Source organism: Clytia hemisphaerica, unplaced genomic scaffold (genome assembly GCF_902728285.1).
Source record: "Clytia hemisphaerica strain Z4C2 unplaced genomic scaffold, Clytia hemisphaerica genome assembly, whole genome shotgun sequence".
Lineage (NCBI taxonomy): Eukaryota > Metazoa > Cnidaria > Hydrozoa > Leptothecata > Clytiidae > Clytia > Clytia hemisphaerica.
Window position 1 is genome coordinate 1,092,558 of NW_027103734.1, and position 116,427 is coordinate 1,208,984.

General features: G+C 35.7%; 13 protein-coding genes across 24 annotated transcripts; 9 read left to right on the plus strand and 4 right to left on the minus strand.

Moving 5' to 3' along the window:
* Positions 1-429: 429 nt before the first annotated feature.
* On the plus strand, positions 430-4,080 carry LOC136805069 (salivary glue protein Sgs-3-like). Its single transcript, XM_067061623.1, has 5 exons — positions 430-1,201; positions 1,533-1,560; positions 1,824-1,917; positions 3,366-3,474; positions 3,928-4,080. Exons 1-5 carry the CDS (start codon positions 451-453, stop codon positions 3,939-3,941), a joined length of 996 nt encoding a protein of 331 aa, XP_066917724.1. The 5' UTR covers positions 430-450; the 3' UTR covers positions 3,942-4,080.
* A 3,359-nt stretch (positions 4,081-7,439) lies between these two features.
* Positions 7,440-9,828, minus strand: LOC136805072 (carbohydrate sulfotransferase 11-like). Its single transcript, XM_067061630.1, has 2 exons — positions 9,445-9,828; positions 7,440-8,477 (listed from the first exon to the last, which is right to left on the minus strand). The coding sequence occupies exons 1-2, from the start codon at positions 9,583-9,585 to the stop codon at positions 7,569-7,571; spliced, it is 1,050 nt and encodes a 349-aa protein (XP_066917731.1). The 5' UTR covers positions 9,586-9,828; the 3' UTR covers positions 7,440-7,568.
* Positions 9,829-11,274: 1,446 nt separating this feature from the next.
* On the plus strand, positions 11,275-31,998 carry LOC136805071 (EGF-containing fibulin-like extracellular matrix protein 1). 2 transcript variants are annotated; one of them, XM_067061629.1, is made up of 11 exons: positions 11,275-11,327; positions 25,248-25,452; positions 26,052-26,227; positions 26,626-26,907; positions 27,233-27,385; positions 27,579-27,713; positions 29,772-29,897; positions 30,227-30,346; positions 30,667-30,796; positions 31,052-31,254; positions 31,541-31,998. In XM_067061629.1, exons 1-11 carry the CDS (start codon positions 11,303-11,305, stop codon positions 31,744-31,746), a joined length of 1,761 nt encoding a protein of 586 aa, XP_066917730.1. In that variant the 5' UTR covers positions 11,275-11,302; the 3' UTR covers positions 31,747-31,998. The 2 variants fall into 2 exon arrangements, with proteins under 2 accessions (XP_066917730.1, XP_066917729.1); XM_067061628.1 differs by lacking the exon at positions 11,275-11,327 and adding an exon at positions 24,155-24,382.
* Positions 13,227-21,721, plus strand: LOC136805070 (glutamic acid-rich protein-like). 4 transcript variants are annotated; one of them, XM_067061626.1, is made up of 7 exons: positions 13,227-14,274; positions 14,501-14,565; positions 15,555-15,920; positions 17,937-18,062; positions 18,327-19,112; positions 19,292-20,483; positions 20,685-21,720. In XM_067061626.1, exons 3-7 carry the CDS (start codon positions 15,573-15,575, stop codon positions 21,041-21,043), a joined length of 2,811 nt encoding a protein of 936 aa, XP_066917727.1. In that variant the 5' UTR covers positions 13,227-14,274; positions 14,501-14,565; positions 15,555-15,572; the 3' UTR covers positions 21,044-21,720. The 4 variants fall into 4 exon arrangements, with proteins under 4 accessions (XP_066917727.1, XP_066917725.1, XP_066917726.1 ...); XM_067061624.1 differs by having other exon boundaries at positions 13,228-14,274; positions 14,501-14,574; positions 20,685-21,721; XM_067061625.1 differs by lacking the exon at positions 13,227-14,274 and having other exon boundaries at positions 14,448-14,574; positions 20,685-21,721.
* A 434-nt stretch (positions 31,999-32,432) lies between the features above and the next one.
* On the plus strand, positions 32,433-36,948 carry LOC136805075 (fibulin-5-like). 2 transcript variants are annotated; one of them, XM_067061635.1, is made up of 8 exons: positions 32,434-32,590; positions 32,769-32,999; positions 33,774-33,899; positions 34,019-34,141; positions 34,361-34,477; positions 35,212-35,335; positions 35,534-35,712; positions 36,493-36,948. In XM_067061635.1, the coding sequence occupies exons 1-8, from the start codon at positions 32,560-32,562 to the stop codon at positions 36,687-36,689; spliced, it is 1,128 nt and encodes a 375-aa protein (XP_066917736.1). In that variant the 5' UTR covers positions 32,434-32,559; the 3' UTR covers positions 36,690-36,948. The 2 variants fall into 2 exon arrangements, with proteins under 2 accessions (XP_066917738.1, XP_066917736.1); XM_067061637.1 differs by lacking the exon at positions 34,361-34,477 and having other exon boundaries at positions 32,433-32,590.
* Positions 36,949-37,730: 782 nt separating this feature from the next.
* On the plus strand, positions 37,731-45,442 carry LOC136805073 (EGF-containing fibulin-like extracellular matrix protein 2). 4 transcript variants are annotated; one of them, XM_067061633.1, is made up of 12 exons: positions 37,731-37,864; positions 38,079-38,331; positions 38,597-38,790; positions 39,242-39,388; positions 39,555-39,731; positions 40,047-40,199; positions 40,471-40,608; positions 40,890-41,018; positions 41,473-41,592; positions 41,998-42,124; positions 44,684-44,862; positions 45,197-45,442. In XM_067061633.1, the coding sequence occupies exons 1-12, from the start codon at positions 37,813-37,815 to the stop codon at positions 45,382-45,384; spliced, it is 1,857 nt and encodes a 618-aa protein (XP_066917734.1). In that variant the 5' UTR covers positions 37,731-37,812; the 3' UTR covers positions 45,385-45,442. The 4 variants fall into 4 exon arrangements, with proteins under 4 accessions (XP_066917734.1, XP_066917733.1, XP_066917732.1 ...); XM_067061632.1 differs by lacking the exons at positions 44,684-44,862; positions 45,197-45,442 and adding exons at positions 43,732-43,907; positions 44,163-44,460; XM_067061631.1 differs by lacking the exons at positions 44,684-44,862; positions 45,197-45,442 and adding exons at positions 42,582-42,823; positions 43,191-43,618.
* A 95-nt stretch (positions 45,443-45,537) lies between these two features.
* LOC136805104 (girdin homolog) lies at positions 45,538-48,966 on the minus strand. 2 transcript variants are annotated; one of them, XM_067061665.1, is made up of 8 exons: positions 48,164-48,966; positions 47,940-48,005; positions 47,690-47,761; positions 47,168-47,344; positions 46,849-46,914; positions 46,671-46,739; positions 46,317-46,460; positions 45,538-45,799 (listed from the first exon to the last, which is right to left on the minus strand). In XM_067061665.1, the coding sequence occupies exons 1-8, from the start codon at positions 48,847-48,849 to the stop codon at positions 45,610-45,612; spliced, it is 1,470 nt and encodes a 489-aa protein (XP_066917766.1). In that variant the 5' UTR covers positions 48,850-48,966; the 3' UTR covers positions 45,538-45,609. The 2 variants fall into 2 exon arrangements, with proteins under 2 accessions (XP_066917766.1, XP_066917767.1); XM_067061666.1 differs by lacking the exon at positions 47,940-48,005.
* Positions 48,967-49,492: 526 nt separating this feature from the next.
* On the plus strand, positions 49,493-53,060 carry LOC136805076 (uncharacterized). Its single transcript, XM_067061638.1, has 2 exons — positions 49,493-49,647; positions 50,200-53,060. Exon 2 carries the CDS (start codon positions 50,209-50,211, stop codon positions 52,987-52,989), a length of 2,781 nt encoding a protein of 926 aa, XP_066917739.1. The 5' UTR covers positions 49,493-49,647; positions 50,200-50,208; the 3' UTR covers positions 52,990-53,060.
* Positions 53,054-60,946, minus strand: LOC136805077 (uncharacterized). Of its 3 annotated transcripts, XM_067061640.1 has the most exons (9): positions 57,713-57,879; positions 56,952-56,966; positions 56,363-56,616; positions 55,840-55,903; positions 55,304-55,434; positions 55,047-55,165; positions 54,801-54,933; positions 54,092-54,188; positions 53,054-53,767 (listed from the first exon to the last, which is right to left on the minus strand). In XM_067061640.1, exons 1-9 carry the CDS (start codon positions 57,825-57,827, stop codon positions 53,715-53,717), a joined length of 981 nt encoding a protein of 326 aa, XP_066917741.1. In that variant the 5' UTR covers positions 57,828-57,879; the 3' UTR covers positions 53,054-53,714. The 3 variants fall into 3 exon arrangements, with proteins under 3 accessions (XP_066917741.1, XP_066917740.1, XP_066917742.1); XM_067061639.1 differs by lacking the exons at positions 56,952-56,966; positions 57,713-57,879 and adding an exon at positions 60,726-60,946; XM_067061641.1 differs by lacking the exon at positions 56,952-56,966.
* Positions 60,947-72,959: 12,013 nt separating this feature from the next.
* LOC136805079 (autophagy protein 5-like) lies at positions 72,960-74,069 on the plus strand. The gene has a single exon (XM_067061643.1). The coding sequence runs from the start codon at positions 73,017-73,019 to the stop codon at positions 73,836-73,838; it is 822 nt and encodes a 273-aa protein (XP_066917744.1). The 5' UTR covers positions 72,960-73,016; the 3' UTR covers positions 73,839-74,069.
* Positions 74,070-74,225: 156 nt separating this feature from the next.
* Positions 74,226-84,308, plus strand: LOC136805080 (dynein regulatory complex subunit 3-like). The gene is made up of 10 exons (XM_067061644.1): positions 74,226-74,406; positions 74,874-74,990; positions 75,142-75,308; positions 75,658-75,924; positions 76,728-77,015; positions 80,843-80,974; positions 81,857-81,927; positions 82,090-82,213; positions 82,881-82,958; positions 83,832-84,308. Exons 1-10 carry the CDS (start codon positions 74,247-74,249, stop codon positions 83,994-83,996), a joined length of 1,569 nt encoding a protein of 522 aa, XP_066917745.1. The 5' UTR covers positions 74,226-74,246; the 3' UTR covers positions 83,997-84,308.
* Positions 84,309-85,963: 1,655 nt separating this feature from the next.
* On the plus strand, positions 85,964-88,272 carry LOC136805078 (vesicular inhibitory amino acid transporter-like). The gene is made up of 3 exons (XM_067061642.1): positions 85,964-86,288; positions 86,507-86,678; positions 86,957-88,272. The coding sequence occupies exons 1-3, from the start codon at positions 86,117-86,119 to the stop codon at positions 87,966-87,968; spliced, it is 1,356 nt and encodes a 451-aa protein (XP_066917743.1). The 5' UTR covers positions 85,964-86,116; the 3' UTR covers positions 87,969-88,272.
* A 719-nt stretch (positions 88,273-88,991) lies between these two features.
* Positions 88,992-104,834, minus strand: LOC136805082 (protocadherin Fat 4-like). Its single transcript, XM_067061645.1, has 9 exons — positions 100,412-104,834; positions 100,072-100,273; positions 99,517-99,885; positions 92,562-99,336; positions 92,275-92,333; positions 91,796-92,109; positions 91,494-91,623; positions 91,180-91,312; positions 88,992-90,730 (listed from the first exon to the last, which is right to left on the minus strand). Exons 1-9 carry the CDS (start codon positions 104,796-104,798, stop codon positions 89,126-89,128), a joined length of 13,974 nt encoding a protein of 4,657 aa, XP_066917746.1. The 5' UTR covers positions 104,799-104,834; the 3' UTR covers positions 88,992-89,125.
* Between the last annotated feature and the right edge of the window lie 11,593 nt (positions 104,835-116,427).

The window sequence follows — 116,427 nt, forward strand, 5'->3', positions numbered from 1 at the left end:
CACTGCGCGCTGTAGGGTCAAAAACTGCGGTCGACAGCGGAGTCAAAGGGTTAAGGGAAGAAATTTTCGCGGGAACTTAATTTTGCGGTTGGTCAAATTATTTTTTTTCGCGGGAATTTAATTTGGCAGTTCATCGACTTTCGAAAAATTCGCGGGAATTTCATTTCGCGGTTGCAGGATATTTTTGGTCATAAGCGTTATTAAATAAGCAAAAAACCTGTTTTAAGGCTTGAAATAGTACGAATTTGGGGGAATGCGTGAAATGAATTAAATTTTGCGGGAATTTAATTTCGCGGATTGACGATTTTGTAAAATTTCGCGGGAACTTAATTTCGCGGTTTTAGACAAAATCCGCGAAAACCGCGAAATTTAGTTCCGGCAAAAATTTCTTCCCTTAAGGTATATGGGCTATCATATAAGTATAGCTTGTTTTTCTTTTAGGTATAAAAAATGAATTTTCCATATAAAATATTACTAGTATGCTTTATCATTGGACTTTTCACAATAAACACATGTTATTCGCAAGACGATGGAGCAAAAGTTGTTCCTGTTATTGTTAAAAATAACACAACAATAGCCCCAGTTGAAAAAGCAGAAAAAAAGACCACAACAAAGACAGCTGCTCCTTTAGCTGCTACAATAACTACAACTCAAAAGACTCCTGGTCCAACAACCACAACAACAGTTGAAGCTAATCAGGTCATAGCTGACCCAACTACAACAACTACAACTCAGAAGACTCCTGGTCCAACAACCACAACAACAGTTAAAACTAATCAGGCCTTAGCTGACCCAACTACAACAACTACAACTACAACGCAAATGGCTCCTGGTTCAACAACCACAACAACAGTTGAAGCTAATCAGGTCATAGCTGACCCAACTACAACTACAACTACAACAACTCAAAAGACTCCTAGTCCAACAACCACAACAACAGTTGAAGCTAATCAGGTCATAGCTGACCCAACTACAACAACTACAACTCAGAAGACTCCTGGTCCAACAACCACAACAACAGTTAAAACTAATCAGGCCTTAGCTGACCCAACTACAACAACTACAACTACAACGCAAATGGCTCCTGGTTCAACAACCACAACAACAACCAGTCCACCCACCACCACCCTCACTCCAACCACAACCACAACCACTACCTCTACCCCAGCCCCATTCGAAGAAACAAACCAATATTCTGAGAGTAAGCTAAAGTTATTCAATTATTTTTGCTTGAAGGGAAAGTGACTATGGAAAATTGACATTTTGTATACATTTTATGCTTTTCTGTTAAAATAAAGAATAGAGGAGGTCACTTAAAAACGTTACTTAAAGAGTTGCTTATGTTTTGGCTTTAAAACCAATGATCTTTTTGTATAGCCAACCTAGCATTTAGTATTTTCAACACAGAATGGCTTCTTTTTTTTTCAAAAACACAGACCTGTTAGTGTAAATAAACATGGTGCAACTTTCGAATTTACATAAAACCATTGCTCCCATAACATCATTACATTTTACATTTGTTTCTTTTGTAGATATTTACAAGAATATGAATACAAAAGGGTAAGCTTTAAAAATTATTGATTGAATTTAATATCCTGATTCTCCATTAGCAGCTTTTAAAATTCTTTAAACGAGCCATTTATCAGTAAAGTCAACAATATCCTCAATAACCTAGTTATCATTTCCTTTAAAGATGCCATGACATCTGATGACATGAGCTTTTGTAGGTTTATCAGCCCTGATCCGTTTATTCTTAATCAGTCTTATAAATAGGACTGTTTTTTTTGTCAATATAAACCATCCATTGAAATTGCTTTTTTCAGAGAACCAGATACTGGAGGAGGTTTTCCGATATTTTTGATGGTGTCAGTTGTATTTGTTGTAGTGGCTTACTTTGTTTATCATAATAGAGGAAAGGTATGTGATTTTGAATTCCAATTGCTTTCATTTTTAGCTTTGATAAAATCCATTATCAATAACACAGCATACTTGTTTATCTGCGCTTGATCAAGGCCACTATCAAATCAAATGTACAAGTGAACCGGCCCCAAAAAAATGGATCAAAAATAATTAATTTTCATTATAACTTTTTTTCCGGATGTTGGGCCAAGCTGAAAAATTAAAACGGCATGGGAAATATTATGAGAAATAACATTATGCTCGGAAAAAACACAACAGCAGTAAATTGACCATGTTATGTCCAATTTGTTGTCCTTGCAAAAAAGTGGAAGTGGACCATAAGCAATATAAGCAATTAAACTCGACAAAAGGTTTAGAACCACTCTTGAAAGGTCAGTCTAGTTGGTATATGGTTGGCTTTATCGTCCAGGAATGGGCATGGATTTATCGGACAATATTCTCGATACTATAGACCATTTATTAAAACTAAATAGCATTTTACCCTGGCCTCTTTTCATTCAGAATTTGAAATCAGAAACTTTTACTCTCTTTTACTTGGTCAAATAATAGACATGTTGTCTTTACTTTTTGTGTTACCGGACAATTTATTGTCATTTTAAGAACTCTTTTAAACTTGTTTCTTACCTTGCTTGACATTTTTATTAAATTTCAGCTTGCGTAAGCAAAGCAGTCAAGAGTTAATGACCATAAGACAATTTCTAATTCTATGCTTTCGGGCAATTCTTTGTCCCAATTTGGACCACACTTTAAATTAAATTAAATTAAATATTCTATCCCAATACCATCAGACCATGATAAGCTAGATCAACAGGACCTTTTATCTTACCGACAAACAATATTGGAAGTCAATAGACATATATTTTTAAAAAGATTAAGCTCAAAATATAACCATATGACTAAAAAGGTACAAAAATGGCCATTTCTTGTACATTCGATTTGACAAGATCAAGCAATATTTTTCATTTAGGACGCCTTGTGTTCTGCTGATTAGATTTTCTTTGCAAATAATCCTTTTTAAGATGTCAACAGGACCTTGAGCAACCTGTAAAACTAACCCTCCAACCTTGAAAACCTTGATATTTATATAATTTTTGAAAAAAACAATGAATTACAAATTACTGAATTAGGTACTGTCTTATCTAATCGATTTTTTTTTGCTCACTTTGCTTGCAATCATTTTGAAAAACTTTTTGTGATGAGAAAGCTGCATTTAGTCTTGAACAGGCCATGCTGAAGGATATGTTTACTATTCAAATCAATTTGAAAATTAAAAATCTTGAAAAAGACAAGTTATAGTCAATTAAGAACCTTGAATATCCGCTAAAATTCGGTAAATATGGAGAAGAAGCTCCCTAGATATCCTAGATACCCTAAAATTTCTTTCTCTCTTTCATTTCCCATTGAGAAGCATTATGAAGTTATTTGAATCAAGGATTAATTTTCAGGTGATGGGTTATCTGGTTGAAGGTAAGAATGGTGGTAGTACTGGGAATAGAAGAGCACCTGGTTATCGGAGGCTGAAGAACTTGGAAGAAGCAATGCCAGGAGTAAGAAGTAAGAATATTGTGCTGGTCTTTTAATTGACTACTATAAAATGAACAGGTGAACCTTTGTTGTATGAATGTGTGAAGTTTTTGTTACATTAAGGGGTCATTCCAAGAAATTTTCAACACAATTGGAGATCTATGTCTATAGAAGTTTTTGTTACATTAAGGGGTCATTCCAAGAAATTTTCAACACGATTGCAGATCTATGTCTATGGAAGTTTTTGTTACATTAAGGGGTCATTCCAAGAAATTTTCAACATGATTGCAGATCTATGTCTATGCCCGATTGAATCATTGGGGTGTTATCAAATGGTGTATGGGTTGCGACCCTCCTAGGTCCCTACTTGCGGAATTAGGTCAAAAAAGATTGTGACAAAACGTACCCCTCCTCAGGACTGACCGTAAGATTTGTTTATATTTCACGATTTCACTACTAAACGAAAATTTATTTTACTTTTAGATCACAATGCTTGACAAAAACAAAGGTGTATGATAGGTACATTTTAGCAGTATTGTCTTTTAAGTAATTATGATATAAGTTGAAAGAGTACATATTGTGTTTGCATTGAATTTTATACCTTTTATTTTATATGAGAAGAATACATGTACACAATTATTTTGTGGTGATTTTTATTATTATGCCAACACTTATATGTAAAAGCTTACTATTTATAATTGATATTCTATTATTCCAGTTTGACGTTTTGTTTTTTGTGTGTTTTGTGTAACCTGACAGAATGTTAATGTTTTCAGGCTCGCGATTCGGAGGTATAATTAATGTAATTCAATGGTAATTGGTAATTCATTAATGTTCTCCCAAAAAGGACAGCCTTGACTATTCCTATTTTTTTTCGCCCCCGTTGAAGTAATTTAAAATCACAATCGGAAGGAACTTGCCTAACGAGCACCTCACCAAAAACCGGGATTTTCATCCCGTTTATTAGTGAGTTCCACTTTAATGATTTTCGAAAAATAGAAGCCTTTCAACCGCTTTGACGCAAATTCGACATTTTTGCTACTGCAACAGCTCCGAAAGTTTAAAGTGACGTAAGAAAAATCGAGAAAACGCCGTGACGTCTAGTATAGGATGGAACATGCCAAACATTTTCAATGGGTATGTACGGTTCTTGCCGAAAAATGGGATACGATTAAAATCATTTTTCCGAAATATATTTTTATTACCAATGTAATTGGGACATCTTTTGAAGTAACAAAGAAATTCTCTTTATCTTATCTACTCTCTAAAACTCTAGTATGAGTTTGGAGGATTTTACTCATATTTAAATTTTTTCTGCTGTTTTTCCGGACACGGTGTATGCTGACATGTCTTAAAAGTTTTTAATGATAAACTACGGGGCCAGATTTTCACAGGCTGAAACATCCGACAAAAATTTCCATTTTTGGCTTTATATGTATACTTTAAACGTCAGTAAATATTTCGCGATAGTTGCTGATGATCCTAAATTTTTCAAATAAAATTTCTTCCACACATGCGAGATTTATTAAAACTGACTAACGAAGTTGTCTGGTCGCGAATATGTCTGACATTAAGGTATTGTAGTTGAAATATTTTTGTTATTTTTTTGATTTGATATAAAAGGTTTTTGTAATTTATAGCATTCTTAAAGATTTTGTAAATACTGGTTAGATTTTAGTCGATCTCCTTTTTTGTGGTTGCTATAAAGAAATAAAAAGTTCTTGTTTTTTATCTTAAAGTTTTTAGCTTTTGTTTTATGCGATCGATAATAGTATGTCAAAGAATTAGTTTTTCTAATCGAGTCTCATGTTCTAATAACAAAGCGTGCACTCTTCGCTAACCAGGCTTACGATATTTCATCTTCACTTTTTATTCAATATTTACATCAGAACTAATTTCAAAATTTTGGTAAATTTATCCAAAATCACCATGAACGCTTCAAATTCTGCTTAATCTTATTGCTGTGTTATTTTTAGATGACAAATTACAAAAATTATAAGAATAACAAAAGTGATAAACTTAGATGTATAAATCTCTAAAGGTTGGTACCAGTATGCCGTAGATGGCCAAAAGCAGGAAGAAAATTAGAAATAGTTTGGTTTTTCAGAGGAAGAATGTCTTGTTTGAAGGAAACCAAGTGACCAGTAAGTGCTTACATTGTTAAAAATTCTTACTTTTTTAATGACCAATAGAAACTGATTATAAGAGATATTTATCCAAATACATAGGGTCCTCCAAAAAAAAAAATTTAGGTACCCCCAATCATTTTGGTACCCCCAAAATTTTTAGAATTCTAAAGTAACCCCCCAACTTTGAGTTACCCCCTTTTTAATTTTTTTATTGTTAAAAATACAAAAAAAGGGTTTTTTTTTGTTATTCCTGGGAAAATACTTCCATGGCGGCCAGCACTTCTTTTTCAACAAATTCAAGGGTGTCATTTTTGACTATAATTTTCCAGGGTTTCAAGAGATTTTTATATACCACAAACTTTCAAGGGTTTCTAGGGTTTTTAGTTGATCTTTGCTAGTTTTCAAAGATTTCAAGGAAATCTGTCGACAAAAGGAGAAAGGTTGAATTTTCAATTTTTGGGTAAAGGAGGGTCCTTAAATTGGCTGATAATTGATAATTTTACAAACACCCATTCTATCACCCAGACCTGCCAATCTCATATAATTCCAGTGGCACTTAACGGGTTAAAAGGTAAACCCCCTAAGAATGAGTGTGGAATATCCCCTTGAGTCTCAGGGGTTCCAAAAGTATGTTTTCTCATTTTTAAGTCACTGCAATGTTTGTATCACACGCAATGGGAAAGATTTTGTATTTCTGAAAGTTAAAATGGCTGAAAATGGCCACAAAATTTGTCATTTCAAGGGTTTTTTCAAGGGTATAAATCTTGCTTTTCAAGGGTATAAATCTTGCTTTTCAAGGGTCCCCAAAATAATATTGACTTTTCAAGGGTGTTTCAAGGGTTTCAAGGAATTCAAGGGTGATGACTTCATACAAAAACAACAGCCCCCGCCCCCACTAATGAAAATGCAGGTACCCCCAAACATATCAGGTACTCCCTAAATTTAAGAATACTTCCAGGTACCTGGCTTTTTTAACACTTTTTTTTTTAGGTACCCCTAAATCTCTGGGGGGGGGGTGGATCCTATGAAATATTTTATATTCTGTCCGACATAGCTATAACCAAGTTTTTAGATCAATGTATTTGCTTCACACGACTTTTGTCAGAAATTTAGGCTAAGAAAGTGACCTAATTTCAAAAAATAGACTACGTTGACCACATCCAATCGTCAACAAAGTTCTGTTTCCTAGTTAATCGATTTGAAAGTTTTACCTCTGGCACATTTTTCTTCAATTCTCGGTTTTGATAAATTTCTTTTGGACAAAATCCGATATTTGCAACACCCCTATAAAATTCTTTCTTGCAAGTCTATCAAAGACGAATTTCCTAATTTCATATTTTGGTGACCCTGTGAGAAACATCCACAATAGTTCTCTTCTTTTCTGTTTAAAAGCCGATCTCAATCAAAAATAAACCCCTGTTTTGTGACATTTTTTCTATCAGCCACTAAATTGACCATAACTTGGGAAAATTAAGACTTCATCAGCTATGACAAAAAGTTGTTTTTTGGGCATTTTTCAAAATGTCACACTATTTTTGATTGGGATCAGCCGCTGTTTTAGCGGTGGAACGGATGCAGAAAGGAGTATTTTATCGTTTCTTGCCTTTTGCGTCGTTAAACTTTTGACCACCTTCAGGAACACTTTGCACTCTATTGGTTGAATTTCTGATTTTGAAAAAATTCTTGAGCAATTCTCGGGTCAGGCTTCCAGCATCCCTCGTTTTGTTATAAAACAACTTGTTTACTTCTCAAGATAAGATGTAGTCTGAGAAAAATTCATATTTCGTTAGTGTGAGTGATATCGGCTATAAAATGCTCAAAAGTATTAATATTGCTAATCATTAGTTTAAACTGAGAATCCCCTAATGCTTGTTAAGCTTCTGTGCTTTTTTCGAAATAATAATTCAAGGTTACAAAAGTTCACTAATTAAAATATATCATACATTATCATAAATTCAGTTTCGAAAGCTGTTAATTTTCAACTGCTGCTGTACATCACGTTAATTTACCGTTCAAGATCTTTTTTAAAGTACGCAAGAGAAGGTTATTCTTGTTGTTATACGAGTGTTGAATTCTCGGTAGGCCATAATCAAAAGCATCGAAATCTTCTTTGTAATATTTGTAAATCCCTAAAATATCCTTTTCATCTAAAGTAGAGAAGAGATCGAACATCAAATCATTCGAACTGACTTTATAGCCATCGGTCCAAGTTTTGGGGAACTTATGAACGGAATCTACACGTCGCACCACTTCCTTTGCGTCTCTCAAAAGTGATTCCATCTTCCCGATAAAGTTGTATCGGATTTGACATGGGTGACATAGTTTGGTTGCAGGGTACCAATGCGGGTCATATGGTTCGACCTGCACAATCCAGCGAACGAATTCTTGAAAAGTTGCACCGCGTCCGCGATTATATTCCTCTTTACTCAAATCTTTTCGAAACATTTTCAATATTCTTGACCCGTACGTTTTTTCAAAATAAGTATTGTTATCGGCGAACTTATTGCGGTATGCCGATGCTAATCTTTCAAAAGGGTGTCTTACGAACATAAACTTGAAAGAGTCTTTTATAACTTTTGGCATCGCGTGTCCCTTGACATGATACAAGGGTCGAAGACCTCGTTGCGTATGAACCTTCGATTTGACACCCATTTCACTAATGTTTGACTTTATACCATCGAACAAAAGTAGCATTCTCTTCCAGTTCGTACTAGCGACTTTGGGTACGGCGCAATAGAGCACCGGTAGAACGCGACTAACGAATATATGTCCCTTTTGCTCTCTCTCAAGAAACCTCTGCTGTATGAATGTTCTGAGACTCGTACCGCCATCTTTTTTCCGTTTAGCTTGACAAAAATGTCGGAGGTAATTCAATCGTTGCTGCTGCACTGGATTCGGTATGAACTGGAAGAAGATAAAGAAGAAGGTAATTTTATAATTTTCTCGATACAAGTTTTTTTATAAGAACATCCAGAGTCGTTGAAGCCTTCTTAACTTTTTGAGTTATAAGCCTTGAAATGTTCTTAACATGTTCTTATTTTCACCACTTGTGAGTAGTTTTGTCTATTTTCCTAAGAAATCGGGTGTTTTAGAGTCTGCGAAATCAAATCCTTTTAAAGTTAAAGTTTCTGATCTAAAGAATAATTCTTGATATTTTTTTTCGAATTAAGTAAAAAGAACAACATTTGTTAAAAATTGAAGCAGAAGCTTTTCGGTCTTATGCCATCATCAGTGCTATAGATAGTAAAAAAATTTTCGAAATTTCCACCCTTTTTACAATTCATGACGTCCGATTTCGAAACGCCCAATACAGGTCTTTTTCAGTTCTTTTGGTGTCTCTCGGTCTAGCATACTAGGAGCACTCGTGGTCTTTCTGGCCAGGCTAGAATTTCTTGAAGGGGATATATGTTATCAGTAAAAATAAGATGACTAAAATAATAGATTAGATAATTTTTCTTTACATTTGGATAGTGCTTTATGTAAAATATTTAAATAATTGAGGCCAATGTTTTTATCACAATTCTATTCGTTTGTTATTGTCACTTTAAAAATTTGACACTTTCAAAAAATAATTGATCAATCAAAACTTGTTGTCAACAATGTCATTCATAGTTTACATGTGGTTCGCCTCGTGCACGCGCGTGAACGAGTCATTTATTAATTTATGATAATTATTTGCGTGTACAAGAGGGACACGTGTTATGCTTAGAGACGTTCCTTGATTGATTCATTTTTAAAAAAAGTTCAAAAATTTGATTAGAGAAAATTTACACCTTAATTAATTAGTTTTGATAGATATTAAAAAACAAAATAACAAAAGATAGAAAGAGGGGATAAATTTTGACAGAAAAATTTTATATTCTTTACATACATCACGGCTACTGTCGTCTTGAACAAGAGCTCTATTACGACTCACAAATCGTGTGCCAGCGGGATATAATTGAAACGCACAATACAGAATAGTAATACCAGTCAACAAGGAGAAAAGAAAGAGAGCTGCCCAGCTAGACATAACTCACTTCTTCTCTACACTATTGTTTTACCTCAATGAAATAATGCATCAAAAGTATCTGACACTCGATGTAAGAAAAGAGGAAATGAAAGCGAACGAAAATGAAGAATAGCGTTACAATAGTTTCTTCACACTATCCTCTTTGTTTCACACCTTTCAATCGATCAGCATGCCTGTGAAACTTTGAAAAAATATCAAACTCATTCAAGTGCATCATGAATTATCAATAACGCATTAATTTTTCAAAAATCATCTTCGAAAACATCAATTCATCAAAAATAAAGACTTCTCTTTCATATGAGCTCATTATTAATACATAGTTGTCCTTTTTCACTAATATTTAAAACAATGACAATATATAATAGTCATCTTTCTGGGGGAAAGGCTTTTCTATTATTGATTTTACTTTTGATCCCCGCGTGACAGTGTTATATTTTCAAACTTTCTATAATGTCAAAAATATTCGAATGACTAAAAAGTCTTTTCCAATGTCACTTTCATTTTTCTAAAAATAAAGACCAGATTTTTCTTGAAAATGAAGAATTCGATCTCTTTAGGCTCCATATAAACATGATTGATAATTTTCAGCTTCTTCGAGAAAAAGCTTTTTTTCAATCTCCAAAACGATATACTAGAACCCATGCTACCGGGAAGCTATAGGCCCATGGCCGCCTCATTTTTTCAAATAAAAAAGTATTTTTAGAATATCAGGATTCATACTTTCAATAGCTTCATCTCAGGGCAAAATCAGTCCCAAATAGGACCATTTTAAGGTATATTAGTGGGGTCAATTTCAGTCGGCTCAAACCATGGTTGCGCCTACTCAGTCAGTATGTTTTTGGTCATTCTACCTCCAGATCATGGCGCGGGCCCTACATATACTCATGTAGTTTGTATATGTAATCACATGATAACGATTGCAATTCGAATATAATTGCACGAGTGATTTTTTTGTTATTAATCTTCCGAGTCCGAAAGGACGAGGAAAATTCAAAACAAAAAAATCACGAGTGCAATTTTCGAATTGTACGAGTTATTATGTGATTACGAGCTAATCGCACAATGGCTTTCACTGCTTTTCCCAGTTAGGAAAGTAAATTACAGAAAATGTTTTTTCTTACTTTTTTTATCGAACGATTTAATTGCATTCGAAATTCATTTTGTGAGAAAGAAAATCTATAAACAACAATAAAAGAAAAAAATAGAGAGAGGAGAAAAATATAAAACTTTCAGTGTAAATTAGTTTCCTAACGGGGAAAAAGTAACGAAACCGATCGTGCGATTAGCTCGTAAATAAATGATAACTCGTACAATTCGAAAATTGCGCTCGTGATTTTTTGTTTCAAACTTTTAATTAATTTTTTAATTAATAACAAAAAAATCACTTGTGAAATTATTCTCGAATTGCACTCATGATCATGTGATTACATATACATACCATGCTGTTCTTAATTTTAGCACTTTGGGATCTTCGAAGTGCGAGTTCTTATCCTATTCTTATTTTAGGTCAAAACCTTAGGCTAATAAAATGCTTGAAACTCCCATTTCTTGGTTTTCTTAATTTGATCTCATTTTTGGTGTTTCTAGTCGCATTCATTGTTGTTTTAAAATTGTTTTTATAAAAAAGGAGTAATATCATATCACCACAGATTTTATCATTGTAAGCAGTATAATTTTCTTTACAGGGTTAAATTCGCAAAACATAGCACCATAAAAGATGGAAGACAAAATAAATGCACATGGTTTGGACCAATTCATACTATTTCTCCTGTTCCTATTCTTACGACTTTTGGACGATTTGAATAATTTGACTAATCTTCTACTGATTTACGAATTGAGTACAGGTCTAGAGTTTCGAATTATATGGTAATACAGCCAGGTGTGGAAATGGCAAAACTTTCTAGCGCACACATAACAAACACACCCCTGTATTATTAGTCTATTTGTGTGATTTTGTGCGTGATGGAAGTGTCTGTCTTTTGTTTTGTCAGATGTAAGTGCTCTTCAATCAAAACTAAAGAATAAGAAATGATTTGAGATAAAGCAATGTATTAGTTGAAGTATATTTCCCTTATTAGACGTTAAAACGATGTGTTTTAACATTAATTTCTTTATTTTTGTCCAAATTTTAGGGGCGGATTTTGATTTGGTTATGGACGCGTAGGCTAATCTTTGTACTTATGGTATGTGATAGTTTTCCCATCCAAAATTCTCATGATGTGGCCATATTTTCTCATATTATCTTCAAACTTGACCCGCCTTCTTTTTGTTTCTTGAACCATTTGCTTTGTGCGATCAAACGATCGTTTCTTTTGTGTGTGATTAGTAGAATAGGATTTGATCTTTGCCTGAATCTTGATGGCGTTCTTTTCTTTCAAATATTTGGGGAAAGTTTCAAAATGAGAAGGGACAAGTGGGAAGGGCGTAAAATTTATCATAGGAAATGTAAACATGACGGGTGATTTTTTTTCACTGATTAATCAATCCTATTTGATTGTAAAAGTAAAAAAAGAAATCAGTTTTGATGATAAAATATTTCAAGGGAAAAAGAAGATGATATTTACAATATTGTCTCATTACCTCACCTATCATCAATTTGTGCGCGTCCTTTTCTCCCCTCGTTTTTATTTTGTAAAATCTTCAAAATCTTTTTATATTTCATCAAGGTCTTTTGTTTGGGAAGGCGTTGTTTTTCTAATCAATATCAGTAAGCCCAACAAAAGACCGAATCAGATTTTTTTGATATATTGATGAAATAAGTTTTTGTGTTGTCATGTTATGTCGTGCTTACATTGATTTATTTTTTTTCTCCTCTATTTTCTTTTTTTATCAATTTTCTTCTTTATTTTACATATAGATATTTTTTCATCATCTTTTTCATCCTTTTTCTTTTTCGATATTAATTTACATAACAGTCCGAAAAAATTAAGGATTGATTCTTTCAAAAGGGACATGACGGCGACTGATTCTTCCCTTTTTTCTTTTCACTTCTTGCGCTTACTATCTATGTGTTCTTTCCTTCCATTTCACTACAAGACTTTCACAGTTGTGTCAAAGTATATGATTTTTATCTTCAAAGGGGGGAAATTAATGAAAAATGAAAAATGGGAAAAGTGATGACATGATATTAACTCAGGGGTTGAAATGACAATACTTTTTATTGACTCCTACTCAGAAGAAAATAATGAATTACTTCAACATCAATATATAAGAAAGGTGTAAAATTGAAGAACAGAAAGAAAAGCGATAAAATGATGGGACATGTAAAAAAAATTAAAAAGTCACTTTTGCATTTTGTTTCTGTGAACAAAATAAGAGAAATATAGGTTTCCGTCCAGTTAGCACCTGCACTCAAGCATCGAATGTTAAAAAAGCGGTTCTTCTTTTTCGACTATTCATTGCAAAACAATAGACATGTGACAAGCTTAACGCCGTTTGACAATTCACTATATAGTGATGAATAAAGACAAGAGAAAACTTTTTTTCAATAAACGTATATTCGCATACAAATAAAAGCATTACTTGAAAGAGCAGCAGATGTTTTTGCTTGATATGTTAAGCGTTGCTAGGTTGTATGAATGACACATGTCATTTCTAATATCTTTCTTCTTTACTTCTCCTTTTTCTTTTTCTTTTCTTTTCAACTTTTTCACTTTTTTTTTAAGTAAGCGAGGACGCGCTTTTGTTAACAAAAATCATTTTTAATAAGTCGTCACACACATGCTTATTTTGTGTGTGTATTTTTTTACACGACTAAAATCATTTTGAATCGTCCTTTTTTTCAGCAAACATCCTTCTAATTAAGAAAGTATCCATTCTTTTTTGTCGAAAATTTACTCATTAAAATCATGCAGAAGAACAGCAACAATCAGTCGGGTTTGTTTTTGTGAAAACTAAACGATACTGAAGTGACAAAACTATGAATTTTTAATACTTTGTTGAAAGATTTTAGCATCTGTCCTTCAGTCCTTCTGAAAAAAGTTTGTGTCAAGACACATTAGTGAAGTCAAATAAAAAAGAAAGAGCAAAGAGGTTTCGATATTGACTTTTTGTTGGCCCGATAATTTTTATACTTATAATAAAATCCTCCCTGTTTGCTCTAATTTTTGTAATAATCCTATTCTCTCTCTCTCTTTCTTTTGTTGGATTCTTTTCATGGCTGAACGGCCACAACACAAAACAGTATAGGTACAAAAGAAAACCGACAAATTTTGATATTATGGCTCGTATCAATAATCAAACAAAAAACGCGTTCCTAGCCATAAAATAGACAGGTGTTTTCTCCCTTTTATCTGTAAAATCATTGCACACATAATACATGCATTTTTCTATCCTTGACAATCAATTTACGCATGGCTTAAAAAAAAAACTAAAACAAAAACAAAAAAAAGAAAAAAGGGAGAAAGACAATTTACTTATTGTTTAAAAGAAAAAGATTGAGCTTTCTGATTGGTTCAATCATTACTGACCAATGTGTAAAAGCCGTTACCAGTCTATTTTGATGGTAGGGAATTATAAAGACCATATTAATAATATCAAAAGGATAATGAATTTACAGACCAAGCTTTGTCGTCTTTATCTTGGGAAATTATTTTTAAGAAAACAGAAGAGGACTTACTTCTTTACATCAATCAGTATATGCTTATCCTTTTGAGAAAAAAAGTTTAACAGAAGAAACGAGGGAGTCAGGTGAGCTCTACTTTCTTTTTCGAAACATTTTTTATTAAAAGATATAATTCCTCTTATTTTAAAATGTCATAGAAATCAAAACATTAAACAGACTCGGTGCTTTTTTTTATTCCGGTCTGGGTTTTACAATTCGCGTTTTTTTCTTTTTCATTTTGTTTCTTTATTATTTCTATTCTTGAATTGACGTAAAGGTTGACACATTGACGATGTCATTATTAAACTTTAGATATTGTCTTGGTGCTCGTAGTAAGGAGAAGAAGAGAAAAAGAAAAAGAGGGAAGAAAACTCGAGGTAAAATCCGTAAGTAAAAAACTTTTTCTATGTGTGTGTACAAAAACCTCAAGCCGTGTTTGTAAAAAATATTGAAGTTGTTGTAAGGAAAAGGGAAAGTTTTAAACTAAATGTTCATTTGACTTGTCCCAAGAAACCTCGTGGGATTTTTCTTGTCCCAAAGTTTGCTTACTTTTTTGGGATGGCATAATGGATCGAAAATGGTTCTTTAATGAAGAATGAACGACTTGAATCAAAAAGACAGATTTGTTTTGTTTTGATAGCTGCATTGTAGCTGCGTCTTGACATCTAACTTTTCATTTTGTTATGACTTTTTTTCTTGATGAAAACGTTTGATTGTCCTACAGCTGTTTGTATTTGTATGTGATGTGAGATGTTCGTCCGTTCCAAATGTTTCCTGGTGTGAAAAAAGATTTGATATAATTCTGTCAATCATCAGCCGCATTGTCTTTTCTGCATGATGCTCGAAACCGTTTGTTTACTGAACTTCCAACCAATTGATACACTGAAGATCAGTCATGTGGAACATTTTGATTCTTGACGCTCTCATAAACTTTTTCTCTCTTTATTTTTGTATTCTCTCTGATCTTTTTTATCTTTTTTATCTATTGTGTCTTTTTTGTGTGTTGGTATAAATTGTTTTGTTTTGAAGAGTGTGTAAGTGTGTGTGTGTGAGGGACGAGATTAAGTTCAGATCTATTTGAAATCGGGCAGCTTTTCATATGGAGCTGATTCGAAGATTTTTCATAATCACTCTCTTTATTGTGGAGCATTAGATGTTCTTTTATTTCTCGAAATCTTCTTCGTTTTTATTGAATGGATTTCTTAGATACGATTTGTATTTATTTGTTTTATCAATTTACCTGGGACATCATTTTTTATTTGGATGCCATTTTATTTCAATTTCTGTCAGAGAAGTTATTAGTGACCTCGATTACATTGTAATTACGATTGGGTTTTAACCAAATTGTTTTTGTTTTGTTTTTCAGTATAAAAAGGAAAGACCAATGGCCACTGATGCTGTGGTGCATCCTTTCCAACCAAACAAGAACAGATTTTCTAACGACATTAAAAGATTCAGTATGGTGGACGAATATGAGCTGGACAAAGATTTCAATCGAAGCAATAAGAAGACCAGATCTGATCAAGAAGACAAAAGTAAAGAAAACGAAAGTGAACATCTTTTAAACAATTTGAATCAATCAACAAATGGTGGATTGGATGGGAAAATGAAGAAACACAGAGCAGCCAGGAAACGAAATCGTTCTGACATGTCGCCTGAAGAGCTAAGAAAACTGAGAGAAAGAGAACGCAAGGCGCAACAAAGTCGTCGTGATCGAATCCGAGCTCAAAAGGTGAGAAGATTTTTTGTTTTATGACAATTTACAGGACTGTGTGTGAGATAGAGGGACAAAAATCATTTCATTTCACCCTTGTTTCTTTTGACATGCACTGATATTTTCTTTTTTAAAGTTCTTTCAATTCTTTTTCTTCTTTCTTTATCCTTGTCTTACTTTTTTGATAGTTTTGTCAATCTTTCTTTTCCCTTCGTTTTTCTATGCGAGACCATCTCTATTTGCCGGCACATACAAAAGATTTATTCAGCAAAATAAATGAAAATATTAATAAGGAAAGAAAAGGAAAAAGATTCTTTAAAAAAGCATAACAACCTCTGTTGCATTTTCTCCCATAGGGTTTTATCTATTTTATTCATTTATCAACAATTCTTTTATGATTGTAGGAAAAGTGCTTACAATGGTGTGTCTTTAGGTCCTTTTCTTTATTTTGATAATATATTATATCTATTTTGTTACCCCTGAGCAAGTGAAGGGAAGAGAGGGGAAAAAAGGAAAACGCATATGCCATTAATTGATGATGGTGGTCCACAATGCAAAGTGATTGTATTGTTGTAAGACTCAACAAACTAAACACTTTGTCTTTTTTTGTTGCTCTAAAACCTTTTCGTAGAGGCAGGTGACAAGGTCTTGTAATGTTTCTCATTATCCCCCCTCCTACATTAATATTTTTTTGAAATGAAGATTGACAAAAAAAGTAAGAAAAAATTGAAAATCCATTTTATACAAAATGCTGGTATATGTGATGTGATGGACATCTGTTTTTTATAGTCCTCTATCTATTGTCTTGTTTTGTCTTTTCTCATCTTTTCTTGGGCTACTCAATATTGATCATTTTCTCTCTTTTTTCTTGATGATAAAATGACACTTTATTTACATCTCAAAAAGAAAATGTATCTAAGTTGCTGAAAAGAAAGTTTTTCATTTTTCCACACAAAAAGAAGGATGAGACTTTTTCTCTTGTCATACCTTACTACCACCCGTCACGATCATTGAAATATATAAGAAATTAAAACCAAAACATTTTTTCGAACGATTTTTTTCTCCTGTGAACTTAATTTCCTTTCTTACTTATAATATGAATATCAGTTTTATTTTCTTTTGCTTTATTATTATTACTTATCTTTCTTTTTTCATTCCATTATTCATTTTTCATGACTTTTAATATCATTATCTATTCGCAAAAAAATCATCGACACACTATGTAATATTTTTCAGATTTTCAATTCTTTTATGTTGTCTCTTTCATTCGTTTTCATTTATTTTCACTTTTTCACAAGATTGGTCAAATTTATGTAAGGGGGTGCTTGATATTGACATTCGAAAAATACTTGTGTCAAAAAGAATCAGATTTTCTTCATTTGTGATGTGTCAAAACCATACATCATTAAAAAGGTTTTATTCGGACGTCTTAAAAAACATCAGTTTTGATTGTGTAAACATCACTGCTCAATCAAACCATTTTCAATCATCTCGACAAACTTTTTTTCTCGAAAATCATCATGATGATCATATATATTGAAAACGGAAAATCTTGTGTCATCTTGTTTTTCATTTTCCCTTGTATAAACCTCTTCAAAATCTTTTCTTTTGTTAGTCAAACATGTTTACTTTAAATCAGCACTTATCAATACATCTCCATCTTTCAGAAACATAACACACAAAACAATCAACCTCAAACTGATATTTCAAAACCTATACCTTTTCTTTTCTTCAATTTATGATTTGAAAAAAAAAGATCTTTACTAAAAAAGTTGGAACTCATCTGGTCATTTTTTCTGACCTCATTTTTTGATAATACCTTACTAATTTACAAAAGAGACCAAACTTTTTATCTTTTCAAAACGGTAGCTGTTGTCAAATCTATAGATTCGTTAAGCAAAAGACTTCTGACTTACACGCCAACCTCTTTTTTTAAGTCGTTTCGAAAATCATATGGAACATTAAAAAAGAATGGAAGAAATTCTTTATATTGTAAAGCAAGTTTTGCAATAATTTCTTGTTCTTCTTTTTCAGCGTGAAAACCAACAATGGCAAGATGAGGACGCAGCCTGGGAAGCTTTTCTTGATCAAACCGATTGCAAAAAACCTTCTACCAAACACAACCGATCATCAATGCCTTCAATGGTTTGCTCAATTGACGTGAGTACTTAACACAGCTGGATAGAAATGAAGTGCTTGAAATGAATGCATTATAAAGCATTATGTCTTCATTACGTACTTTGAAAAATGTGTTGATTCCCAGTACTTCTCTATATTAATGAGTCAAATAGGGTTACATTTTCATGCACGATATCTAGTTTTATTTCCTTCTTCACTGACACATATGGATGACATCTTTAAAATGAGCTTGCCATCATAAAATGAGATCAATTATTTATCAGTTATTTATTTTCTTATTTACAGGAAAATCAAGACACCAAAAAGTCTAAGGGGAAATTGGAAAAGCAGAACTCTTTGGAATCGACCACAGGTAGTAGCCACTCGACATCTTACCTTTCAGACGACAGTAGTACCCATTCCTCCTACAAAGAAGCTCCTAAAAAGAACAACAAAGAGACAGAGGAAGAAATGACTAAGATACCTGAAGAAGAACCGCTGAGAAGACATCACGAAGAGAAATTACCACCTCCTTCCAAAGAGAAACTCTCACATCATGCTGAAGATGAGAAACCTCTACGTCGTAATGGAGAAGAGAAGAAAGAACACCGCCACCATTACCACCATCACCTCCCTTCACCGCCATCACACCCTTACCATCATATGTACCACCAGAAACTCTCCCCTCACTCCTTCCATCCAAGTGATCTATACCCTAAGATGTTTCATCACGACTCGCCCATACACCACCACCCACACCCGCCACCGCCTTACTCACCCACAGAACACAAACACTTCTTAGCTATACGACAACACCACCATGACAAGAAACACGACCCACATCACCACGACCCACATCACCACCACTATCAACCGTCACACTTCATGTCGACCGTCAGAAGTCCACAGAACTCACCCTCTTCCAACCACCGCGAAAATAAGAAACTTAATACTTCACCACAACACGAGAAAAAGAAAGTGATCAGTCGAAATGTTGATCGCAAGAAACTCTCTGAAGAAGAATTGGAAGAATTGAGGAGAAGAGAACGGGATTATCAGAGGGAAAGAAGAGCTAGAATCCGAATGGAAAAGGTAATTATCTCTAAGATACACAAGTATTACTGTGCTATTCTTTTTAAAAGGGCCAACACAATCCGAATATTCCTTTCATTTGTCCGATTGCTCTTGAAAATGTCATTTTGAAAAGCTTGTGCTTGCCCAAGAGAAATTTAAGACAACGTAATATAATTTTTCTTGCAATTTCTTTTTAGGCCAAAACACAAGCACAGCAAGAGAGGTTCAACGCTTGCGGTAGATACCCACCACCGCCACCTCCACCACACGCTGAAATGTACAGACACCATATCCATCATCATCCACAAGCCACTGATACCATCGCCAGATATGACCACGAACGTTACCGAGTATCTCCAGGACCTAAACCAACACCTAAAGCATTGGAAGTGGAAATCCCAGAATGTGAGAAAGTTAATAAAACAACACCCAAGGTGGAGACTGATTTGTTGCAAGTTGTACCAAAGACACGTGATTGTGAGGATAAACATACCCCTCCTACTGGCACCTCATCTCCGGTCGAAGAATATCCAACGACTAAAGCTCCAAAGAAATCTCTACTGGAAAGCATTTGTTCCACTCTCAAGAGAGAGTCTTCAGAATGGGATAAAGAAGAGCTTGGGGACCTCATCATCGACCTTAAACGAGACGACGACAAACGACAAACAACGCCGAAAATGGAGCCAGTTGAAGAAAGGGTTGATGACGTTCATTATTTAACCAAGATTAAAGATGAATACCATTCTAAAGAATACGATGATAGCACACTATCTCAAGCTGAAGAGCAGAAGTTACGTGATAAGCTTACCGAAGAGCAATTAGAGCGAAGACGCAAATCGAACCGTGAGGCGCAACGACGCCGACGAGCACGACTCAAGATGCAAGGTCACTTAGAAGAACGCCACGAATTCGAACCTCATGATGAACTCGTAGATAAAGACGATCGGATTGAATACAAACATTGTAAAAACAGGCCAGATTCTCTTTACATGTCTCCATATGAAGGATTTACAGGCCACAGAGGCTCTCCATACCACAAAGAGCGCAACAACCACGAAGGCGTGCACTACATCCATGAAAATTACTCTTCTCCACAACGCGTGATCATGGATACTCACTATCACCATGGGAACAAACATCACGCTTTGTACCATTCACCGCATCATCGAATCTCAGAGATGGACGATTCTCAAAGACACCGTCCTCACTTTTACTACGATTCACCAGAATTTCGACACCATCTTCCGCATCGATACCGCGATACGCACCACAGGAGACACGAAACAGTTGGTGAGCGTGAACGTGAATACACACGGTCCAGATCACCTCACACACATTCGCACAGTCGAAGTACTAGTAAATCTGCAACACCACCAGACTCGAGGAAAGGTATTAAAAAACATTTCTTAGTCTGAAATTTCCATTCTATTAGTATAGAGACTTCATTTCAAAAGATTAACATTCCAAATCAATCTCGTTTTATTGTCTTTTACCGTTTGCTACAATTCTGACAGCTGCCATAATATTTTTATGTCGAAAAAAAGTTTTAGACCCTGCATTCATTTCATTCTTTTCATTCTGTTCTTCCAGCTCCTTCGCCCACACCATCAGATCCTCAACATCATTCGCATCAAAATAATTCATCATCATCACGTCGTGAAAGTGAAAGTAAAGACGACTCAATCTCAACTTCCAACGAAATCAACGATTCAACCGCATCCAAATCGAGTGGACGAAAACGAAAACAATTCGCGCCACGGAAATTAGCTGCGACGTCAGTTAATACGACACCAGACGAGGAAGTACCAGTTGACGAGTCACAACCTACGGCAGCCGAGAATCTATTACCGGCAACCGAAAATGGTGACCATCCGTTTGAGGAGGAGGAAAACAAAGTTGTTATTTTACCGAACGGAAATGAAGAAGAGGACTTAGAAGAAAATTCGTAAAAATACCTCCTTTTATTACTTTTACGATTTTAGTTTTAATTTTTCATAAATTTTACTTTATTGTCTTCTGTTATTACACGAAAAATTTTTATAAAATTTTATTAGAATATGCACGCAACATTTTTTGGGGATTCTTTCTGTTACAATAGTATTTTTTCTTCGACTTTTATTTTCCAATATCCGCTCAATTTTTCCTAATTCTACTTCAGAATATACCTTGTAATTATTACGTTAAATATGTGTTTTTAGCATTCCTTTATGTCTTGTCATTGGACGATAGTTTTTAGATTATTTTTATTTTTTAAATGAAAAGTATACCTAGATTCGATACAGATCGCCCATTTTGTCAACTCCTTCTTAGATTAGGACTCTTCGAGACTTCATTTTAATCAATTATAGGGCAGAGATGTCACTCGGGAACTTTTAAAGGTGTTTCTCATAAGGTTTACAAGGGTAGAAATAATTTTGGAATGTTTAATTTTTGACGTTCTAAGTCACGTGATTACCCCTTCAACTTGGTCTCAAAAATGATATTAAAAACAGGGTTGGTCTTTTTTTATAATGAGATTATATATTATGAATTTTGAGAGATTTAAAAGAAAAGGTTGTACAGAAAAAAATCTTATATAGAATTATAATGAAAATTTATAGATAGAGAAAAGACTTTTTATTGCTGTAATTATAAATATTTGTTGACCCTACTTTACCTTGCTAGCGTTTGATTCCCAAAAGTTTCTTTTAGTTTATCTCCCTTCGTTTGTCTCTTTTAGTCTGTCTCTTTTACCCTCCAAGGTAGATTCCTCTCTTCATTCTTTTCCTAGACATTTTTTGACTTCTTCATTTTCTCGTCTTATTTATGAAACATCCTCGAAATAACTCGAAAAAACAAAATGAGGCTGTTCATTCCTCTTCCGTCAGAATATTCTTACTTTCAATGTTGTCAAAATATTTTTTCTGACACAGCACGCTGTGGAGCGCTTAACTTTACTTCGCTTTAAAAGCTACATGTTTTTTGTTTTTTTTATAAGCATAACACTTATAAGCATATGAAGGCTCAGATTTGCAGAATTCCTAAGCATAGTAATTAAGTAAAGTAAGTATATTCATCTAAGCATAGTATAAGCATATATGTCAGCCTGAAATACTTTTCAAGTTGTCATTTTTTATCTGTTTAAAAAGGTTTAGTAGAGGTCAAGTACAAAAAAGACATTCCACGGCTAGCTACATTCCACTGCTCCCAAAATCTGAACAAAGTTTTTCCAAGATTTCTGAAAATTCACTAAAAACTTGGCTCGGGGTGAATCATAAGCATGATTTACAAGCATATAATAAGCATAATCTATGCCTGAATGCTTTGAGAACTTAAGCATACACGAGCCTGACCAAGGGGCATACACTTGCTTATAAAAAAAACATGTATTGACAGGTATTGATTCAAAACTTATTTCCAAGTGGATTCTGATTACTCCGTGCTATGGTAGTATGCACTCTAAATGCCAGCTCGCCATCGCTTTGATCTGTTTAAGATCTGTGATGAGTATTAAATGAGCTTTCATGCTCGGTGATTGGCTAAAGCAAAAAATTTCAATAATATCAATCGCTAATCATAAACTAAACATTAGAACCCAGTCGCTTTCGTTTTCAAGCAAAAGGCAGCGCAGTTTTGAATGTTTTGATTGAAAAACCAGATCTGATTGTCACATATCCCACATAGAGCGTTGTAGCCATTTGTATGCACAGAAAGGATGATATGTTAGGAGATTACCGATATTTTAACAGACTCTTGATGTGTAAACCTTGACCCAAAAGTTACACACCCTGACACAACGTACGTGCGGCCTTTAGGGTCCTTTTTCCTAGCTTCCTAAAGTACACTGTAAGGGTCGCAATAAGCAAAGATGAGAAAAAGTGCACTCTAAGAGTGTAAAATCTGACCATAATTTGCCTTAAAATGGTTACCGATTTTCAGAAAATGCAATCGTTAGGGTCGATTTTTCGCCCAAATTTACTCAAATTTGGCTAGATTTTTTAATCGAATGTCCCCCTCCCTCCCGTCCGGGCTAGGTGGCCCATTCGATGATGCTAAAGATTTAGGCATAGATAATGTTAGATTGCAGAAAAAGATCGAGTTAAAGTTATACGCAGAAGGAAAGATTATTCCCTTTGTTCATTTGGCTGTGTCAGCAGAAGTCTTGCACTAGGAATACATCCTAATAAAACATTATGTTTAAAAATAGACTTTAAAAATATATGCATGTGTTTTGAGGATACACTTTGTAAATCAAAGTATTACAACATCAGAAATGCAAGGCTCCACTCATTTTGGGCGCATCTAGCTCTAATGAATAACAGGAGTAACATTTTATACTCCCACTTCCGTTTAAATCAGCCTAATGCATGTGAATAAAGTGAAAATCGGTTGCCTTCTTTCCTGGGCTAAGTTGAATTTAAGTTTTTATTTTGTTGATCGTTTGGCGTTCATTGGCGAAAAAGATTGTATAATCTCGAAATGTTCATCTCGTGTTTTTACCCATATACTTTACAAGCTCGCAAACAAAATAGTTTTTCTTGACAAACCGTTGCCTATAACAAACAAACTCTTCTTCGCTGGCTGAAAAGAAAGTTCAACACACGGCAAGAACTTTCAAAATATAAAAAACGTTCATGGGTATTGCTAGACAAACTGATGATGGCTCAAAAAAGTGTTCGTTTTGAGATTAATGAACTCGAATAAAAGTTCCCTTACGATTGTCAGAACTGAACATGAATAAAGACATTGATAAGGAAACAGTTTGACACGTTAGTCATTAATTTACTCCATGTAAATAATTTCCCTTTACGCCTAACAATCCTTTACTAGACCATTACATAAGGAATATTCATATTTCATGGAAGTCTAGAAAATGTCATTATCATTCTCTGAATTCTCTCTAAGCTATTAAAGAAAAAAACTGACTTTCATGCTTCTTCCTAAAGCTTGGATACTCCTGAGAACTTTCAATCTTCCGCTTTTATAAGATACAGTACGGCTTTACGTGTCTTGGCTGGAATTGTTTTCTTAAACTGATCATTTGCAGATTAAAGCAAAAAGGTTGATCAAATGTTTATCTAAGTCTCTTTGAAGGCTAACTGACTCTGTGTGATGTGAAGGTCATTATTCTTTTGATGACTGACTTCTTGTTTGGACAGTGCTTTAATGAGGACCACTTGACTTGATATCGAAAAATTTGATTTCAGTTTGATTTAGCGTTTATAAGGAATTTTGAAGTTTTTTTATATGGTTGCAAAGTATGAAGGGTTTATTTTGTCTAGTGTTATTTTCATTTGCAATAACGAAATGTAAGTGTGTTAGAGACCTATACCATTATATTATCCCATCTGGTTTTATGATATTGTTATATGCAATGTTGAGAGAGCATGATTATGGTTTTTATCTTTGGCATCTAGATATTTTAGTTGTGGAAGCCACAGAGAGTTGTGGTACTGTGGGGGAATAAGGGCGGCCTTTACCTAGCACCCAATTTTCGAGGGTTCCAAAGGGCTGCAGAACCTTGCATATATTTGGGGAAATTGAGATATAAAGTCTGTCGCAATATAATCTTCAGCAAGAAAGAAGGCTATAACTTCTGAAAGAATTCGAATTATATAGCGGCTCTGTGCTCGTTGAAAAGATATTATGGAGTGGAATATTATCAAAAAATATTCAAATAATCAAAAAATGAAGATAAAAAGTGAAGAAGAAAAATTCAACTTTTTGTAATATTCGTGCTATGATCTTCATTTTTATATCGAACACTCTTCGACCTTAGAAAGTCATAAATGCGAAGAAAAGAAAATTCAAAAAATATTTATTCAGTCAAAAATTACAGCTTAAAAATCTTCCCTGGCTGATTTGAAAAGAGAGCCCTTCTTTTTGTTGTCTTTTGATGGTTTTCAAAGTCAATCAGTGATAAACTTTGAACTATTGCATTCGTGTGAAAATGATAATTCTAGCACAGTTTTTGAAGAAGTTCATTTCTTTCTTTTTCATTTTCAATCTTCTTTTCCCGATATTTTTGCAGAGTATATTGAGACAGACTTTTTTTGGGATTTGCGAAAAAGGAATTAAAACAAACTACGCTCTATGTAACTGTAACGTCAGATAATGCATGGAATCTTTGGCCTTAGTTGAATATTGCTCTATTTTCTTTTCCTTTTCCATCAGGTTTGGCAACGACAGCTGAAGACACCAAATGTTGCGAAGATGGTGTAAACTATGGTCGCAAACTGTTTGCCGGTGATAAACAAGGTGGCCAGTGTGAAGATAACCCGAATAATGCACGCGGATTCTTTTGTCAAATCCTCTTCAAACAATGTTGTACACATGCGATAAAGGACGGATATTGCAGAGTTGGTAGATCTCTGGCTTTGTGAGTATTACGTGCTCTTCAAAGTTCTGATCGAATGATATAATTCCTTTCCTTCTTTTTGGACCTACCTGGTGGGTGGAGGTCCTTTGATTTAACCGATTTTCGTTCGTTCGTCCGCCCGTTTGTTTGTTTTCTCGGGATTGGCTTATTAGTTTTTTTTCCGATTTTTTGCACAGTGATGCAAAATGGTGATTCCCAAAAAGTGACGGAGCCCGATTTTCGAAACAATAATTCTTTGGGCGATTTTGGACCATGAAAAATCACCTGCTATCGTCAATAGGGAAATCGCGCTAAAGAATTTATTCACCCCAGTATCTACGACTATAAGTCATACGACTTTAACTATACTTCACAGACTGTTGATATTAATTTGAGCTGTGATACTCGCGGTAATCTATTCAAGCTGCTCACTACACTTTTTTACTCTCTTGCTATTTGTCCTATTTTTATCTGATTCTCATCATCAGGTAGGTCCATTCAGCATGTTGCTTGTTTTGACTGAAAATATTTAACGTGGACCTAAGAATCTTCGTTATCTTTTTGTTTTAAATCTTCTCAAAAGAAAAATTCCATGTTGTGGTTTTCATTTTTCTCCGCAGAGCAAAGGTGACGTGTATGGAGCCAGATACACAAGTAGAAGAATATAGAACGATCCAGAAACAATGCTGTAATTGTTGTAAGGACGGTCATAGAGCTGGTATCTTTGGCAAGTCTTGTATTCTACCCTTTGCTGATGAATATTGCAAAGTTGGTTTCAAAAACTGCTGTGAAAGAGGTATACTGCTTACTTTTCACAAATCGCGAAATTGATCTTCTTCTCAATATGGTGCTTTAAAACTTCAAATGAACCTTGTCAATTAAATTAAAAATATAAACTTTTTTAAATGCAGCATAACGCTAAAGTAGGGAAAAATGGAAAGCAAAATACATGAAAAAGTCAGTCTTGTGTTAATTAAGTACTAAGTTCATTTATGAGTATAATTTATTTTGAGAAAATTTCAGTCTTCTTCAATTAAAAAAAATATATATTTATCTGTTTAAGGCTAATTTTTCCTCGAACTTTGGGTATTGGAAACCCTTTGCTTACGAATCCTCGCGGATTTTTGTACAGGTTTCCCGAACGAGGTACACAATACGCTATTGCCCATCGAATATGATCTGCTTCTCTTTTAGCTAAAAAAGATCAGCAATCAGAAACAAACACCCTCCCACCGCCTACTCGTAAACCAACACAACGCCCCCGCCCCACAACGAAAGTCACCCTACCACCCACCAAAGAGGGAACCACCAAAGCTATTCAAAAAATACTTTCAACGCCTTCAAATGTGATTGGTCGAAAATGTAGTGACGTCAAATGTGACCCTAAGACGTCATTGGGATGTTTTTATGCCAGTCGTTTCGCCAAATGCAAATGCAAGGAAGGTCACAAGAATCACGGACGCTTCTTTTGCAAAGGTTTGTCGTGTGTTTTGTTGCCTTTTTCACTACTCTCCCCAAACAAGATTCTTTTCACTACCCTCCCCAAACATCATTCTTTTCACTACTCTCCCCAAACATCATTCTTTTTCACTACTCTCCCCATTCTGAAATTGTCCAGGGAAAAGACCAACAAAATTTGCATTGTTTAAAGTGATATTTTCAGCACTCTGACACTTCATTGCCACACTCTTTCCTGCTTTGCAGTTTAAGTCTTTTAATCAAATTCTCAAACCTGATACACTTTTTAATGACAGCTTTAATCTTGTTCAACCTCACACTAGCTTTCCGAATCTTTTTTCAGCTGAGAATGCATGTTACACGTCGAAAAACAGATGTCGACCAGAACACTTTTGTATATCTGTGCATGGCGTACCTCGTTGCTACATGAATTGTCCGACAACTAATCGAAGATATACAAAGACAAAATTAAGCAACGGACAACAAGTTTGTGAAGGTAAAATTTCCTTTTAAAGATATGAATGTCGTTTATAATAAACCTCCCTTAATTCCTAAAGTTTTTGATGACTAGAAACAGTTAGAAATATCAAGGAGAATTCGACTCTCTTTGTCATTTGAACTTGAATTTAAAACTTCAGAGTGAAATTTGAACTAAATTGTAATTTCTTCTTTTCCCCTTCGTGCTACAGATGTAGATGAGTGTAAAGAGAATCTTCATCGTTGCAATGCGGAAACACAGGAATGTATCAACACCGTGGGTGGATATCGGTGCAAGAATGTGCGTTGTGTACAAGGCTTCCGTATGATCAATGGAAGGTGCAAAGGTTAGTTGATGCTGCCTCCTTCCATAAACGGATGGAATTCTTTTTATCCATTTATTTGCACCACGCTATCGTATATCCCAACTAGCTCCAACTAGCGCAACCTTTTCATTTCAACCGAAAAGCTTGTATTATTCCTCAGTCATTTTATCAAATCGCTTTTTATTCGACAAATCCGTCTCCTGGCAGGGTGGCAACGCATGCTGGAAAACCTGGAAAAACTGGAAAAATGGTCTTTTTCTGAAAACTAGCTGGAAAAACTGAAAATAGGTACATTTTCCAAACAGGAAAAACTGGAAAAACTGGAAAAACTTTTTTGAAATTTTAATTTTAACTTTATGTCAGGAATTCGTTAGAATTATTATGTAATTATACATATTTAATTTTCATAAGATGTTATCTGAGTATGAGCCATTTTCAGTTTAGTCCATCAGACGTTCTTTTGTCAAAGCATAGATCTCTATGATCGATTTGAAAGAAATGTCTTTTGAAAATCTAGAAGTACCAGTGGATACCCCTTAAAACCTACAAAGATGCACTGTGGGCTCTCTTAGCCACCAAACTTAATTTAATATTGTTTTGTTCACTTTTTGACAACCTCTTATACAATGTGCTTTCATAAAATACCTAATTTCGAGAATTTCAATAATCGCAAAGTGTTGTCACGGGCGACAAGGGAAACTGTCTCTCTGATAACAATAAATTTGTGTTTGGGATCGAATCTGGAGCCCAACGCTGGAAGAAGGGAAAAGCCTTTTTGGCATTGTAGAATTCTGGACACAAGCATAAACTGACACTAGATGTAATTAACGACAAATCCGTGGTTGACTTCTTCAGAAATTAAAACATAACAATTATAGATTGAATACATTTTCAAATACAATGTTTTTGCCTTCGAGATCATTGAATGAACGATGTCTGTAGCTTCCTCATAGCTCAACACAAAGGCCATCTCTCAAACGACTAATGGACAACGTTCCTCGTTCCCATACAAAACCAATACGTCTACATTCTTCCTCGATACGATCGTTAAGCTTTGCAAGCTCTTCACTCTGCCAGTCCAAACATAGAAGTGTTTTTAAATTCATTCACTAAAGCATCATATAATTAAATGCTGAATAAGATGGCTATAGAGTTGGTTACTATAGCAATAGTTATAAAATGGTAGATCATAAATCCACCATGACAGTGTTATAAAATTCAAAGTTATCCAAATTTTATCAAGAATTCCATCAAAAAATTAAGTTTTTACAAATTACACAATTTAAGGTCATAAAACCTATACTTTTTGGTACCTATACTTATAGTAGGTATGAAAAAAATAATTTTCTTCTTCATGGTTAGACCCCAAACAAATCTTAAGGCCCTCAAAGTTTTAATTTAGGTTTTAAGGTTTATTTTGATTTTAACGTACAATTTTCAAAAAAATATTTAGGTCCCAATAATCTAATTGCAACATGAGTTACTTTGCAGTGAATCACTGTTCAAAATTGGAGACCAAAAGGACTATTTTATAAAAATTTATTGGAGAAAAACCATTTTTTAGGAACCACAGACAGCGTACTTTCAACACAAAAGGTTTCAGCCTAAAATTCCACCCACATTTTCAGATAAAGGGTACCTCTATTTTTTTGTAGGTTTTGAGGGGTATCCGCTGGTATTAATCTTGCAATCGCTTATAGCTGGAAAAAAGTTCAGATTTTTGGGTGAAGGCTGGAAAAAGCCTTCCAGCTGAAAATACCTGGAAAAAAGAATGTTTTTGACCAAAAAAGCTGTATTTTTCATCTAAAATAAGCGTGGTCACCCTGCCTGGGATTCCTGGTGAAAATCTTTCATCAAATAGGAATAATATGACTAGGCTAAAACTATTTCAATCTATCATTTGTTTGCTGCTCACAATTCAATAGGGAGTTCGGAGTTCAATGAGTATAATATTTCTTGGTACATTTCTCACCAAGACGCTATTTTGACAAATGTGTTTCACTGAGTCTGTGATACAGGAATAAAATCAATGCAAGAGTTGTCGTTTAAAAGCCTGGATACTGATTCCGTTTGTTACAGATGTTGATGAATGTTTGGACGAGCCATCGATTTGTGGTAAAGGACAATGTCAAAATTACCATGGTTCATATTACTGTGAATGTCGAGATGGATACTCATCTGACCCAACCACCAAAGTTTGCACAGGTATTCAAATGTTTTATTAACAACGATAAGTGCAAGAATCTTAATGCATTTGAATGACTGAATTCACAGCTCTAAGCCAGATAAAAAACATATATCCGTTTTGATTAAACTGGACCGCAGTTCCTGAAGTTGTTAATTCTGTCAAGCTATTGTATTCACTGTATTAACCTCTCCGCATTTCCAAGACACGTTCAATATTTTTTCCCTAACTTGGTTCTAGTAAAATGGCTTTGTTCGACTTTTTTATCAAATAGAATAATGGCTGCTGAAAATCATGTATGGAGGAAGTTTTCTTCTGACACTTTCGAATCCTTTTTTCTTGCTTTCAGATGTGAACGAGTGTGCAATTTCATCTCGAAAGTATTGCGATTATAAGTGTATGAATACAGAAGGAAGTTTTGAATGCTCTTGTCCAAAAGGCTATCGTATCATGGGCGAAGACTGTATCGGTATGTGATTTCCTTATTTTCTTTTGCGCATGCGTTTCCAGGCCTCCACCACTATTACTGTCATGCAAGAGTGTGAATCACAAACAGTTTGACACTCACAGTACCTTACTTATTTCCTGTAAATGAATCGTTTTCAAATCAACAGAGAGCTTTTAATGTAACGAATATTTTCCGTTCTTCTCTTGAAAATTAGTGTTAGATGTAAATAGGATAATAGTGTAGTCATTTTTTAAAGAGGATATTTTCTGATACAGTGCTGCTGTAGAATCTTTAACCTATATGTAGAACTGGTTCAGAAATTTTTTCTTTCTTTTTTCAAGATATTGACGAATGCAAGAAGAACCCTGGTATTTGTCCTTCAGGGTCGTTCTGTTTCAATACCCACGGATCGTATCAGTGTATTGAACAGAAATGCCCTGATATGGAATATTACGCCCAAGAAGCAAGAAAGTATGTTATGAAGGCTCTTCAATAGATTCTCATTTATTTTCATTTAGTAACAAATAGAATCTTTATTTTCGTACTGAGATTTCAAAGCCCTTCTTGTGTCAGACGAATTTTCATTTTCCAGCTTTTTGGTCTAATTTCAGCAAAACTAGAATCTTTAGCTGATTTGTTGAGTAAAATTGGATATCCTCCTGAAAGGGCAAACTCTGATTCGACTTCTGATGATTAACTTTTGATTGCTGGATATTCACTTTTTAGGGGTGATCCAATGGCTTGCAAAAAGGTTTGTGATGAGGCGCCACTTGAGAAGAAAATGCAATGTGAATTGGGTCGAACGCCTCAATCTATCAAACGTGTCACGTACAAGTATGAAAAAGAGATTGGTGTGGAAGGTTTTATATACAAATATTGGTGGAGCTTTCCACGTGATAAATATGAAGTCAAAGTTACATTGAAATCAGGTAATGTTGGACACGAGAAGACTCTCTTATTCGAACTTTTGATCTTCGAAACTTTCTATAATTCGTACAAATTCCCTGTCTGCGTTAAGGACGAATTCTCTTCAAACACTCTCCATGATTAGAATCTCTCTGTAATTCGAAAACATGACATTCCCCGTTCGATATCGAATAAGCGAGGGTCAACTGTAATTTTTTGCCTCCCTTTTGCCTTCCATGGATTTGCTCAAATTTCTTCGCCCGAGTTTTAATCGATCACATTTCCTTTTGTTTTATATTTTCAATACAGGACATGAGCATGGTCGATTCCGTATCATAAAAACAGGACCGGAATCCATCCGTATTGAAAACCAATCGAAAGTTTACGGACCACGTCGTTTCCAATTGGTTATGCATATGGATGTTTTGCAACGTGTTCAAGGATCGCCTCTCAGATATCGCTATGAAACGATTTTCTTCATCGATGTCTCAGAGCACAATTTTTCCTGGCGTTAAGATATTCAAATAAAATGATTAAGGAGTACTTAGCTGCATCTAATTGAGCTAAATTAAATTGAATTCAATATATTTGATAAAGTACATTCATTACATATCGGAAAAAAGTTTAATAACTTGTTTTCCCACTTTTTTATTAAAGGTACAGTTTATTTGTAAATAGTTAGGCAAAATTTTTCCAAAGTTTTGTTATTTCCATTCTTGTAAAGAAGCAAAAAATCGTTTTCAGAACCAAAAGTTCTTAAACCCAAACGTTAATTCTTTTTTGACAATAGGAAGTAATGCCTCCATTCTCTTCTAAACCTTTTGGCGAAATATAAAAGGTTACAAGACCACGTTTTGACAAGGTGTTGGTTGATCGCGAATGATGTCTTTCATTTAGCACACCAAACCGCAGACACTAGGTAGACACTTTCTACTGTTTAAAGGCTCTTGGGCACAGCTAGGATCATGAAATCAAGAAAGATTTTTTAGAATACAAAGATTTTCAACAGAGATATATTTTTCATCCAAGTCACAAACAGTATCACAACACCTTATTTTCAATCATCAATCCAAACGTTAACTGTTGAAAGATTATCCACCCATGGCCGCACTTACTCAAATGATCTTTCACTAAAACCTTGTTAAGAGCATGAGGGCGTGAGTGTGACCATTTTTACTTTCATTAAATAATTACATTTTGTGGTTGGCTGTAAAAAGACATTCTCTGGAGTCGATATATAAACCGGTAGAGTTTTTTGGAAAGCAAGCACTACCAATTTTCAGTACAAAATACACAAATAGAGCGGTCACTGAAGGATTAGTACGAAAATGAAGTATATTTTACAAATATTTGCCGTCGGTAAGAATAAACTTTTTTTAATGGATCTTAATCGCCTTTCAGTCACTTTTCACTGTGTCTCTTTTTGGGGCCCCTTTTAGTTATATGATTGAAGAATCTGATACTAGGTACTCTGCTACATAAGACTGAGACTTTTTTTGCTGGGAACCCGAAATTCAGTTTTAATAAATCATTTCAGGATTGGTAAACCTATTATTGCATGTCCATTGTGATTCTGAAACATCAGCTTCAGGAGAAAAACAGGATGGAGAAATGCAAATTAGAGACGATTGTATGCGAAATGAAAAATCACCTTGCGATTACCCACAGTTCTGTTTGACGAAGAAGAATGGTACACATAGATGCATTGCGAATTGTTATTACCCAAGGTACAAAGCAAGCTACAAAAACAAGAGAAGAATCTGTCAAGGTTGGTTCCAATGTGAATTTGTTAACCTAGCTCTGCTCTGGGTCATCTTTTGGCATCTTAACGTTTTTATGTGTAGCAAGTGCTGGAAATATCTCGTCTTCGCAAGCTTCCCTAGTATTTTTTAATAGGTCGACAAATGTTTCCCTAGTATTTTTAGAGAGGTCGACAAATGTTTCCCTAGTATTTTTTGAGAGGTCGACAAATGTTTCCCTAGAATTTTTTGAGAGGTCGACAAATGCTTCCCTAGTATTTTTTGAGAGGTCGACAAATGTTTCCCTAGTATTTTTTGAGAGGTCGACAAATGTTTCCCTAGTATTTTTTGAGAGGTCGACAAATGCTTCCCTAGTATTTTTTGAGAGGTCGACAAATGTTTCCCTAGAATTTTTTGAGAGGTCGACAAATGTTTCACTAGTATTTTTTGAGAGGTCGACAAATGTTTCCCTAGAATTTTTTGAGAGGTCGACAAATGTTTCACTAGTATTTTTTGAGAGGTCGACAAATGTTTCCCTAGTATTTTTTGAGAGGTCGACAAATGCTTCCCTAGTATTTTTTGAGAGGTCGACAAATGTTTCCCTAGAATTTTTTGAGAGGTCGACAAATGTTTCACTAGTATTTTTTGAGAGGTCGACAAATGTTTCCCTAGTATTTTTTGAGAGGTCGACAAATGTTAACTAGTATTTTTTGAGAGGTCGACAAATGCTTCCCTAGTATTTTTTGAGAGGTCGACAAAGTATTTTTTGAGAGGTCGACAATTGTAAGAATTTTAATCTTTAGATGTTAACGAATGTGAATATGTAAGATGTGGGAAAAATCGAGAATGCATCAATCTTCTTGGTGGATATAAATGCAAACAAGTCAATTGCTCCAAAGGATTCGAATTAAAGAATGACCGATGTCACGGTATGAAATAAATCCCAAGCTTTTTCTGAGGATGTCATTCATTGAAAAAAAGTCAGCCGTGTGCTCAGATGATGGCCTTTTCAAAAATACTGCTAATAAAATTTTCTATTTTTCACCAGATATCGACGAATGTGCAACAAAGGATGTGTGTGGAAAAGGGCGTTGTCGAAATTACTGGGGCTCATTTTATTGTTATTGTAACCATGGATACAAACCATGTCAGAAAACCAAAAAGTGTATCGGTAAGTACATTTATAAATGTGGACTGTAGTATCTTTTCCAGGACGCAACCACATGTGTCTTTTTCTTTGTGAAGAGTTTTAAGGTTTTGGATTTTGGAATATTTAAAGATTAAAACTAAAGTGGTAATTCTGAAATTTTCTTCCCCTGTACAACTTGAAAACTTTCTTAGGATGTTTAAAATTTCAAATTTTGACTTCTTTCAATCGTCATTTTACCAGATGTGAATGAATGCGAATCGAACTTCAGAAGATGTGCTTATGAGTGCATGAACACAGAAGGATCTTATAAATGTCAATGTCCAAAAGGATACAAATCACAAGGGCCATATTGCTATGGTAAGAAATCAGTTGGTATCAAAACTTAAATATTTGTAAATGAATAATGCATGTGTCCGGGTTTCCCAGTCGGTAGAACATTTGCCTTACAATCTAAGGGTTGTGGGTTCGATCCCCAGTCACCGCCTACTCAGCGAATGAGTATAATCTCCTGTCACTCTCGGCTCCGCCGACAGCCACCAGATGAATTGACTGACTAACTTAAAGCTTGTTCATTCCAAAAAGTTTTTCATGTGTTCGGAAAAAAGTATAATGTCAAAAAATAGAGATATTTTGTGTACTTTGTGCTTGCCTAGCAATCCAGGTTGTATACTTTTTCATATTTTTGATGTTTCTGATTTACAGCCTGGTCTTCTTCCTAAAGCGGTTTTATATCAGAAGGCAGCACATGCGTATTGTCAATTCAAATATTGCACGAAGCTAAAAAACTGCCAACCCTGGGTTTACAAGCATCTAGGTAGAACAAGCTGTAAATAGTAGAAACATCAAAATAGGAAAATATTTCACATCTTAGATATCTAGGCTAGCTTTGTGCTAGTGCGTATTAACAAAAAGAAAAAAAGAGAAACTCTAAATTTCTATTTTTGTAACGTTTTCGATCTCATACTTTTTCCGTGCAAGAACTAGTGATTGTATCATCTTACCGCTTAATAACTGCAAATCAAGGTTTCTTACATCAGTTGACGCTATTCACTACAGCCTCGTACTATATTACTTTTGATTCATCTTTGTAGATGTGAACGAATGCAGTAGTGGTGAACACACGTGTACAGGGATGGAAGATTGTGTCAACACCAAAGGATCCTTCCAATGTGTGACCTACAAATGTCCCAAATACATGAACAGAGTCGGATCTAAGTAAGTCTTCGGAATCCATGTTCAAGTAAAGTTTATGTATTTGATCATTTTGACAACTGAATGACTTCATTTTCCTTTCTAAAATTGTTAGAGCTTCGTCTAAACTGTTTTGACTCAACGATACAATACATGAAATACAGGGCTTTATATAGATTTACATTCTTTGGATCCCGCTAATAATGTTATACTTTTCTCTAGTGTATGTAGAAAGCAGTATTGTCACAAAGATGACAAACAATGTCAAGCTGTGAAGACATCCAGCGTCAAATGGACCAGATATGCATTCCAACAAAAACAACCTGCTCGCACTTTCACTTTCCGTTACTCCTTATCAGGCTACGGCTATCAATACCGCTACAAATTTTACTTTGCTAAAGGTAGGTACAAATTCTTCCAGATAAGAACAAGAATCTTTTCTATCAAATAATCAGAGTCGACAGTCGACAGTCGACATTGTATTTTTGGTAGATTTTCAGAATTTAACCATTGTGCAAAATGTTATAGAATATGGATTTACTGTTCCTGGAGTTAGCTGCTTCGGTGTTCTTTATTTGTCGGGTTTATCACCAAAAAAATAGATTAGAGACCTAGGCAATAACTTGCAGCTATAGAACTGACCGACTAAGTAACTGAAAATAGCTTTTGCCAATCCAGAGGCTTGGTTTTGTTTTCCTTGTCAAGTAACAAAGGGAAAGCTGCCCTAATCCTCAACTTCAGTTGAGCTAGAATCTGAGAATGTCTGTGTGTCTGTGTGTATGTCCCAAAACTTTAGGGCAGCCTGGAGACTTCACAAATGGTCGGATTTGGCTGAAATTTTGCACACTTGTTCATTGGGTGAATATCTGGGTTATTTTTTCCATTTTTTGAAAATTTTGATTTTTGGGTACTGGGGACAAGTTTTTCGCCAAAACGAGGCTATAACTTTGGGGCAGGCTGGAGACTTCAAAAATTGTTCGATTTGGCTGAAATTTGGCACACTTGTTCCTTGGGTGAATATCTAGGGGTCTACAATTGGGCCTATGAATAATTTAAAACCATTGAAGTTGAGCCCAGTGCGTTGCGCACGTTCGACTATGAGAAAGAGAATTAGTTTTTACGGTATTAAATGTAACATAGCTTAAAACCAATTCATATGAAAACGACATTTTTTTTTTTAGGAAACGAAGAATCTTTTTTCCGAATCCGTCAGACATCACGTGGCCGTATGCAAATCATCAACATCAAAGATTTGATTGGTCCAAAAGATATTCAACTCGTCTTCCATGCTGATGTTGTTGATAATAAAAATGAGCTTACGGATCGATTTATTTACATGATTTATTTCAATATGGCGGAGCATGCTATGGCGTTCTAAATAAATTTGTTGGGAATCAGCATTATACTCAAATCGGAAACACGTGTATAGAAAATTCGATGATGGAACTGGAGTATTGAAAATTGGAGTCTCATGTCATCAAGATTGTTTGGATTTGATGGGTTAATTTTATACCTAGCTAAGCCGCTAAGCTAAATCTTTCTTTAGGGAGAAATTTCTTCTTCTAGCCGTATCGTTATTAAATATCAGTTTGTATTATTGTATTTGATAGATTTCTAAAATAATGTAGGAACTAAAAGCATGTCATTGAATTTACCTTAAGAGAACTTTTTTTGGTGAGAACTAATTTTGACGAACGGTCGATCCAAAAAAAAATTTTATTTTGGCGAACCAGGGATTTTTTAAATTTTGGCGAGAACTTATTTTGGCGAATGACAGTGTAAATCTGTTCTATTTTGCCTTATTTGAAGCTTTTTTTTTAACTCAAGAAGTTATTTAGGCAAAATACCAAAATTCTTAATTTTGGCCAGAACTTATTTTGGCGAATCAACGACTTTTTTGATTTTAGCGAGAACTTAATTTGGCGAATGACCTAAAATATTAATTTTGGTGGGAACTAAGTTTGACGAATTTCGAGTTCGCTCGTCAATTTCGCCAAAATAAGTTCCCTTAAGGTACGTTAAAGTTGACTGCCCCTTCTCATAAGAAATTTTTATAAAACCAAAGACTCCAGACACTCATAAACTTCAAAAACTTTCGTAATTTCAAACTAAGTTTAGAACATCCCAACCACCACGTCCAATTAAATCCAATATAAATATGTTTGCATAAATTATGACGTCATTGGAAAGCAAAATAAGCACAGTTACAGTGTAGATTATGAGAATATGACCTTAAAACCATGTCCAATATTTGTGGACAAAATAATAATCCTTTTCTTACGTCTCTCAAATCAAATCATTCAAATGAAATGATATCTGACGTGAACGAGAAAGCAACCAAGTTCATTTCTTATAGTTGGTATAAATTAGTATTTAATTATAACTATGTAACACCAACGTTAAATAAATCGGAAAATAAAAAAAAAAAATAAAAAAAATTTCTTAAAACTTTTGCTAACAACATTATTTTGATTTCAGTTTTTAATTAGTCTTGACGAAAAATGGTGACATCGCCCTCATTTTTGCTGCTGGTATTTTTGATATCATTTCTTGGTAAAATTCTTATTTTTATATTCTTGCACTACTTTTATTCAAACATGGTACTTAGTTCACAAAGGTATCTTGACACTTTATAGTATTTGAAAATTAAGTTTTGATGCTAAAAATCATATGAAAGTAAAAATGACGATGTTTCGAGGTCATTTTGACCCATTTGAATGTAACCTAATCTACATTTTTTGTTCATCTTATTGCAATTGCATTTCAGGTCATGCTGTCCAAGCCAATATCTCCAACTGTTGCAGAATCGGCATATCAGATGCCACAAAACAAATTGTGCTGGAGAAAGACCAAATCACTTGTTCAATCTCAAATGCAGATAAGTTTGAAGAAATCCAAAATAAACTGAACCTTCAACTGAATGGAGTGACACAAAAACTACTTTGTAAAACCATCTACAAACAATGTTGTATTTCGTCCGTCAAATCGAACTTCTGCACCACCGGGATTGAGTTAGGACAGTAAGTCAAATTAGGATTTTACTAAAATACTGACAAAGACGACAAGCACATCTTCTTTGTTCACGTTTCATCTATAAAGCTAAACTGCTGGTTTTCCCTAACATGAAATTTGTTCACGATAAGTGTGCACCTTTTTACCATTAGGAAACCAGGAATGGAATCGGTTAATTTACACTGAGATGGTTTCCATAGAGTCAAGTCTTATAGCTTGTGTACCCCCTCCCCTCTTCTTTCTTCCTTGTAACTTGGTGAGATGTTATTTCAGGTCGAATGCTATCTGTTCAGGAGGAAAGAATGACATTGGAGGGGGAGCAGCAATGGAATGTTGTGATTGTTGTAAGGTCGGTGAAAAAGCGGCTTCTAAACGAGAAGATTGTGACGCAGTCAAATTTAAGAATGATCTGTGTACGCATGCGTACCGTAAATGTTGTAAAGATAAAGAACAAGAAATGCCAATACGTAAGTAAATGCTTACATTTTTCTAGAATTCTTTAATTCGAACAAATGTAACGAGAGCTCAAATTAACGATTGTGTATTATATTGTGTAACGATTTTGCAGATTTTTTTTCGAAATTCGAAATGAGTGTTTGACCAAATATAAGGCTTCAATGGTTAAAGAGATTACAACTCCGATATTTAAGTTACTCTTATACAATTCCTGTGGCTACTTTGATCCTTCGCCTGAGATTGTAGAATTTCGTTCTTACTTGAAATTATAAAACTTATTTTAATTTGGATTGCTTAGAAAGCTTGAAAAATGTACTATAATACTATGCCAAGGTACCAAAAAACTGCAAACAAAAGCAATACTAGATAAATGCCTACCAATCCCAATGAATGGATGTCTCATCCTATTATTCAGGGCCAAGAAATTTCAAAATAATGTCAGAAAACTCTTTCATTTTCCAGAGACGACACAGACACCACAACGTAAGACGTGTAGTGACATCGTATGTGACAAAGCTTCAACAGTGTCATGTGGAGAAACCAACGATGGCCCTGTCTGTCATTGCAAAGACGGTTATTTCGCTGGTCTTGATAAAATCACGTGTCATGGTGAGGATGATTTATAATGACGTAATTTTTTCTGTAACAACAAACAATAGCCCATTAATTGTTTTGGCCTAAATTCCTGACATCATTATCCTTAATTTTCCTGACCTACCAAAATGCAATCCTTGACTCAAAAAGTTAATATCTAAAATTTCCCATTCATCCTCAGACATGGATGAATGCTTGGCCAACAAAACAATTTGTTCCGTTGGAAAATGTCAAAACACCATGGGAAGCTACGAATGTGTTTGTGATGTCGGCTTCGAAATGCAAGACAATAAATGTGTCAAGTCCACAGATAAAGAATGTAGGAAAGGTTTTGAACTAAAAGATGGTGAATGCGTTGGTAAGATTTCGTTCGTTGTTATTGCCCTATTATTAAAAAACTGTGTAAGTGCGAGTCCCAAAGGAGTAAATAGCAATGCCTCATCGAGAGTTCTCCGGATTTGTTAGAGATTTGTCGATGCCGTTAAAATTTGATCAATGTTAAATGTTGAATGTATTTTTGGCATTTTCAAATTTGTTGGTAGTTTTAGGAAAAAGTCAAACGAGTAAAACTTTTGGAAATCTGCAGATTGAGATAAAAGCTAATTAATAAGAATTAGTTCAATCAATTCATAATCATGGTAAAAACTTTTTTATCTCCCTTTTTATTTCGCAGATATCAATGAATGTGTCACAGGGGCAGAAAATTGCCATTCTGATTTGATGTGTTTGAACGTCAATGGAACCTTCCGATGTATCGAACCTCAAAATTGTCATTCCAAATATCAAGCTATTTATTCAACGATCACAAACAAGAGATATTGTGAAGGTGAGAGACATTTACTACTCTGCCTCTCGTATAACATCACCCTGTTTTACAAGCCATCGCATCACTGTCTCACAAGATATCACTTAAGCCCTTGCGTCTTAAGGCATCATTTACACCCCTGCCACACTAATGAGGGGAAACGGTGTTGCTGTTGTTTTGAAAAATCCGTACCAAGAAATCTTTTATAAGCTTTTTGAGAATATTACATACAGTGATAATTGCTGGAAATGCTCAACGTGTTTGTATTTCAATACTTCTTTAATTTAACCAGATATTGACGAGTGTGCAATTCATGGCAATCAGATCTGTAGAAACCCATTCACTGAATGTATTAACATCGTTGGTGGTTACCAGTGCAAACAAACTAGATGTCAAGATGGATTGAAATTACTCAATGGCTATTGTACAGGTAAGCCTCATGAACTGAGAACTTTATTTTCCGAAGGCGAATTTTGCATTCAAAGTCACTGCTCAAAGATTGGAACTTGATATTCGGAAATATCATCCAAATGTTACAAGACTAACTTTCGACCGTAGTAGGGTGTTTAGAAGGTACAAATGAAACAAATGGCTCTTGCCGATGTCTATCCTATTTGATGTTTGAGAAAACGAAAAATCTAATTAATTTTTCCGTAGAAAATACCTTGATTGTTGACCACCTCAGTAAACTGATATTACTTATTCTCACAGATATCGATGAATGTATTGAGCAACCGGGTATTTGTGGTGAGAAAGGACGATGCATCAATCTCTCTGGAAGCTACTCATGTATTTGCAATGAAGGCTACAAACCTGACCCTGCTACTAAGAAATGCATAGGTGAGTATCTACGTCCTCTACTATACGGAACAGATGCGATTACCAATTTCTGCTTTTTATGTGAAGTTGAGTGTGCGGATAGGGTATCTCTGCTAAAAAAAGGTTGTGCAAGGGCAATTAAATTAAACCCATAATGGTAACATAATGTTTAGGGTATAGAACTGTTTCGGATCAGGAGGTTTTACTATTTCCTCTCTGACGTAACATTTTCTTATCTATTAGTTAAAACTATGTTAGTAGGGGCGCAAGCCTGGGGTCCCGGGACATCTTTTTTACGACCTAACCATTTTTAGTTTCTTCCAAAGAACAGTATATTACAAGATATTTTTGAGAGGGAGGACGCGGAGTAGGCCCGGGAAAAAACTTTATATATGAGAAATAGCAATCAGGAAAGTAGCCTAAAAACTATACTCTTTTCTCTCTCATCTGATTTCAATAAAAATTCATTTTACAGACGTTAACGAGTGCAGGCTAAAACTTCATCAATGTAGCTATCAGTGTATCAACACACCCGGCTCATATTACTGCAAGTGTCCAACTGGTTATGAAGCAAGATCAACCAAAGCTTGTAATGGTGAGATTTTTAATATGTTTTCTAAAGCTACTGGAGAGCTGAGAGAATACGTCATATCGTCCTTCGTTCCGAGCGTAAAACTCCTACTATTCGGGATATGCGCACTGCTCTTTTTTTGAATATTGAATTAACACTTTATCCAATCAGAGAGTTTGTTTACTTGAAATTTTTCGTGCCGCTTACACGGAATCAAAGCACGAAAGATGAATTCGAAACCCATGTATTGAACAAAGGAGATTCTCGTGGGATATAAGAATGGGAATGACCATCGGTACTAAAATACCATTCATTCTCATGAAATATATCAGAGAACTTTCCTTTTACCTTTAACATAACAATTTTGTTTCCCAATACTGAATCTTAGATCCGGATAGAAACTTACACATATTACTTCCCTTCTTATAGACATTGACGAGTGTGCGACAGGTGGACATGATTGTTCAGGAAGTGAACGTTGTTTCAACACGTATGGTTCGTACCGTTGTATCGATGAATCGTGCCCTGCTCCTTACTACATCCGAACTGGTCGAAAGTAAGTCCCTTTTTGAAATTAAAATAATTATTAGGAATAGTTCGTTCTGTGGTCTACACCCTGGCAAGCAATCTTCCAATAACTATTGAACTTTTTGCTGTTGGGCAAAACCTTGACTGGCATTTCCATAGTCTATAGTCTAAAGTATCCAAAATCAATATGGAACTATTGGTTTTGGTAAGGGTTAACTCCGTTATATTTGTATTTACAATCCCCGTAGCTTATCTCGACACAGACAAACATTAAAACAAAAAGCACACCACAATTTCACAAACTCTTTCTCACGATAAACGCAATTTGCTTTTGTAAGATAAGTATAGAATCAAGAAAAGATATATGATGTTGAACAAAATTCCACTAACCTCCAATCCGAGGTTTTAGTCAGCTTACATCTTCACTCACTTTCCCACAAACTCACCAACAAACACACCAGTCACTTAACATTATTCCTTTCCAGGGATCGACCGCAAGGCTGCCAAAAACATTGTTATCACATCAAAAGCCTCAAAACAAGAAAACTCTGTCAAAATAAGAAATCCTTTATCGCTATTCGCAGAAGACTCTTTGAATTCCAAAAACAAATCTCGGTTTTTACTGAAACCGTTAACGGGACAAGAATCCGGAAATCCGAATTTCGATTCCGATATTGGTGGACTTATTCGAATAAACATCACCATGTTAAAGTCCAAATTGTGAAAGGTTAGTGAAAGTTTTTTTCTCTACAAAACTACGACAATCAGTTTTGAAGGAAGGGTGGTCAATAGATAGATATTTCCAGAGGAATCAGAAATCTTTAACGTACGACCTGTGAAAACTGGAGAAAAATATTTATGGATACAAAACAAGGGCGGGTGTATTATTTTAAGGTATCCTATTTGGTTAAAGTTGTTCATACAAACCGATAGATTTCAATGCATCTTGTATTCTTTTGCTTAGACCTTTATAGGCCTTACAGTATCTCATTTTGACCTAGTAGTTGTTTTAAAAAATTAGAAGCCTAAGTAAGACTTTGCAGCATTTAAATCACACAACAGACTGACTAAATCTCATCCCTTATACCTCACAGGTAACGAAGACGGTTACTTCGCGATCGAACGCAAAGAGGGAGCTCATGAAATCTTCCTCTTTAATAAATACGACATCAAAGGATATAACCAATTCCATCTAGTGATGGAAACTGAAGTTACCCAACAAACTATTTCATCAACAGCTTCGTGGCGTTATCAATATCATTTCTACATCTCTGTATCCAACCATCAGTTCATTCGGCCACCAACGACCAAGGTTTAACATAAAGAAGAAAAGTCGACGATGTAATATGATGGTCTGCGTTGATGAATTGAAATAGTCGCTGCAATCTTTTAGTTTTTATATGCTCCCACCCCAAATATTCGTCAATTTATTTTGTAATTTAGATTTTATAAACCATGCTAATACACTAATGCACTGTAAATACAATGATGATACCAGATGTCAAAACGAAATTTCTGTTAATAGTTTTTCCAATTCACTTTTTTTCAAACCAACTCCTGACTAATAAATTGTACATCGTCATCGATAAGAAAACTAACATTTTTGTCGCACTTTCATCCAATCATATTTTGCAGCGTATGCCGGAAAGTCAATTGTTACGGAAACCCAAAATGCCGGACACTCCCAACACAGAGCATCAAATGGTCACACTACAAATTTTATCGTGATTTCCAACGACATGGTTTTGTTTTCACTTACTCCTTGTCAGGATTTGGCCCCTCGTGGAATCTGAATTTCGAGTTTGCTTCAGGTAAAAAACACTTCTCTTTGAGAGTTCCTTTGTGGACTATAACACATCAATCTTGCTGATTTTTCTTACGAAAGAACTTTTCTCTTGACGAGGATGGACTTATTTTCAGTCTGAATCACAAAACACTATTAGTCGAATGTATGTGCTTTACATACAACCACAAATGCATTGTTTCTTTACCAGGATCCCTGCCCCTTTTGTGACTATCAACACTTCATGAACTTTTATTTATCATCCACCTGCTCTCTTCTGCAGGCAACACGGACGGTGCTTTCGAAATCTTACAAACTGATACTCGAGGACGCGTCAAGGTCCGCAACAGTAAGGACATCAAAGGACCGAAAGATTACGAATTGGTTTTCCGAGCTGATGCTTCAGATGCAGTGCACGGTCATCATCAACGATTTGTTTACAAAATCTTCATCAGCGTTTCACAATATCCTTTTTGATTTGATGTTTTGTAAACTTTGTATTTAATGACTTTAATAAGCTACTTGTATTGTACCTTACAATTTATTATCCATGAAATATATTTTGCTGAACTTTGTCGTAACTTCTGTTTGATTTCAGTAATGTAAAAAGAACGTGCATAATGTGAAAATCTCTATTCTTGATGTTCTATTTCAATATGGTGACAAAGCTTTCTAGAAAACTTTCGAAAATTGAAACTCAAACAATTCATGCAAACAACTTTTGTCTCAAAAGGGATCATTTTTTATCTTTTTTTGCTGCCGGACCAGATTTACTAATTCTGAATTTCGTCGTATTTTTTTTAGTTTTTGCAAAAAAGCCAAATGCGAGAAAGAAGATTTATATTGCCAACACCTCAAGATTCGACAGATCAAATGGCAAACATTTCGATTCAGACAAACTCTGCCGGTGAACTTCTTCCGATTCAGCTACAGTGTGTCGGGATATCAATCGCACATTCATTATAACTTTGCTCTGGCTGAAGGTGAGCTGTTGTAAATATATTGTTCAGAGACTGATTTGGACTTTTGCCAGTCCCAGGGTTTATACCTGGAGTGCGAGTTGAGTTAAGTCACATTTTTGGTATTCCTCTTATGGAAAAAGTTAGCTATAAAAACACGAGCGAGCATCGAAACTTTTGAATAGTAATTTTCTCTTTGTAATTAGACTTATTGCTCGATCTTTTTCAGGTATGAAAAGATAAGCGGACGAGTGGCCTTTCGCGCCCCTCCCCAAAAAATATTGGAAAGAAAGGCCACTGTCCAAATGCTCAAAATATCTTTAAAAATATGTTATAAGATATCTAATTACTTTCCCAGGAAATGATGAGAATCTGTTGGCCGTTGAATATTTGGACGAGCGCAAGATAGTCATTTACAACCAGAACGAAATAAAAGGGCCGAAGGATATTCACTTGAAGCTTTTTGTGGATGTTTTGGAATACCAACAACTTATTGATCGGTTTGTTTATAAATTGAATTTGTTTTTCTCAGCTTATGATTTGTAAATAGATTTACAGAAACAGAATATTTTCAGAAAATAAGCCTTAAATTTGCAGACCAGTAATACGAAATATAATTTTCTCCAAAATTGTCCACTAAACCTTTCGAAAAGTAGTTTCTTTTAGAGTTCTAACTCGTCCAATAAAAACAAAATCATATTTAGATAAGATGAAGTGATATATTTGGAAAACATTTTTATGAATATGAGATTTTGGTTTTTTGAAGCGTCTTTAATGTTTGATGATAAAGCTTACGCTTTTATTGGGCATTCCGGGCTTGGCTCCAACACGGCGCTGGTGTCGATGGTTCAAATGGGGCCGTTGTGGTTTTGTAGTCGGCGGTTTTGGTTTGAATTCATTGGACGGTGAAAGGAGAGGACATGTGAACGCGATTGGTCTACCATGTATGTCGCTCTCTTCTCTATAATTAAGAATGATAAATTAGTGAAGTCCATTCTTGATACACGCTTTTTTTTATAAGAATACACTTTATAAGAATGTCCATGATGAAAATGGCCAAAAAATTAAGAATAATGCTAAGAATATCACCATCATGGAATTTTGCTACTCAAGCTAAGAATGCCATTTTTAGAGCATTTTCAATTATAAACTGTCAATTACCCTCAAGTAAGGCATCCTTTCACAAAAATGCCATTTTATGCTTGAGACGTATGTACTAACTGTTAAATCTAGTATGAATTAGGATCCTAACCTAAAAAAGCGTGTATGCGTAAGATGTCATATTTTCTAACGGGAGCACAAGCTGGCGACGAACCACCGTTTTTCTATTTTAGCAACAGATTTTTTTCGGAGCTACCGTTAGAAAAATGACATATCGAGACTCCGTATCTCAATTATACAAATAAAGTTTGTATTTCCTAACTACGAAGGTGTAAATCATAAGTGCCAAGGCTAAAGGATGCGTCATATTTACTAACTGTTTCAGTTGAGCTGTTGATTGCGGTGAGATGACTGGCAATCTCAAAGGTGTGAAATCTTTTCGTGGAGAAGTAGGCGGTGCTGGTAATCGTGCAATGATTGGTGATGATGGTGATTTTGATGGTTGTCTGATAGTAAGGGGTCTGAAAAATCAATCATTCTTAGATTGAGTAAATCTCGTTAAAACAATTACTCTGCACAAACAACCTGTTCCATATATATTTATTGACTATATTTTTACTAGTGTTTTTTTTTATCTGGGAAACATTATAAAGAATACCTACTCTCTACATCGTATGTTTGAGTCATGGTATGAAACATATACGGATTAGATTCACTAAAAGGGAACTTACTTGTGGTATGATGGTGTTTTTGATTTTGACGCCAACTTGTTGGTGATAGGTGACAAGACAGTGTATGACCTAAAAATGGTTTATCTCATTATTGTTTAATCACCATCATTTTGAGAAAGTACACAACATTATCCCATTTTTCCACACAAAAATGCATACATTTTATCGAGGGTCTTACCTTTTCACTGATGGTGGTCGTGGTGAAGGAGTTGAATGCTGGTTCTCATTTCCTTTGATTGGAGGTCTGGGAAACAATGGACAATTTTGATTAAGTGAGGCTAAGTGAGGGTTCGACAATCAAACACATGATTTTTACAACCCTTGGCGAGCAAAACAAATTGACACACGGTCTTTCTCTCCTCTAAAACAGCAACTTGTTTTGAACACCATTTACCCCTACTTTTACTTAATCTGCAAAATAATCTATCAAACGAATGCATATATTTGAATCAAGGCCAGAAAAATTTGGCAACTAGTCGCGTCAATAAAAAACTTACAAGACTTTCAAATTGTTGAAATCTGGTGGAGGAGTGCTAGTTGTTGAAAACGAAAGTGAAACCGACGGAGATGGTCTCAACAACGAATCATCTTCAATACTTTCATCACAGTCGTGAGACTGACCACTTCGTTGTTGACTTCCAACCAAATATGGTGTCTTTCTGTATGTCAGCTCTCTGAGAGTTAAAACAAAACAATAATATAAGTTCAGTACCAGACCAAATTCATGACAGACCAGATGTTCCCATGTAACCAGATCTGATGAGACTGCATAGTCTACTTACCTTACCTATATCAAACTGCATCCCTTTAACAGTGGAAAATTAACGAAATTTTTTCAAACACTTAATGCAAACCAACCTAGATGAACCACGTTGGAAAAGGCTAGAAAGAAAACACCGAAGCTACCGGAGCGGTAATGAACCCAGAATGCATCATCGAACTGATCTTAACCACTTCGTTGATTCGTCCTCGGTGACTAATCAGTACTAGATTGTGGCGTTTAAATGAAAATTTCTTACATATCATCTCTCACGTCCAACGAATCTGCTTCAAAATCTTCGGAAGAACTGTTTCCTCTTTCGATTTTCGGTCTAGAACGAGGTAGAAAAATTCCATAATATAACTTATTCTTTTTATCTCTACTAACTTTTCAAAGGCTAGTAACTAAAATGTCAATCTCTGCTTTTTGACTACTCTCATGTTTGTCCTTTACAGTAAAAACTAATTTCTCTGATTCACAACTAAACAACAAAGTTTCTATCAACTTACAAAATGGGGAATTGCTTGGTCAGTACTGTTTCATCAACTGACAATTCTTTGTAAACTTTGACGCGACTGAAAAGTAAAACCAAAATATTTCATTTACAAATTCTAAATTCAAGATTTCATATCTAAACACCTAAACTTAAATCAAACTTTCTAAAATCAAATGACATTTCCATCTCTACACTCACGATACTGAAACAGAAAAAAGTAAGATTTTAGATTCTCACAATTTAGGATTGGCGGATCGGAAAGGTAATTCTTTTGATTGAATCGGTTCCAATGCTTCTTTTGGGATGAGCCGTTTGTTTGATGATCTTGGCTCGACCAATCGTTTATTGCGTGCAGCATCACGTGACTGCGTTTCAGCCAATCGTTGGCTATTGATTCTCTTTAAACTTTTTGCAGCACGTGCTTCTTTTAGAGAATTGGTTTTTTGTAGCAAAGGAGATTGCGAATCTCCTGCGAAGTTGACGCTTGCTTCACATTGACAATATTTCGCCAACGTCATCCAAGCTGCCACTTCTTCGTGTAAATTACGGACTTGATCGTGTAATTCCGAAATTTTCTGGTTTTTTATTTTAAACAAGCGTCTTGTAGCTGCTCTCTCGTTTTGGCTTGTTTCTTTGAGTTTTTCGAACTCCTCGCAGCGTTGGTTTCGAGTCTTGATCAACTCTTGCTGCACTTCTTGCGCGTAATTGATGCTGTGCTCGTAATCTTTTGCCAGCAAACGATATTGGTGTTCGAATTCTATTTGTTTTTCGACAAATGTTTCTTCACAAATTTTAAGGCGTTGCTCAACAGTGAGGTTCCCTTTAAACTGAATTTCATCAGACATTATTTCACTATTACTATCTAATGACATTTTCGTTTCTTGATTCTCAAAATAATCGATCTCTGCTGAAACCGAAGACATCTTTTCACAAAATCAAATGAGCTTTCCATTTCTTTTGCAAATTTTATTTGACGTCAATTTCTCGAAATTTGTTGCGTCACAAGTTGGTGACGTCGCAAAGATACTAGGAAGTCCATACGGCGAATAAAACTAATGTTGTGAGCTTTATCATCATCTTTAAAGTGACAGCTGAGAAAGCAAAGGCAATCAAATTTTGTTTTTCTTTTACTGGTGACACTTAAGGAAAAACACAGTTGTTTTTGTTAATTGAGAGCTGCAATTCTGTCAATCTTTTATGTCAAAAGCTAACTGATAGGTCAAACCCGAACTACATCAGATCATATTTTGGACGGGTCTCCTGTCTATGGTCGACCAAGTTATAAAGATAGAGGGAATGGAGATTGAGAATGTAGTAGCCCAAAGTAAGGAAGAAAAGCTATGAAAAGCTGAACGAGATTTGCTGAAAAACTGTAAAAAAATAAAATTGAAAGCTTGTCTATTTAAAGTTTCAACTGTATAAAGATTTTGATTTTTAATTTTGAATGTTGCTTGAATATGAAGAATTAAATCTTCATTTAAAAGCCTCTTTCACCTGCATTACTCACTTTCTGCATCATAACAAATTTTGAATAGCGTTCTTCTAATTGAATTAAGTTGAGAAACGTTCTGGAAGACGCGCAAATTGATGAAAATATATCATGAAATTTCAATTTGAGAATAAAATATATGTAATAAGAAAATGAGATGTTGAATAAAATGGTCCACTGTTTTATTGCTGTCAAAATGGTCAGAGGTGACTGAAATGAACATGATTCTTAGGTAAGATGAAATTGCTTTTGAATGGCTCATAATCATTTTGTTCGAAAAAAGAGGAGAATAGCAGTCATTCTTTTTTATCAGAAACAAAAATTATTATTGGTTTGAATCTTGAACTATATAACACCCCTGTCTCACAACCCGGTGAAAGTTTTTCCCTCAGGGGGGGGGGGAGTGAAAATTTCTATCGAAATCCCAATGGTGATTATTATGTTGTTTCCAGCCCAAAAATTCCTATGGGGATGGTTTTGGAGTGTGATTTTTTTAAATTTGACTTTAAGTGGGGATGAAATCAAAATCAATTTCCCAGTGGGGCTGAAATTGTAGGATATTTTTCCCACCGGGGACGAAATTTTGGGCAAATTTTCAAGTGGGGCCTGGGTCCAAGCGGCTCTGTGACACAGGTGTGTTATATAACTAGAGTGTCAAGGGAAATGAAATTATCCAACCAACCAAGTCAGATTTCTACTTTGGAAGTGTCAAGAAACCTTCAAGCATAGTTAAAATACCGCAAAGAAAGATTGTAAATCCATTGTTTCCTGCTTTATTTTTTAGGCGAGCAGCATGTTACTCTTTGTCCATTCCTTATCTTTGTTTCTCCTCCTTTCAACATGTCGAATCACGTGCCAACAAGAAAGCCTTTCAAGCTCACCAACATTGCTCCAAGAACAAGAGAGTTATAATGAGTTGGAGCAAACCCTCGAAAATTACGACGAGAAAAGTGACAGCGCATTGATCGTCATTGATACCGAACAAGAGAATCCGATAAATCCGATTGTGGAAAAACGGTCTTCAATTATTCAAAAACGAAGCAGCGAAGATTTCGATGAAGGGTTTACGATTATTATTGATCGAGAATCGTTGGAAGAAAATGCCGTCCAAAAGGATGAGGTTTATCAAGATATGGAGAGAAGTTATGAACAGATTCAAGAGAAATTCGTGGATGAGATCAAACAACCGATCAAAGATAAACACGTGCGGGTAATCGTGATCACACCTAAAGATCAGATGACCAGAAGTGTTGATGACCCACATCAAGAAGAAACAGACTCGACACCTCAAACTGAACTGGATTTAGATATCGCAAAGTTACAACAAGTTCGAGATAAGATGAAGAATTTGAATACTGAAGATAAGAATTTGATTAGAGCGGTTTCTTCATCAAGTCAAGAGAAGAGTGAGACAACCAAAGGAACTTCTGCAAATTCTGCTGAGATTAGAACTGAGAAACAAAGTCCAAAAAAACCATTCGAAAAGAAACAAGCAATCAAGCAGCAGAAAAAAATCGCTAAACCGGTCGCTAAAAACATTCAAAAACAGAAAAACAAAACGAAAAACAAAACATTGACAACGAATAAGGTTATTCAAAACAAACAACCTGGACACGTGATATTTACAACTGCAACGAACAATAAATCATTGACATCTAACAACACAAACAAAACAATAGTTATATCTTCTCTTCACCATATGCCACCCACCAACCCTCATCCAAAACATTACACCATAGAAGAACATTACAAGAAAAAGACAGAGTTCCACCGCACTGGAGACAAAAAATCATCATCCACTGACGGCCAACAAAAAGGTGAAACAGAAAACGATAATAGCGATGACTTGGTAATTTCCAGACCAAAACTACCCAACAATTTTCGACTCACAAACAACACATGGTCAGATCCAGATTCGGTGGATAACGCAAATTCATCCATCCCCAGTATCATGGAAGAAAACGCGATATCCACAAACAATGAAACCGCTTCTACAAAACCAAAACAACAATCATCAAATACAAATATTCTAAATGGTGTAAAACAACAGCAGAAGCCAAGCTTTGATCCAACAGCCAAACAGCAAAACCAATCTTTTGCAGTTACTATATCAAGCGCTCTAGAATCACAGCCAAACATTTCAAACTCAGGGAACTTGATGAACTTACTTGCTTCATCAAATTCTAAACCCTCAAACAAAACTAAAGTCATTAATATTGAAAAAGCCAAGGCTATCGTTCAATACCTAAACAAGGACCCTTTAGAATCTTGGCGATATCCATACAAAACACTATCTTCTCTAGACTTGAATGCCATACTGATTCGTTCAGGACTTGTTTATCCGGGATACATAGAGAGATTAAAGGGTGTGATGCGAAAAGCTATTACAGGTCATGATATAACATTGAGTGTAGTTGGTGGCTCCATAAGTGCTGGTGGTGGGTTATATAAAGATCGTGGAAGCATAGAAGGACTTTATTATAAGGGCGTAGTTGATTGGTGGAACCAATGGATTTTCCCTGTCACTGGTTCCAAAATGAAAGTAAACAATGCAGCCATTGGTTCTATAGGGACAGATTATTTTTCATATTGTGTCAAAAACCACCTGAAGAAGAATGTTGATTTAGTCATATGGGAGCTTTCAGCTAATGATTATAATAGATATAAAACGTTTCCCACGAAAGGTGCAAGGCCGTTAGAAAGGTTCACTAGAATGATTCTTGATTTACCAACGAAACCAGCATTACTTTATCTGAATTTCTTTAAAGGGATCGATTATAAAAATTCTGGTTTATCAGATTGTCCGAACTTTGAAGACCAACAAGAACATACTATAGCGAGTTATTATAAAGTACCTACATTGAGTTGGAGAGCCATGGTTTGTAACGGCTTAGTTAAATCCAGACCAGGATTTCTATTGGCTGATTTATTCAGTGTTGACCAATACCATCCATCTCTTAAGGGGCATGCGCAATCAGCATTATTGATATTACTTCATCTGCGACACGTGATGCGAGCTGTTTTACAATACGCCATAAAACACGATGGTGATATTGTCAATTTTCAGGACCAGTATTTGTTACCAGACCCCTTATTCATTGGCCCAAAACATCCAGAACCATATTGTTGGACCTTGATACGACCCGATGAAAAAGATCCAGTCCATAACACTTTGGAGGTGAGCGTGGCTTCAAATGATGGCTTTAAAATACAATATGCTACTAACTTTCCAATTAGATTTGATAAAGTTATTTGTTATAAATCTGAGAAAACGGATAAACCGACATCCTCTCTGAAGCTCGTCTTTACCATTCCAAAATCACCTGAAAATAAAGATAAACGATTTGAAGTTGCCATAACAACGCATTCAAAATGGGGCGGCTCTTCAATGATCTGGATAGATGATAAAAACGATCAACCGGTTTTCATCCAAGAAGGAAAGCCCGGTGACCCTGGACGTCGGACACAGGTTGATACTGTTGCTAGTGATGTGACTGCGGGAACTCATTTTTTGAATTTATGGTCGAAAGATGGAGGTTTTTGTTTAGCTGCGATCATGATAGATGCTAGTTAATAGTTTAATCACTGAAAAGTTTGTTCACTTTTTCTCGAAAATATGGATTGGAAAAAATGCCTCGTGATAAGATAAAGTTATCTTTTTTAAAAAACAATTTTCCTATAAAAATTTCTGTACAAATTTTTTTAATAAATAGTGGGTTTTGTAAATACAAAATTATTTTAAATAGTCAATAGAGATTTAAGATAATCCTTATTCAAAGTAAGGAAAACAAATCTAGAGAAACAAAACAAGTACAATATCGTGAAATATTTTCAGTTTTATGTAGGTGAACACATGCCAGGTCATTGGTATCACTCTCTGTAAAGAAACGTTATACCAACTAGTGATAATTTGTATGGATATACAAAACATTGAACAGTGAGCATAAAGTTGAAATGATTAAAACAGGAAACCCTAAAACCCTTTAGTGACTACCCGTAACAAATGTGACACTCGTTAAGTTGTAAAAGCACTGGGACACGTAAAATAAAAGAGCACGGATAGGCTTACAAAACATAATATCAACTAATTGAATCTTGTTTTTGGCTCAAATATTCCCAAAGCGCTCAGTCACATTTTGCATCTTTATAGCAAAATCGGAAAATTCCTGTGATCTAATCCCGAGAAACGGACATAGATTCAACGGCGGTAGAATTTTCAATGGAAAATACGGTTCGATGACTGGTCAGCAGATATACAAGAACAGAATCAGCAACAATGCAATACTCCATTCGCATTCATCAATAGGCCAGCGTCCGATGACAACCTTTGACGAACTCAACGTAATGTGGTTCTAAAAGGAAAATGAAAGAAAAATGTTTCCTTGTTTTTCCTTGTCTTCAGCCCTCAATCGCAGGACCCATGTTTACAAGAATGCTTTCAGTTATTAGCTTACAAATTAGCTTGATTTTGACCTTTAGTATTGGGTTTTCAAAAGTAAAACTTTCAACCATCCGGCTATTTGGTAGTTTGAAATTTTCAAATCTTCCTGAATGAATCTTCTACTCAAATCAAGCTAGAATTCCATTACATTTCCAGAACCTTTTCTTCGAATGTTATCGTTTTATTCACTACAATTCACTCAAGAGGGTAAAGTAACAAACAACAAATAGAATACCTTCATCTGGTTTAATTGAACCATGCCGGATCAAAAAATCCAGTATCACTAACGCGGAGTTTGGCTTGAACTCTTTTGTTGATATAAGTTCTTTTACCTTGAAAGGAAATAGTTATGTTCTAAGCTATTTAGAAAAATATTCTACATATACCGTATTACTCCGAATAAACGCCCGGGGCGTTTAAAAGAAGGGGGCGTTTATTAAATTATTTTAGTCTAAAATCGAATATTTAGAGCAAATATACCCTTTGTTTTAGTTCTTTATCAGGATTTTAGTGCAAAATTTCTTTGCTTCAACGACTAAAATTGCATCGAAAACTGCTCTGGTTACAAGAAATGATTAAAATCTTCCTTTTCCAACCCAATCAACACTGGTATTGAAGTATTAAAGTCACAAGTTTCCAATAAGCACCCTTCCCCTAGAGGGGGCGTTCATTTGAGGGGGGCGTTTATTAAATAATTTTCCTTGTTAGGAGGGGCGTTTATTCGAGGGGGGCGTTTAAAAGAAGTAATACGGTATCCATATTTTCAAAGACAGTAACACTCGGTTCTTCTTCAACAAGTAAGAGGAAAGAGCTGAGAAGTAATGTTATTAAAGGGTGGGCAAAAAATGGCACTAATTGCTTTCCATATGTAACACAATTTTTGTCTGACCATATTTATATTTTTGCCCACCCTGTACCAGAACAGCAACAAAACATGATTTTACCTCCTTGATGGGTAAAAGATAGAAATCGGAAACTTCGTCATCGTTACATTTTGGCTCGAACGAGCGGGGAAGTTCCAAATCGTAAACAAATTCCGTCTCCGGATGGAGGCCAAGCTCATTTGAAAGAAAGTAACTAAAAATAAAAAAAGAGTAACCGATGAAAAACAAAAATACATCTTTGTGTCTACAAAAGGTTTTGAGGTAAAATATTGAAAACCCATAATTATGATTGATTTAAGGAAATACCTGATGGTCCCAGCTGGTCTTGCTTGAGACGAAAATTTGCCAGTAATGCCCGCTTCTTCAAGGCATTCTCGTTCCAATGTTTGCTTCACTGATTCCCCTGAAGCGATTCCACCTGCGACCTGAGTTGAAAGTGAAAGAAGTTAGAACATCAAAATCTTCCTAAAGATACATTCTTTTGTAACCAACAATGGTTATGTCACCTTCTTACATTTTAGCACTATTGAAACACTTCCAAAGACTCGAATGTTAAAGCTTACAGTATTGTCGAGCTTTCCTGGGTATGTTGGCTTGGTCTTCGCTCGCCTTGAGACCCACATGTAAACGTCGCCCTGATCGTTCTTTACGTACCCGTTTACGTGGACACCGTACGTGTGAAAGCCGAAGAGACCTAGCACGAAAAAAGAATGTGGCGGTTATACACAGGTTTGACCGAAATAAAATCAAATTAAATTATGTTTTAATTTGAGGCCATTTTTCAAAGATTCTTAAAATGTTAAAAACAATCAAACGATATATTTCGGTGTTATCACCATTCTATCAAATTCACAAATTTCTATCGACATCTAAGAAATTTAGTTTTTTCGAGGCTGAACAAAATCAAAACCACATTTTGTACGCTTATCAGATTTGCTGCCGACTACGAGTATGTGCAGATCAAATTTTCGATTTCCGAAAAGAGTTCTTGTACTGTGTAAAAAGGAACGGACCATCGGCAAAGATAAGTTGTGTTCCTTGGTTAAAGATGATTTTACATTCTTTCAATGGTTAATAATAAAACAAGTCATTCACTCACAGCAAGCTGATCTTTCTACATCGAGTAGAACTTCGGAATTGAAACTTTCTTTGACCTCGTATGTCTAAGATTGAGAGATGAGTTTATTGTTTTATAGATTCATATCCCTCACTACAGTGAACAGACCATCATCCTCTTATAATACCATTTGTGGCTAATTTTACGTACGAACCCATTTATTAGAACGGATCCTACTCAAATGATTTGTATCGGAAAGACGTCACTTATCTCTGCTATATGGTGGGCTTTCGGCTATTTCGCGGGCAATCTTATGAGAGAAGAAAATCCTAATCAATCTTGCTTCAATTTGAAATAATTAACCGATAAGGTAAGGGATCCTCTAGCTATTCGAACCTAATCTTTTTCCCTATCAAATACTTATCAACTTAGAATATGGGTTTGTTTTTCGTGTCAAAAAGGCGTCCTGTATAAGGTCTTTATTTAATAAAGTAAAGATAGAAGATACAAAATTAGTTTGGCTAAAGGTTGTGCAATTCATGATTAGAGTGGAAAATATGATTACCTCATTTCTCCAACCCCGTAAGGTTGGGAACACATCTCTGTCCTTTAGGTCCCGTAAGAAACAGGCTAACTTCGTAGAACGTTCTTCCCTGTCCTTGAGTGACAGCGCCATTGTGGTAAATTTTGTTTTTCCGGTGAGCAAATCCTTCGCAATGATGAAAATAGCCTTTTGTTTAGACATTTCTTTGATCACCTCTGGAGATACCAAACCGATTTGCGCATCGTTCAAGAGAAATGGAACATAATCCTTTGATTCTAAAAAAATAATAATAACTTACGTACAATTTGGAGCAGTATGGACAATGCCTTTAAAAAGTCTAAAAGATCTGGAGAGTATAAAAATTCGACTTTTCCTTGGTAGTGTTAAAATGAAACAATTTTCAGCAAATACAAAATGAAAAGTTACATACACCTTGGATTTCTTTCTTTCTCATTCCATAAATAAGGCATTCCATAAATAAGGCATTCCATAAATAAGGGATAAAAGGGGCTGCTAGGAATTAATCATCAAAATTGAAACAGTTATTTTGGGTCAGGAAAAGGTCAGGAAAGGGAGGGGTTTCAATAAGGAGTACAATTTAGAGAGATACCATCATCATAGTTTGCTGAAATTAGAAAGACCAATTTGTTATTAGTATCCAAGATGACAGAAATAACTGTACAGTGGTCTCAGACGGAAAAGTACCTTTTATAGCAAAAGCCTATAATCTCAAAACAACGGGTGTTTCAGAAAAAAGTGTACAAGTTTCTAGTTAGTTTGTGAGAAAACCTGAGAAAACTAAAAATGTTATAAATCCAAATATTTCGCCATTCGAAGGAGGAAAGACTAAATTGAATTTGGAGCTATCATACTTTATTTAATTTGCTTCAAGTGTTTAAAAGTTATAAAGAAAGTTCGAAAATATTCCCTTTCGAAAAAGAATGAAAATCAAGCTTACAAAAAACCGCAAAAAAGAATCGTTAAAATCGAAATATCCTAATTACAGCAATTAAAACCTTAAACTAACACGTGAAGCAAATTTAAGATATGACAGCTCAAAATTTAAGTTGGCCTTTCTTCTTTCTGATGGTGAAAAGTTTAGATATATAATATTTCTATTTTTCTCACAATGTTAATTTAAACTTGTACATTTTTTTTTGAAAAACAAAGTACCATATTGAAGTTCGCCTGCTTACTGCGATGAGAAGAGCTTTGACTAGTTTTGATCAATTTTCACAATAAAACTGACTGATAGCTGTCATATTGCAAAAGATAAGGTAAAGATCTAAATGAAAACCTGACGTTTGAAATAGAAAAGCATCTTTTTAACAAGAAGGAAAAGATTTTTCGTGAGGAATTACAATTATATACCTTGGCTGTTGAAAGAATGAATAGATTTGGTCAGTTTTAGCATTTTCTCTGACCACGAAGTTTCATTATTAAGTTCTTCTTCATTGACAGTTTCTTCAACTTCCATGTCTTTCATTTTGTTTTCAGTCTTTCACCCTCTCACAAGAAACAACAGCAAAAGAACCTGAAGACATTGATATTTGACAAAAAAAGAAAGTATGCAGAAAGTAGAACAGGTCAGCTGGTGAACTTCTGGACTGTTTCTTTTGTTTAATCATTATTTTTGCATGATTCTGCAAGTCGAACAAAGTGTATGCAGATAAACTCATGGCCTACTAAAAATAAATAAATAAAAATTTTTAGTAGGCCATGATATACTCCAAAATTTAATATTGGTCTATAGGCACTGCTTTAGGCGACCAAAGTGACTCAAGACGAGAATTCGCCTATTAACAGGATTAACAAAAGAGATTCAATAGAGATTTGAAATAAAGAATGTTTAAAACACAACCGATTGGCTTAGGTTTTGTTAAACCTCGTCAGATGGGATGTAAACAGAGAATATTTCTCAAAACAGGAGCAGTGCGCATATCCAGAAGAGTAGGAGTTTTACATTCCAAAGAAAGGAAGATATGGCATAACCTAATACAGACAGTATTCAGCGATGTCTGATAGACAAAAACAAAAATAGATGATAAAGATCGTCGAAATATTCCTACAACATCGACTCTATTTTCTTGTTGTTTTTTATTTAAAAATCCAAGGAAATGGTTATTTTTGGGTTATGCTTCTTTTTATACTTTTTGAAATTGTCTGGCACTGTTGGATTCCTGATTTAAAGTATTCTAGTTTGGAATAGCCCCTGGCCTTGAAACCTTAATTAAATAAACCCCTATGGTAATGTTCGAGAACCCCTTGGAAAAATAAGGCACAGACCCCCTTAAAAAGGGAAACATATACATTTCAAACACAAAATTCCAAAGATCTGAACCGAAATCAATCATTTGAAACAGAGAACATGTTTGTTTTTTTTTTGTTAAAAGCAAAGGAAACATCACACAAAATCCAACAACTTTTTAAGCTTCAAACAAAATTTCTAAATAAGTTATGAAAACATCATAGAGAATCATGAATGTTTTGTTTCACATAAAACCTTTTTTCTTCAAACAAAATTGCTAATAATTGAATAGATCTTAAAAAAACACAAACTTTGAGAATATACAGTATATAACCAAGGCCATAGAAATTGACCAAAATACATTGAAAACTGAAAACCTGCCATACAATACTGTTTTGATCCATTTAGGTCCTTTTAATGTGAACTAGATTCTTTGAAAGACTTAGGCCATCTACTCTTTATCTTAATATGGGCTGAGACCTAAATGAACTAGGCCTTTTTAAAATAAGTTTTCTTTTTTGATGGACTTAGGTCCATGATCTGAAAACCCATCTTTACCAGGGCCGGTGTTGTTTTATTGGATTTGGAGAGTTTGGATGACAATGCCAGAATCCAAATCCACTCGACATTGAAGGAAATTAATTTTTGCAAAGTCATCAGGCTATTTTTTGTCTGAGATTGAAGATTGAAGGTTCAGTGAGTTTTGCTCTTCAACTTTTTCGAGAAGACATCTATTATAGAACATATTTGAGATTGTTTAATCAATGCACCTTTTTAAGGTTAGCTGCTTCATATAAAAAGCAAGAATAAGGGTAAGAGCACAGAAAGCACACTTTTCTCACTCTGCACATTTTTTTGTTTGTGTTTTTGCTTTAAGCCAATGGAATGGTTTGTTTACTCGAAATTTTGGTGACTTTTTATATGAAACAGAGAAGAAAGAGAAAGGTGTATTATAAACAACTTTTCAGAGCTCTCTGGTGCACCCACCACCTGTGTGGCTGAAGTTCACCCATTTTCAGTCATTTGCAAGTCCAAAATTCACAAGGACTGCTAGCAAGCTTTTAGGTGTCTTCTGCCAAATAATCACTTGTGGTTCATTTGGGGAATTTCCCAAGTGTCAAAGGGCTTTTCTTGGCACTCTGTATTGTTGAATTTTTGAAAAGTCTACAGACCTTTAGTCCACAATTGTTCATCAAAAAATTTGAAGGCCTTTTTAAGCATGAAATCTTTATATTATACGTATCAAAAGAAAGCTAATGACTCATAGATACAGAAAATACAAAAAAACTTATTTTCATATAAATGGACTTAGATCTTTTTGAAATTGAGGGGTAAGTGGACTTGGGCTTTTTGAAATGAAGGTTGCGATTTATGTTCTTATCCTCCAATTATGCTTCCCATCTCACTCTCCTCCCTATTTGTGTTCCTGTTCCCATTTGTGCTTCCTTTCCCAAATATGTGGAATACGTACGGGGACAGGAACACAAATGCAAACAGGAACACAAATGGGAACGGAAATACAAATGGGAACTTGAAGATGTATTGGAATAGGAACATGTATATAACATATGGGAACAGGAACATCTATGGGAACAGGAACACGTGTTTGAACAGGAACAGGGATGAGGGACACGTCTCATAGGTGTCAACTCTCTCTCATTGGGCGAGAGACTCCCGCAATCAAATCTCCCGCATTTTCAGGATCATCTCCCGCATTTTCAGGATTTTCTCCCACATCTCCCGCATTTCCAAAAAATTTCCGATTTCCTGAAAAAAGATAAAACGGAATGACAAGATTTCCTGATTTTGGAAAATCGGGACGTAAATTTTCTCTGATTTCCCCAATTTCCCGAAAAAAATCCTGATAAAATCAGATTTTGTAGGAAAATTCCCCCGATCTGCTGATTTTCCGATTTGGAAAAATTGGATTATCGGGGAAAATTTTCCCGAATTGGAGCTCTCCTGCATTTTTGTGAGGCAGAATGGAAGCGTAATGGGGAGGAGAGCAAAATTGGAAAGCATAAGTGGAGGAAAAGAACACAATAATGGGAATAGGAAGATAAATGGAAGTGGAAATAGAAAGAAGAATGAGGATGGGAACATAGTAACAGGAAAACCAAAACAACTTTACTATACCATCGACATTATGCAGGGAGTCTACCAGATCCTTTATTCCTTGGGACCAGGAGATTTCTTTAATAGCTTTGTCGACTGTTGTCAAATCTATGGCATCCATTGTTGTAGAGGAAATATCACAAGTTATAGCTGTCGGAATCGCCATCCTAATAATTTTGTTGTTTGTGCACGTGATCTTTCTGCCGATCGTGATAACTCTTTTCGAAAGCATGGTCGTCAGGTCTTATATCGGCACGATATAGCAGTCAAGAACACCTTCAAATTAGCCTATCATAGGCTGATTAGCCTATCATAGGCTATTTAGACTATTTTATATAGGCTATTTAGCCGAAAATCGATATAAACCTCGATTTCTGACGAAATATAAATAGTCGCGTCTATTTTTCACCCGTGGGTGGGGTTACTTAGACAAAAATAGGTGCTGGGTATGTGCGGACGGTAAGGGTCGGGTTTGTCACCTATCAAAGTCTCTCTAAGGGTTACAAAAATCAGGAAATTTCAAAGTAGTCTCTCTAAGGGTGGGAAAAATCACGATTTTTAGAAAAAAATTTTGATTTTGAGGGAAAAAATTACAAAAAAGTCTCACTAAGGCTAAGGGTAGGAAATTTTTCAAAATCAGAGAAAATTTTTCGAAAAAGTCTCACTAAGGGTCACTTTTTCACTAAAATTTGGTCTCTCTAAGGGTCGGTTTTCGGAGGTCCCGTCCGCACATCCCTCATTCACCAACCCTAGTACCCCCCCCCCGGGATTTTTCACCATTACTTCATTGCCCAAAGCCAAAAGAATCTTTTTCACTTAAACTGACATAGCATTCAATTTTGGAAACAAAAATATAAATAAATTTAATAGCCATCGGCTAACTAACCGATTATAGGCTAATTTTCTGATAATGAAGTCCTGCTGAATCGACAAAAAGCCCGATTTTCTTACCCTGCGCATGCGCACGCATGCGCAGTACCAAAAAGTGGAATATTTCCTAAACCAAAATTGACCCAATGTCAAAATTTGTCATGAGCATTTCTCTGAAAATGAGAAACCATGTATTCCTTAGAGAAGACGCGACTATTTATATTTCGTCAGTAATCGTCAGCTGTGCAAAATTACTCGAATCTGATTGGTTTAGAGGAGTGCGATTAATCATTAATTGCACTATTACCACTTTTTGCACTCTTTGGCGGGGGGACACTTTTGTCCCCTTATTTCTCTCCCAAGTCCTGTGTCAGACAATTTTTTTTACTATATAATAAAAAACAAAGACATTTTTTTTCTTCAATATAAAAAGAACAAAGAAATTTTACGTTACAATAGCTTCTATTAAAAACAAAGAAAAATTACACTACAATGTTTTCTTTTGAAACAAAAGATATTATATTATCGTAACAAAGGAGAAAATACCGTAATTTGCACTCGTCCTTCGGACTCGTGCAAATTACTATTTTCTCCTTTGTTACTCGTGATTAATCGTTAATTGCACTCCAAACCATACGATTACGAGTACAAATCGAGGTTTTTATCGATTTTCGGCTAAATAGCCTATGATAGGCTAATTTGAAGGTGTTCTTGACTGTATAGCCTAAATAACCAATAATAGACTAATTTGAACATATCCCTGACTGACAGGTATTTATTCCAAATAAAACGTCAGACGTTATGAAGTCGAGAAACGTATGCATTTATAAAGCTGCTATATCCTAGACTCTGATACAGAGTATAGTGCTACAGACGTTGCTTGATTTTAGAGACGGTTCCTGACATGGCTGTACACAACAACTTTTTTGCTGACCTCTCAATCAAATAAAACCCAACTCACTCGCTCCGATCATCAGGTTGTTATTGGTTATGACTGTGTTTAACTTCTTATGATATTTTATGGTAAGTTGATTATGTGCATTGTCTTGGATTGTTCAGGATTGTTTTTGCATTTTCGATTGTTTTTGTTTGTATCAAAAACTGATAAACCACTAAAAATTATTGCTACCGAGCTACCGAGAGATCAGCCAGGTACACGTTTTTTTTTAGTTCTACCAAGCAGCCTCAATGTTCCTTAAGAAATCGGCCTTTTGAGCCTTAAATGTTTCTTACATGTTTCCAAACTTTGTCAAGCTTAAAGGATGCATGCCGATAATGCAATAGTCTAATTGACTAATCTACCGACGCACCGGATTGTCTGGTGGGGGCACTGTCACCGGTTGCCGGGCTACGGGCCGCGAAAGGTACGCTGCGGGGCCTTCCCGTAAGGACGATTGCCGGGCCGTCCGGCGTTTTCAGCCTGTCAAACGGTGTATTTGTCTGGTGGCAAAAAAATATCCTTTTGCTACACCGGACGCAATAAGTCCGGTGTCAGACTGTGTTGCATACAGGGAATTTTGGACGCCGGATATTTATGAAACAACATATATATTAAGAAACACCAGATGCACCGGACTGGTCATGTTTTGATTATCCGGTGTGAAAAATATCCTTCTCCGACACCGGACATTTCGCGTGTCCAGTGTTCATTAACTCTGGTGCGGTCCTGGCATTCTTAGCCTCATGTTTTTTAAAAGTGTGTTTCTTAAAAAAACAAAACGTGTAACTTGCATCAGTGGAGGCTAACATGCATAGCCCTCAAATGAATGACCAATCAAAGCAGCAAAATTTCAAAACAAAGGAACTACCGTAGGTCGGGGAAACTTCGGAATGAAGGAAACTTCGGACTAAAATCTTTAACAAGTGATTACTTCGCGAGGATTTAACATTTTATCGTACTTTTTTCTTTCACAGTTCAGAAATGAAGTACACTCGACGATACATATCAAGCGACGGAACGCCGAAAGAAGAACGAAGAAGAAATTGAAGAAAACCGCGATATTTTACCATCTTCCATTGTAAAGAGATTTGTTGGATATCTAAGGCAGCGACCTCATAATTTTATTTACGTGATGAAACGAGGAGACATTGAATGTCACGTTAAAAGTTATTTGGGCTAAAAATATGCATTCCTCAATCTTCAATAACTCATCAAAGTTTCTCCATAAATTCGCCGAGAAAGTCGCTGCGAAAATGGCTTTACCGTCAGCCGAGAAAGATCTTCTTTAAGCGAATCCCAAGAGAAACATAAAGTGATTTCGAAGCAATTATAAGAACTTTGTTCTGACGTCACCAGACATTGATGATAAACGTGCAGATAATTTGGTGCTCTATTTTTTATAAAGTAAGGTAAAGGGAAAACCCTATTTTTATTAGAAGTCGATGATGGTGGATTTTCTTTATTAGAACATTACATTAGAATATGTCAAACAATTCTTGGAAAATGCTTGCTTGTAAGTCACCATCTGATCCACATGATATGTTGGATGAAAATTCTAATGAGTCAAATATGAAATTATCGTAACTAATTAAAGAGCCTGAACACGTATTCTCCAGGGGAATAAGGCGGGTCCGTGGAGGTCAAAATTCTTGCAACGTTACAAATCATTTTAATAAGCTCATTTTAGGCTCAAACGAAGCGTATAACCAAGTAAAATAAGATCCAGTCTAGGCAGATGTTTTTTTATCTAGAAATTTTGCGTAATTCGCAAAAATTTTCAATTTTGCGATATTTTAATGACGTCATAAAAATTGAAATTCCAATAACTTTTGATAGAATCGTCAAAATAATTTCAAATTTTCACCAAAGATGCATTCCGAGGTAAATTTTCAAAAGATTTCAAAAAAATTTTAAAATCTTGATGACGTCAGCATTTTTCAACGATTTTAGTTTTTTGGCCGAAAAGTGATGACGTCATCAAATTTCGATGAAATTTTTGTCTAATTCTGAAAACATTAATAATATGCATCTTAGGTAAAAATTTGAAATTATTCTGATAATTCTATCAAAAGTTATTGGAATTTCAATTGTTATGACGTCATCAAAATAGCGCAAAATTGAAGATTTTTGCGAATTACGCAAAATTTCAAAATGAAAAAACATCTGCCTAGACTGAATCTTATTCTACTTAGTCATACGCTTCGTTTGAGCCCAAAATGAGCTTCTGAAATTGATTTGTAACGTTGCAAGCATTTTGACCCCGCCTTAATCCCCTGGAGTTTGTCATGCTCTTTCCATGGTGCTGTGACAATAGTGCATGTCTACTGAAAATATTGTCTCGCCATACAGCCCTGTCTCAAAGATTGATTTTGCATTGTGGTATTCCGTAGAATCTCTTTCTTTCTTTTATGACCTACTTTAGGCTTATAAACTTTAGCGAGCAGAAACTTTTGCACTTTTCGCGAATTTGGTCTTTTCGCGAGATTTGATGTCTTTGAAATTTCTCTTTCAGGCCATTCGCGAAAGTTTATGCAGACGAAATATTTTTGACAAAATAGAAAATCTGTAAAAAGCTGTAATAAATATAAAATTCACATAGACTACTTTAGGCGTAGAAACTTTCGCGGGCAGAAACTTTCGCAATTTTCGGCCCTTTTCACGACAGTAAATGTCTTTAAAAATTCTAGGAAGGGCCATTCGCGAAAGTTTATGCTTGCGAAATATTCTTGACAAAATAGAAAATCTGTAAAACTTCAAACTTTGAATAAAATGTAACTTTTATGACACTTTTTAGCCTGCTAAAAGACTAAAAAGTCAAAAGACAAATGTTTCAAGCCAATCCAAGAAGTATTTGTCCCTTTAATAAGCCATTCTTTGTGTAAAAATTTTAAATTCAACGATTCGTGAAAGTTTGTCTTAAACTTTGCGCTCTTTCAGTCTCGCAAAACTTTGTGCTCGTTTGTACGCCTAAAGTGATCAGTGATTTCACCAGATCCAGGTGTCGAATTTCTCCAAAATAAGGATAATTTGTCTATTGTGGCTTTGATGTGAAAAGTACTCCTAAGTTATTATCATTCAGCCCCTTAACGATAGCTAGTTGGTTAAACATTTTTATCATCTCGGTAGTTGAGACAGGGGTGTTTCCACTTTCCACTAAATGCCTGTGATGGAAATTTTTATCCGCTTTGTTGGAAAAAATTCCACCGGGGCCGCTGTAAGATAGGGGTGTCTTATTTAAAGTAGGGTAAGACGAGGGGTAAGACATTTATATACAGCGGTAATGAAACAGAATTAGATACAATATTATGTTTCTACCATTGAAGTTATGTTTTTACTTACTCGGTAGGTATTTTGCATTTATTTCTTTTGCTCTCTTTTTGATCTAATCTATGAAACCTGCATCGACGAACTTGTGAACCACCCGTACGACCCGTAGTCCCACTGGTAACAAAATATTTAATTCGTATTTAATTCGCGATTTACAGTACGCGTTTTGTTCCAATTTCTTTCACTTCTAAGACATGAATTATTATTTTTGACCATGATCTTGATCGTGCTAACTTCCTCGCACATCATCCGATCCATCTGGTACATCGTTGGTGCTGTCGTCGAACAATCATCTAATTCAAAATTGTAGTCTACTACGTCTACAGTAACTCAAGTTATTTAAAACGATATTTTTAGCAAACATTGAATTTCACTTGATACTTGTATAAAACACCTATTTGTCCACAGTGATAGCTTTTTGCTGATTTGATTCTGATTTCATAGGAACTACTAAAGTACATGTATTTAAAGTACGCTACAGCCCCTATTATTGGATAAATACAGGAATCAAAACTGAACTCTCATATTGCGAAAAATAAAATTTGAAACAGTTTTTTCACGATGAACATTTAGCTCTCTCGCTTATATGTCTATAACACCCATGTTTCACACAGCCCCGGTGGAACTTCAGGCAAAACAACAGGGTTGAAATTTTCTATCGAAATTGGATTTGAATTCTATTGTTCTCTCATAAATTCTGTTGGGGTCGTTTGAAATGTTTTTTTTCAAGTTCCTAATGAGGTTGAAATTGAAAAAAGATGTTTCCACACCGGGTACGAAATCTCACGGCCCAATTTTTCAAGTGGAGCGCGAGTTGACACAAGGGTTGTTATCTTTATTTGAAAACCGGAAAGTTTATGTGCTTCCGAAAAAAAATAATACCCAGAACTTAGGATCCGATGGTCCCGCGAAAAATAAGAAAAATATCTAATGAAATATAACGATATGATAATAACATAAGGAAAGGAGACAGTCTAATTGAAAAAGTTCTTATAAAACATGTTTGTTTCACCAATTTACTCTGAGGAAGACCCGCTCTCATCATTTTTAGCGTCCATAAAAAGTTACGTGCAAAAACTAATGATCGGTTGACGAGTTTTATTATTCACACTTCCATCGCACGCCCAGAAAATTAATGACCAATTTAAACGCAATTCGTATCTTTATGTCGTTAATTTCTCGGCTCACACGAATTTGTCTCTTGGTATTTTTCAACAAATAGCACTTCAAATTCAATGTTTTTGTTTTGAAATGGCGCAGCATCCAGTCATGATGGTAGATCGTTGCAGTGACGGCAATTCATTCCGAAGTTTAACATTTTACGAAGTTAACCTTTCTGAACTTGAGATGGTGTTTCTTTCATAATGACCTGGCGGATTTACTTGTAACGTTTGTTTTCTGAAAGACAATAACACAAATGTTATGTACAGTAAGTTTGGTTGATCTTTTTTTCATATTCCAGGAGAAATAAAGAAAAAACTTGAAAATCTGTCCGAAGTTTCCCCGACCTACGGTATACTGTAAGTTTTGGTACAATTAATACAATGCCGACACAGCCCTCTTCGCTTCTGATTTCGACATCCTTCTTTAGCGAAAGGAATAATAGGAGGGTCAGGATCGCTGATATGATGGAAACTACATAGTTTCAGCCCCCCCCCCCCAAGAAATCTAAAGGGCACCTAGGCCAGGTTAGGGGTTGGGGGCTAATATTTTGCAATTCTTTGGGGTTACCTATTAATTGGGGGTACCTAGGCGAACCCGAAAAAAATTTTTGTTTCCGGTCCACCGATGACGAAAACAACACTCACCCGGCCGGCCGCAAAATAATAGAAGTTAAAATGATGGTCTTCTTTACCTTAAATCTGTAGTAACTTGACATAAATACAGGCTTTGGCATAAGAAAAATTCACGTGATCATTGCACGCCTAGATTTTGATTTATAGTGGTCTTCTAGGTGTGCGATTATTCTTAAATACTTAATTTTCATCGTTTATATTTTCAATTGTGTTACAATATCTCTAAGAACTGGACACTCTCTTTCATTTGGAATATTTATCTTATATAATATAATAAAGCTTTACAGGTTTGCAGGCCACCGTGAAGACACATGGGCCTCTATAAACCGCTCGTACTTTTTACAATGATCTTTTTGAAATAGAGTTTTTTTCGCGGGCTCCCCCGGACTTTCCATTTTGTGTTGTCTCCCTTGATTTTAGCATTCATTTTTTCGGCTTCCTTACACCATTCTTTGATTATCTGTCTTTCATTTTTGGTCAAGTCCTCTGTCACTCGGTAAGGAAAGCGTTTTTCTTTTGTTATTGCTTGCAACACTGTGTTCTTGTCCTCTTCGTTCGTAAATGTGACTTTAATTGGTCGGTATCTCGCTTTATCTTCTCTTTCTTTCGTAAATTTCCCGATCCGCTGCGTCTCGGTAATCTTTATATTCCTCAGATGGAGCCGCTGACCAATAATTTTATCATGGATAAATTCTTCGTCCTCGATTTTTGTTTCTTCTTCAGTTTCATCTGTCGATTCATCAATCCCATGAAAAATTAGGTTGCGTGCTGTAGATCGAATCAGCTGCTCCTCCTGTTTTTCTTTTCGAATCGCATCTCCAATGTTTTTCTCGATGTGTTTGGACGTGATTTTAGCGTAGCTCATTGGTGGTCTTTTCTCTACTTTCTTTTCGATGATGCTTTCAATCTTCTTTTCAAGCGTGGTTATTCTGGTGTCCATAGTTTCTTTCATTTCGTTGACCATAACATTGACGTCTTGTGCTTTCAAATGGTTTATTTCTTCGTCCTGCCTTTTCATTATATTCTCACAGGCTTTGATTTCGTTTTTGAATCCTTCAATTTTTGATGTTTCATTTGAATTATACCTTTCCATTACCTGTGGCGCGATTTTGGTACAGTTTTGACACTGGAAACTTCTTGATTTGTATGAGAAGCATATCTGGATCTGGTAAAGTGGCAGTTCTGTACAAAGATAATGGACTAAACGGTGGCACTTCCTGCATTGTAGGGTATCTTTTAGTGCGTTTTCTTCATTTATGATGCACTTTGACGGGCTGCAAAAGTCGTTTATTGATGGTGATTTTTGATTATTTTCTTGAATTTTTTCCGCCATCTTTGTGCATTTTTCAGACGACAACCGTTCAGTTTTGTATTTGACGTCAACTTCTTCAATTGCTAAAGGCTCCAAACTGTGATTACGAAGGGATATGAAGGGAACTTTTTTGAGAAAAAAGTAGTGAGAGAGACATTTCCCCAATTTTTTAAATCCTCACTTTATGAATGTTTCTTTTTATTTTACTCACAAGTCAGCATAATTCCTTTTATAAAAACAAAGCTGTTTACTTACTGAAAATTCCCCACTTTGTGAATGTTTCTATTTGTTTTACTCACAAATCAGAGCATGATTCTTCTATAAAAACCAAGTATATTTAAAAAAAAAGGTTCTTAAAAGTTGAGTTGCAAGCAAGAATTAACAAAAACAATGCATGGTTTAGTTTGAGATGAATAAAATTTCATTTCTATAACAATGATCAGGATAAAACCTTCATTCCAAATGATTTCTAGGCGTGCATTTTACAGCAGAATATAAAATATCACGTGTGATAAATCAAAGTTTTTCAAACAAACAAACTAACCCTAACCCTAACAATGATGTACGAAAAAAAATGTGGTTGGGTGACGACAAAGTAAATTTTCATCCGGCCGGTGGACTGGAAACAAAAATTTTTTTCGGGTTCCCCCTAGCTGTTTTGATGGAGGCTCTTTGGGGTGTGTATATTTTTTAAATTGAATATCAAAATTTTCAAATTATTCAGTTTTTTTACCCCAGCACCCAGTTTCCCCATTCGATTCTCTTGTTTCTTTTGTTTCCCATCACGTCATCTTTTGCTATATTTTTCAAATGTGATTGTTTTTATACATTCTGATAAATAACGAGATTGCTCACGGGAATTTCTAACCCGCGCGAGCAATCCCACATCTGTCAATCATCTTTTAGACCTGTCAATCATTTTTTAGCAGCATTTTCTTTCAGTTTTGCTTTTCTTTTCACTTGTGGTTCTGAAAAAAGTGTTTGTAAGATAATAAAAAAAGACAAAAGTCAATTTTTATGCATTTTTTTTAGTTAAAAGTTTTGGAATACTGGTTTTTCAAGAGAAGGGAAAGGCATGACTCTTTGACTCTCATCACGCTAACCAACCTGATCCATTTTGAAATACTGTACTTGAGTCAAACTGCATTGAGGCATGGTTTCTGCCTACTTTTTCAGTCCCCCCTTAAAATGCAATTTTACCCTTAAAAGTAAAGAAAATTCTCCCCTTAAATCGAACAAAAATTACTGGTACCCATTGTTAGAATGTCCCCACTTAAAATGAAAAAAAAAGAGGAATCCCCCTCAGATTTTTAATTTTTAGACTTTGACAATAACAAAGTACAACGATTGGTTTGATATCAATGCCATCAACATTATATTAGGTACATAATGATATCTAACTAAATAAAATTCAATAAAAAGAAATCATTGAAAATAAACTGGATCCTATAATCAAATGATACAAATAAAACTTTTTATGAATAAAACCAAACAAAAGATGCAGTACCTGGTACAACAGTTGTGTTTTGTTCATATCTTAGGCCTTGTAAATTATCTTTATCATTAGATTTGAACTGGGAATGTTTTCTGATTGTAGTCCTAGTTTAAGTTAGGTCGAGTAAGTGGTCTTCCCAAGTAGAGAATTTAGACTGTAAAACACAAAGTAAGATTTCATGCTTATGACATTGATTTTGTATGTGACAGAGCTGAAAATGTCAAAGATCATTAATGCCAAAGATCATTCTAATGTACATAACTTTCAATATAGCATGGTCTGCAAAATAGTGGGCATGAGATTGTGAGCACAAAAACGGGAAAGAAGATATTATTAGACAAATAAAATTATTATCAATAAAACCAAATATTTTAGTCCCCCCTTTTTTCTTATTTTGATAGATTCTTGCAGCCCTTGATAAAGAATCCCCCCTTAAAAAAATGACAAAAATCCCCCCTTTTTTAAAAGGCAATTTTTTGACCCCCCCTTATTTTAAGGGGGGGGGGCAGAAACCATGCTGAGGTGACACTACTAAAATTATAACAGAAATATATCAATACGAGCTCATAAAACCAGAAAAGTTTTGTCAATGCTGACAAAATAACACTAACTTCAACGCACCGTATAGGATTCGAACTCTCAAAAACAATTTTCTGAATCATGTCATCTTATCCACTTGGCCGCTGTGAGAAGTAGTTAAATGAAAATCAATGATTAAGAGTACCATATCTTTATTTGCCATGACCTGTATAATTTTATTTACCATGTCAAGGTATTAACTTCTTAAACAAATGATTTTAGATCGTTTCGAACATGCGGGAGCCGATCACTCATCGAGATTTTCAGGACTCTTTAGTTGAAGAGTGACTCTTCTTGATACTTATTCCAATTCTGTAAGGGGACTGTAGCAAACGGACTGTAAACCCTGCTAGTGCCTATAAAATTAGAAATTCCATCTAGGGGGTAAGGACACTCTCCAATCTTGTTTAAAGTCTCAAAAGACTGAAAAAGGAGCTTTTTCTTGCATACAGTACCCATATACAGCAGACAGAATTCACAGAGCGTACACGCGCAGGCGATCAAATACGATCGCGCAAAATGCGGGTCAAAAATTCCCGTGAGCAATCTCGTTATTTATCAAAAAGTCTTTATAGCCGCCATCTTTATAGCATAAAAACAAAGCTTTTCTCATACAAGTGCGCTTCTCATGCTAGCATAGAGAAGCTAAAACCTCAGGATAAGAGTAAGCAAACATGACAGCAAGTTGTGTTTTTGGCTCTGTTTAACTGTTTAACACTCACACTTATAACTGATTACAATCTTCTGGTATACAAAAGAACAAAAAGTGTCAATTCAAAAAAATTATCGGCTGAATGGGGGTACCTAACTCAAAGCAATTTCTCAAGGGGACCTAACTCGTCTGGGGCACCATGCTTCAATGGGGGCACCTGAAAAGTGGGCTGAAACCATGAACTATTTTTGTTTGCTTAGCAAACAGAGTGGAAAAAATCTTTAGTCTATCAGTGCTTCCTATTATTCCTATTTTTAAATACAGAAAAAAGGGTGTCGAAATTAAAGATAGAGAGGGATGTCGACATTAGACCAACTTACGTAGCCTGTCTTATTTGAGGGCATTTATATTTGCACTTGGGTTTTGGAAATTAGATCGTTTGTCTGATATACTGAGCTTAACAGTTGAAAATGATGTTTTCAACAGGGTATCCTTTAGTTCTTATTTCATCAACAACTCTTGCAGTTAAAATACCTTTCCTCACAAAATAGGCCCAAAATGAAATGTAAAAATTTTCGGTGACAGTATATATTTAGAGTTAATTGTGTCCAGTATTCCGGTAGTTTGTGAAAAAATTGCCGGTATTTGGTATTCAGTACCCCTTGAAACCCCCCCCCCCCCCCATTAGATGCTGTTTTAGAGCTTTAGAGCCTGATTGATAGGTTACCTTTTTTTCTAGTAAAGCATTATTTGTTTATTATTTGTTCATTACTCTTGGCAGTCAATTTTATGTTTTATATAATCATTTAGTAAATAAGATTTTTTTAACAAAATTGGCAAAATTTTTACTTTTGTTGTCTTGTTTGTATTCATTTTCTTTGGGATTATTGAGATCTTTGTAGTTTTAATGATTCTGGAAAAATGTAATTAGTTTGCGAGTCATTACAGTAAATAAAGAAGTATCAAATCACGAAAATGTACGTAATGTATTATGTGATAATTCAATAGAATAGAACTAGTAAGTCGTGATATAAGGAGCGGAGAAAGTGTGGAGAGAAGTTTATTTTAAGATTCACACCTTGTTCGGAAACTACATTTATATAATAAAGAAGGTTTAGCTGCCACTAGTGGAGAAGACATCTTTCACCTTGTCTGATGATGCTAGATGAATCTATTGAATCGTAATAAACTTCTAAATTCGAATATCACTGGTCCGATAATACTGATAATGTTTGAAATTTTTCCTCCTAAAGATCTGTTTGAATTTATGGTTTTTGAGCAAACTTTTCATTGTTTTTCATTTATCCATCTTCATTTTAGTATATTAAATCAATCTAGAAAATGGCAGATGATAAAGAGGTTTTACGAGAAATATGGGAAGGGAGACTTCCTGTATGTTTTAGCCTCAGCCCTGATGACGTCACAACAGTTGAACCACCAGAGCCATGCTATCTTTTAGTTCCACGTATGACCTATTTTCCCCTTGTGACTGACAAGGTTTTTCGTCATTTCCAAAAGGCTAGCAACCAAGACAATATTGATGACATGTGGCTTGAGTTTGATGGCCAACCTTTAAAATGGCATCTTCCCATCGGAGCTTTATTTGACCTTTATGGTCCAGAAACACTTCCCTGGAACATTACTGTTCATTTTAAGAGATTCCCAGAAAAAGAGATTTTGAAATGTGATGGGCGTGAAACTGTAGAGGCCAATTATATGTCAGCAGTCAAGGAAGCAGATAGTTTAAAGCACCGTTCTTATGTCATGAATAGTATGAAGAAAAATGATCACAAACAATTATGGCTTGGTCTTTCCAATGATAAGTTTGATCAATTCTGGTCTGTCAACAAAAGGCTGATGGAAAGGGTCAATAGTGAACCATTTCGTTACGTCCCGCTGCGTATTCATTTATCAGATGGTACAATGTTGCAGAAGCTATTCAAAACAGTATCAGATCAATCTGAACTTCATACTTTTGGTGAACTGCTTCATCATTGTATTCCCTACGTGATGGCAAACGAAAACAACAAAACAGAATTGGCTCATGGATGGAAAATTTTGGTTCAAGGTTTGACACCACCTCTGGTGACACCTGTCCAATGGATGAGTGAACATTTGAGTTACCCCGATAATTTCTTACATATTATCGTTTTACAAGCTTGATTTTGTCGTTGATTTGTCATAAAATAAAATGCATTCTTACTGTAATTTTTTTGTTATCTTTTCTATTAAGCATCATCTCGAGTTAAAATAGGCAAGGTTAAAATGTTTTCTGCTATTTTTTGTAATGCTATAATAGGGCTTTTGAAATTTATGAATTAAATCTATTTTATATTTTTGTAAATAACATTAAAATTACCTTTTTTCTTATAAAAAATTCTTCGATATCAAATATATGTCTTTTTATTTGGTACCTCTCAGGCATCAACCTTGAAAATTTATTTGAATTTATGATATTGTTAGAAGTTTAAAAAAAGGAACACAAGTGGGATTGCTAGCACTTTTTTCTCTTGATTCATTGTATAATTTGTGTTTGTCTTTCTCACTAGCGATGTATATATAATAAAAAAAATGAGTCGAGTGTATGATGCTATAGAACCTTCGGTCATTGACGAATTATTGCTCAAATTATCTGTCGAAGAGCAAGGTCCAAAAAGTGAAGCTGGGAAAATCGCAAAGAAGGAAGGCATCGATTTCAAAGACGTGTCAGAGTTAAGGTTGGATTTCAAGAGTAAGTCCTTTCATCATGTTTTGGATTAAAAGTTGATTCGCATCATTTTGTATCATAACTCGCACGAGCTGTGTTTAGTTAATGGATTAGGACCAATCTTTAAAATTAACAAATCATTTTAAATGTTTTATACTACTCTCGGGTACTTAATAGCCGGGGGAGGGGGCCCGCTAATTAATTTTTCGAAAATTTTCCACCCAGGACATTCTTATTCCAACCCCCCTCCCCCCGCTTATTGATTTTTGGGAAATATTTTTTGAAAGTTCCCTCTTTTGTCCTAATTCTGCTGTATTAGCCTCCTTTTCGGAAATTTTCCACCCAGGGCATTTTTATCCCAACCCCCCCGCTTATTAATTTTTGAGAGTTTTTCCAACCCCCCTGCTTATTCCAAACCCCCCGGCTATTAGGTACCCGAGAGTACTTGTTTTGTATTTTTTTGTGAAATGCAATGGAATCATTTACTTTAGACATTCTAAAGATTGACAACTTATGGCAATTCACAAAGTTGGTGAAACTTCAATTGGATAATAATTTCATTGAAAAAATTGACGGCCTTGGGTCACTGGTCAACTTGCAATGGCTAGGTAAGCACTGTTTTTAAATGTTTGAAATAGAAAATAGATTATAGTTATATAAGGATTTATTATAGTTCTGATACTTATGTGACCCTTCAACTGTGTACAAAAGTTTAGCTGCAGTCTTGGTGTTACATGAGTTTACCCTCATTTTTCGTAGACCTATCATTTAACAATATTGAAGTGATCGAAGGGCTAGATCAACTGACCAAGTTACGTGATTTGACATTCTACAACAATAAAATTACTACAGTTGGCAACATGGATACTTTGACCGAACTTCAAATTCTTTCACTGGGAAACAATCAGTTGGGAACACTGACTGATGTAAGTGTATAACTTCCCTACTTTCACAACGAATTTATTGCTCTACCAGCAAGTTAGGCTACAGTTATAATTCTGGACTGTTGATAGTGGAGACACTAGATTCCAAAAATTACATTTTTTGACGTTTATCCGTTTTTTCATAGTATTCACCAACTCATTTTCCTTCAATAAGTAAGTAAGCCGGTTCATACCAAAGATTCCCAAAATGATACTTCATGCCTCTCTACTTGATGCTCAACAATTAAGAAAAGGATCCAGGGAGAAAGACTGGCGGCCTCCCCTACCTTCTGGTAGATAGCTATCGAAAGAGACTGTGGTCGCAGACTTACTTACTTATTTTCCATCATAGCTTGTGTATTTACGAAGGTTTGAAAAACTGAATACTTTAACATTGGGTGGCAATCCTTTCTGTAAGACAGACGAGTACTACAAATACACCATCGCCCACTTACCGAAACTTGTTTACCTGAACTACCGTTTGATTGATGACGTGAAAAGAGATGAAGCAGTAGAGGCCTACCATGATTCTATTGAGGCTCTTCTCCATGATGAAGCTATCGTTCAAAACAAACGCATCGAACAAGAAGAAAGTGATTCCCAAAGAGTCATTCACAAGGTAGACTGTCTGTCATTTTTTGTCATTATACCGTTTTTACCTCATAATTAGGGATCTTTAGTATCTAGGACGGTGACTTGAATAAAGACGTGAAGTAAATCATAACATCAAATAGCAATTTTTATCCGATTTATCTAGATTTAATATCACGTGCACAAATTTGAAATGTAGTCGTAAGTTTTTGTTAAAAAAGACGTTATAATTCTCGAGGGATTCATATCATTTAAAACTATTGTACTCTTCCTTTACCGTCTTCGTCCCAAAGGCGACGTCAAAAAAGAATTTTCAAATCGTCTCGAGATTTGAAAACGTCTATTAAAATTCACTATTCGCATGAGAAAATTAATAACAAAAGAATATAATCTAGCTGAGATCCAGATATCAATCCCTAAGGGCTTTCTTTTTGTTCAATCCTGCCGTATGATAAAAAAATTTAAACGTTAAAATCATAACTCATAACATCTTCGTATGCGATGTTTTTTACGATGTTTTATAAAAATTACGCTATTGTAACTTTTCATTCTTTGTATAAAAAGCTAACAACGATTTTTAGAATTATAGAATCCACAATGTATCTTTGGGCGTTTTAAAACTTACTTGCGGTTTGATATACGAAAGTACGCTCGACAACCCACTCGATCCGATTGGTTAAATCTCAAAATTATGATGTAATTGAGCCAAATCAACCAATCAGGTCTCAGAAAAGTGATTTGATTGTCGAGTGGACTTCTGGATAGTTCGACCGTAAGTGCGGAATCAATGCCAGTTCTAAAACAAACTCTGATGTGTTTCATATTTTGCAGGAAGCCTTTGTAGAGGATCTGAACACATCTTTATTATTTGAAAGCATGTTTGAAGAAGATGCTGAAGCTTCCAAGCTTGAACAATTACCTGGAGTAGAAGAATTACTACAAACCTACCGAGAAACTTTCAACGATGTTTGTATGAAACTGTTCGAGTTTGGTTTGAAAGATCGCGTTAAGAGAAAAGAGGAGATCGACTCTTTTTTTCAAGCGCTCAATGATGCCATACAACAGAATTTGAAAGAAAGTCTTCAACCTATACAAGAGTTTGAAAGCCAAAAAGGAAAGGTATGTCCTAACTTGACGAGGTCCTTATCTTTTAGTCTGTGTTAACACAGATATCTTATATGAAACACTAGATGAAGCTTTTCCTACCTTATTTGAATCAAAATAATTCGCCATCTTGAATAGAGTGACGTCACAATTTAGCTATAGTTTGCAAATTTGGTGGGGGGATTTTATTTAGGGTTTTAATTTTTCATTTCATTGTTGTTTTAGAGTCTGTTAAATCACGCGCGCCTCCGCGCCCTCCGCGCCCTCCGCGCCCTTAAATTTTCACGCGCCCTAAAAATTTTGTGCGCCCTAAATTTTCACGCGCCCTAAAATTTTTAAGCGCCCTAAAAATTTTACGCGCCCTAAATTTTTACGCGCCTTCATTTTTACGCGCCTTTTTGCTATATAGCCGTCCCACGCCGTCTTCGAAAGTGAAGTCTGATTCTAATTTTGAAAATAATCTTCCACTCCATTTGAATATCTGAAGAATGTAGAGGTGCCTTTGAAAGTTTTCCAAATATAGCAAATTTAGAAAAATAACGGATCTGCACTCTATTGTTAAATTTTATATTTGTCATGGGTACTAATCAGGAGGTAAGGATTATAAAATTAAAAAAAATAAAATTTTAGGCTAAAAATATTGAGGCGAATCTAAAACATATCCCCCGGAAAAAGTTATACGGAAATCTAAAATTGCTAGCGAAAAAAATCTAAACGCTGTAAAAAAAGGCTTCAGACACGTATGGGTATTATTATATAGATTTTTTCCTGAAGCGTGCAATTAAAGTCAGTCACACCTAATGAAAGTATGGCAGCCATTATTAGTTTTTATAATCAAAAGATCTTTTTATGACTTTTATAAAGTAATACAAGAATGAAGACTATTTAAATATACCACGCACGTTATAAACAAATGTGGAGCCAAAATAAAAGATATTCACGTTTCTGCGCTCGAAATACATAAAATGGATGGATTATAATTGCATTATGGAAATTTCAACAGTAAGATGAAAACCCGCCGTTATATTTTGAAATAAACTTTATGAGAGATAGGCCCGGGAAAAATATCGCGTTTTTTCAGGCGATATGTTTTTGAATATCCGTGAATACAAAAAGACCTTCTAACTAACAAAACACCAAAAACTTCAGAAGTTAAAAATTGTCTTAGCACAAGTAAGTATTTTGCAACAAAAGAAAAAAGCTCAAAATTTTCAACTTTTTTGTTATTTGGTATTACCACCATTTTGACTGTCTAGCCAGTCTAGAAAGATTGTCAAAGTGAAGACAGGAAAAATCTTTTCAATATCACCGCGGTACTTCTCATTGGTTAGACGCTTGAAATTTTATTGAATGGTCTCCTAACCAACCGGTTGAATACTCTCTGGTACCTAATAGCTTGGGGGTTTGGAATAAGCGGGGGGAGGTTGGAAAAAATCTCAAAGCTTGATAAGCGGGGGGTTGGAATGAAAATGTCCTAGATGGAAAATTTCCATAAATTATGCGCGCCCATAGAAAAATGTTTTAAAAAACCGCAAAAATATAGTGAGTGGGCGCTTTTTAACCAATTAGGTGCACGGAGAAATATCCCTGCAGGCATGTTAGTTGGATCAGACCGTAAACCAGAAAAATAATCTTTAAAAAACTAGACGGTGAAAGAGTTTGACAAATTAAGCCACCGACCGTTTAATACGACAGATCCAGAAATGACCATTTTATTTAATATGTGTAGAATCATGAAAACAGTCCCAATCTTGTTCAAATTTACACACGAGCTGCATTTTAGTCTCCATTAACATAATTTCAAAATCAGCTTACTTGAAATGATTCTGTGTCGAGTTTGAAAAATCAAGCCACCCATCGTCAAACGAGACAGATCCAGAAATAACCATTTTCACGCGTCGTAGCATCATGGAAAAAGTTCCAATCTTGTTCCAATTTACACATGAGCTCCATTTTAGTGTCCATTACGAAATTCCAGAATCAGTTTACTTGAAACAATTATGTGTTGAGTTTGAAAATCATACCGTGAAGTCGGGTAATAACTTGCATCAGTGGAGGCAAACATGCATAGCCCTCAAATTTCAAAACAAATGAACTACGCAGCCCTACTCGCAGCTTTATTCTACCATTTTTGTTTTGATTTAACTTTGTATTTTAATGACCAGACAGGTCATTCATTTGAGGGCTATGCATGTTTGTCTCCACTGATGCAAGTTACCCGACTTCACGGTACCACGTCCCACTGTCGCTGACCGTTGTTTTGTTAACAGCGACAGATCCAGAAGTGACTGTTTTCTTGTGTAGCATCAAGAAAAATGTTCCAATCTTATTCAATTTTACACATCAGCTGCATTTCAGTTTATTTATTTCTATATCAGAAGCCATTATTTCCTAAAAATAAAGTCTTTTTGAAAACAAGAAACTAAAAATGAAAGTGATCTAAGGTAGAATTTTCACTCAGAAAACTTTATGAAAACTTGAGCAAAGACTATAAGATATGGCAGAATGTTGAAAAAGGTTTATAAAGAAAAACAATTACAAAATTTCTTTGGTTTGAAAGTCTCTTGACCACTAAAACAAAGAAAATGTTCAAGAAAGTATGAATCAACCTCCTCGCTTCGACCGCCATCTTGTTTTGTTTTGAAAATTGTTTTGAAGGAGCCGGAATCAGAAAATATATCTTTTATAGCCAGTATCCGACTTTAGCAAGCTTTTTCCTCTCAGACGGCAAAATTAAAAAGTGTGTTACTGGTTTTAAGCGCCTACTGGTTTTAAGCGCCGTTTCTACCAAAACGGACGGACAGACAACGGACGGACGGACGGACGGAATATTGCAAATGAAAGGCCCTATCGCTAGCGCTGGGCCAATCATCTTATCGTATACTGTTAAGAAGTTTTTTAGAAATAAAATAAAATAAATAATTTGAAAATTTTTAGGGTGCGTGAAAATTTTAGGGTGCGTGAAAATATGAAAGCGTGTGAAAATTTAGGGCGCGTAAAATTTTTAGGGAGCGTGAAAATTTAGGGCGCGTGAAAATTTAAGGGCGCGGAGGCGCTTAAGGCGCGTGATTTAGCAGACTCTTATTTTAAGTCTGCTTTTCTAAGCATGTTTGTTTACATTAACCCATTATTGTTCTATTTTGTCTAGTATTCCTTTTGCAGCAAAATTTTACGTTTGTATCAGGTTGAAATTTGAGAAATTTATATGGGTATATGGGGGGAACTGATATTTTCAGAATTTTCTGGGGGGAAAGCAAAAAAGAGGGAGGAAACTAAAAAACTGAAAAGTCATAGGGGGGGGAGAGGGGGAGATTTAAAAAATCAAGAATTTGGTGGGGGGAGCAAACTATGGCTTGTGAGATCCTTAAGATTTTGAAGTCATCGCAGTGTCAATAGAGTTTCTACTGTGACCTACTGTGACCTACTTTCAGCAAAGATGGCGGATTATTTTGCTTCACCTGCCGTTGCTTGGGAAATACAGAGTAGTTCTATCTAATGTTTTATATAAGATATCTGTAGTTGTTAACCATAAAATGCAACGCGTGACGGAATTCAATTTTTTGAAGAAAAGATTTTTGGAGCTGAATATTTAAAACTCTCTAAGTAAGTATATACGTTCTCTTAAAGTATGTAATTCAATAATAATTTCAGCAAAAACTTAAAAAAAAGGAATAATCCGAATTAGATAGCGGTATTGTGTTGGAAAGATTTTCACGAGTGTTTTATCATTAATGGGGAAAATGTAGATAATTAACTTAGTAGAGAATAAACTTTTATAGTTTGTTTTGAACCTAAAATTCTAGAACGGCTTACCGTGTCAAAATGAACCGCAATCCTTTCAGGTTTTTTCGGAGCTGGTGAATTGCACAGATCAAGAGACAGCTGAAAAACGAATCGCCGAACTATCAGATTCCATCACTGCATTGTGGGATATTCTGATGGGACTCGAAATGCAACTCGTCGATCAGTTAGAGGTTTCTCCTTAACTTTCTTTACGTAAAGCACTGCTTAAAATACGATATAATGGCTTTTAAATAACATTTTAATGGTCAATCTGTATATATTTTTCGTGTAAACAATATTTCGACCTGCTTGGTGCAGGTCTTCGTCAGGTCTGAACAATACAAACGGTTGAAGGCGCTACCTTGACTTTTTTGACGTCAAAAAAGTCAATGTAGTGTCTTCTCCCTAATGTGCGAGAGCATTGGCTTCCAAAACTTAGATGTCACATACTGACCATCGTCTAAATTAAGACCATGGTCACTATGTGGCGCCGTCTGACGGAATTGGATTTCCAATGCTTCTCGCACTTTTCTATCAAATTTGTTCTCTTCAGTCTTTAAAAGCCTAGCTTCGTTCCAATTAAGTTCTTGGGTACAGTCTTTAGCATGGTTAGTTATACCCGAAATGTCCCATTTTTCATCTTCAACGTTCTTTTTGTGTTGGCTGACACGTGTGGATATCTTTAACCCGGTCTCGCCAACATATCTTTTACCACATTCGCATTCTATCATGTACACACCAGGGTGACTGTTAGATATAATGGCATTTTTTAAAGCTCAATTTTCATAGTAGAACGGGCCATATTCCCATTCCCCAACTTAGTAAAAAACTTCGGTCCCCAAAGTGTTTTGTGCTTTCAAAATTGGATAATTTCAGGTGTTATGACTCATTCTTCAAAAGCACAGAATTTAAGACAACTACACCTAGTTGTGGACAGAAAGATGATAAAGCTTTTCTTAAACGACCTCCTTTTTCGCTATCCCCGTCCTTACAAAAGAGAAGCGTATCGTGTTTTACATTTTAAGCAATGATTTCGGTTATATATAAATTGTTTTTGGTTAAACATTTTTTAGGAATCGATCAAAGACTTTGAAAGAAACATGGCTGATTTAGTTGGAAGTTTTGTGGAGAATGTTCAAGAATTGTATCTTTTCTTCATTTTTCTGTGATAACAGAAGGCTTCTTTTGAATAACCCTCAACAATAGTGATTCATGTATCTGTTGTATACTTTTGTAATACATTTCGGTAATAATGTAACTTAATCACGTATCAAATCTTTCCTTAACTACTCGTTCCTTGGCATAGAATTTCACAGTTGCGTACATTAGAGAGTAACCATCATGAAAAGCTGTCCGATATAGCAGTGGTCACACTCGAAAAGTTGATGAAGAATGAACTTGAAGAAGAAATGAACGATGATGTTCGTGTGGTAAGTCTGAACACGAATATCGAAAGCAGCCGGCGAGGCGACCTTTTTTCCTGATGTGTTCTGAGAGTATGTTTCAGGTAGAAATTTTGATCTGTTCTGATCGGATCTTCGAAAATTAATCAGCTAGAAATGATGATATGTTCTGACGAGACAGGGGTATAATCAATGTCATCTAACGTGTTCTTGTTGTCTAGGTAACCCTAGAAAGCTACAGAACACATCTTTTAAGGAAAAAGGGGTATAATCAAGAGAAAATTGATGTAATCTTGCTGCTAAGTAACCCTGGAAATTTTCAGAACACGTCTTTCGTGGATAAAAACAAATATCTTACAAGTTTTATCTTGGCAAACGGTTTTTCCTATAAAAGATAAGAACACATATTTCTAAAAAATCTCTCCACCGGCTGCTTCTGGAATATGTTCGTTTTTCTCAAAATACGTGTTCTGATCTATACGATAGAACAGAAAGTCCTGGGAAAAACTAAACTAAAATCTATTTCATTTATTTCATTTATTTCACCAATATAAATTACTTGTACTTAAGTCCATCGCCTCACCGGATTTAATTACATTTGACACATTTTATTTTTTTAACTACAAACCAATCACACTGTCGAAATGAAGCGACGGACAAATCTTCCATTTTTGTCACATTCCTTTCTTTTCAGTTATTTGTGGACAAAGACACGATAGTAAACGCCGTATCTGCTTCACACGACGCTCACACTTTTCGTATCGATAACAAGGTACCTTATTTTTTCCTTTTATATTAGATAGTTCTTACAGACAAATCAGCTCTTACACTTCTACTCGCTTGTTCTAATCACTGAACTTTATAATATAGACCTTGGAGGCTTCTTCATCCCGGTCAAGCAAAATATTTTGATCGGAGTTCTTTTGAAACGGTACCCACATTGTGGGCGCTAGATGTTACTTGCACACTAGTGGTGTAGCGCAGTTTGTCGTTAGGCAACGTTTTAACACTACAACGGGATCTTTTGGGTACGACGTTGAAAAAAACTCCGATCAAATATGTTGGGTATAGCTTGGTCCACCAGGGTCAGTGGATCTAACATCTTCATAATAGAGAGCTAATAAATTTACATTAAAATTCGCTTTTGTTATGATAATGGTCACTTGAATTGCTGCACTAATCATCTAGTTCTGTTACTAAAACTCTCAAAACTTATTATTTTATTAAGATTTTGGAAGCTCGAGAATTTTAAAAGTAGATTTTTCATTGAAATGAATTCTCTTTTTTTTCCAATTTTTTTCAATCACTAAATTTACAGACGTTTCATTGATTTTTTTTAATAACATAATTCTTTGTTGTATTGTGTTGTTTAAATTATTTATATCTCGGGGTTTTAAAGCTTCCGATATGATGTAAATGGGCTTTAAGTTTGCAAGATTGTCATTTTGTTCCGTGATGAGCGTATCTGCTCGATTTTAGTCGATTGTTATCAGTTTAGTTAGTTAGAAGATATGCTGTGAGTTTTATTGATTAAACATGTGTTAAAACCTCATATCAGATGAAATTATGTTATTTTTCCAAGAAAATTTATACCACACCTTCAGATGAGATGTATATAGAGAAATGCTAAGGTTTTTTATTACAGGAAGATGATATTGTGACGCGTTCTAACACACGTGTTCAAACTCTAATCGAAATGATCCACGCGGACGAAATCAAACGCAATCGAACGCGCGTCAACGAAATCAACACACTGCTTGATCATTACCGCGATGAGATAGAAAACTTCGAGAACAGTCTTGGACTGTGAGACTTAATAGTAAAACAAAGAACAAATTTTGTTAAAATAACAATTAAATCCAGAGACCCTTACAAAAGAGTCCCAGAACAACTGATAAGGGAACTACTATCATAGTACTGAAGAGGCAACACATTTTTATCATTTTTAACTGAAAATCTGTAAATATTGTAAACTATATAATATATAAAGTTTGGTTGAAAAATAATGTTCAAAATAATTTTGGTGATAATTTTTTAATATATTATTTTTAAGAGTGTAAAATTATTTTATTTTTTTGTTGGGTGAAATGCAAATAAATTATTTTTGAAAAGTCATGAATGATTAAGATGGTGGCTACGAATTTTCTCATCCTTCAAACGGCGTTGTCCCATTAAAGCAATGTTGAACTTTTATTTGGAAACTTATGACAGACATTTGCCTGAAAATTTGAATTCGAATGAGAGGGACCTTCAAAATAAATCTTCTTTTAAATGATTTTAACGAGATTGTCTTTCTTTTGATAATGATCAGGAAGAATTGTTTTGCCTGAAGTTATCTTTCCCTTACAGTGTCGTCAATCCTGTTAAAACGTCCCAGTACTTCTTTTTGATGAATAAAAAGGTCGCAAATTAAAGATATATCCGAAACAGACCTGTAGGTAGATAGTGAGAGATTGGACGGGATGATAACCTTTTTTTGAAGTCAACATATATCCGATCATATCAAAAACATCTATAAAGGGACGAATAATCGTGAAATAGTTTGATGTGTTTTTTTTTAATGTCCTGTTTTTATTTTTCAGTTGAACTTGAATGTTGTTGTAAGAGAATGAAGGCTTGTTAAACTCAGTTTACAGGAAGTCTTGATGCGACAGGATGCATCTGAGTTGTTTTTGCGTTCAGTCGTGTACAAGTGTCAGTCGGAATGGACGTAAAGCATGATTATAGAATGCTTGTAGTCCGATTATTGGAGCATTGTCTGCAATGGAAAGAAAGAATATCTAGAAAGTGATAAAAGATTAATTAGTTTTAGTTTTTCAGTCTATAACTCCATCATCAATACCTCCGAAATAATGACTTTGAAAACTTTATTGACAGCAATTTCCATTGAAACAGACTTTCCAAAACACACAATAGAAAGTCAACAATATCAATAATGAACAGTCATCCTCATCTATTCAACATGAGAGTTTTGATATTAGTCCAAAAATAATCGCTCAATGAGGGAGAAAGTAAAAATTTAAAACAGTCTGAGATCATGTTTACATGTGAATTCTTTTAATGTTTTGGTCCAACCCCTTGAAATTACTTTAATTTGTGATGGATATTGTGAAAGAAAAGAAGATTTTGAGAAAGTATTCCTCTCTTTTCATATCCTTGTATCAAACAAACAGATGTCTCCACTCTTCACAATATTCACCACTTTACTTTTCGTGAATTTTCATTCTTCAATTTTTCTGTAAGAACTTGACTTACTTTTCCATTAGTTACTCCGACTCCTTACGTTAGCTGAGAGCCAGACCTTTCTTCATCTGAGTACAATTTGTAGGTAAACTTGACTTATTCCATAAAATCTTTGTCATTTTTGTTTATATGAGTGTGGATCAATGGGGAATCAATGGTGAGGGTTCCTGGTGGGTTTTATAGGAACCATAGATACTGTTGGAAAGAACCCTCCCTTTAAATGATTTTGTTATTTATTATTCATCCTCTTCCCTTACTCCCCTTGTTTTGAAGTCATTTCGACAGATGGGTGTATATAATAATTGTAGTGTATCTTTTCATTGTAGTAATAGTAGGCGTATATAACTCTAGTGATTGGACCCCATTTCGGTTGTGTAGCTTATATCAACACAAACATTTTAGAAATTGTAGATTATTTTGAAGTCATTGTTACAGCGAGGGAAATGAAGTTGAAGACACTTCGAATATAACAACCTGATGATCTAGAGATCACCGAAAGATTACCTGACAAACCAGAGAAACCAGACAAACCAGACAAACCAGAGAAACCAGAGAAACCAGACAAACCAGAGAAACCAGAGAAACCAGTGAAGCAAAGATTCCAAGCTTTCCTTAGACCAACGACGCTAAAAGCTAGGGTGTAAAAACCCTAGGGACAAAACTCACACACATATACGTAACAAGAAAATGGTGAAAGAACTCTTTTCAAACGTATGTGAGCGGTTCCATTTATACGAGCGTTTACCGGCCGATGTGGAGACTGGGGACGAACAGGATGGTGGAGAGTGTTCAGAGGATCAATCACGTGACAAAATCTCCTCCTCTAATGCTTTTTGGAATATCTGCAATTCCATTCAAGGTACAAACTAAAAGTTTGTCGAAGAAATATTTTTATTTGAGCGAATCCGTCGAATCCTTAATTACTTTTCAATTTCAATTCTTATTCGCTAAAATATATTTCCCTGCTGTGATATTCTGACTTCAATAAAAGGCCATTATAAATAATCCATTAATCATATTAAAAGTCAGATTTTAATTTCGAAACCTCTCAAGCATATGGTTCTTTCATTTACCAAGGTGTTGCCATCCTAGCGATGCCTTACGTCATCAAAGGCGGTGGGTGGTGGAGTATCGTTGCCTTGGTGATCGTAGCAGCCATTTCGAATTACACTGGCCAAATCTTGATCAAGTGTCATTATGATGAGATGGAGAATGAGGAGGATGGATCAACCACTATTGTCAGAACCAGGTAGTTTTGTACATCTTTGTTTTTTATACCAGAAGTGGTTAGATCTAACAACGGCTTTGCGCTTTGCTTAAAGTTAAGTTTTAAAAATTGGACTCTTACAAAGAAACATGGCATACGTCGACCACTTGTGTATTTTTTTAACCTTTCTGCCCATTACCAACCAATCTTACAATTTTAAAGCCATTCTGGAGCTCGAATTTATTTTTTCCTTTACTTGAATCCTTTGAAATGTTTTAGACTGAGCACTTCGTTTAATTCGTTTATTTTGAATTTCTCAGGACCAGTTACGCAGAAGTTGGAGAAGCGATTTGGCCTCAATACGGTCGTCGAATTATACTGCTTGTACAAGTGTTGGAATTATTGTTCATGGCAACCCTGTATCCAATCGTTTCTGTTTCCGTCCTACACATTCTTTTTCCCGTCAAAATTTTTCCATCAGGAGTCTGGATCCTAGTCTTCGGATTGATCGTTTATCCGAACGTTTTTCTAAAGAAATTGTACCATATTTCGTTAATGAGTACGGTCACGGTTGTTTCCGCTGCTTTTGTGACAGCGGTCATTATCATGTACTGTTTCACATCCGTTGCTACGTGGAAGGTCGGTCAGATGTCAATCATCTCTGCAAAGGAGTTTATTTCAGCCATTGGTGTCATCATAGCCTCCTATTCTTCTCAAATGTATCTCTCCGTCATAGAGGCTAGTATGCGGGAACCACAAAAAGTTGGAACTGTCATGAATCTAGGATACACTGCTATGACATTGTTGAAAATTGGGATAGGCGTTGTGGCTTACATGACATTTGGGGACAGTACGTTGCAAGTGGTGGCCTTAAATCTGCCACCTGGAGTCCTTCTAACTATGGTCAATATAGTAGTTCTGTTCCTAGCCTTATCCTCCTATACCCTCCCTATGTTTACTGCTTTTGAGATTCTCGAGAACGATTCCTCTATCACCGAAAGCACTGGAGATGTTGATAAAGGAATGAAACGGCGCGTTTTGGTGCGCACTGGCCTCGTTTTGGTGACGCTTCTGATGGCGATCAGTGTTCCACATTTTTGCTTGGTCTTATCATTCATTGGCTGTTTCACCGGATGCTTCCTTGAAATCATTTTCCCATGTGCTTTTTACTGTATCTTGAAATGGGACAAAATAAACACTTTCGAATTGGTTTTCAATATTTTGTTGATCGTTGGTAGTCTTCTTTTCATGGGAATTGGAATGTATTTCTCAGGATTGGCCATGGTACACGCGTTCAAATATAACACTAAAGAAGTATGGTCTGTTGATTAGAAAGCTGGTTACTTGGATTTTTGAATTTCACTTGCAGGACCTTTCTGCTTGATAAAAATAGGTTTTCAAATAGTCAATTTGTACATTTGGCCTGGCATGAAGGAAAAAAGAGTGGACTTGGTTGATTTTACACAAGATGATAAAGTATCTGGTATGATATATTTTTATGACATACCGGGTGTCTCTGAAAAAACTTCCCCCTGTTTGATTCAAAATTGCGAAAAAGTGAAAAAATGTATTAGCTTGATTTTTTCGAAATCGTTTAGAGGAGGGTTTAACTTAAATTTTGGTATATCAAACTTTGAAATTGCTTCATTAGATCAAAAGTTATGACAAAAAGAGTAAAGAAATTGTTCAAATTAGACAAGAAAATACTACTTTATTGACAGTAAAGTTTTACTTTTGAACTTCTGTGCATCTTTTTTGTTTTATTATTCGTTTTTAATGATTTTTATTGCCAATTTAGAGCTCCTTTTGGATTCATTAATGAGCATGAAGTTTAAAAAAGCAACAAACTTTTATCAAAATTTTTCCAAAAGTTTCCAAAGCTTAGCGAGTCTATTTGAGTGGAGAAGAGAAAGTTTGAGTGTCTTTTTTTCTAACAAAAGATTTGATACCCTGTTTTTTCGTCTTTTTTCGCTCTTTTTGAAAAAAGATTTTTTACTCTTTTTGTCATCATAACCTTTGGTCTAATGAAGCAATTTTAAAGTTTGATATACCAAAGTTTAAGTTAAACCCTCCTCTAAACGATTTCGAAAAAATCAAGCTAATATATTTTTTCACTTTTTCGCAATTTTGAATCAAACAGGGGGAAGTTTTTTCAGAGACACCCGGTACATGTATTTACAATCTTAAAAAAACTAGAAAATATATTAAATAAGAATTCTATTAAACTAAAAATTGTAAATGGCTGGCTAGCTAGTTAAGTTGCGTTCTTTTGAAGGACACTTGTAGCCTTAATCAAAGCATCATTTCTTTGGACGACTCAAGGCAGTATTTTTATACACTTCTTTATTCAGACCATACTGAAAAAAACTCTAGAAAGTGTGTTCATCTTTCAATTGCTAGCATATCAAATATACCTTTTACACCTTGTAAACCAACCGTGCTTGCTGTATGGAAAAGTTATAACAAACTATTTTTTTGAGAAAAAATAATTATACAAATTCTTCAGCTTCAGAAATGTGATCTTCTGACTTTTCAAGTTCACCATTTCCGTTCGTTTTCTTGCCCAGTTGTTCTCTTAATATCTTCTCTCTCAATTCCAAAGTTTGTTTTCCTTTAGAGAGTGTAGAACCTCCGTATGACCAGGTATCGGGTTCAGATTGTCTACCACCATGGTCATTCTTACCATGTTTCAAATTTCGCTTATTCTGTTCATTCAAAATAAAGGCAGGATTTCTTCGGTTGACATTCCTTTTACCGTATTCAAATTCACTGGATGTAAAATAAGCATCAGAGGAATCACTGACGTAACCTTGATTCACATGACGTAATGTTTCCATAGCGTTGTTTTTGATTGGTGGATCATATTTGAAACTCATTTCACTGAATTGCATACTAGCACGTTCGATATCATAAAGTTCAACCTGTGCTGCTGATGTGGAATAATAAACACTACTTTGCTCATCCACTGAACTTTCCCCTTCACTGTATGACGAGTTGAAGCCTGACTCTCCTTGCGGTGGAGGATGAGGGTATGAATTGTTGTAAAGATCATTCTCATACACGTCATCTAATGACCCCTTATCTTTAGGAGGCTGGTGATGAAATTGTTGAGCCGACTTGTACCTGTTCTTGAGTATAGAGAAAGGCCTCTCGCGAAGCTCAGGCAGAGAATGACTCGTTTTCTTGCTTCTCCTGTGTCTGTGAGGGAGAACAGCTTGTTGGTTAGGATGGTCGGTTCCGTAAGATTCGTCGCCTTCCATTATAGGATGATGATAATGCTCAACTGCATCATTCTCGAATCCTTCTTTGAACATGTCCACACGAAATTCTTTCTCTTTCCATCGACGTTTACTCGATAGACACCCGATTCCTATCGCGATTATGATCAATACGAAAATACTCGCTACAACAATAGCGATTAGAATTCCTAGTCCTATGTTTTGATTTTTCGATTCTTTAGTTTCCATAACGACGCATTGATATGTAGGTCCATTTGCCAAACAGTTTTCTTTGCTTGAACACGGGTTATCGAGACACGCTAAAGGAATCTGACAACTTTTGCCACCATATTGTGTCCTCGTACAATCACATGAAAATGAACTCAAACCCTTAGGTATACATCGACCACCGTTCTCACATTTTCTTTCCAAACACACCCCTGGTTTCACGCACTTGAACGATTCCCAAATATCGACACAATAGTTCAGTGCGTTATTTACACAAGGTCGGTGCGAACAGACATCACTTGGCATACAACCACGTTCGATAGATGACGGCTCATCGATCTCAAAAACACTATTCGATGAACCTAACACAAAGAAATGGTCATTGATCTGTATTTTGCCAAAGCATCCGCTAAACGCCTCGCCGAATAAATAATTCTGAACTGAAGAGGCGAAGAAGTGGTGTATATCTCCTTTAAAAGTGTATCGTTTTGTTTGATTCCCGTCGAACGTCAATTCCACTGATCTCGGTTGAGCCTTGAGTAAGATTTCATGCCATTGACCATCATTGACTCGATGGTCAAGATTTGCTTGCCCCTTCAAATCGTTTTTCTTTGTAGTGAATGAGTAATGGACTTGTTCTTTTCCAAACTAAAATATGAAAATGAACAAGCTTTAAATGATTGGAATTTACTGGATTGCGCTGAATCGGTCTATACAGAAAAAAATTCAGCAAAATCAGTACAAAAATGTTTTTCTTATTTGTGTTTTCTTACTCTCTAAATACACATTTTTTTATAAGCAACTCCAATTTTCGGGTCAGGGCTCGGGGTTGCTTAGCAATCTAGCTTATTTTCTGGAATTCAAGCTTATTACCCTTCCCCACCATCCAAAGGGTGGTGGGGAAGGGTAATAAGCTTTTGATGTGTTCAACAACACTCTACTCGGCGGATGCGACGCCGGGTGATGGCTAGTATTATCTAAAAAGCTTTTATTTTACGAGATAGGGCTCAAGCCTTAGCAACTTGGTTGCTTGTATAAAAAAATGTGTAGAAGATTTTTTATAACTCAGTATACAGTAAAAGTTTAATTTTTCTTACCGATATGAGTGTCATTCCGTGAACGTCAGTGCTATTGAAAAGGATTGCATCGTCTTTTCGTGTACGAAATTGAATTGCTAATAGGTTGTTGGTCATGCTTCTTTCTTGGTAGTAGAACTCCATAAATTGGTTTCTAAATTTTAAAGTATATTTTTATGTTTTGTGGGCGGACTTGAATCCTTCTCTAAACACAATTTTCTCTAACTTTTGGCTCGTCCTCAAACCAGGATATGATCGTCAGCACATTTTTCTACAAAAAGATATTTCTCTTAGGATAATAAGGAATAATTATTTTCCTTTGTTCTTTTCGTTACCTTCGCTTTCGTTTGTTTTTCTTTTCTTGTTGACTCTCCACTTGTTGCAGCCTCCTTTTTCTTCTTTCGCTGTCCGTTAGTCGAACACTTATCCCTCTTCCTTCTTTCGAGAACCGGACACTCTTGTCGTCTTGAAGAAAAAAAACACCAATAAAGAAATATCACATTAGTGCAGTCACTTTTACCGCTCCAGCCCCCCCCCCCGTAGGTAGGATCTTCTCTGAGGTATCATCTCTTGAAATATTGAATTTTGGACGGCTTAATTGAGGCAATAAAATACTAGGACATCTTCATCATCATACCTCTAAGACATCCATTAGCAAGAATTCCATCTTGACGGCACTGACATTCAAAATGGCTCCATCGATCAATACATTGGTTGCCATATCCACATATATCTCCTTCGCAGACGTTTTCTTTCCTTTTACAACCAAGTGTCACTCCATCAGAGTGTTGGTATAAAATCTCACCATTCAATATAGCACCATTGATGTTCAAACGTCTCATACAACCGATGAACTCAACGGAGGAGAGGTTGAGCATCTGAAGACTTTCGATATCTCCATCCCTCTTCACACCACCCATGTAAATTGCATCAGTGAGATCATTCGTTTCCCTACATAAAGAACAGTAAACTGGGTACTCTTCAAAATAGATAAAAACAAATTCCCCTGATTGCAAAAAACCCTCCCCAAACGTGGTGGTGAAAGGTGGAAACAACTTCAATTGACGGACACAAGTTCAGTGTTTTTTGTAATAATGAAAAATCATAGATACTTACTTCATTTTTGTTTGTACTCTTCTTGATATTTCATGGTCATCAACCTTCAGTATCATCTCCTGGAAAATGAGAATCGTAAATTCAAAACAAGCTATATTCTTTATTGCGTGAAATACAAGCCCCCAAATAAGATTCTCTCGTGAGATTTGAAAAGCAAAAACTCGAGCTAAAGTCAAATCCGTTTTCTAGATGATGCAAACTTCATTTGAATAAATGTGAGGCTCATCGGAATACTAAAATTTTTGTCTAAATTTACCCCTTGAAAAGCTCGAAGATGGTTCACTCACCTTTTCATGCAGTCGAACTTCAAATGTATGAAATAGACCATCCATCACCATGACCTCATTTTCCAACACTATTGATGACGTCATCTTTTGTTTTATCACCATGGAAACACTCAATTTCCCATCAGATATATGAACAGCTAGTACCCAGTCTTTGTTAACCGTCCATGCTAGTAACGAATCTTTTTGTATTGTTGCGAATTCACCAGTTATTCGTAATGGTCCGCTACTTGATCTGTTTGCAATGATCTCAACCCATGAGGCGGGGCCGAAATTCCAACTCTGTTTCTCACACCTAGAACCCCAATCTCCAAAACTGCATTTACATTCGTAGTTTAACTCGCTTGTCAAGGATTTCAAACATTGTCCATTGTTATAACAAGGGTTATATGAGCAAGGCGATTTCTTCTTTTCGCATGTTTTTCCTTCATGATTTTCGTCACAAACACAGAAAAATCCGCCATGTTTGTTAACGCACGTGCTCCCTTGTTGGCATGGCGACGACAAACATTCATTGACATCGAGCTCACAATATTTCCCAGTCAAACCATCTGGACAGTGACAAAGGACCCCATTTTGAAGATTCTCACAGCGACCGCTCGCTTGACATGGAAGATCAGAGCAGCGTTCAGGTATTTTGGAACACCCAACTCCAACTCGTCCAGCTGGGCACAAACACTGCTTCTTGATGTTGAAGTCTCTCCCATGAAGAATCAGATTGTTCGTCTCTTGGATAACGTACTCTGTAAAAACGAGTTGACTTTTGCAAACCATACTCGTATCCTGGCAACCGTTTACTTCGCATGCTTCGAATATGGATACACTGTGTGCTGTTCCAAACAGCTTGGCAAGCTTCACTGTACTTTGCTTCAAATGGTATCTCAGAAGGTCTTCATTTTGTTTTGTTTCTTTGTTTGGAAGTAAAACAACGATGACACCATTATGAATATTTTTGACTGAAGCTATCATAATGGTTGGTGAAGAGGCTAACTTGTCAGTAAACTCTTCATTCAAATATGTTTCGAGTCTGTAAAAATGTGAGCTGATAAACTGATCCTCATTCATGTTCGAAACAAACAAAGCAACGTTGTGTTGGAACCAGGTTGCTTGCAGCTCCCTTGTTTTGATTGTAACGCTTGATTTTATTCTCTCCTCATTCCGATGCTGTCCGAAATAAACCAGAGTTGTTGAATCGGGAAATTCGGACACTTTTGATTTCTTTAGTCTCAGAAAGCATGAATATGTATCAAATACCAACAAGTTACTTTTATCTTCGAGCTCACATGAGTATTTATCATTTGAATCGGGATCAATCGGGGAAACATCACCAAATCCAATTTTCGGAAAACTATCTTGGGATACAATAATGTCTGCTCGCCGACTCGTTCCTTGGTTGTCATTGACATCATTGATGTTAATGATGCAGTTGTAAAGAGATGATAAAGGAGGAGTCCCACTATCAGCGATCCTGATTGATATGTTGTAGACAGGCTGCTCTTCACGGTCAAGTGATACTCTGTTCCGCACCATCCCGCTCGATTCGTCTATCTCAAATTTTTCTGCGTTGTCATTTATACTGAAATGAAACGGGGCTCCATTATGCGGACCATCTGCATCTGTTACTGAGATTTTTGGTATTATGGTAAAATCTGGTGCAGTGTTTTCAGTAACATTTCCAACGCATATTGGATTAGAAGCTCGTGGTGGATTATCGTTGAAGTCCAGCACATGGGCTTGTACTTGTGCGAATCCTTCAGGAAGGTTACCATATTTGGCAAAAATTTGAAACTGATATAATTTTGTTTGCTCATAATCCAACAAAGTTTCAAGGATGATATCACCATTATGTAAGTCAATACTGAAGTGATCTATTTTACTGACCAGACCGTAAGACAATCCATCTTTATCCCCACCATAATAATTTGCCGTGACACGAAACACTGTGTTTTGGATAGGTTCATTTTCGTAAACCGAAATACGGTACACATCGTTTTCAAAAACAGGGGCCCCTGTGAAATCAAATACATCAACTCTGACTTGTGTTTGGTCAAAGAAGCTCTGATGATTCTTATTGAAAACCAGGATTCGGACTTCTTGCAGCTGTGGTAAAGGTCTTCTGTAGATGGTCAAATCCCCTGATATCGGGTTAACGGCGATGCCATTACGGAGTGGAGCTGCTATTTTGTAAAAACTCTCTCCATCGAGGCCTTGGTCTCTGTCTGAAGCTGTGACTTTTCCCAACAGTTCATTTTCTTTTCTTCTACGTGAGATGTTGAAGAAATAAGACGCTGCATCAAAACGAGGCTTATATTCGTTGATACCTGTAATGTTTACAGTAATCTTGACGACAGATTTCATGATGGGGGATCCACTGTCACTGGCTTCGATGCTGAGAATGTATGATGATCTGTCTTCATAGTTGAACGTTCTCATGGAGAATAAGTCACCAGATGTTGCATTGATCCCGAAATTGAACGTTGGATTCTGTATTGAGTATGACACCACCGTGTTGATAGAATCTGCATCTTCAGCATGGACTTTTAGTAAAGGTTTTGTTACATCAAAATTTTCTGGAACACAAACACTGTAGTGCACTTGATCAAAAGCAGGTGGTTCGTCATTGATGTTGCCAACGAGGAGTTCAACTGTGGTCATCACAGATTTTGGATTACTGTTGGAGCTGTCTGTAATGTTGATCATCAGGGTATAATTGGTCTGTGTTTCATGATCCAGTGGAGCACGCAGAAATATCGAACCATTGTTATGGATAGTCCAAGGTGAGTTGTCTTCGGCGTTCACCATTTGAAATTTCAAATCTACTTTCGATTCAACATCATCAGCTTTGATTTGAAGGACCTGTTCGTGCATTGTTTGATTTTCGAGGACGTATTGAAGGTAAGGCTCTCCATATACTTGAGGTTGGTGTGTATTTAGTTGTTCGATTGTAAGGCTCGCAACACACGTGCTTGATAAAGGTGAATGTCCATTATCCTTTGCTTGAATGGTGAGAACCACCGTTTGACCAACGAGTGATTTTAAGGATCTGGTGACATTAACATTACCGTTTGAATCAATGCTAAAAAATGAACTACCTTTTCCATTGACGATCGAATAGTTGATCAAGGCATTAGGCCCTATATCAATATCATCTTTGGCGTTAACTCTTAAAACTGTTTCTCCGAGAGGGGCGTCAGCCTGAATGTATCCTTTATAGAAATTCTGTTCGAAAACTGGAGCATGATCGTTGAGATCTAAGACTTCGATGATAACATTTGCTGTACTTCTGAAATAAGGTGATCCCATATTGGTCGCTTCAATGATGAGGTTGAATCTTATTTGTTGTCCTTTGATGGTAAGGTTCTTTTGTGTGACCAGAGAGCCATTGTTGTGGAGCTTGAAGATTTGGTTGATATCTGGATCGGTTGTAACCATCTCCAACTTTGAAATTGCGTTTTGTCCTTCGTCTGCGTCTTGTACGTGAAAGTAAAAAATCTCTTCACCTATCTTTGTTTTTTCTGGAAATTCTATGGTGAAGTTGGTAGCAGAGAACTGAGGAGGAGAGTCATTAACGTCTTCTATTGTCAAAGTCAAGCTGTGATTGGTTGAATGAACTCCATCGTTGATGGTGAATGTCAGTGATTGGTTAGTTCCAAGAACTTCTCGGTCCAGGCTCTTTATTAAGCTCAATTGACCCGTATGCGAAATCTTGAAATAATCAGGAAAGTTTGTTGTGAAAGTGATTGGAGATAAATTGTCATCGTCCACTGCATTGAAAGTGTCGATCAGTGCACCAATAGTGAAATTCTCTGGAATCTCAATTCTCTCTGGTGGATTAACGAATCTTGGCGGTTCATCGTTGACATTCAAAACTCGGATGTTTACAAACATTTGACTGCGATCTTCAGAGTTACCAGTTGGGTCGTTAGTTGCGTATATTGTCAGGTTGTATTCTGCTGTTGTTTCAAAGTCCAGTTCCAAATTTCTCTCTATAACACCTGTTTTATGGTTGATGGTATATCCATTATTTGTGTATGGTGGAGATAAGAAGTAGAATATTTTATCTCCCTCATCAAAATCAAAGACTTCGAATCTGCCGATTGTTCGATTTATGGAATCTTCTCTAACTCGAATCATTGTTTCATTTTGTTCGAATGTTGGTATGTTGTCATTGGTGTTGATGACGAAGACGGTCACCTTTTGATGACTTTTGAATGTTGGAGAATCGATACTCCAAACACTTACCCAGATGATGTGAAACCTTTGAGATTCGTAATCAAGTGTTTTTCGTAGAAAGAGTTTGCCAGAAGTTTGATTGATTCTGAATTCAACTCGATCCTTGGGTACAATATCAAAGCGAAGGTTGTCGTTTTTGTTCACCGCTTCCACTCGATGAATGACATTGTGGAGATAAAAATCGTCATTCTCCACAATACTGTAGTAACGATTAGACTTTTTCAAGGTTGGAAATGAACCAATTTGAATGTGAATTTTTACGGTGATTGTATCTTTGAAATTAGGTTTTGTTGGATCTGACACGTTTGCTTGAAAAGAGAACGATGAGTCGGTAGGTTTTGATAAGATGACAATACCAAGGTGTTGATCAATGGAAATCATTGAATCATTCGATGTGAAGACCATTCTAGAATTGACAGGTGTATCTGCATCTGAAGCCTGGAGAGTTGTTAAGTACGTTCCTATTGGTGAACCAGGAGGTATTATTATTTCTGATGAAGACGTGATAAACTTTGGTGGTTTATCATTGATGTCTTCAATGTTGACGGCGATGGTTGATTTGACTGAATGATGTGGAGGTGTCAAATCTTGTATAATCACCACCAAGTCGTAGCGAGATTGAATTTCACGGTCCAGATCTTTCTTCACTGTTAGGCTGCCATCTTGATTATCGATCTCGAACTCTGATTGGTAGTTACCTAGAGCATATTGAAGATGTCCGTTTGGACCGGTATCTTTGTCGACAGCTTTGACTGACATGATAAATGTCCCTTTTGGTGAATGCTCGGAAATTGTTGCTCTCATGTTCTTTGAGATCTCTGGTGGATTGTCGTTCAGATCCAGCACTTCTATTTTCACTAATGCTCTGTCAACTTCTTCATCATTCTTGTGTAACACTACATGAAATTCAAAGCCAGGATTTTGTTCACGGTCTAACGACTTCAGTTGTGATAAAACACTTGTTGTATTCTGAATAGAGAACTTTTCCAAAACTGATCCAGTGGCCAGGATTCTGAAGCTGTACTGTTTGCTGGTCACGATTTGATGATCTTCATCAACGACGTCAAATTTGTACAAATGAGCAATTGGTGCTTGATTCTCAGTGACATTGATCTTATGGTAACATTTCTTAAATCTCGTTGGTATTTTTGATTCAAAAAATTTGATCAAGACTGAAGTTGAGTTTGATTTGGGATTTTCTCCACTATCCCTAATTTCGATTCCGATTCTAAAGTCATCCCCGTGTTTGAAAGTTCCGTTTACGATGAAAACAGAACCCCTGTTTGCATCGATTCTAAAAACATCCGTATAGTTGAGTAACCGGTATTCTAACTTCCCGTTATCTCCACTATCCAAGTCAGTTGCGTGGATCTGAAAGATTTGCCGGCTTGGATCATGATTCGTGGAGATGTCAATGGTCGGTGAATGATGGTTGAATTGTGGGTAATTATCGTTAACGTCAACCACAAAAATGTACACAACTTGTCTTGTTTTTTGTGACGGTTTGTTCTTGAAAAAAGCTTCAATTTCCAAAAGGTATTTAATTTTCTTCTCAAAGTCTATTGGTTTGGTTAGTATGAGAGAACCATTTGAGGACATCGCAAATGGTAGATTTGCTGTGTTTGAACCTGCCAGTTGATATACAATTTCTCCTTCTCCTACTGCTGTCACGTGACCTATAGTTGAACCAATCACAGAATTTTCCACGGCAAAAAAAACATCTCTTATACTGGAAAAGGAAGGTGCACTGTTATCCCTCAATATCTCGATGCTGATTGTAGCAAGTTCGAAATCAGAAGTACATTTGTTACGACTTGCTCTGACCAACATTTGGATGTGATTCGCTTCATAAGGGATTTCGTGTCTGAGGTAAACAGCTCCACTTTCTGAAATCCAGAAACCATCATCATCAACGATCGAAAAGAAGATTTTCTTGCCATATAAAAACTTTGATGGTGCTATCTCCAGTTGGGTAACTTTAGAGTTCATGGACAGATGATATGGAACAGTGACATTGTATTGGTTTTTGCTGAGGATTTGTTCGTTTTCGGGAATGATATTGATGACGATTGATGTCCTTTGCCCTTTTGATGGACTACCATTGTCTTCAGCCTCAATTTCGATGTAAAAAGCACAAATATCTATACAACTCAAAGGCTTTACCAAATATATTCGGCCAGTTGATGGATCCATGTTGAAATAACCGTAATCACCAGTAACGGTTTTGTATTGAACAGCGCCATTTCTATCAGAATCTAAATCGGTTGCCGTGATATTCCCAATGAGACTTCCAACAGGCAAAGATTCAAAAATCTCGAAATATGGCTGTTGTTCACTGAAAGAGGGTGTGTGATCATTTTGATCGGTGACGTAGATCTTGATTGTTGTTTTTGTTTCTAAAGATGGTGACCCGTTGTCACTGGCAACGACTTCCAGGATGTAAATCTTCTGTTCTTCATAGTCCAGAGGTATATCACCAACAACAAGGGAACCATCAGTTTGGAGTTTGAATAGGTTTAAATCATTTCCTGATGTGATTTTGTACCTGAAAATAATATGAAGATTACATAAATTTGTCAATTAAGAATGGAAAAAAGTCAATATTTTTAATTTGCTTCTTTTTATGTCTCTAGCATGGATGTTTTTTTTGCAAAGAACCCTTTAATAAAATTCAAAGTAGGTGAACATTTAATGTAAATAAACCTTTGCATCCACAATAACTTACGATACTATATCGCCTTCATCAAAATCGGTCACATTGAATTTCAGAATCTTCCGGTTGATTTCATTCTCTTGAACCCAAACCTCTGAAGGATGTCTCCAAAAGTGTGGCGCGTTATCGTTGACTCCGTCAATAAAAAACGAATATTCTGTACATGCTGTTTGATAGTTTCGCATATCGATGGCATATATGTTCATGTCGATCCGGGGACCTGTCATTTCCCGGTCAATCGGTGTCGGAATACTGATTTGTCCGGTATTTTCATCAACTTTCAAGCAGTACGCATATTTACCGGACACAGTGTGATAAACGATGCCGGCTGACGGTTTTCGAACTCGCACTTGTAAGTTGTAGTCGACGTCTTTGTTTTCACTGGAAAGAAATTGCGGACGATGATGGGTTATTGGAAAGTAGCACTAAAAAAGTCACGATCGATGTTTTTTGAAGGTAGTAAGACCGAGGATTTGGGGATCATCTTTTTAAAATCTTGTACAAACAACACTAATAGTATTTTTTTTCCGAAATTCTCAATGAAAAGCAAAAACAATCATGACCAACCTGATCGAATGAAAGTATGTATCACTTTCGAAAGCCAAATCACCATCAACATCTTTGAACAAAAGTAATTTGAATGTTGTTTGTATGCCAGCTTTTGTTTTCACCAGAATGTTCAGGATGATGTAGTTGTGCTGGTTTGGCCAATTCTGGCGAAGTTGCATTCCACCAGTGGAGTTGACAATGAAGAGGTGTGATACCAGACCTAAAATTGTTAAAGAAGTTCGTGGGTTAATCATTGAATTTTAATTTATTCATTTGTCAGGAAGGAAGGAAGATTTAAACTACAATCTTTTCACATTCTAATTATTGATGTAAGGATATATTGAAGTAGAGCGCATACCTTTCTCTATGGAATATTCCTTGATTTGGTCCAGGTATGACTTTTGAACTTCAGTTTGATAAAGTAAGCTGCCATTATCAACATTGGAAGGGACGAGACACGCAGATGGAGAGAGAATTCTTGGTGCGCTCACTCTCAGTATCCTTAAACTGACGTCAATCTTTACCAAATGCACTCCATCGCTGATCGAAATTTGAACCTCCATCTCTGAGACTGCAAGTTCCGTTAAATTTTCTTTCAGTTTCAAAGAGCAATTGTTCTTGTAGAAATTGAAAAATTGATTTTCAACGTCCATTACTTTCCAATCGATTGAATACTGCAGTAAGTCTCTATCCAAATCCTTTGCAGTACAAACGGGAAATACGGAACCGACGGGCATATCATCTCGGATGGTTAGTTTGACATGTTCTTCTTTCGGTACCGGAGGATTATCATTTTCGTTCAACACGTTGACGAGGATTTCAATGTTGGTTTTATCGTTTATCAATAAAAGCAAAGAATGATTTCTTTGTTGTTCGTAGTCCATTTCTCGTTCAACAATCACCGAACCTGTTGATGGATGGACTAAGAAATGAGTGCTGGAAATAGATTTAAACTTGAAATCGAAATCACCAGCACTATGTGGATATTGGTATAGAACAGTTCCCAAAGGTACATTTTCTGACACATTAATTGTGATTTTCTCGTCTTTCGGTAAATATATGTCCTTTTGATGTATGTTATAAATCAGTAGCTCTGTTGTGTCGTTCTTGGATGGGACATCAGTATCAAGGACAAGAATATGCATCATGCAGCTTCCTTTCAGAGGGTTAGCAAAACGTATTTCTCCATCTGTTGAATTGATACGAGCGACGGACGAGCAGTTCGAGTTTTTAATAGAAAACATAAACTCAGATCTTAAATCACGATCTCGAACTTCAAGAACGCCACTTGGTATAATGTATGAATCTTTTGAGGATAATTCATAAGTCACGTGATCGGATATGAATCGTGGGCCATGGTTGTTTCGATCCATGGCTTTAAGTTTAACGATGGCAGTCTCTTTTACTCCGTTGCGAACTCCACTGATGGGGAATATGATCTGACAGTTTGTTTCTCGAAGTATTTCACAATCTAGCTTGGATTTCAATAAAAGATGACTTTGAAATAGAATGTCTACGTAGTCGTTAGCCTCGGGAAGATACAAAACAGTCTTGTTATCGTTGGTAGACAGGCTAATGTTGGCAATGGCGACTCCTGTGTAGTCATTGTTGACCACAAAATCATAAATGGATCTATCGAAAATCTGCCTTGGCTTGCTCGAGTTAGTGGTGACGTAAACAATGACGCCATTTTGTTTATTTTGGTTTTGATTTACTTCTCCTACCTCGCTGATCAAAAGTTTGTAATAATGTTGCTCAACTGTTCGAGTTTTCGTGTAAATCCAGTTGTTAGGGTATATTCCAAAGATATCTGAATGACTTTCAATTGAATACGATCTGTCAGCTGCTGGTAGTTGAAGAAAGCCTTTTCCAAGTATTGTCTCGTTGACATGGACGTTCATTCTGGTTCGACGTTCATCATTTAAATTACCATTCCATATTAAGTGAATTGTCTTTGTAGACGATCTTTGGGGTTGACCACGATCTAATACACGCATTTTCAACACAAAGATTTTTTGTTCTTTAGAATGAATCCTTCGAGTCAGATAAACATCTCCACTCTTTTGGTCCATACAAAAATATCCATTCCCGTTTTGTGCCAGTTGAAATATCAGTTCTCTATTTTGAGCAGTGTCTAAATCTCGGGCGGTGGCGTGGTAGACAGGGTGTATGGTTGGGTGGGAAGAATTTAACTGGGCAAAATTAGGTGATGTGAAGTAAGGGGTATGGTCATTAAGATGTTCGACTCTAACTTGTACTGGAACTCGGTACAAAGAACAATTAGTGGTAAGTGTTATGACGAGTTTATAAACAGTTTTCGTATTGACGTTTCGAAGTGGTTGATCGAGTTTCAAGTATCCTTGATTGTCGATTTTGAATAATCTCGATGTCTCAGCAGGTTCAATATAAAAGTGTCTTGAATTTGTTATTGGATGAGCGAGTCGAATTTTACCGATAATCCAGCCTTTTGGTGAATGTTCTTTCACAGTAAATGAAAATATATCTCTCATGAATATTCCGCTCCCTTTTGTAAGTGCACTCGTGCTTTCAGTAGAATGCATCAGAATTGTTGAAATGTTTTTAGTCGGGTTTACCATAGCTTTTATCATGTAAACGTTACACATGTTGACCCTGTTCAAACGTCTCATAATATAAATCCTTCCATCATTGTCAATTCGCAAAAAATTATTGGTTTCACCCTCAATAAAATATTTTGCAGTTGTCATAGGAACAGGCACGACTCGCGTAACAAAATCGCCAACTTTTGCATCTGATTTTAACTGTACAAAATAGTACGGTTTTTCGAACTCAACATGATCCGTGGTGATTTTTTCGTCAATGAAAGTTATAATGGTTGATATAGTATCCGTATAATGGAGATTGTGAATATTGTATGCAGTGATGGTGAGGTTTACTGATTGGTCATGCTTCGTTGGCATTTCATGAAAATATACCTCTCCATGCTCATTTATGGTGAAAACAGTTTCTGCAACATTCGTTTGTAAGTTATAAAGAACCAGGCAATTGTTTTCTGTTGGGTATGCTGCGATGGTTTTAGAGAGTTCTGCTCTATCGAGTTCAATTTTCCGAGGATAGGTCGAAATTTTCGGTTGACACGGGCTTTTTCTGGAGACCAATTTCATCGAAAGGTAACCGAAAGTTTGTTTGGTAGGTGTTTGATGGTCGGTTGCGGAAATTGTTAAGTTGATAAAACCGACCTGGTCTAATGGTAATGGTTTAGTCAGTAATATGACACCAGTGTATGAAATATTAAAATGATTACTAAGCATCGATGGAGCTAAATTGTACGTAATATTCCCGCCGTCGCTGAAGTCTGTGTCAGTTGCGTGCATCGTGGCTACGTATGAACCTTCCGGAGATCGTACGTAGAAGTCCGTTACGTAATTTTGCTGGTCAAAATTTGGTGGGTCATTGTTTACGTTTTGAACGTCAATGAAAAGTTTAGCGTAAGCTTCGTACAAACCGTCCGTGGCTTTTAGATTTAGCTCAAAATATGGATAACTTGTGTACTCGATTGATTGTTCGATGGTCAAGTAATATCGGATAGCTTTTTTCGATGTCTGGTCTAATTTTCTAAGTTGAAATGGTTTGACAGTGAAAATGGACTTATGGTTCTGAAGCTTTAATGAGAAATTCCCTTCGACGGAATCTTCATCATGTATAGTGACGTATGTTAAGAATTGTCCGATAGGATTATGTTCTTTAATGGTGAAATGTTGTTTTGGGATGGAAATTGTCGGTGGATGGTTATTGGAGTCTGTGATTGAGATCCTGAGTGATGTCGTGGAAGAGAGGCTTGGTGAGCCATGGTCCTTAGCCGTGATGGTCAAATCAAAGAATGTGTTTTGCTCATACAACAGTCTCTGTATCAAACGAACAACACCGGTATGAGAGTCAATCATGAAATAATTATCTCCCAAATTTTCTTTACTACTGGTTAACGTGTATAAAATCTCTGCGTTATCTCCATCATCAAGATCGGTAGCGTTCATGGAAATAAGTGACGAGTTGACTTCTGTTGCTTCGGAGATGCTTAAGAACATATTAGTGTTTGGGAATACTGGTTGGTTGTCATTGATATCTTGGACGGTGATATTGATTATTGCTTTGGAAGAAAGAGAAGGTGAACCACAGTCTGTTGTCATCAGTTCGATCACGATGAATGGCTCATCTTCACGATCTAGAGGTTCTTCTAAAACTAAGCTGAAATATTTACTGTCTTTTTTATTGTAGACGATGGAAAAGCGAGATTCGTTGTTTTTCAATGTGACGTTTGAGATCATTCCATTGTAGCCAGAATCTTTGTCAACTGGTGAGAGCAGGCTCAACGAGTGACCTACTTTGAAGTACTCCGAGATTGAGAGTTGTTTGGTGGATGGATGGAATTCTGGATAATGGTCGTTCACGTCGATGATGTCGATTATAATCTGACTGAGTGATTGTTTGGAGAATTCGTTCACAATGAAACAACGAATCGATTCAATTTCTTCACGGTCTATTGGAGAGATTGTAGATACAATGCCTGTGGATACGTTAACGTTTACATATAAAGGGTCAATATTACGCACAAACACAACTGTTCCGTTTTCAATCGTTGGTATTCTCCCTAATGTCAATGGTAGTAGCTCATGTTCACGGACTTGGAACCGATAGGAAAAGTAAGCTCTAACGATAGGTAATGTCAGTGCTAAACAAAGGAGGATGAGAATCTGTTGTTGCGCCATTTTGATTTCTCATGCCGATTTTTCTTATTACTTCTTATTTCTGAAAGATGAAAAAAAATAAACGTTGATGGGAAAACAACTTCTTCTCATGTCATTTCTTTGAAAGGGTACAAGAGTTATAAGAATAAGAAAACTATCCTGTAATAATTTTCTCTGGAATTTCCTACCCCGGAGAACAAATTTGGTGGGGGAAAGCTTACCATTCAGCCAACAAGAATTTTGCCGAAGTATTATCTCGCAACAAAAGGAAAGTACAGTATATACACACAGAATGCACAGATAATTTTCACACGAAATTTGAGAAATCACTTTCGATTCCAAAAAAATCTCCCTCTGCTACAAATTAAAAAAGAAATAAAAATCACAAGGATTCCATGGGATGGCAGAGAAATCAGAAAAACCATTCAAACAGTAAAATTTATTTTCATTTCAACGCAAAATACAACAGAAAAGCACATTTGTCAAGAAATTTTTGACAGTAGATCGTCAAACAAACAAATGACATAATCTATCAACACGAACAGCACGAGAAGGAGTCATTCGCTTACAATGATTGCAATATGACACTCCAAAAATCCTCAAGTTCAGTTTATTTTCGTTTACTCAAAACTACTTCAAAATGTAGACATCATTCGTCGAAGTGGTCTATCCTCTCCTCTTTTTCGATTTTAAAGTCTTTCTGTAGTGAGCAAAAAACAGAGTGGGGTTAAAATTCCAAACTTCTCAAAATCTTTCTTCTTTCAATCGAAGAAACTTCCATTCGAGGAAGATTATGTCAAATAAAAATTTTATTTTCAAATGTTTAATTGCTACAGTAAACTGACATGTAATATGTTGAAGTAAGAAAATCTATTCCATCATTATACGATATAACTTGCAGAAAAACTATCAAAAAATTCATATTATCTTATTCAAATATTTATTTTTCCTTTCATAACAAATTTCTCATGATATATTTTATCTATAATTTTCCCCGAAAATTTTCTTAGCAAAAATGCGAAACTTCAAAACACCCTTGCGCCTGTTTAGTAACTCGCACATGTCCAAATTTGGTGGGGCTATTCTGTTCTTCATGGGGCTAGGGGGATAAAGCCAAATTGGAGCTAACTTTATTAAAGCATGAAGGTAATAAAGATATAGATGGAGAGAAAACGTCTCGGTAATGGCCTAAATGGTCGTTGAAATCTTTTATAAATCTATTCAAAGCGGCTTTTTTTTTATGTACCATCATTGGAAGCAAAAAAATCCGAAATGTAAATTTATAAGAACAGAAGTGAGAATGTTATCCTGATTGAAATAAACTTATTATGCAAAAAGTTCTTGTTCAAACGCGATACAAAAATAATTTTCTTAAAGTCAGGTTACAAAAGTTCTATGATTTCATATCGATGTATTTTTGGGCGAACACTGTGCTAATTTTGAGAGTTTCAGCACATTTTCCTTGAAAATTTCTTCATTAAAAATTTTTACGTCTAAAAGGGAGGGGGTTTTCAAATTCTGATGGATGATTAATTAAAAGGTTACCTAATCGTAATATAGAATTCTTTTTGAAATTTATCGATGATTTTATGAGAGGGGACCCTTAGAAATATAGGATTTTGTGCTTGTTACGGCAATCTTTTTCTTATTTTGATCAACAAAGTTATTATCTCACAATAGAGTTGTTAAAAATCCAACATCTTTTTATTCAGCTTTTTATGAACTTAAATATCCCCATGAGTATACCCAAAATTAATCATCTTATTCCCAAAGCAACCAAACAGCTGTTTGCTTCCGATGATAAATCACAATAGAACAAAAGGCATTGACTCTCCATCTATCTTTATTACCTTCATGATTAAAGTGATAAAAAGATTATCTCGATATGCCACACACCCCTCCTCAATGATATATAAAATATGTTTCAAGTACATTTGATAAAGATAATACATTGACGGGAATTTAAAATTATAAATTAGTAGTTATTGGTGTTGTGTAACTGACGAATGGAGGAAGCTCCCTTGCTCTTTGGTTCTTTTGCATAAATTAAAATTTTCTTAACCTAAAATGTCACTTTTACAGCGGAATTTTCACTTAAAACAAGCTTAAAACTACTGCATATGATTATTGAGTCAACTTTGGAGGTACAGCCCAATCATGATAGTATAAGCGCTTTTTTTAGAGGCCTGCGATTCTCCAAGCGATATATTTGGTGACACAGCCTGTCTAGTGACACTCTTTGTGGACAATATTGCTGGTGTAGTATTTCTGGCAAGCTGTGATGTAGACGAACATAATTTTTGACAGCTCATTAGCAGTAGACTGTGATTTCTCGTTTTTTTTCTATCTACTCCCGGAACAATACTGTTGCGGAGCCTGCTAAATTACGTGTCCCACGTGCCCTAGTGCCTTAACTTTTTTTACGTGCCTCTAGCGCCCTAGTGCCTCAAGTGCCTTAAAAATTTTACGTGCCCTAAAATTTTCACGTACCCTGAATTCTTTTACTTTTAGCTATCACAGCGCTTACTAGACATTGTATTCTGTACTCGCGACACATCAAAGCCGTGCTGTATCGATGATGATACTCGAACTGAGGTCTTTCTTATCGGTATTTCGGGATTAAGTCGATAAGCACTCGGTATCGGTAATTGACTGTTTTTTTCGTGTCATCATTCTCTACTATGATAGTAGAGGTCTGGTAGCACATAAAAACGTAAGAATACTTCAGATGGTGATAAAAGCAATTTGATACAAATGATCCTTAGAGAGCCTATAACTTAATTTTAAACAGTAGACCAAAAGTTGGCAAATTACGTCATGATGTCAAAAAACTTCCACTTTGGAACAAATTGACCAAATTTGATGTTTTATACATGTATTCATATCAAAATTCATTGCCTTTTCTGATTCTGATGTTCAAATTGAATTAAACGCTTTAAATCTTACAGAATACTAAAACTTAGATTTTGAGATTGACAAGACAAATCAACGCAGCGTTCTCCTTCAGCCAGGAACACATTGTACAACTGACTATTTTTATTTGGATGCTTCGATATTTTTAAGCCTTCCTGTCTCGTTTAGACCCAAGCATCAGAAGAAACTTCACTTCATGTATAAAAAACCAAATTAGGTCAACTAGTTCCGTTATTACGGGATTTTTAGGTTTTGCCTGGAAAGGCTTAAATGATGAAGCTTAAATTAAAATGAAGAATTCATTAAATGTCAAAAATATGGAAAAACAGCCATATTTCAACCAAAAACGACGACATCACCTGGGAAGATCATGTTCCCTGAAGATGCGAGTGACAACAATCGATGTACCGAGCATAATTGTATAAAAGATGATGAAAAAATGAGAATTCAATGTCATAAATGCCAACGAACGCTACATTATGCCTGCACTGGACTACCCCATACCAGTTAAATACGTTTTTTAATAAAGGTTACCGAAAATACGTGTCTATAAATTGTTGCTCTCCGGCAAAAGACCTCAGTAGAAAAGTTCATAATCAAGCGAAAGCATAAAGGCTGCACGCACAGCTATAAAGAAATTGAAGCGTGCGAAAGCATACTAAAAGTCAAAAGTGAGAGTGAAAAAAGACTAATAACAATGGTCAAAGATTTACAGCCAAGATGGCAAGAATACATAAAGGATAAAAATCAAGTTACATACCAATCTAATACAGAGCCAGTTTTCCACGCTAGAAACAAAACTAACTTAATTTAAAGACTCAACCAACCTAAGTCTCTCGTGTTGGAAAAGAATCTAAAGTTATGCGTCAAATCAAAGTTACATTCAAAGACAGTGATAGCAAATACAGATTCATGAAGAAGTTGACTGAATTGAAACAACACGAGACGTTCGCGAAATTAAGGATCACCGGATGACTTGACAAAAATGAAGAGGGAACAAATCAAAGAGTGGAAAAAGCGAGCAGACGAGATGAATAAAGCAAGATCGAATGACGATTTTAAATGGAAAACTTATATTTTAAAAAGATTTTTTGTACAAGAACGGTTTAGAAGGCCTGGACTGCAATTCTCTATAATAATGTTTCATATAGGTCAATAGACCTGCGAAATGTATTGCTATAAAATGAAAAAAATGACGTCATCTCAAAACTTTCAACCCGGAAGTTTTAAATTTTGCTACCCGAAAAGTGATGAATTAGCCAGTACCTTCCCACAAACCAAATTTTTTCTTTGTTTTAATCGCGATAAAAAAAGCGGTTTTCGTCTAACAGGCTAGTGATGAATATGCTACATGAAAAATGATGAAGGCTACCCGAAAAGTGATGAATTTTATTACACGAAAAACACGAAAACTGGAGTACTTTGCAACACGAAAACCAAAAATTCCTTAACATCACTAAATGATTTGTTTGGAAGACTACAGTACATTTTTTGAAATCCAGCGTTTGTGTTTAAAACTACGCGCGAGCGTTCTGGATGGGAAATAAGTCCTTTTACTTTCTTGGTATTTTTTAGTATCAACTGTAATTTCTTTAAAAATGCACCAAACTTTTAAAGTGTGTTTTGTTGTTATGTGGCACCCAGATGATGAAATTTTCATCCGACACGTTAAAGCTCTGAAGGTCAGGAAAATTTTCGACATCTGGAAGGTTTAGAGGGAATTTTGCAACGGGAGGTCCGGACACAGCCTTCCTTTTCGGGGGATTGGCGGGGCCAACCGAAATATTTTTAGTTTTACGGGCGAGTCTGTTGAATCCGACTGGGGATGCGTCACATCAATAAAGGGGAAATTAGCCCGCTCCCTTTAGAGTGGGCGGCCGCCAATCCGCCAATGGAATATTAGATAAGTTTTGTTGATTCTTTTTGGTTTGTTTTTTGCTGATTTTTACTGAACTTTATCAAAGCCAAATTCAAAAATCTATATGGAGTCGACTGTTGAACGCCTGACAACTTAAAACAACCAACGATACATAGAGTAGCAGCGGTACAAACATGTACAAAACAGACAGGTTTGTTGTTTACATAAAAAATTGTACAAATTAATCAAGTTGACTAGCACCCTTCATGCTAACACGAAAACAGAATTAGATTTTCGTGAAAACAACTAGACCAGCTCCTGAGTGCGGGATAGCACCACCGCAGATTTTTTTTCCGTACATGGACGGAAGTATCATCGACGGTCGGAAGTATCTCATCTTTGTTGTTTGGTTTTGTTTTTTGGAATTGCTTAGGTCAGGTTTGGTAGTAATGGCTTGTCACTGTGCCGGGTGCATACTCGGCGCCTTGGGCCCCGCAGGGTTGCTAGTAACGGCTCGAATTTCAGTCAGGTTAAAAAAGGGGCAATTTTACCCATATTATAATAACATTACCCCCGTCTTTTTTGTCGTCTTATAAGTATTTCCTAATTTTGTGTTATGCTGTGCGAGTGTGGCTCAACGGATAGCGCGCTGTGTTTCTGATCAGAAACTCTTTCATTTGGTGGGTTCGACATATTTCAAGGTTTCAGATAAGTTTAAGATACTTCCGTCCGTCGATGATACTCCTGACCGTCAAGATGAGATACTTCCGACCGTCGATGATACTCCCGTCCGTCAAGATGAGATACTTCCGACCGTCAATGATACTTCCGTCCATGTACGGAAAAAAAATTTGCAGCACCACCTAGGGGATCCTAAATCACAATACGATTTTCGTGTCGCTTAATATCTCTAGTTTATGGAATGGAAAGGTAAATAGCGTTTTTAGGCGTTTTTTATGGAGTTAGATCGCCGCCAAAATTCGACCCTTAAACTCGTCTCGTCGTACTAGAAGTCGTCCCGTCGCACTAGAAGTCCGCAGGTCGCATTAGAAGTTCGCAAGTCGGAATCTTTTGAAAGTCGAAACATTCCAAATTTTAAGTGTCATTAAAGAGAACAATTAAAATCACGTGTCTTGGTCAGCCCCGGTGACCCTCCAAATCCCTTTCACGATTTGCGCATAATAATGAGAGAACACTATATAATTTATTCACTATTTACATAATTAAAAAGAAGAAAGTGAAAAACGATTTTTAATATTTCCCGTTTTCCAAAAGGGAAATAATATTTGTTAAAACGGGCTTTCTCCTCCATAATTTCCCGTGTCAAAACGCCTTCCGTACGCCATGACTGACGCCCGTTTTTAATTTCACAGGGAAAAATGCATCCAGTGAAGAATAAGTAATGTATCATGATTCAAGTCGACTAATAAACTATTACGCCCGGCTATAATAAAACTATTACATGTTAGTAGCAGACCCGACTGGCAATTGTTATGAATATGATTTGTTGGTTATTGTTTGATTTCTTGACTTGTATATCTCATGGCAAATGGGATAGCAAATGACTTTTCATGTATTGCTTGGCTCTACATATGATACCTCTAACTTTGAACACCTCCAGAATGTTGAAAAAAGCATTTTACCCGGGGGGGGGGGGTACTAGGGCAAGATGGGTTACGGGGATGCTCCGCTGGTCAGGGTACCTTTTTTAACCTCCACGAGTCCCAGGTAGGGTCGCAAAAACACCAAAATAGAAAAATCAGTCCCTCGTAGGGTGCCTTTTTTTGGAAAATTTGGGGAAAAAGTAGAAAATTTGACGGCTAGTTCGAACCACAGGTCACAGGTCACAGGTCAACAGGTCACAGGTCACAGGTCAACAAAGTGCAGACCGGAAAAAAGATAATAAGATCATAACATATACATAACATAACATCAATGCATAACGCATTAAATTACAAAAAAGTAATACATGTTATTAAGATATTATAAAATGACAATTGAATAAAATAACAACCTAATGACACTTACTTACAAAAATAATGACAAAATCATAAAATATGATGCCTAACAAGACAAAAACACGAAAAATATTTATAATACAGAATGTGATGTTGATAGTGTGAATGGATATAAAACGGCACCAATCAGAAGCTTGTGAGGTCCCTAAGAGAGTGGTTTTAGAAGGATGAAACTAATTAATCATTCAATTGTTATTTTAATGACTTAATGACAATTTTTGACAAAAATGTTGACAGAAATCACAAAATATCATGTCTTAAAAGAGAAAAACACCAAAAATATTTAGCATACCGAATGTGATGATAACAATATGGCTGGATATAAAATTACACCAATCAGAAGCTCGTGAGTTCTCTGAGAAGGTAGTTTTAGAGCGATGAGTTTTATTATATGTAACCATCATATAACATTACAAACATTACAATATGTAATATACCTGTTGTACGTATAATATGGTTTTAAATTTTCTGGTCTGCGTTATACACGGCGCAAACTGCGAAAGATCGATAAAAGCACATGGTTAAATTTTGATGTTTGAAATGGTTTTATATGGATGAAATTGCTTGAGAATTATGTTTTTGATAATTCTTTGTGTTTTCCAAACATCTTCCTCTGCAATGACATTGATTAGAGTCAACCTGTCATCACTGACCTGTGACCTGTGACCTGCGACCTGTGACCTGCGTTTCGAACTAGCCGAAAATTTGAGAAAATTTTGGAATTTCAGTCCCATTCAGGGTCACTTTTTCGCAAATTTCGAGTCCCACGTAGGGTCCATTTTTCGAACCTCAGCGGAGCACCCCCGTCGGTCGACAAGGGTAGTACCCCCCCGGGGCATTTTATGAGATAAGTTGCGATTGTAATTTTCATGGAAATTTTTAATCGACAGATTTGACTTGGCGTCAGTTTTGTTTGGTTGATAAATCTTTAGCTTCACCATTACCGTGGGATGATTTTCAATAAACTTTTGTTGTTATACACAGTCACTCTACACATGATGACTCCAGCCATGATTGGTATCAGACAGTCAGAATGTTGGAAAAAAAACATTTTACGAGAAATTGTTGATAGAAATTATATTGACTTATTTTTACAATTTTGGTGGTGTGGGTTTTGTTGGTTGATAATGTTTACACCGTGGGATCCTGTTAGGGTATATTGATTGTTGTTTGTTGGAAGACACCGTTTAACAGTCTCGCCATCTCCACCGTAGAAGAGGCGGGAGGCAAAAATGATCACTTTAGTACTGTGGAAGGTTAGAGAAATGTAAACATTGCCATTTTTTTCCTTCCTTTAAAGAGAATGTTTTAGATGTTTGAACATAATATTAATGACAATTTTATGTATCTCTCCTGAAAATTTCACAAAAATTCACCAAGAGGAAAAGAAGCTATGATGAAAAGGAGTTCTTTACCTACCATTTCTCTGCTGGGTTTTCTTATGAGAACTGGCTGTTTACATACCATTTTTTACGGGGGAGAGTGAAGTTTCTCGTGGTTGCCAAAATCAAAACAATAAATAGAAAATTGTTCATACGCGTGCGCAGCCGACACTGTTAAACCAAAAAAAGAGAACCTTTTTTGATAAATACTTTATTCTTTTCATGAAACGTGTGGATGGTTGACATCTTTCTCTAGTCTTGTAAACCAATGCAGTGTCTGTTTTCAAATCTTGAATTCTCTATACCTACTGAACTAAAGAGACCTAAATTATGCATGGCTGTATTATTGTTTTTATGCTGGAGTACATAATTATTCAATATGGCTGCCTCTTTTAAAAAAGGTCTACTGTTTAAAGCTATTTAAATGCTTTAAAACTTTGAGCAACATTTTTTTCTTTGTTGCTATTAAAGATAGATTTTTACTTTGTCGTAATGTAAATTTATTGTAAAGTTCTAGTTTTTGAGTTTAGTTCATCTGCAGTAGTATTTTTTCAGTAATCCTTAAATCTTGTGAATAAAGTAACATTTAACCAGAGTTATTGCCCTCATTATATTCAAATTTCTATTTTTTTTTAGGGCTGATACAGCACCTGACCCCGAGAATGTAGGTGAAATTTGAATCAGACCTGAGAGATGTAGATTTGCATTTAAAAAAATATTGAATGTTTTAAACGAAATTTTGAACTCCCAAAATCCTTTCCCAGGGGTTAGTTTCATTACTTTTGATAGATAAGCTAATTTTTTTGGTCCTTGAAGTTGACTCCCATTTTCGTTATAACCCCCAGAATGTAGGTTTGGTTTTATGTCTTTAAATCTAGTAATAGTAAAATGTTGATATTTTTTTCGATTGAATTAATTATAACAGGAAATTTTAGAAATATTTTATGCCAAAACAATATTCTAAAGAGCTTTTGTTATTCTGAAAATCGGATTTTTCGCTTTTTAACCCCCAGAATGTAGGTGAAGAGATTCGGTTGCTGAGAGAAAAATTTCAGTATTCATCGGAAATTTTTGTTCTCTAAGTCAAATTCATACTTTAGAAAAATACTCTGACAAAAAATTAACAAAGGTATTAATTTTATCGTGCTACAAATGATGAAAAGTAAAAGAAAGGACGAAAAGAAGAGACAAGAAAGTTGTTTTTATTTTGTAGGTTGAAGATTCTGTGTTAAAATATGTGAATAATGTAACAACACCCCTGCCTCACAGCCCCGGTGGAACTTTTCCCACATCGGGTCAAAAAATTTCTACTAAATTCCCAATGGGGATAGAAATTCTATTGTTCCAAACTTAGGCAAATTTTCTGATTGGGCTGGGGTCCCAGCGGGTCTGGGACACGTCGTAAAAGCTTAAAATGCCAACATTAATCATCTCTCAGGAAATACTTTCATGTTATGAAAGTACAACAAAAATGTTTTATATAATTTGACAGACTTTTTATGTCGGGTTAAGAAGGCTCCCAAGTTGTAGGTCAACTAACCCCAATAGGTAGGTCAAACATTTTCGTTAAAATATCTAACTTAGAACAATAAAATATTGAAATGGACTATTTTCCACATTTCCTTAGTTCATTAGGAATAAGAAAATACCCTATCATCATAACTTAATTCCAATAGATTTCGATTTAGAGAGGATTTATTTAAAAAATGTCTCAATTCGAGTAGTATCCAATCAACTTCGATTCAGATTTTCGCCTGAAAAAATCAATTCAAGTTAAAGTTTTATGTCTAGAAATAATCAGTAATATGTAACAGTATGCTCTGAAACAAATTTTTATGATGTTGATTTATCGTTAGGGCTACAATGCTAAAAAATGAGAAACCTACATTGTCGGGGTTTACTACATTCTCGGGGTCAGGTGCTGTAAGTACATATTTTTAAACACCAAAACAAAGCAAACAGCATGCCAGTTCTTTCTGGACAAATGTCGAAATAAAACTGAGGAACAGATAATGTGTTTTTTTTGAAATATTTTTTGACTCATATTGAGTTACTTCTTTCCATCTTAACTCATATGGAGTTACTTTCTTCCTTAAAGTCATTTCAGGTCACTAGTTTTACACTGACGGATTTCTGTCATCATATTTTCCTTTTCTACTCCAACCTGATTGATTTTCTGTGAATGTTCATTCTAGATTTTTGTAGTATTTGTATTGTCTTTTTGTTTTGTGGGTTTTTGTCTTTATTGTTTCCATTTTGAGTAGTTGAAGGTTTTATACTTCTAGACTATATATGTATACTTTATTATGTGTGCTTTTTTATATACCCTATTGGTATATATTTTCGCGTGTTACAAATTTTCGCGAGTTTTTTGGTCAATTTTCACGAAATTTAATACTGTTTAAATTTTTAAAAATTACAAAATCGCGAAATTAAATACACGCGAAATAATTTTTCTTAGTATTTTGTTAGTATTTTTACATCAAAAACGTTGTGTTTCAAGCAAAATAAACCAGCCGAGGCTGGAAGGTCAGCCAATAGAGCTTAGCTAGATAGCTTTAATTAGTGGGTTAACAGATCTAAAAGATGTACTGAAACAGAGTAGACTAAAAATGTTGAATAATGTACAAAATGTGAAACATTTGATAACTTGATTTAAAATTATTTAAAAAAGCCTGAGAGCTCCTCCACCCCCCCCCCCCCCACGAGAAGATCAAAGTATACTTCTCTTAGCATTGTAGCACTGTTTCTATGACATCAAACAATTACTCTCGGGTACCTAATAGCCGTCCCCCCCCGCTAATTAATTTTTCGAAAATTTTCCACCCAGGACATTCTTATTCCAACCCCCCCGCTTATTAATTTTTGGAAAAATGTTCTTAAAAGTTCCCTCTTTTGTCCTAATTCAGCTGTATAAGCCTCCTTTTCAAAAATTTTCCACCCAGGACATTTTTATTCCAACCCCCCCGCTTATTAAGTTTTGAGATTTTTTCCAATCCCCCCGCTTATTCCAAACCCCCCGGCTATTAGGTACCCGAGAGTAAGCTATAGTTCATTGGGCTCTTCCAGAAAAAAACCATTCATGGGGGGTGGAGGATATATTGTCCAGGGGTATTGAAAAAACCCTGAAAAACTGCCATGTCCATGGGGTGAATCTGCGATGTCCAGGGGTAAATAATTGTGTCCAGGGGGTCAACTTGATGCTTGTCCAGGGGTAAAACACGTGTCCAGGGGGTGAAAAATCGAAATGTCCAGGGGTAGATCACAGAAAAAATAATATATCCTCCACCCCCCATGAACGAATTTTTTCTGGAAAAGCCCATTACTATAAAATAAATGAGAAACATAGTGTAGGTAATTAAACTTTTTGTTAATTTCATTCCAGTCAGTTATGATACAATTTTTCTGTTGGATGTAGACAATATCCATATCTGACCAAAGTGTTATCTAGAAATAAATAAGAAAATTGCCAAAACGTC

Coding starts and splice junctions, on each gene's coding strand:
- LOC136805082 (XM_067061645.1), bottom strand. CDS start 104,798: ATGGCGCAACAACAGATTCTCATCCTCCTTTGTTTAGCACTGACATTA. Junction 99,337..99,516: donor GATGAAGGCGATATAGTATC/GTAAGTTATTGT, acceptor TATTATTTTCAG/GTACAAAATCACATCAGGAA. Junction 92,334..92,561: donor AAGTTCGACTGCATGAAAAG/GTGAGTGAACCA, acceptor CTCATTTTCCAG/GAGATGATACTGAAGGTTGA.
- LOC136805104 (XM_067061665.1), bottom strand. CDS start 48,849: ATGTCTTCGGTTTCAGCAGAGATCGATTATTTTGAGAATCAAGAAACG. Junction 48,006..48,163: donor CGATCCGCCAATCCTAAATT/GTGAGAATCTAA, acceptor TTTACTTTTCAG/TCGCGTCAAAGTTTACAAAG. Junction 46,740..46,848: donor CGACCACCATCAGTGAAAAG/GTAAGACCCTCG, acceptor AACCATTTTTAG/GTCATACACTGTCTTGTCAC.
- LOC136805071 (XM_067061628.1), top strand. CDS start 24,334: ATGAAGGGTTTATTTTGTCTAGTGTTATTTTCATTTGCAATAACGAAA. Junction 30,797..31,051: donor TACGCCCAAGAAGCAAGAAA/GTATGTTATGAA, acceptor TTCACTTTTTAG/GGGTGATCCAATGGCTTGCA. Junction 31,255..31,540: donor CAAAGTTACATTGAAATCAG/GTAATGTTGGAC, acceptor TTTTCAATACAG/GACATGAGCATGGTCGATTC.
- LOC136805069 (XM_067061623.1), top strand. CDS start 451: ATGAATTTTCCATATAAAATATTACTAGTATGCTTTATCATTGGACTT. Junction 1,202..1,532: donor AACAAACCAATATTCTGAGA/GTAAGCTAAAGT, acceptor TTTCTTTTGTAG/ATATTTACAAGAATATGAAT. Junction 1,918..3,365: donor TTTATCATAATAGAGGAAAG/GTATGTGATTTT, acceptor ATTAATTTTCAG/GTGATGGGTTATCTGGTTGA.
- LOC136805080 (XM_067061644.1), top strand. CDS start 74,247: ATGAGTCGAGTGTATGATGCTATAGAACCTTCGGTCATTGACGAATTA. Junction 74,407..74,873: donor GTTAAGGTTGGATTTCAAGA/GTAAGTCCTTTC, acceptor CATTTACTTTAG/ACATTCTAAAGATTGACAAC. Junction 82,959..83,831: donor CTTTTCGTATCGATAACAAG/GTACCTTATTTT, acceptor TTTTTATTACAG/GAAGATGATATTGTGACGCG.
- LOC136805076 (XM_067061638.1), top strand. CDS start 50,209: ATGTTACTCTTTGTCCATTCCTTATCTTTGTTTCTCCTCCTTTCAACA.
- LOC136805077 (XM_067061639.1), bottom strand. CDS start 60,936: ATGCTTTCGAAAAGAGTTATCACGATCGGCAGAAAGATCACGTGCACA. Junction 54,934..55,046: donor AGACCAGCTGGGACCATCAG/GTATTTCCTTAA, acceptor TTTTATTTTTAG/TTACTTTCTTTCAAATGAGC. Junction 53,768..54,091: donor TTCAATTAAACCAGATGAAG/GTATTCTATTTG, acceptor TTTTCCTTTTAG/AACCACATTACGTTGAGTTC.
- LOC136805073 (XM_067061631.1), top strand. CDS start 37,813: ATGGTGACATCGCCCTCATTTTTGCTGCTGGTATTTTTGATATCATTT. Junction 37,865..38,078: donor ATTTTTGATATCATTTCTTG/GTAAAATTCTTA, acceptor ATTGCATTTCAG/GTCATGCTGTCCAAGCCAAT. Junction 38,791..39,241: donor AGAACAAGAAATGCCAATAC/GTAAGTAAATGC, acceptor TTCATTTTCCAG/AGACGACACAGACACCACAA.
- LOC136805075 (XM_067061635.1), top strand. CDS start 32,560: ATGAAGTATATTTTACAAATATTTGCCGTCG. Junction 33,900..34,018: donor AAAGAATGACCGATGTCACG/GTATGAAATAAA, acceptor ATTTTTCACCAG/ATATCGACGAATGTGCAACA. Junction 35,336..35,533: donor ATGAACAGAGTCGGATCTAA/GTAAGTCTTCGG, acceptor ACTTTTCTCTAG/TGTATGTAGAAAGCAGTATT.
- LOC136805070 (XM_067061626.1), top strand. CDS start 15,573: ATGGCCACTGATGCTGTGGTGCATCCTTTCCAACCAAACAAGAACAGA. Junction 18,063..18,326: donor CAATGGTTTGCTCAATTGAC/GTGAGTACTTAA, acceptor TCTTATTTACAG/GAAAATCAAGACACCAAAAA. Junction 19,113..19,291: donor CTAGAATCCGAATGGAAAAG/GTAATTATCTCT, acceptor ATTTCTTTTTAG/GCCAAAACACAAGCACAGCA.
- LOC136805079 (XM_067061643.1), top strand. CDS start 73,017: ATGGCAGATGATAAAGAGGTTTTACGAGAAATATGGGAAGGGAGACTT.
- LOC136805072 (XM_067061630.1), bottom strand. CDS start 9,585: ATGTCTAGCTGGGCAGCTCTCTTTCTTTTCTCCTTGTTGACTGGTATT. Junction 8,478..9,444: donor AAGACGACAGTAGCCGTGAT/GTATGTAAAGAA, acceptor ATCTTCTTCCAG/TTCATACCGAATCCAGTGCA.
- LOC136805078 (XM_067061642.1), top strand. CDS start 86,117: ATGGTGAAAGAACTCTTTTCAAACGTATGTGAGCGGTTCCATTTATAC. Junction 86,289..86,506: donor TATCTGCAATTCCATTCAAG/GTACAAACTAAA, acceptor TCATTTACCAAG/GTGTTGCCATCCTAGCGATG. Junction 86,679..86,956: donor ACCACTATTGTCAGAACCAG/GTAGTTTTGTAC, acceptor TGAATTTCTCAG/GACCAGTTACGCAGAAGTTG.